This window comes from Eumetopias jubatus, unplaced genomic scaffold (genome assembly GCF_037043125.1).
Source record: "Eumetopias jubatus isolate StellerSeaLion01/CBP00866 unplaced genomic scaffold, mEumJub1_p1.0 scaffold_16, whole genome shotgun sequence".
Taxonomy (NCBI): domain Eukaryota; kingdom Metazoa; phylum Chordata; class Mammalia; order Carnivora; family Otariidae; genus Eumetopias; species Eumetopias jubatus.
The window spans coordinates 48,427,109-48,571,287 of NW_028274822.1; the positions used below are offsets into that span (position 1 = coordinate 48,427,109).

General features: G+C 37.1%; 1 protein-coding gene, 1 non-coding gene and 1 pseudogene across 4 annotated transcripts; 2 read left to right on the plus strand and 1 right to left on the minus strand.

Moving 5' to 3' along the window:
- Nucleotides 1-1,345: 1,345 nt before the first annotated feature.
- Nucleotides 1,346-1,452, plus strand: LOC114205122 (U6 spliceosomal RNA). The gene has a single exon (XR_003608323.1). It is a non-coding gene; the product is annotated as a U6 spliceosomal RNA (small nuclear RNA).
- A 12,917-nt stretch (nucleotides 1,453-14,369) lies between these two features.
- On the minus strand, nucleotides 14,370-103,702 carry RBBP8 (RB binding protein 8, endonuclease). Of its 3 annotated transcripts, XM_088019430.1 has the most exons (20): nucleotides 103,358-103,702; nucleotides 102,064-102,093; nucleotides 100,585-100,791; nucleotides 87,018-87,060; nucleotides 78,457-78,552; nucleotides 65,851-65,963; nucleotides 57,616-57,682; nucleotides 49,705-49,880; nucleotides 46,539-46,643; nucleotides 42,447-42,544; nucleotides 40,714-40,823; nucleotides 38,451-39,345; nucleotides 38,245-38,368; nucleotides 34,781-34,869; nucleotides 33,222-33,339; nucleotides 29,261-29,404; nucleotides 24,222-24,291; nucleotides 19,715-19,811; nucleotides 15,972-16,113; nucleotides 14,370-14,634 (listed from the first exon to the last, which is right to left on the minus strand). In XM_088019430.1, exons 3-20 carry the CDS (start codon nucleotides 100,691-100,693, stop codon nucleotides 14,537-14,539), a joined length of 2,694 nt encoding a protein of 897 aa, XP_087875556.1. In that variant the 5' UTR covers nucleotides 100,694-100,791; nucleotides 102,064-102,093; nucleotides 103,358-103,702; the 3' UTR covers nucleotides 14,370-14,536. The 3 variants fall into 3 exon arrangements, with proteins under 3 accessions (XP_087875556.1, XP_087875555.1, XP_087875557.1); XM_088019429.1 differs by lacking the exon at nucleotides 102,064-102,093; XM_088019431.1 differs by lacking the exons at nucleotides 46,539-46,643; nucleotides 102,064-102,093.
- Nucleotides 37,096-37,300, plus strand: LOC114203547 (thymosin beta-10 pseudogene; annotated as a pseudogene).
- Nucleotides 103,703-144,179: the final 40,477 nt, after the last annotated feature.

A 144,179-nucleotide genomic window follows, 5' to 3' on the forward strand; every position in this document is an offset into this window, starting at 1 on the left:
GAATGGTCTCTTTATGGACTTCTTCCTAGCATCCCAGGTGCCCAGGGCTTCCTGCGGCCCGAGGCCACTCAAGAGGCCGTGTCATGTAGTGTAGCTTAAAAAACAGGGTGGGAAGAGCAAGGCAGCCACCATTTTTCCTGTGCTCACTACAGGTACTTACAACTCTAGGACCCCAAAGGAACAAACCCCGGCGGGCTCTAAACTCCACTCTGCTGCCTTCCCTGGTCTATCCACTCCATGGGGAGTACTTGGTGCCTTGGACTCTTCTCTCCTTTCTTCGACATTTCCCTTCAGAAAACCCTTCTCCAAGATCTTGTTCTTCTTTAACGACATGACTGTGAGCAAATAAGTCGTGGTCAGTTAATATCTATGAAATAAAATGTAGGGAGTTAAATTCACTTTCAAAAAACGACAGTGTAGGAAACGATTCTATGGCCAAGTGTTACTTGCTCTTTATCCCTCCTCCAGAGTTTGAACATTTAGAAAGAAGGGAGGTTTCAGGGGCTTAGAGTTTTAGTGTCATTTGCGCAATTTTACTTAGAGATCCTGACTTAGCAGGCACTCGTGTGTGCCCCATGGGCTGTGACTTCTCTACTGGACACTCCAACCTGGTTAATTGTCTTCTCCCTGCAGCCCCCACCCCAACCTGCAACACCCCTCCTGTTCCATTGCTTCCAGGCCTTTGCTCATATGATCCCTTTTCCTTCATGAAACTCCCTCCCCCACCTAGTTCCAGCTCAGGTTCTGACTTCTCCAAGAAGCCTTCTTTCTGATTCATCACCACAATAATGGTGACATCTATCAATGATTAAATAGTTACTGTGGACCAGGCACTATAAGAAACTCCTGTAGCATCTGATTCAATCCTTGTAATAACTTCGTTACTGGGAAGTGTGGAAAGCTCGAGAGCTTGAGTGCACTGGCCATGTCCTACTCCAAGTGACAAAGCTGGACCTCCTGTCCTGGATTGCCTGGTTTGCTGGCCGTGCTTTTAACCCCTTCCAGTCTGCCCTACTGAAAGGCGCTAATTATCTAATTGTGAGAAGCTGATGAAGCTGGGTGGGACCTCAAAGGTCATATTGTCCAATCCTCATTTTATAGATAAGGAACCTCAAGCCCAAAGAGGCAAAGAGACAACAGAGGTAACACGGTGAAGTGTTGGCTGAACCTGGACAGGAACCCATGTTTCTGGTTCTCAGACTCATTCATCACGCATTCATTCAACAAACATATATTAAAGCCTTCTATGTTTAAGGCACTGTGTTGGGCCTTGAGCATCTTTTCTGCTGTATTGTTTGCGAGTTTAATGGATCTATACACAAAGTGGTCTTAGAATGGGATCAGAGTGCTGGCTTTGGCAGCACATATATTAAAATTGGAATGATACAGAAAAGATTAGCATGGGTCCTGTGCAAGGATGACTCGCAAATTCGTGAAGTGTTCCATATTTAAAAAAACAGAATGGGATCAGAAGAGTAAACCCTTGCTTCCTCCTAGTGTGGCTTTGTGCAGAAGCGCCATGTGCCACTGCTGGCCTCGGCGTGGTACCATTGTCATTGGTCTGACCCTCACTCTGCAGTTCTGTGGGAGAGGCTGTGTTGGAGACGGTAGGGGAGGGTGTCTGATTGTAGGGTCATGTGGAGGGTGCAGAAAGGCCCTACTTATGAAGATAATTCAATGCTGTTCAAGTGACTGTTTTAAGAACAAGCATCAGAAAATAGGAAGCATGACTCCAAGGTTTGCCAACAAAGACGAATCCAATTCCAAAAGACTTTATCTTCCTTTTGCTGCGTGTGTGTGTGTGTGTGTGTATAGAAGCCACCATGCTTGTCTTAGGCGGCTCTCATCCTGACATCACTACCTGGCTGTATTATTGTTTTTTATTTCATGGTCAGGTTTGTCTGAGGATCCCTGGAGCCGCCCAACAAACCCTCTCAAGTGAGCTGACAGGACTTGGGGCCCAGATTAGGTTCTATTTGGGAACTCGGAAGGAAAGGAAACGCCATTGCTCCTTGAGATCCAAACAGTAATGTCAGCACATACTAGATCAGAATAAAGATAGACATGCACATGGATGTCATGGAGAAAGAAGAGCTACCAGATCAGCAGTATTTGACTGCCACTTACCACATGCACCCAAACAAGGGTGTCTGACCCAACTGCACACAGACAGGCCTTTTGCACGTGTGTCTAGCGGGGAACTCACAGATAACAGAAATGGTAGCTGACATCCAGCTTCCCTGTTTTCCATCGCATTCTGGTGCTGCCTCTGGTGATCTAGAAAGGCCCGACTTCAACCTGTAGGGGAGCGACCCTGACCCTTGGACTGGTGGCGCTCTCATGCTTCCTGGTTGGGAAGCTCAGTCCCCCCCAGGTCGAGCACCCTCCACTTCCAACATTCCGCACCTTCCCCCCTGCCCTTGCTAATACAAACTTCCTGAGAGCTAGGGACAAGAAGAAGGCCATAATTACAACCAATTATCCACCTGCCCTAAGGAACCATCAGGATTCCTGCCATCATGCCCTGTAATCTAGTGTCTCTGTTACCAGAAGAAGCCTCTGGTAATCCTCTGCAGGTAATCCTCCCCACCCAGACTCTTCCGTGGGTATGGTTTTGACACATCCCTAATCTAACCCAAGCTTCCCAGACTCTTCTCTTTTCTACCTTCAACTAAACCCTGGTGACCTCATGCAGGCCAATTGCTTTCAATAGCGCCCGGAGGTAGATGACTCCCAGACTGGTATCTCCCACCTTGCCCCTTCCCTGAACTTCAAAGCCAGATACCCAATGCCTCTATTTGGAAGCCTGATGCACATCTCAGTGTCAACCTGTCCAAGACAAATTCCTGTCATGCCATCCCAAATCCGCCTCTCGTCCATTTTCACCTAGCTGTGTAAATTAGAAACTTTGGAGCCACCCTTGACTCTTCATTTCCCTTCCACCCTTTTAAGTCACCTAGTGAGCCCTACTGATGCTCAGCTCCACTGCTAAGCCTCAAAAACCACCATGTCTCACCACCAGCTGCAATAACCCCCACTCCCCCTTTTGCCCCCCTATTATCTCATCCTCTCCCCGCATCAGCTTGAATAACCCTTTTAAACAGGTCAGGTCAAATCACATCCCCTCCCCTAGTGGTTCCTCATCTCACTTAGACTAAAAACCTAGTCCCTTCTGGGCACAAAGCACTAAATTATCTTCTCCTTGCCTTCCTTTGTGACAATATTTCCCACCAGATACCCCCAGATATCTGTCTGCTCCAGATAACGAGGACTCCTCAGGCTACATGCTCCTCCCCTACAGCCTTTGTGCTCTTCTGTTCAGAAAACTCTTCCGCTAGATAGTCCCGTGGTTCAGGTCCGCACTTCATTCTGATCGTCTTACTGAGGCCTTTCCTGACGGTTCCTATCAAAATAGTCCCTGCCACCTGTTAGAATGCAATTTGGAGGGTGCCTGGGTGGCTCAGTTGGTTAAGCGACTGCCTTCGGCTCAGGTCATGATCCTGGAGTCCCGGGATCGAGTCCCGCATCGGGCTCCCCGCTGAGCGGGGAGTCTGCTTCTCCCTCTGACCCTCTTCCCTCTCGTGCTCTCTCTCTCAAATAAATAAATAAAATCTTAAAAAAAAAAAAAAGAATGCAATTTGGAGAGAGCAAGGATTTGTTCTCACTTGTTCTCTGCTGAATCATCAGCCCCTACAACAATGACAGGGACATTGACACCTACTAAATATTTGTTAAATGAATGAGAGAATGTCTCTTCAGGGTACAAGCAAGATCTCAAGTGAACCCTAGACTTCTGAGTAAAAGAGGTGATACGTTGTGATTTTCCTCACCATTTTGGTAATAAGTTCTTCAGTGTGAATTTCTGCTTTCAGATATTATTTTAATTAAATTATTATTCTATTTATTTTTAAAAGATTTTATTTTTAAGTAATCTCTACATCCAACATAGGGCTTGAACTTACAACTCTGAGATCAAGAGGCACATGCTCCACCAGCTAAGCCAGCCAGGTGCCCCTGTTTGTTTGTCTGTTTATTTATTTATTTATTTATTTATTTATTTATGTAGGCTCCATGCCCAACGTGGGGCTTGAACTCATGATCCCGAGAGCAAAAGTTGCACACTCTACCAAATGAGCCAGCCAAGTGCCCCTAATTAATTTTTTAAAAACTGTTATTAAAATGGAACAATGGTTTTCAAAAAGAATACAAGTATTTTAGGATCCTGAGTGTTTAATTCTGATTTTATTTTTTAAAAACACATTTAGGGGTGCCTGGGTGGCTCAGTTGGTTACGTGTCTGCCTTTGGCTCGGGTCATGATCCCAGGGTCCTGGGATCGGGCTCCCTGCTTAGCGGGAAGCCTGCTTCTCCCTCGCCCTCTGCCTGCCACTCCTGTTTGTGCTCTCTCTCTTTCTCTCTCTCTCTCGCTATCTCTCTCTGTGTCAAATAAATAAACACAATTAAAAAAATAAAACTATTAAAGGCCTGTAATTAAAAAAACATGCCATGCAAACATGTTATATACAAAATTTTGATAAATTGGATGGCATGGAGTTAACTTGTACTGCTAGATTAACTCAAATTTTGTGACAACTCAGAATAAAGCTTTCCCCACTATCTCTGTGCATATATTAGAAGTTCTTTTAAAAATGTGGACTCATTTAGAAAGTTTACACAAGCCTTTAAAAAAATTTGGCCTGGTTACTACGTTAGCTCACAGAAAACTGCACAACTAAGACATTACACATCACAACTGTACTACACATGTTGAAAAATAGCAAGCAAGGCTCAGTTGCATTTGCTACCATCTGTATAATCCATCAGACAAGTGAGTATTAATGAACACAGTTTGTAGAAATATAAGCCCTTGCCAACGTCATAGCCTTCTGGGTCTTTCAACTAAGAGTCTGGCATATTAACCAGGCACCTTCCTATGGCAAGTCCTGAACTTTATTCTTGGTTTCCTTAGCATAGTGAGTCTGATCAAAACTGTTCTTACAATTTTTTCATTGTGGTAAAATATAAATAAAATACACCATTTTAATCATTTTCCCTAAAAGAGCTTTACAGCTTTTTAGCCTCCCATCCTGTTTTTGATTTTTTGGGGAGGGCAGGGGTAGTCAGGTATCAGAGTCAAGTGTACAAGAAAAAAATTCAGTAATGTTATAATATTCTAAGCACAAAGAGCTTGGGATTCTCTCTCCTCCCTCTGCCCTTCCCCCTACTTATGTGCTCTCTCTCTTTCTCTCTCTGAAATAAATCTTAAAAAAAAGGGAAGATAAAGAGAAGAGCCTAAGAGACCTCTTTGTGCTTAGAATATTGTAACAGATTACTGAATTTTTTTCTTGTATACTTGACTCTGATACCTGACTACCCCTGCCCTCCCCCTGTCAAATGTTGAAATAACTTCAATACAAATGTTGAAGTTATTTCAACATTTGACACACATCTTGAGGGGAAAGCTGTAATGAGGCCCAAGTGTCCAGTGTTCTTCCAGTGTTGTGGGACTCCTAGCAGTTCTGCTGGGTTCTCAGCTTCCCAGTAGAAACCCTCTGATAGGCGAAGCCTGGGGGGGCTCAGTCTCCCATCCCATGGAAACACTGTCGGGTGAATTCAGCTCCCCTCTTCAAGGTTCTCCTCTCCCTCGAAACTTAGAATCTCTGTCTGGTGTTGCTTTAGCTGATCTCTACTGCATTTAAAGAATGATTTTTATTGATTGGATCCTACCTGGAAACCTGAATACCTTTCTCGAAGTTAAATTTATTTTTATTTATTTTTTTAAAGATTTATTTATTTATTTTGAGAGAGTAAGAATGAGAGAGAGAGGGAGAGAGCACATGAGAGGGGGAGGGCCAGAGGGAGAAGCAGACTTCCTGCTGAGCAGGGAGCCTGATGCAGGACTCGATCCCGGGACTCCAGGATCATGACCTGAGCCAAAGGCAGTCGCTTAACCAACTGAGCCACCCAGGCGCCCTCAAAGTTAAATTTAGAGGCCTTCTCTAGCTTGTCTATATCTCTGTTTTCCCAAATTTATTGACTTAAGTTTTTAGGCCACTGCCTAGATCACTGGAAATCCAAACCATCCTTCATATTTTGAGGGCACCTTTTCTCCCAAATATCTTGTCAAAATAGTTCGATGGTCTAAGGTTGGTATGAGTTTCACCTTTTATTAGTCCTGCCAGCCTTTGGTGGAAATGTTAATGGACACTGAAAAGGGCCCAGAGTCGGTAAACATGAACGAATGATTATATGAGTAAATAAATAAAGGATAAAAGAAAAGAAAAAAAAAAAGGCAGATCTCTTGGACAAATCTCCAACTGGATGATAATGTGTACTCCTGAGCTTGAGTAGAAAGTAACACATATTAGGGAAATGCATCAGGAAGGATATTCCAAGCCAACTGTTAGAGCCTTATAAAATATTCCTGTGTTTTGTGGGGTGTTTTTTTTGGCTATGATTTAATAAATTATTTTTTTGGGATAAATATCTACTATGTCATTGTTGCTTAACTCTTTTTTTTTTTTTTTAAAGATTTTATTTATTTGACAGAGAGACACAGCGAGAGAGGGAACACAAGCAGGGGGAGTGGGAGAGGGAGAAGCAGGCTTCCCACTGAGCAGGGAGCCCGATGTGGGACTCGATCCCAGGACCCTGGGATCATGACCTGAGCCGAAGGCAGATGCTTAACGACTGAGCCATCCAGGCTCAGTTTACACATTAAATTCTTTAATGTGTAAAAAAAAAAGTTCACTTCAGAATTATGGATGAATTCATCTGTTTTTTAAAGTTTTACAATTATAAATATCATGTGGAACAAGGGTCTCTTCTCATTTCCAGTGGGAGACCTCATCCGATTGATTCTTACTTCATAATGTCCCTTATAACCACTGAGCTGGTGATAGGTATCATATTCATCTTTGTATCCTCAGCTGCCAGAGTTCTGGTATATAACAACCATGAAGTGGTTGCTTAAATTTTTTTCCCCCATTCCTACTGCCATCATCTTGGCCTAGCTGCTCTTTGTGCTTAGAATACTATAACAGGTTATTGAATTTTTTTCTTGTACACTTGACTCTGATACCCGACTACCCCTACCCTGCCCCCAAAATCATCTTACATATATTGCTAACCTGATAATTCTACCTAAATTAATGCACTACTACCTAGCTCAAAATATTTTTAGTCAAGGGGATGCCGGAAGCTTAAAATTTTTCTACTTAATTTTCCCTGTTGTTCTAAGCAAAATTTCTTAGATTTGCCTCATCCTAATGATCTGGAACTTTTTATATTTTTAAAGATTTTATTTATTTATATATTTTAGAGAGCGTGCACACAGGAGCACGTGTGTGAGTGGGCGGGGGCAGGAGGACCAGCAGAGGGAGAGAATCTCAAGCATACTCCTCTCTAAGCTCGGAGCCCGATACAGGGCTGGATCTCACAATCCTAAATCATGACCTGAGCTGAAACTGACTGAACCACCCTGGTGCCTGTGGAACTTTTTAAGCTTATAAATCCTCGGGCTACCCCTGAATCAAAATCCCCACAGGAAGAACCTAAGAATCTCTATTTATGAAGCCTCCTACCTATGATTAGGTACTTGTGGTCCCTGTACCAGCAGCATTAGCATCACCTGGGAGCACATGAAAATCTAAGTTTTGGGCCCCTCCCTTCTTTGAGGTGGGGCCCATAGTTGTGGTGTAACTGCCTTTCAGGTGATTCTGATGTATGCTAAAGTTTTTTTTATTTTTTTAAAGATTTTTACTTATTTGACAGAGAGAGACACAGCAAGAGAGGGAACACAAGCGGGGGAGAGGGAGAGGGAGAAGCAGGCTTCCCACTGAGCAGGGAGCCTGATGCGGGGCTCGATCCCAGGACCCTGGGATCATGACCTGAGCCGAAGGCAGACACTTAACCGACTGAGCCACCCAGGCGTCCCCAGATTTAATCTTTTTTTTTTAAAGATTTTATTTATTTATTTGAGAGAGAGAGAATGAGAGACAGAGAGCACGAGAGGGAAGAGGGTCAGAGGGAGAAGCAGACTCCCTGCTGAACAGGAAGCCCGATGTGGGACTCGATCCTGGGACTCCAGGATCATGACCTGAGCCGAAGGCAGTCGCTTAACCAACTGAACCACCCAGGCGCCCCCAGATTTAATCTTAATAAAGAGATGTTACTAATGGTTTGAAAACTATAGGACTATAGACTCAAGTCCAAACTCTTTAGTCTTGCCTTTAGGACCCAGTGTACTGCCTCTCTTATTAATACCCCCTGGCTCTGCTCTCTAGCTGTAACACGTATCTAGGAAGTATGCCTCCAGCACTTAGGAAGGGGAAAGAGCACCATACGGAAGTCCCAGACTACATTCTAGTTCTAGCCCACTGGAATCTTGGCAAGTCACTAATTCCCTTTGGGCTTCTGTTTCCTCATTATAAAGGGAAGGGATGCAACCAAATTCTCTCTAGGGCCCCTTCTGATTTGGTATGTTAACATTTACACATTCAGGTGAATTTCCCAACTTGGAGTGCTTATCTTTCCCTTTCTGCTTCTCTAGGTTAATTTATCCTAAGGCACAGTTTGAATTCTAATTATATCTTTACCGTTTTTTTTTTTGGTACTCAGTCTAAGATTCTTTAACCTATCAGGCATTTTTCTATGTTTATGTCTGGTCTCATATGGGGTAATAACAAGATCTCACATCTCTCTTTGTATCTCCAAATGCCTAGCATATGGTAACTACACAAAGTTTGGTATTTTTTTAAGACCATGAATTACTGCCTCTGCCATTTGTCTTATTCCAACAATAGCTGTGTGGAAAGCTCATTTTTGCCCACTGAGCCTTCCTTACTATACCAAAGGCTCCCGATTCATATCCTACTCATCCTAGAAACTTTCTTTTATCAGAGTCCTTCCTATTCATCCCCTACTTTCCAGGGAGTATTCTCTAAAAACAGCTCTCTTCTGGCCTCTGCTGGTCTGACAACAGCAGACAACTGTTTTGTTAATTCTTTAAGTGCATGCTCAAGAACGCAGGTGTAAACACACTGGAGTTTCTTAAGCAACCATTCTAACAGCATCAACTCAGCAAAGAGAAAGATATTGAGATGTCTCTTAAACTGCCAAGCTTGCTGAGAACAGACAGCTGGATGGTAAAATTTGAGATGTGTTTCAAATGCTCATTTCTGAAGTGGTATTTTTAAAAATTAAATCCCATGCTGTTATGTTAATATGTCAGGATTAACAGAATAAGATTTTTAGGTGTAGGTTTCTTTAAAAGCTTGCTTCTTTGGAGGAAACTTGTAAAATTTTGCCTGATTCTGAGACTGCACTTAGTATTGTGCCTGGTAAAGATAAATGTTTGATAAATAAATGTATTAGTGCTATTTGGTTTATGTAAAACTATTCCTTTTTTATAACTGAATTAAGAATTGAAGACAATCTGAGGAAGAATCTTTGTAGTTTTTCAGTTATTTCTTTTAGAGGGCCCGAGAATGTGCTCTATGCATTTTTATTTAAAAAAAAATTTTTAAGTAAACTCTGCCCCAAATGTGGGGCTTGAACTCACGACCCCAAGATCAAGACTTGCATGCTCTACAGATTAAGCCAGCCAGGCGCCCTCTTCTATGCATTTTTTAAAATTTTTTTATTAATTTTATTATGTTGGTCACCATATACTACATTAGTTTTTGAGGAAGTGTTCCATGATTCAGTGTGTATAACACCCAGTGCTCCATGCAGTACGTGCCCTCTTTAACACCCATCACCAGGCTAACCCATCCCCCCTACTCCCCTCCCAAAACCCTGTTTCTGAGTCCAGTCTCTCATGGTTCGTCTCTTCTATGCATTTTTAAACACATATGCTAGATGCAGTTTACACGCTGAGCCTACCAACAACAGCCTTTCTAGTTCGACTTTGGGAAAATTTTCACTACATGAAAGGTGTTGGAGAATAATCTTCTGTTTCACTTTGTGCTTTTCTCAAGACAACATATTACGTCTTCTATATACATTTGGGTACCCATGATGAACTCATTGAAACTACAGCCTCTGACAATCTTTGGTTTCACGTACTTTCATCAGGATACCTGCTTATCAAGGCAGGAAAGGTGTTACTTATATGTTAAGTGCTAACCTACAGGTTTTACATGTTTTCAAGGTTTAAAATCAGAGGTCTTCGGGGCATTTCGCTGGCTCAGTCGGTGGAACGTGCGACTTTTGATCTTGAGGTTGTGAGTTCAAGCCCCATGCTGGCTGTGGAGATTACTTAAAAAATATATATATTTAAAAAGATTATAGGTAGGGGCGCCTGAGTGGCTTAGTTGGTCAAGCCTTCAACTCTTGATTTTGGCTCAGGTTATGATCTCAGGTAGTCTGCTTGAGATTCTTACACTCCCCCACTCTCTCAAATACATAAATCTTAAAAAAAAAAAGTTGACAGGCAGCCTGAAACTATGTAAACTACATATAAATAGGATTAACATATATTTATATTAAATATTATCTAACATGTCTAATGCTTTATAAATGAATAAAGCCCTTTTATGTACATTACCTTATTTATTTTAAAGATTTTATTTATTTGACAGAGAGAGACACAGCGAGAGAGGGAACACAAGCAGGGGGAGAGAGAGGGAGAAGCAGGCTTCCTGCGGAGCAGGAAGGATCCCAGGACCCTGGGATCATGACCTGAGCCGAAGGCAGATGCTCAACGACTGAGCCCCCCAGGCGCCCCAGTACATTGTCTTTTTAAAAAAAAGATTTTATTTAAAAAATTTTTTTAAAGATTTTATTTATTTATTTGATAGAGTGAGAGAGCACAAGCAGGGGGAACAGTAGAGGAAGAGGGAGAAGCAGGCTCCCCGCCAAGCAGGGAGCCTGATGTGGGGCTCGTTCCCAGGACCCTGAGATCATGACCTGAGCTGAAGGCAGACGCTTACTCATCTGAGGCACCCAGGTGCCCCTTAGAAACTATTTTAAAAATTATTTTTAAGTAATCTCTACCCCCTACATGGGGCTCGAACTCATCACCCCAAGATCAAGAGTTGTATGGTCCACTGACCAAGCCAGCCAGGCACCCCTACATTATCAAGTTTGAGAATGTAGTATGTGTCATGAAATAGTTTTGCATTTAAATGCATCCCTCTAACTCAGGTGTTTTTAAAAAGTATTTTTTACTTCATTTATTTTTTTAAAAGATTTTATTTATTTGATAGAGAGAGTGAGCATGAGAGAGCACAAGCAGGGGGAGTGGCAGGCAGAGGGAGAAGAGGACTTCTCGCTGAGCAGGGAGCCCAATACGGGGCTCGATCCCAGGACCCTGGGATCATGACCTTAGCTGAAGGCAGATATTTAACCAACTGAGCCAGTTCTACCAGGCGCCCCTGACCAGTTCTACCTTTAAATGAAGTAATAAGGGGAACCTGGGTGGCTCAGTCAGTTAAGTGTCTGCCTTTGGCTCAGCTCATGATCCCAGGGTCCTGAAATCAAACCCCGCATTGGGCTCCCTGCTCAGCGGGGAGCCTGCTTCTCCCTCTCCCTACCCACTCGTGTTCTCTCCCACTCACTCTGCACTCTCTCAAATAAAGAAATAAAAAATCTTAAAAAAATATTAATGTAGAGCTGTTCAATAACAGATAAAAGGAGAGAGGGGAAAAAAAAGGGAAGAGGGACCTCAGTTTACCTAACCTCACAGGCTGACTGAAGAGAAAATGAAAAATGCTAGTTACGAATGGTTAGATTATTGTCAAGCTATGAGGCAGGCAATCTCTTGCTTGCTGTCTGTTTAGGCTGTTATTCTTTTATATTATTTTTTAAAGGTTTATTTATTTGAAAGAGGGAGAAAGTGTGTGAGCAAATGCAGTGGGCAGGGGCAGAGGGAGAGAGAGAATCTTTCAAGCGGACTCCATGCTGAGTGTGGAGCCTCACCCAGGACTCGAACCCAGGACCGTGAGATCATGACCTGAGTGGAAACCAAGAGTCGGTCACTCAACTGACTGGGCCACTGAAGCACCCCTTAGGCTTCCTTTTAAAAAGGAAAATCCATTGGAGGTATAGAGCTAACTGCATATCCTGTGGTGCCCTGTTCCAATCCAGGTGTCTCTCAGACTCCTGGCCACTATACTATAGTGGATACAAGCTCTGGTTCTGGAATTAGGCAATCCTGGGCTCTAATTTCATCTCTTAGTTATTAGCGGCAGCCAAGTGACAATTCTGGCCATTGCGAAACAGGGAAAGTTATTGGGTGGAGCCTTCTGGAAAACTTTTTTTTAAAAAAAATTTTATTTATTTGACAGAGAGAAAGAGCACAAGCAGAGGGAGCGGCCGGCAGAGGGAGAAGCAGGCTCCCCGCTGAGCAGGGAGCCCAATGCAGGACTCAGTCCCAGAACCCTGGAATCATGACCTGAGGCGAAGGCAGATGCTTAACTGAGCCACCCAGGTGTCCCTTTCTGGAAAACTTTTCAAGTTTATTTAAGTGATAAATCTCTACACCCAATGTGGGGCTCGAACTCACTACCCTGAGATCAAGAGTTGCATGCTCTTCCAACTGAGCCAGCCAGGTGCCAAGCCCCCTGCCCCCAAGTTTATTTATTTATTTAAAGCGGAAAACTTATTATTTTTAATTTTTTAAAAAAGTTTATTTATTTATTTGACACAGAGAGAGATAGCCAGAGCAGGAACACAAGCAGGGGGAGTGGGAGAGGGAGAAGCAGGCTTCCCGCTGAGCAGGGAGCATGATGCGGGGCTTGATCCCAGGACCCTGGGATCATGACCCGAGCTGAAGGCAGACGCTTAACGACAGCCACCCAGGCGCCCCAAAGTGGAAAACTTTTTAAAGAGGGACAAAAACAAATGACATATGCTTTTTTCTTTTCCTTTCCTTCTGTCTAGAACATGGACATGATGACAGAGGTGGCATAACTGCTTTATAGTGACAAGGATGAAGGCCACATACAAAGTATGAAAGAGCAGGAAGTTGGAAGAATCTGGGTCTATGAGGGCATCATGGGGCTGCATTACTAGCCTTGAACTGCTGACCTTGACTTTTTAACGTGAGAAAAATAAAACCAGTCATTTGTTGTTTAATCTGGTTTTTGGGTCCATTTTTTGCAGCTTAATGTTAAGCTGAAACATGAATTCACAAGATATTCAAGGATTAAAAGAGAAAAATCTATGTAAAGAGTATTAATACAGTTCCTGGCATATAGCAAGTTACCACTGAATGGCTGCTATTATTTTGGAGAGATTGGTTGACTGCCAACAGGGAACAAAAATCAAACATAGGATAAACAATTTGGGAAGTGAAGAAAAGTGCTGAATAGAAGCTATGATAGGGTTGTAAAAAAATTCCGATCACATTCAGAGCCAAGCCATGCATGCTCATAAGGGGTCTGACTTACAGTAGATACTCAGTATATGTGATTTCTTTTGTGATCCTCTCTGTGAGAACACAAACTGATGTCACTTATTCATATGAGAACCTTGATCAATGAAGATGAGACTAAGCAGAGATTCTTAGGAACTCTGAGAAGGGCTTTATGTAAAGGGTGAGATTTTAGTGAGGCATTCCATTCAGTGTCTCATGTTCTCCTGCTTAAGCAATACTGGCAAGATAGGGATTAAAGAAATACTCAAAAAAGACACTGATAAACAAAATGCCACTGGAAATGGTGACACAGATGTGGTCTGTCATCTTGATGACTCAGATACTAGGTCCTAGAGGAACAGAAATTTGCTGATAGAGAAATCTATTTTGTTGCCAAACTGGAAGTTAAAATATCAGTCATTCCAGAGAAATATTACTGAACTTGAACACATGGGCAGAGAAGAACTTGACAAATTCAGCTGGAAAACTGCACCAGAAAAGTATAATGAAAAGAGACCATGTGAAGACCTGGAATATTATGATCAGATCAAAGAACTATGTTAATTTATGATATATGAAAAAGGAAGAAAGGTTGATATTTGTGGTTGAGGCTCCAAAGGAATGCACTACAGAACAGCAGCTCATTTCAAGTAAACAAAAGAAAGAAGCTGGAAAGTTAAAAGGACTATTAAAATTTAGCCTTTTTTTTTTTTTTTAAAGACTTAAATGTCAGACACTGGAACGACCCAAAGAAGAACAAGTGATTAAGAGAACGAAAATTTGTAGTGATTAACACAAAGTCACTGCTGAATGTAAATACCAAGAGAAGGTCGAGTAAAAAGAAAAGATAGAAAGGCAACAAATCACAGACTACACTATCATATTTTCAAAATTGTAATTAGGTATTACCAAATAAAGTAAATAGCTCTTAAGTTAGAGTGCAAAATGAAAGCACCTTATTGTTTTAAAGGTGCAAAAGCAAGACAATACAACATAAGCATATCCACATTTTAAATAGTTGTGTGGTGGGTAAATGCCATTTAAAAACACTTTCAATAGAAAAATGATTTATAAGTCAGTTTACAGAAGATCAAAAAAAATCAGTGTTTAATACCAACTTTAACTATAAATAACTAAAAAGAAACAAACTGTCTTCTGTCCTGTTTTTGCTTCAACATTTATGTCTTCTGCTCTTTGCTTTTTGGAGAAAACATTGCATTGTAAGGCTGCCGTCTTTTGGGACGCAGACAAGGATCAAGGTCTTCCTTAATGTAACCTTAAAAACAAATGACAGATTTAGAAGACTGTATTTGCAACATGTATTTCTTTCAGCGTGTACCAGGTAACATTGGTCTCATTTAACGTATTCTAGTTTACATGGTCTTCTGATTATTAGCTGTGCAATGTTAATGAAAGATTTCACTACTTAGCATCAGTTTCCTTGTTTATACTAACAATAGCAGCAAACATTTATCAAGTGTGTTGTATACATTATCTCAGCTAATGCTCACATTCTTTTGAAGTAGCTTCTACTATATTTCCTTCAGAGATGAGGTTACGGAGACCCAAGGAAGTTAAAGAACTTGCTAAAGTTCACAAAGCTACGGAAGTGGAAGAGCTGGGACTTTGCCCAAGGACCATCTAACCTCCAGAACCAGAGCTCTTAAGAACTTTCCTAGTCTGCCTCCTCCAGATTGCAAATGGGGACAAAAAAGAACTCTTCATTATTATAATTCCATGTGCTTATCAAAAAGACTTTCTGTGGCAGCTACTTCTTCAAACGACATGCCCCAACGAATGATCCACCCAGGCGTCCCGTGCCCCTATACTCCTCAACCATCCGATTCTCCTAAGGCATCTTGAATCATGTGGTTTGCACTCGGCCATATCCTCTGAAGGCCATGGTAGGTGTACAAACACAGGCTCTATGCAGATTGTTTAATTCTATTTGATGACCAGGCAGTGTCATCATGTCAAAGGGAATGTAATTTGGCTTGTTAATGGGGAAAGTGAAAATATGGTAATAGCTACAAGAGACTTTGCATCTTTTGGAAAAACTATCTTTCTACTCAATATCTGGAGCTTCAAAGCTGTATATATTCTCAAATCATATTAAATGTCAGTGCCATAGTTGAAGGAGCTAGTTGCAACGGTCCTCCAAACAAAGGTTCTTTTTACTCAGATGTGGTTTATAAATACCCAGCATTCTGGATAAGTGAGGTTTTAGAAGCTAAAATTCAGACTAGTTGCTTTAAAGAGATGCTCTCTTTTTAACAATATAACTTTGCTGGCAACTTTTGTAATGTTATTATTTTATTAAAAGTCATTTTGATGACAGGATAAGAGAAATTAACTTTCTGAAATTTGAATGATAAACGAGGATAATGAATACACAATCATATTAAAGTGATTATACACAATCTCTGATTTCAATGACATTATTCAGAGTTAAAAGTGAGCCTTTTATCTTTACGAATTTGTTTTTATGTCACTGAACTAGCCCCTGAGCAGAAGGTAAGAGGAACCATGGGGGAAAAGTCTAATGGTTAGATTTGAGCATATACAGTATTTAAAAAAAAAAGAATTCAAAAATGTTATAATCTGTACTCTCACCTCTTTCCATACACGTCTGAGTGGAAGGAAAACCAACTTCCCAGAAATTCTCTGGTGTGTTGGGTGGAATGTAGCGGAATCGATGTCTCGAGCAGGAAGCCAATTTCTTTTCTCTTTCTTCTGCTGGAATATCTGCATAATACTAATAATAAAAACTGGTAAGTTTTTCACTTAGAAATAATAAATGGACCGTTAGGCTTATTGATTATAAACTAGAAGCTACTAAGAAAGCTGTTAAAGTATTCAGCAGGTTAAGGAAAACAACACTCACTGAAGATAATATTAGTAATTAATACTAACAGTAACTAGTGCTGGTCTGTGAAGTGTTTACTCCACAAATGAGAAAAGGAGCTTGTATCAGAATGCTAACCAATATGCTGCTCTTCTCATCAATAAAGTCTTACAATACAAAAACAAAAACAAAAACAAAAAATGCCAGCTAAGCTTTATAGTGTGCTGAGTGATGCAGCTGATTTATCTACCAGTGCAAATTCAACTGTCAGGCCAGTAACAAAAACTGTATTTGGAACAGCATTTTTGTCAGTGTTATTTGGATATAACATGTGTGTTTTGAAGTAATTTTCTTTCTTTTTTTTTAAAGATTTTATTTGAGAGAGAGAGAATGAGAGAGAGAGAGAGAGCACAAGAGCAGGGAGAGTCAGAGGGAGAAGCAGACTCCCTGCTAAGCAGGGAGCCCGATGCGGGACTCGATCCCGGGACTCCAGGATCATGACCTGGGCCGAAGGCAGTCGCTTAACCAACTGAGCACCCAGGCGCCCTTGAAGTAATTTTCTTATCCAAGTTTTTACGAATTAAAGTTTAGCTTTGAATGTTGCAAGATTTATGACTTTCCCCCTTTAAACCATATTTTTCAGTTACCATCAAAGACATATAATTTCTTGCAACTGCAACCCAAAGAACTTGAACTTCATAAAAACAAGGTTAAAATTTATATGTAAAAAATGTACAGGTCCTTCAAGCTCTAGACCTAAGAAAACAAAGCAGCAGTGTAAAGTTTAATAGAACATGCGACAGGATCACACAATCCAGCCAATTCCACCTCAAACTTGAGAAACTGAAAGTCAAATTGATAATTTACTGACGGTATCTTCTATTGAAAGTGGCACCCTAAGGGCTAAAACTTAAGTTTGAAGGAAAGGTTTTTTGAGTACCTCTGAAACAACTTTTTTGGGGGTTATCTTTTTCATCTTTCTCATTGCTGTGAATACAAGCCTTTGTTACCATGGTCTGGACATGGGATGGGATGACCCTAACTAGAGAATAACAGTTATCAATCAATTTAGAGAAACACTGCCACCAAATTACAACACGTACAGAAGCAACAGTGGGTTGGTGTAGCTGTGACACAGCGGACAACTGGGAGAGTGGTAGAAGATAAACTCAGAGAGCAAGTGGGGTGCCAGAGTTTGCTGTCCTCGATAAGGACTTTGGGTTCTATTTCTGAGTGAGATGGTCAGACATTTAAGGGTTTCGGGCAGAGAAATGGCATGATTTAATTTTTATTCTAAAAAGATCATCAGGAAACAAAAGATCATTCACTGTGTTAAAGCACACGGTGAAGACAGAAACCAAGCCGATGTCTGTCCTACCCAAGCCGCCCTGGGCTGCCGCCTGCCCTCAGGCCCTGTCCTGTGTCTTGACACCCTGCATCCCTGACTCCCTCTCCCTGACTCCCTCTCCCCTCCCACGGGGAGGCCAGGAACTTAAGCACTTAGTGCCGACAGAAGGACCTTTAATCCCAATTTCCCCACTGGCTGCAAGAAAAACCGTTAACATCTCAGAAATACCTTGCTTTAAAAACAAAGAACATACACTGTGAGGAGACAAGTATAAACAAGAAAAGTGAGGACAGAGGTATATGGGAATTCTCAACACAGCTTTTCCAAAAAGAGTTGATTAAAATAAAACAACAGAAGGAAAGCACTTAGAAACAAATTATTTCAACAGTCCAGACAAGATGAAATGGTGCCTTGGTCCAGGGGTTTAGCGGTGGTGATATCAAGTGGATAGAAATGGGATACACTTTGAAGGTAGAACTGACGGGATGTGCTGATAGATTTGTTACTGAGATGTGAAAGAAGAGAGGAAAACTGTAAGAGCTTTGGTTTAAACGGCCAGAAGAATGGACAGAGAGGAGACTCAGGTGAGGTTTGGGAATCAGCGGTAGAAACTGTTTGCTTTTGGACATGGTGAAATTTGAGATGATTATTATACTTCCACATGTGTACTACATATTCCACGGGTGGAAGACACTGGGATACATTTAAGAACTGTAAGCATATAGAGAGTATTTAAATACATAGGATTGGCACTTTTGCTGCTGGTCATGGGAGAGTTAACAGGGAACAGATTTATCTCCTATCTTAACAAAAATATTGGAATAAAATGTACCGAGATAATGGTTTTTATTTATTTAGTTTTAAAGATTTTATTTATTTGGAGGGGGGAGCACAGAGGGAGAGTGAGAGGGAGAAGCAGGCTCCCAGCAGAGAGCCTGACATGGGGCTCGATCCCAGGACCCCGGGATCATGACCTGAGCTAAAGGCAGATGCTTAACCTACTGAGCCACCCAGGCACCCTAGACGACAGTTTTTAGAGACTGAATAACAGACAGCATAGGAAATGATTACTGAGAGAAGGAAAGCAAATTAACAGTGCTTCTAGCACAAGAGCTTTTTTCTAACTGGTAGTGTTAATTCCAGATTGTAAAGAATTATGGTCTTAACTAAAAACTGGAGGCTTGACCATGTTCTTTAGTTAAGAAATCATGGTATGTTCAATTTGTGTTATGAAAACTCATGATACAGATTTTGCTTGTACTGCCAAATTGCTTTCCAAAATCGCGATCTCTATTTACACTCCCACTGGTAGTTAGAGCCTATTTTTCACCAAATGCTTACCTGAACTACAAGCTATCCATAAATAACTTTAATCTGCTTGGTTTTCAAATTTTCTAGCCCACAGCTGTTAAAAAGAAAATTTAAAAGGGAACTAAATCACTAGAGGCAGGCATCTAATAGTTAACAGACAGCAAGGGAAGAAATTAAAAAAACATGTTTCAAGAAAACACAGAACCTGCCTGAGATATTTAGGGAGCGGATGGTTAGTACTACTTCTGCTTCACTAGTCCAAGACAGCCAGTGTATAAAAGGAAAATATAATTGTGTTCTAAGGATGACATAGAGCCTGCTCATCACATTGTGTTTAAGAAGGAGTATTTGGGGGAAAAGTTAAGAAATTATGGTTATACCAGTTATTTAGAAAAAACTGATTATGAATATATGTCATTTCCTGAGAGTGCTGGGATAAGTAATAAACATTAAAGTTTCCTACTAAAATATCAGAATTTTCCCCAAATAGTATATGAATAAGGAAGGGCCTTTGCTGTAATATAACACCAGGGGAAAGAAATTAAAACAAATACAAATAAACACAGAAAAGAAAAACGGCACAGATATCTTAAGCTGGTAAAAAGAACGAGGGCTTAGGTTCCAGATTCACTTAATGAAAATCTGAGAGGTTGAGGGCTTTCATTTCCAAGTATTTAGATCCCCCAAATCACAGCCAGTGTGCTCTTTATTTATCCATCCTGCTATTCCTGGCTCAAACGAGCTTTCTAGATACAAATATGGTCTCTATCTATGATTTTTAAATCATGCATTTCTAATCTAGAAAGCCATATTTTAAAAAACCCACTGGACAGTATTCACATTCATACTTACAATTTCACATTCCTTACATGTGTGTCCAAGCAATTTTCTTCTCTCTTCTTTTTTCCGAACTACCTCAATATGAGGAAAATTTTGTAAGCTAGTTTCTCTGGAAGAAAAATGAATTAAATTTAAAAATTAATCCATTTGTTACTACAAAGATCTTTGGTTTAGATTTTTAATTAATGAAGGTGAGGGCCCAGAGGAGAAATAATCCCAAAACATTCATTCATTTTATTTGAAATGTTTACTATGTTAGAAAAACATATTTTTTCATGCATTCTTCATTAAATACTTATTAGGTGCTTACTCTATGTCAGGTATTTTTATGTATATTGTTCTCTAACTGAAAAAGATAACTATTCCTATTTTTGCCTCTGATTGGCTGAAAATAATATATAAAATAACCTAATTTATTACTATTTAAATAGTTTATGTATTTACATAGAGAGAAAGAGAGAGTGAGTGAGTGGGGGGAGAGGCAGAGGGAGAGGGAAAGAGAAAATCCCAAGCAGGCTCCAAGTGGGGCTCAATCTCACAACCCTGAGATCATGACCTGAACTGAAATCAAGAGTCGGATGCTTAACTGACAGAGTCATCCAGGTGCCCCTAAAATAACCTAATTTATAAAGAAATATTATATTATTGAAGTCAGGAATTGGTACTCTATAACATAACCAAGAAAGAGAGTAACTGCCTGTTAACTCAGTTTTCTTTAAGGACCTGTATTTCTGGGCTAACCTACTCCCCTCCTCAAAAAAGAGATTCTTCTGTTTGTACGTTCATGGGTCATTTTCTCTAAAAATTTCTTGTGCTGCCTCCACTCACCCTGGATTCTTTAAAATGTCAGGAACAATTATTTGTGCTTGTCCTTAAATGGATCAGATCCTACTGAGAACTACTGGGAACCTAGGAGGGTCAAAGCCACTGAGGTGTGGATTAATGAGATACAGAGTGCTTTGGGAAGAAAAAGCAAGCAGGAAGTACAGAACTTTTTAATATACTGTATCCTGCTTTAAGTTTTAAAGCTCAATATAGAAAAGTCCAAACAAATAGGTAAATGAAGACTTAAGTGATGGTATACATATTTGTTTATATGGATTTTTTTTTTTTTTTTAATTTGAGAGAGAGAGAGAGAGAGAGAGCGCGCACATGAGAGGGGGGAGGGTCAGAGGGCGAAGCAGACTCCCGGCCAAGCAGGGAGCCCGATGCGGGACTCGATCCAGGGACTCCAGGATCATGACCTGAGCTGAAGGCAGTCGCTTAACCAACTGAGCCACCCAGGTGCCCTACATATTTGTTTATAATAGAAACATCCCCAGAGAGCTTCAAGAGCCTGACTCACAAAAACTGATTTGTAAAACTACTTGGTAACATATCTACTACTCTGAGGAATTCTGATCACATGCCCCTCTAGTTGGCAAGCACTTTCTCTCAAAAGGAAGCTTTAATTGCTCTATGTCAAAGTATATGAGGTTATAGGTCTTGTGGGAGCTTAAGCCCAAAAACTCTCAACTTTAGAGCAATCTGTAAGTTAAAAGGACAGATAAAAATTGCTTTCTTTCAAATGGTTTATGGACTCTTAAAAGTTTATACAGAATACATTTTGGCTGTATCCTCTCGAGTATTATTTATTCTGCTACTATTGTTCTAATGCTGCAGGGAATTTCCTAGCAGACTGGCATCTGTACTAGACCTTAAAGCATCGCCTGAGAGATGACTAAGCTTCTTGTCCCTCATACAACACAACCCATCTTCCCAGGGTTTGCTAGTATTGTCTGTGGGGAAAGGAACAACGCTAATCTTAAGACTTTTACTGTCCTCATGTCTTATACCCACCTCTTGTGTCTCCAGCTATCTAATGGTTTCAGAATAAATAAAACTACTCACACTCTTAAAAAGTTAGTGAACTTTCAATATGAAACATTTGAAATGACAGTTCTCACTCCACAAGCCTACTTCAAGGAATCTATCCCAAAGATACACAACAATATGAAAAGAAAATGTACAACGTTATTCACTGCAGCATTCTGTGTAGTATAACCGTGAACATCCCAAATACTCATTACTAAGGAATAAACTACGGTACAAACAATAAAGTACTATACAACTAAAAAGGGAAATGCGGAATACCACTATATGCTATTACGAGTGATGTTCCAGGATACATACTTAAATGAGAAAAGCAAAAGCAAAACAGAGAAAACTATATATATAGCATTCTACCATTTGTTTAAGGGGAGAGAGAATGACAATATATTTCTGTACAGATATCAGCTTTTATTTTTTAAAATTGATTGAAAACCGTATTTTTTAATGGTTTTTAAATGGTTACCTTTAGGGGGAGGGAGCTAATAGGGTAAAGGGGACAATGATGGAAACTAGACATATCTGAATATACCTTGTTTTGTAGCCTCTGATACCATGTACATATTTTACATAATTAAAAAAAAATTAAAGATAAAAAACAACTACAAAATTCAAAAGCAAAATAAAACAAACCTAGGGACTGAGTCAGTGGCATACCTGCCCCAAAAATAATTATCCCAGATGGTTTTAAAGCACAGTGACTGGACTGTACATTTATTATTATAAATAGATACACCTTTTCTTTTCATTTTTAGAATTTTTATTTTATGAAAAGATGCAGGGGCACTTGGGTGGCTCAGTTGTTAAGCGTCTGCCTTCAGCTCAGGTCATGAGCCCAGGGTCCTGGGATTGAGCCCCGCATCGGGCTCCCTGCTCAGCGGGAGTCTGCTCTCCCTCTCTCTCCCCCAACCCTGCTTGTGTTCCCTCTCTTGCTGTGTCTCTGTCAAATAAATAAAATCTTTAAAAAAAATAAATAAATAAATAGAATCTTAAAAAAAAAAAGATGCAGATAACATGGTTGTTCTAATAGAATATATCTTAAGAACAAAAAGCCCACAAAGACATCTTAAACCATTTTCATAAATCATATTATTGGTGATAATTTATATTATTCTGAGACTGCTCTAAATATTAAAGAATAAAGTTAAATGAGAAATTATGTGGGTAGCACTGAGAAGTGGGATTCTCAGTAGGGGGAAAGTAGGTACAGATATGAGACAGAAGAGGTTGTTATGTAAAAATCCTGTAGTTTTTTTTTTTTTAAAGATTTTATTTATTTATTTGACAGAGAGAAACACGGCGAGAGAGGGAACACAAGCAGAGGGAGTGGGAGAGGGAGAAGCAGGCCTCCCGCTGAGCAGGGAGCCCGATGTGGGGCTCGATCCCAGGACCCTGGGATCATGACCTGAGTCGAAGGCAGATGCTTAATGACTGAGCCACCCAGGTGCCCCCAAAATCCTGTAGTTCTGAACTTGAATTGGAGCTATCAATATGAAAAAGTGTAGTTATCTTAAAAAACAAAACAAAAACCTTATTCCTAACTCTGTCCACCTAAAAGATCTAGAAATAATAACTATGGCAATGAGCAACCCTGGTGGTTTGACTAAAACACATGAAACATTTAAATCCATGAGTTCGTAATGACACCACAAATAAAAACTCCCCAGTCACATTTGGGATGCTAGAGTACTATTTCTTTGGAGAACTGGTAAATAAAGGAAAAGAATTAAGCATTTAGCAACAAAACAACAGCTCTTGTCTAATAGTCTTACAGCATCAATAAAAATTCGTCTTGGCCTGTCAGATCCCTAAAATTCTCAACAGAAATAAGTATAAAATAAACTTTGCTTATTGAGTGACTCAATTTGCTAACATTGTAAAACTTGAAGAAAAAAAACAAAAAAAATTTTTGAATTGAATTACTATGATTAAATTCACTTCTAGAATGAATAGTACATGATTAAAAGTTATAGAATTTGCCATCTTTGGGGAAGCCTGGGCAGCTCAGTCAGTTAAGCATCCGACTTCAGCTCAGGTCATAATCTCAGGGTCCTGGGATTGAGCCCCATGTTGGGTTCCCGCTCAACAGGGAAGCTGCTTCTCCCTCTTCCTCTGCCCCTCCCCCTGCTTGTGCTCTCTCTCTCTCTCTCTCTCTCTCTCAAATAAATAAAATCTTAAAAAAAAAAATTTGCCATCTTTGAATAAAAGGCACAAAGCAGCATTATGGTTCAAAATCAAGATGCTCAGTTTTTCTTTTAAGGTTTAAAAATCCTCATGCGGTAATTCTCAAGCACAACCTAAGGCTTGCCACCTAAAGTCTTATACTATGTAACAGTTACAGTATATAACAAATTCCTGAAGTTCAAATAAAGTCCCTAATAAAACAGAACAGGAATAAAAACATTTGTTATAAAAAAGAGAGAAAATAACTATTACCACTGTCAAAAAAAGTAGTGGTAATATAAATTTCCTTATTTGTAGTATTTGTCCTTTTTATGCTTGAGTCCCTCTTTTTGGTTAAGAACATAAGGTAAATGATACGAACTTGACTTTAACCAAAGTAGCAATTTAACAGTTCAGAGGTATTCTGACAAAGATAGCTCTGCTGTACTTCCAATCACATCACTGGTATTAATCAAGACCAACTTACTTTTCATCATCTTTAAAATACGGCTCCACAAATGCTTTCTGTTTGACTTTATCTTGTTTATCACCAGGAACTGTAAACAAAACACACATACCACAAACTGAATGCAAAATTGAGAAATAGCTTTTTTGGAACAAGAATGACCTATATCAAAACTTCATTCTTATTGGATTTCATACTTCAGGCTCTTGGACAACTCGTTTAAATTTTCTGTAACTAATTTTCTCTTTTCATCTGCATAATGAGGAGGGTGCTGATTATCTTGTTTACCTCAGAATTACTAGAGATAAAAATCTTACCTATAAAACTATTTTAGATTTAAAAACTATATATACAAAGTGTATGTACATATGTGTAGATTATATATAAAGTTATTTTAGACTTCAAAAGAATTATTCTGATGCCCATTACCATTTGGCACCAAACAAGACAGCTTCTAATATGTTTCACTTATTAGACCTGCTGATTTTTTTTTTTTTTTTTTTTAGTAAGCTCTACACCCAATGTAGGGCTTAAACTCACGACCCTGAGATCAAGAGTCACATGCTCCACTGACTGAGCCAGCCAGGAGCCCCAGTCCCACTGATTTTTATAATGTGTCTTTGAGGTAGATTAACTACGAAATAGAGGTTAAAGAATTTTATCAGAAAATTGGTGACAAAATAAGAACGAGAGCTCATGGACCCGAATCCCAAGTTGTCTAGACCCAAACAGCAAACAGCCAACTGCTATTGTGTATTCAAATAATCAAAATTTATCATGCATGGTGCTAAGTTCTGGGGACATGCAATGTCCGACAAGAGAAACCAGGTCTCCTGTCCTCATGGAGTCTATACCACAGTGAGGGAAAAAGACATTAAGCAAGTCGACAGCTAAGGCTTTTCTGAGGAAGGACATGGAAGGTGGTAACTGATGAATAAAAAGAAGTCAGCCACAAGAAGCAGGAGTGGAGAATGTTCTAGGTAAAGGTCCTGAGATGGGAAAAAGTTTGGTATGTTATAAGAACTAAGAGAAGGCCAGTGTGGTTGAGATTGAGTGAAGAAAGGTGTTAGGAAAGATGAGATCGGAGATGTGGGCAAGCACCAGATCATGATGGGCCCTAGAGGCTGAAAGGAGTTTGAATGCAAAGGCAAACCACTGAAGACTTTTGAGAAGAATCTACTTACTGAGGGATAATTTATACAGAAAACACACTGATTTTAAGTATACTAGGATTAATTTTGACAAATGTTTACTCCAGTGTAACTACCATCCAAATCAAGAGAGAGAACTTGCATCACCCCTAGAAGTTTCCTCCTATTCTTCTGCTTCTCAAACAGATGAATGTTCTCTGATGTCTCTTCCCTCCCCCTACGGAGGGATGATTTCTGCCACCACAGCTTAGTTACGCCTGTTTTAGAACTCTGTATTAATGGAATTACATAATATGTACTCTTTTCCATCTTTTGGATCTTTCTAGCTCAGTAGGTTTTGGAGATTCATTGTTGAATCGAGTACCCTCCTTTTTGTTGACAAGTAGTATTCCATTAAATGAGTTTACCACAATTCATATTTAGTCACCTGTTGATGGACATATGGGTTATTTCTAGTTTTGAGCTACTGCACATAGCACTGCTATGAACATTCTTGAACACAATGCTTTGTGAAAGTGTTTTCATTTTTCTTGTTTATATACCTAGGAGTGGAATTGCTGGGTACTATGCTGTGTGTATACATAACTTCATAAAAACCTGACAAACCTCAATAAAGCTGTTAAAAAAACCTTGCTGAACTCTTTTCCACAGCACAATTTTAGATACCTAACCAGCAGAGTATGAGAGTTCCAGTTGCTCTTTACTCTTGCTAATGTCAGATTATTACCAATCTTCTTAACCATTTCAGTGGGTGTGAAGTAGTATCTCAGGCCCTCCTGTCCAATAATGTTGAGCATATTTACATGTGCTTACTGGCCAAATATCTTTTCATTGAGGGTTTTTATTTTTTTTAGATTTTGTTTATTTATTTGACAGAGAGAGAGACAGTGAGAGAGGGAACACAAGCAGGGGGAGTGGGAGAGGGAGAAGCAGGCTTCCCATCGAGCAGGGAGCCTGATGTGGGGCTCGATCCCTGGACCCTGGGATCGTGACCTGAGCTGAAGGCAGACGCTTTAATGACTGAGCCACCCAGGCGTCCCTCACTGAGGGTTTTTAAATAAGAAAATAATACAATCTAGTTTACATTTAAAATAAATGAGTTTGGAGTCTCTGTAGAGAATAGACTGGAGAGAAACAACTGTCATAAAAGACCAGTCAGGAGGCCTGTAGTAGAACAGGTGGCGAGGAGAGTGGTTTAGACTAGGACAGTGGCTACAGGGATGGAGAGAAGTGACATGAAACATATTTTGGAGATGGTATTGCCAGGGTATCAGACTGGGCATGAAGAGGTAAAAGAAGAAGTCAAATATGACTCCCACATTTCTATCTTTAGTAACTGGGAGGATAGTTACTGAGGTTTAATGAGACCAGGAAAGGTGGTGGAGGGTGGGGGGGATCAAATTTGGGTAGAAAATAAAGATTTCTGATTTGAATAGTTTGGGGTTCAGAAGAGAGAGGACAAGGCTAGGAGTAATGAATATATAGAAACATTTCACTTGGTGTCCACAAGCAGCACATACTCTTGTTTCCCTCCTACTTCACTGGCTCCACCTCCTTCTCAATTTCCTTTGCTGATTCCTCTTTCTTTCTCCAACCTTTCAAAGTTGCCATACCCCAGAGGTCAGAACTTGAAATGCTTCTCTTTTCTATACTTTGGTGATCTCACTCAGTTTCAGGGCCTTAAGTACTATTATCTACTTGCTGTTGACCTCCTGCCCCCGAAATCATTTCTTTATTCTGGTTGTTTTGTCCAAACTCGACACATATCAATTACCTACTAACATTTCCATTGAATGTCTAGTAAGTAGTAACATGTCTAGAACCAAGCTTTTGATATCCTCCCTGAAATTTGTTCTTTCCTAAAAGACTAGGTAGAACTTTGTGATATGAGGGTCAAGAACATGAAATAAATGGACAATAAAATCATAAACTATATGCTAGGTGACTGGGAAAAATGAAAAAGCCTGAAAGGTTTGGTAAGAAATATTTGGTAAGAAATAAATGGAACCTGGTTTGGATATGTTAAGTTTAAGTTGTTGAAGAGACACAAAAGTAGCATTTGCATTTACATTACATTTCCTGAAAGAAAATGCAGGACTGGGATTCATCAGAGAAGACAAACTAGAGACACAGAGGTAGTTAATAGAAGCATGAGAGAAAAATATATGTGAGGAAGAAAACAGTCTTGGGATACTCTAGGAAGCAGAAGTTTCCAGAGATCAAACAGTGCAGCACTGCCACAAGAGAAGTGAGAAGAAATTTTGAGATGGTCAGTGTGAGATGTAACTTAAAAAAAAAAAAAAGATAGAAATTAATGATTATATCTTGTAAAAGAATATCCCTCTGGCCTTTTTAAGTGAAAACAATTAGCAAAAGGCTCTTCTTGGATGAAAAAAGTGAACTGAACAGTTGTAAATTTTTATCACAAAAGTTGGCTTGGATCAAGTTTTTGCTATGGACTGAGCAAGCAAAAGCCTGCTGTTCTGTACCTGTGGTTAGGGTCTCATTCACTTTGAGCTCATAAGGGCTGTATGTATATATGTATGTATGTCTTTATTTTAAAAATTTTATTTATTTATTTGACAGAGAGAGACACAGCGAGAGAGGGAACACAAACAGGGGGAGTGGGAGAGGGAGAAGCAGGCTTCCCGCGGAGCAGGGAGCCCGACGTGGGGCTGGATCCCAGGACCCTGGGATCATGACCTGAGCCGAAGGCAGACACTTAATGACTGAGCCACCCAGGCGCCCCAGGGCTGTATTTTTTTAAAACCTAATGGAAGCACGAGGAAAACATAATCAAGACAGACTATTCCAAAGCAGAAGGTGTGTTCATATATAACCCTTTCACTAGACTAAAAATTCCTTTTTTACTCACAAAAAGAAAATGAGACATTTTGCAAAAATTTTAACTTTCAATTCAGATTATCTAGTTAAGAATTTCACTTAGAGTATTCTTCTTTTGAATGCTACCTTGCCCTATAAACCCTGCTTCTAATGAAAAGAATTTTATTATTTTTAAAAAATTTTTAAAAAAGATTTTATTTATTTTTTTGAGAGACAGAGCAAGAGAGAACTGAGTCGGGAACAGAGGCAGAGGGAGAGGGAGAAACAGGCTCCCTGCTGAGGATCCTGAGGTCCCTCCCAGGACCCCAGGATCATGACCCAAGCCAAAGGCACACTTAACTGACTGAGCCACCCAGGGACCCTGATAAGAATTTTAAAAAGACTGGGCACCTGGGTGGCTCAGTCGTTAGGCGTCTGCCTTCAGCTCAGGTCATGGTCCCAGGGTCCTGGGATCGAGCCCCGCATCAGGCTCCCTGCTCTGCAGGAAGCCTGCTTCTCCCTCTCCCACCCCCTCTGCTTGTGTTCCCTCTCTTGCTGTGTCTCTGTCAAATAAATAAATAAAATCTTTAAAAAAAAAGAATTTTAAAAAGACGGATACATATAGTTACATTATTTTGTCTGGGAAGATAAAGCATTCAAACAGAAAATTAGTCTGAATTTTCTGTAAAACTTTCTCCTTCCAACTCTATTACAATGATTATTACTTAACAAAGAATGTTCTCAAAACTTTTTTATGAACTTTATGCACAAGTTATAAAGAAATCGGTAGTATTCAATCAAGATTAATTTCTTAGTTTTTATGACTATTTTATGGTCATATTAATATAAGGGGAAGCTGAATGAAAAGTACAGGGAATCCTCTGAACTATTTTCTTTCCTCTGAGCTATTTTTTCGTAACTCTTTTGTTGGTCTGAAATTATCTAACTAAAAGAAATTTATACAAGAAATATGAAATTTTAATTATTAATATATACCCCATCAAGTCTCCATTAACTAGCTCGTTGACTTAATTTACTGAACTAAGTGTAACCAAGAAGCCATAATTAGAAAGAAAATAGCCTTACTGTTTGGTTTCTTTGTGGTAGTTGACAATCCCTCTTCTTCATCTGCCACCTGGGGTAAGCTGTCTGCCAAACAGGATTCATACTCTTCATGTGTTGTCCGATCAAACATATCTTCCAAGCTATCATTCATTTTTCTTTCTCCATCTATGTAAAAGAGCACTGGCTTAGGGCAACAAGCAAGCTTTTTGCTTTCTACATAGACCAATGTGAAACTTGTAGTAACTGCCACAAAATACACTTGCCTAGGATGTACATGGGGCAACAGTAAACCCCCAAGTCTAGATAGTTACTATATTTACAAAGACTTTATGTTAGGGCTTTAAATGTCCTTTATTCATGTGAAGAGAATGTTTGTTGTTTTCATTACATACATAAAAATCTTTTTCTCCCTATTAGCTCATGTATAATTCATACTACACTAAAACGAGTCCTACCAAAAAACTGTGAGGAAAATGCATCATAATGATGAAAAATATTAGGTTTAAATAAAATGTGTATAAATAACTGACATTAAAATCTATAGAACTTGCTCATCTGCTTATTTCTTTTTTTTATTTTTTTAAGATTTTATTATTTATCTGAGAGAGCGAGAATGAGAGAGAGAGAGAGAGAGCACATGAGAGGGGGGCGGGTCAGAGGGAGAAGCAGACTCCCCGCCGAGCGGTGAGCCTGATGCGGGACTTGATCCCGGGACTCCAGGATCATGACCTGAGCCGAAGGCAGTCGCTTAACCAACTGAGCCACCCAGGCGCCCTCATCTGCTTATTTCTAATGTGGTAGCAAAAGAAGTGTTTTCTTACATTATCAATAACACTTGGTAGTTGAGTATTGCTAGAAATAATGAATTCAATTCCTCATTTGATATGTTAAGTGCTAAATTCATCCTCAGAGTACTAACTACAGTTCCCACTATATAATCACATTTTGAAAAATGGCAGTTTACTACAAAACAGAAATAGACCCAGTTGGCTAACACACATGATAGAGCAGAAGCCTGCTCAGATTCCTCTCTATAAAATAACCACCACCTCCCTCAATCCATGGTGTTCTAGCACCCTTACCCTATTTTATCTTTCTCCAGAACTTAGCATCATCTATTATACCACATATTTGATTATTTCTCCCCTTAAATTAGAAGGTAAGTTCCACGAAGTAGGTACTTTTGTTCTGTTTACTCATTATTTCCAGTTCCTGAAACACTTCCCTATAGAATTGAAGCTCAATATTTACTGAATGATTAAACATTATTTCTTTTCACACTGAAGATCAAATTTGTAAATAATATATAATTTCTATGTGCTAGGCAGTGTGTTAGGTAGGTATTCCCAAAGTATTCTGTATATGCTGTTAATAATTCACAATGTTAAATCACTAGTTTGTTTTTCTTTTTAATTAAAAAAAAATTTTTTTTTTTTTTTTTTTTTTGAGAGAGAGAGGGTGTGAGCAGGGAGGGAGGGGTAGGAAGGAGAGGGAGAGAGAGAATCTTAAGGAGACTTCACACCCAGCATGGAGCCCGATGCAGGGCTCAATCCTGAGATCATGACCTGAGCCTAAATTAAGAGTCAGATGCTTAACCAACTGAGCCACCCATGTGCCCACTAATTTATTTTTTTTGGGTCTGACTTCTGACTGAAATACTTGACAACAGAGACTATATCCTTATTAATCTTTCTATCACAGCATCTGGGAAGTCTAATACACAGTAGAAATATAAAACATATTTTTAAACTGAAATATTAGCAGTCATTGGGGTATTTTACTGGTATGATTCATTTTTAACCAATTCTAAGTATTAAAAAGATCTACCTTATGGGTAAAATGCACGGGACTATCTTTTTCCACATATGGCTTTAAAAATATCTCCTATCCTAGGTGCTGGTCTTACACTCCTCCACTGAGTGGGAAGGGCTGCTTGCTTGCTTTGAACTTGGGTAGGTCTTCGTGACACTATACAACTTCTGAGGCCAGATCATAAAAATACCATGCACTTCTGCATTGTTATTTTTGGGATGCTGACTCTGGGACCCTAGTCTCCATGTGATGAGGAAGCTCAAACTGCCCCACGTGGAAAGGCCATATGGAGAAGCCCTGAAATTAAATGAAGAGAGATGCCAAGCCACCGTCAGCTTGTCTACCCCTCTGCTGTTCCAGCTCTAGCTACCATTTGCCTACAACTGCATAAGAGACCCTGGGACAGAACCATCCAGCCAAACTCTTCCTGAACCATAGAAACTGTGAAAGATAAGAAAATGACTGTTGTCTTAATCCTTTAAGTTATCGGAGTGGTTTATTATAATAGCAATAGTACTCACAATATCTTATGTAGCCAAAACTGTCTCCACTCATTAGTTCAAATTCTAACCTCACTTTCAAATGATACTTGCTTCAAACATATTTGGGAAACCATCATATTCTTTGAATTAACTAGATAAATTTGAAGCCAAAGTAGTCATACTTTAGTTTTACCTTTTCTTTTTTTAAACAGAAATAAGGAAAACATTATCGGGAGCTGGTACCAGACAAAATAATCTTAAAAGCAAAGTACCTTCTTAAGAAGAAAGTTACTTAAGTGTCATTCGCTATAAAAGGACAATAAATCACTGTTAAAGTTTTTTCTTTTAATAGGTAGGCCTTTCAACGTAGGCAGCCAGCTACTTGACTGTATGGTTACTCATTCCTAAAGAACAAAGAATTAAGGCAAAGACTACTACAATTTTTCCTCACTTACTGCAGTTAGGGCAGCAAGAGATAGTGTTTCTTTTTTTCTTTTTTATAAGATTTATTTGAGAGAGGGAGAGAGAGTCAGAGAGAGAGTGCACAAGCGGGGAGAGGGGCAGAGGGAGAGAGAGAGGGGAAGAAGGGTACTCGCTGAGGAGGGAAGCCCCATGTGGGGCTCAATTCCACGACCCTAAGGATCATGACCTGAGCTGAAACCAAGAGTCAGATGCTTAACTGACTGAGCCACCAGGCATCCTGAGATAAAAGTGTTTCAAAAGAAGTGGGGACAAGATTGGCTTCAGCCCCGGGGAAGGAAGATTACAGAATATTCAGAACAAGATAGGGAATGTACATATAGACTGTCTTCAGTTTCTAACAGATGATCACTGGAAAATGTCCTTGCTTTTGGCCCTGCATCCTCTGGGGCAGGTCCTAACCCTTAGCATAAGAGTGTAAGTGACACTATTCCTGGCCTAGTTGATCTCATGACATATGCCTCTGTAGTTAGGGATGTTGCTAAGGTGGTGCCAACCAAAATCCTTCCACTGTTCCTGCCTCTTTTGGAAAATCAAGACTTTAGATGAAGAATTAATAGTCTGTTATTACAAAAGGCCAAATCCCCTTTTCTGTAGAAGCAGAATATGGCAGGGTAACTCAGCATATATACTATTATTCTTAGTTTACTGCTAATTTACAAGCCTATACAAATACTTCTCAGCAGACTCTCCCCTTCTCACCTTATCAAATTGCTTTGCAAATTCCTATTTCTAAGACAGGACTCTCAAGATTCCCTTCTACAAAAAATTATCTAGGGATAACACCAGGGATCAGCAAATTTTTTCTTAAAGGGTCAGTCAGGAAATATTTTTGGCCTGTGGGCCCAATAAGGTCTGCAGCTACTACTCAGCTCTGCTGTGGTACCATGCAAGCAGCCATTGGCAACACATAAACAAATAAGTGAAGCTGTGTTCTAATAAACCTTTACTTATAAAACTGGCAGCTGGCTGTGGTTTGCTGAATCCTGGAAACAATTTGAATTCTTCCTGGAAAACAAAAAAGATTTTGGCTAAGGATTTTTTGCCCTTGAAATACTGAAACTGAGCTTTACTGAGAGAAATCTATTTATCAGAAGAAAAAAAACCTGGTTTATGGTGAAGAGGTAACTTGTGGTCATCAATGCAATGGTACAACTATAAACTTCCTTCCACATTTTTATTAAATAAAAAAAGAAATCAAATCTTACTTGGGCTTTTTTCTCCCTTCTGCTCCTGCTTCTTCATTTTTAAAAGCACAGTTTCACTAACCAATGTGCAGTCCATGTCCACTGTCTCTCCTCCTGCTAATCTTGACTGACTGCCATCCTAAATATTTAAAAATTCAAAAAATTTAACAATTATCCCACATGGTCTTATATATTACTTTTTAAAAATTCTGGTAAAATATACATAGCATGAAATTTATCATTTTTACCATATTTTAAGTATACATTTCAGGAGCATGAAGTTATATTTATTTTTACCTTAGGAATATATAGATTTAGGTTTTATTGCCTGTAAAACATTTTAGCTTCAATATACAAGCATCCTCTCTCAAGCCCATGAAAAGAAAGACTGCTGCCAAGGAAGGGAGAATTGTGCACTACTGAACTCCCTGGGCTTCTCCTCCCTTTCTTTTCCAGTTGGTCTCACAGTAATGAATGTCAGTGTACACACAACAAATTTCATACTGTAGCAAGTTAAATACTTCATTAATATGCTCCCAAGTGAAAGAGAACTTCTCAAACTATGTAGAACCTAAATACAAGCCAAAAGAGTTATTTCCACTAGGAATTTTAATTTTACTATTTTTTTTAAGAGGTAGGGAGGGGCAGAGGGAGAGGGAGACAGAGAATCTTAAGCAGGCTCCACACTGGATGCAGGGCTCAATCTCACGACCCTGAGATCATGACCAGAGCCAAAATCTAGAGTTGGACATTTAACTGACTGAGTCACCCAGGCACCCCAGAATTTTAATTTTTAAAGAAATATACAGTATTTAAAAAATAGCCAACTAGGAAAATGAATTTTTTTCTTGATAGTAACATTATTTTTAAAGCTAATCAAGGCATATGAATTATTTTGATAAAATATAAAATTATTAAGGGGCACGTGCGTGGCTCAGTCAATTAAGTGTCTGCCTTCAGCTCAGGTTATGGTACCAGAGTCCTGGGATCCAGCCCTGTGTCAAGCTCCCTGCTCAGTGAGAAGTCTACTTGTCCCTCTGCCCCTCCCCCCACTCGTGCTTGCTCTCTCTCAAATAAATAAAATCTTTAAGAAATATATATAGAATTATTAGAATATGTAACTAGCATTTTTCATTATTTTAAAGCCATAATAATATTTTCCAGCAAAGGTCTTTTTAAAAATTTTTTCTTTAGAGAGGGAAAGAAAGAGGAGGGGCAGGGGGAAAGGGAGAGAGAGAGTCTTAAGTAGGCTCCACACCCAGTGCAGAGCCCAACGTGGGGCTTGATCTCATGACCCCGAGATCATGACCTGAGCTGAAATCAAGAGTCAGACGCTTAACTGACTGAGCCCCCTCAGGTGTCCCAGCTAAGGCTTTTAAAGTCAGAAGGTATTATTACCCTTTCAAAAATACCATAAAGTTAGAAAAATTAGCATTTTTATTTCTTACTTTTCTGAATAAATAAATCAGGTTTTAAGAGGTATGTGATTATCTTAAGGTCACAGAATGAGTTAGGGGAGGAGGGTGACTAACAACTTACTAGAATAACCACATGGGCCTTGGTTTTACTTTCTAACTTACCTTTGTATCTATTAGAGTAATATCCATTTTATATTGAGAAAGGTCTGCTCCTGGATCTATGCTCCACTGGATATTTTCAAAGGATACATCTTCAGTAAGGAGAAAAAAATACAATTAAAATGGATTTTAAACATTCTTACTACTTTAAAACGTAATGGGATCCACAGAATGTGAAAAAAGATTTGCAAATCATTATCTGCTAACAGGGTTGTATCTAGGACACATAAAGAACTCTCACAACTCAATAAGATGACAAATACCCCAACTGAAAATGAGCAAAGAATCTGAATAGACAGTCCTTCAAAGAAGGGAATTGGCAAATAAGCACATGATAAGATAGCAGTAGCCATCAGGGAAAGGCGAATCAAAACCACAATGAGATAACACTTCACACCCAATAGGATGGCTAGAATCAAAAAGACAGGTAACAACAAGTATTGGTGAGAATGTGGAGAGATGGGAACCTCACGTGCTGCTGGTGAGAATGTGAAATGACAGACACTTCGGAAAACACACAGTTCCTCAAAAGGTTAAAGAGAGTTAGCATATGGTCCAACAATTCTACTACTATATGTAACTCAAGAAAAATGAAAACATACATCTACATAAAATTGTACATCAATGTTCATAGCAAGCATTATTTATAATAGTGAAAAAAGTGAAAATAAAAGAAGTCACAAAAGATCATATATTGTATGATTCCATTTATATGAAAACACAGAATAGGCAAATCTATAGAGACAGAGGGTAGGTTAGTGGTTGCCTAGGATTGGGGAAGAGGGGAGAGGAATGCAGAATGATTGCTAATGGGTATTGTTCTTTACTTAGAAAATTTTTTTTCTTCAAATAGAATTAACATACAGTGTTATATATGTCTCAAATATACAATGATTCAACATTTCTATATACTTCTCAGTGCTAATCAAGAAAGTGTACTCTTAATCCCCTTTACCTATTTCACTCATTCCTATCCCCCCACCTCCCCTTTGGCAACCATCAGTTCGTTCTCTGTATTTAAGAGTCTGCTTTGGTTTTGCCTCTTCTGTTTATTTGTTTCTTAAATTCCACATATAAGTGAAATCATATGGTTTCTGTCTTTCTCTGTCTGACTTATTTCACTCAGCATTATATCCTCTAGGTCCATCTGCGTTGTTGCAAAATGGCAAGATTTCATTCTTTTTTATGGCTGAGTAATATTCCACTGTATATACATAACCACATCTTTTTTAAATCCATTCATTTATCTATGGACACTTGGGTTGCTTTCATATCTTGGCTATTGTAAATAATGCTGCTATAAACATAGGGGTCCATGTATCTTTTTGAATTAGTATTTTCATTTCCTTTGGGTAAACACCCAGTAGTGGAATTATTGGATCATATGGTAATTTTATTTTTAATTTTTTGAGGAACCTCTACACCGTTTTCCATAGTAGCGGTACCAATTTGCATTCTCACCAATGGTGCATGAGGCTTTGTTTTTCTCTACATCTGTCATAATTTGTTATTTCTTGCGTTTTTGCTTTTAGCCATTCTGACAAGTATAAAGTGACATCTCATTGTGGATTTAATTTCTATTTCCCTGATGATTAGTGATGTGGAATATCTTTTCATGTGTGTTGGCAATCCGTATGTCTTCTTTGAAAAAATTTCTGTTCAGGTCCTCTGCCCATTTTTAAATTGAATTATTTGTGTTTTTGGTATTGAGTTGTGTAAGTTCTTCACATATTTTGGATATTAACTTAATGGGTACTATTCTTTTTGAGGCGATAAAAACGTTCTAAACTCAGACTACAGTAATGGTTGTACAACTCTGAGTATACAAAACAACTGACTTGTACACTTTAATGAGTGATTTTTATATCAAAAATTGTGTTTTTTTTAAGATTTTATTTATTTATTTGACAGAGAGAGACACAGCGAGAGAGGAAACACAAGCATGAGGAGTGGGAGAGGGAGAAGCAGGCTCCCTGCCGAGCAGGGAGCCCGATGTGGGGCTCGATCCCAGGACGCTGGGATCGTGACCTGAGCCGAAGGCAGACACTTAACGACTGAGCCACCCGGGCACCCCTCAAAAATTGTTTTAAAAGTTAAAATTGTAACATTGTTTGAAGGAGTTTTCAATGTATGTGGACATGCATGACAACTACATAAAGCACAAAGAACACGAAGTGGCATAATATTAACTTTAAGTAAATTGTGAAAGGTTAAGTAGGGTTTATAATCCCTAGAGCAGTCATGAGAAAAAAAAAAAAAACCCAAAACCAAAAATGTAAAAAAAATCAGAAATGAGGTCTCTTGCTGCAGCAACGCGAGTGGGAGCACCAGGCGCCGGGCTCGGAGCGGAACTCCACGGATCGCTTTAAGAAAATGGCAGACAAGCCGGACATGGGGGAAATCGCCAGCTTCGATAAGGCCAAGCTGAAGAAAACGGAGACGCAGGAGAACACCCTGCCGACCAAAGAGACCATTGAGCAGGAGAAGCGCAGTGAAATTTCCTAAGAACCTAGAGGATTCCCCACCCCCGAGGATTCGAGACCCCAGTCGTGATGTGGACGAAGAAGAGCCACCTGCAAGATAGACACGAGCGACAAGCGGCACTGTGAACCCGGGCACTCTGTGCCGACGCCACCGGCCTGCGGGTCTCTGAGGGGACCCCCCCCCAATCGGACTGCCAAATTCTCTGGTTTGCCCTGGGATATTATAGCAAATTATTTGTATGTTTAATGAAAATAAAACACACCTCGTGGCATGAAAAAAAAAAACAGAAATGGGAGTGAAGAAAGTGTTTTCATACAGAGACTGAAACTCTTGCCTTCTAGAAGAACACTAAAGAATGTGCTTCAGGAAGAAAAGGAAAATAAACCCAGAATAAAGGAAAAACTTTGCAATAAAGAATAAAAGAAAAAATACTACATAGGAAGTACAGAAATATTTGGTGGCCAAAAAACCAAAAAAACTCATTTAAACACAGCAAAATTATGAAAAGATTAACATACCTATTAAGAGTAAAAAAGGTTTTCAAACAAGAAGTTAAAAACCCACATAAATGTATATACACATATGTTTATACATATACACGTAAAGGCAAAGAAAAAGGACAGGCTACCTGTGGGGGGAGGAACAAGGTTTGGATGATGAAAATTTTACTTTATGTATTTTAAAACTCCATAGAGTTTAAAATTTGTAAAGCTTTTGTAAAGAAAATAAGAAATTACATAAAATAGGTAAATCCACAAAATCACCTAAAAAGTAGGTATTAAAGACCTCAATTCATTTTTTCAAAAAGCATGAGAGCAAGAAAATCACATGCAAATGAAACCAGTGAGAATCATCCCGTAAGCACAGAAATATGCAGGAAGAAATGTTTTTCCTAAAACAATTCAGTATATTCAAAGAATGTATATTGTGTAACACTCGAGATCATTAAAAAAGAGTGGAAATACTACCTATAGTAAACATACCTTGACTGTTTTGTACAGACTTTGTTTTAGCAACTCTACATGGATTTAACTGAAGAACGGATGTAAGTTCACATGCTCCACGGACTGACCTGGCTATTTTTACTGGCTCATGAGAATCAGTTCCCTTAAACAGAAAGAATTATTAGCATCTAGATGAAATAATGAACAACCATTTTAATAAAAATACTTGAACATTTAACACAAACCTTCATATCATCGAAAAGATTCTCGGTCTCCAAACTTTCACGTGGACGTAGAGGGATTTTAAAGATGGGATTTTCTTCCTTGATTTGTAATGGTGTTTTATTATCTGGAGATGATTTACCCAAGGACTGGAGGATACACTCCTGTAAACAGGGCTCCTCTGGGGAATCTCTGGTTAACACACTGCTTCCGCTCAAGGCCTTGCGGCTTGAGGAAGAGCCCTTTGGAATGGGCTTCAAGGCCTCAAAGAGAGTCACTTGCCTAAATCTGATTTTAGAGGTCTCACTTCCTTGGCTTTTCTCTTGACGCTGAATAGCCGAAAATCGATCAGACAGATCTAGAGGTTTATCCATCACATAGTCTCCATTCACAGAAGAATGACCATCCAGTAAAAAAGGAAAGGCATTTTCTTTATCAAAAGAGGCTTGGGGGCAGCTAACTTCATCTTCAGTTTCTTCCTCAATTTTCTTTCTTTTGGATGTTCTGCCTCCCAGTGATTTCAGGGGTACCGCATGTTTGTCTTTATCAGTGACAGCATCTTTAATGTGATCAAAACCATCCTGTTCATTTTTGGATTCACTTACATTTTTATTGATAAGCATCTGCTTATTTGAAGATGAATGGCTAATGATCTTGTTCACTTCAGACCCAAAATTATGATGTGTGAAAAGGGCACTATCTTCAGATTTTGATCTAGTTTTCTCTGATCTAGAAGTAGAAATGTTGTTGAAGGGTGCTGTTTTCAGAAGTTTTTTCCCAGTCTCTAAGAGAGAAGGGGACAAACTTGTATTCAAACCTAAACTACGTTTCACATTAGAGGTAGCCCCAAATACAGGAGAAGATACCCGAGTAGTCAATTCTTCTTGAGAAGGAGTCTTTGATTTAGAATCTGAAAATCTAAAAAAAATAAGGATTGGTAAAACTTTCTTCCTACTGAAGAAATAGGGTAAAAATTGTAAGACAAGCATATGAGAAAACTTACACTAATATAGAATTATTAATAATAAGGGTTTTAGCCATGTATTAGACTCAGATGATTAACCAACATTTGAAATAGGGTAGAGGTGTCTGCTTTTCTTCATTTGGCTGACAAAAAGCAGAGGAAAAATGATACAGTAATCTATCTCAATACCTTGATATTCCTATCTATAAATATTTTTCCTAAGTAATTTAAACAACTTCACTAATATAAGAAAATCGTATTTTAATAAATTCCACTAGAGACCCAAATTCTTTTGTTAATATGAAATCTCTTCATAAGTAACTTCAAGAAACAAAATCCTTCTACTACAGAATTGAACGTAACTTAAGAGCCAGCCTGCCTGTAGCAGAGCAGACAGCTGTGATAGTACACTAGAGTATTGGGTTTAAGTTTGAAGATGTGGAATGGGTAAGAGCTCCGGCTCTGGTCCTTAAGAGTTATGTGGTGTTAAATAAGGCATTTAATCTCTGTAGAGCTGCATTTTTGTCGACTAAATAGGAGTAATAAAACCTACTTTAATGAATTACTTTGATGACAAATTAAATATGATATATGCATCTAAAACTAAAAGCACTTTTAAAAAAAAGCAAGACAATACATAAATATAGGTTATTATTAGTGGATGTTCTGAAATTAGTAAATGAGATGCAACACAATTGAAAATTCATCGAAGCTTATAGATGCATTTTATAACATCTAGTTTTTGGAAAAACAAACAGAGACTGGGTCTTTATAGAAGCAGAGGAACAAGGCTGGAAACTCTTAAATAATGCTTGATAGAAGTACAGAAAGAACCTAAAAAATAATATCTCTCCATAATAATGCAAAAGGCCCTCAATTCATCATAAAGTGGGGAACACATGTATTTTTAAAAGATTTATTTATTTGAGAGAGAGAGAGAATCTCCAGCAGACTCCCTTCTGAGCATGGAGCTTGACTTGGGGCTCAATCTCATGACCCTGAAATCATGATATGAGCTGAAATCAAGAGTAGGACGCTTAACTGATTTCGCTACCCAGGCACCTCATGGGAAAAATATTTTTTAAAATAAAAATTAATACAGGTTCTTGGCTGGCTCAGTTGGTAGAACACATAACTCTTGATCTCAGGGTCCTGAGTTTACGCCCCACGATGGGCATGGAGCCTGCTTAAAAATAAATAAATAAATAAATACAACCAGAATGACAAACTATATGCTGACAGAAACAGTTTGATTATACAGAACTCACTGAAATGAGATCTCACCAATAGTCTAAGTTTTTTACCAAAGTGCCCCAAATTACCTTAAATTGTCTTCATTGTTTCTTATAGATTCCTCAAAAGGTTGTTTCTTGTGATCTTCTAGACATTGATAGAATTCATCACCAAGAGGGCTCATGGGACCCTGAGATTCCTTCAATAGTAAAATATAAAGTACATAGATACAATGAAAGATTATTCATTCTTAAAGAGGAATGAAATGTTGATATATGCTGTGATGTGGATGAACCCTAAAACAGACTAAGTGAAAGAAGCCAGACTCAAAAGCCACATAATGTAGGATTCCATTTATATGAATTATCCAGAATAGGTAGATCTTTAAGGATAAAAAGCAGACTGGTGGTTGCCAGGGGCTGTGGGTAGTAGGGAATGAGAATTGAATGTTTAACAGGTACCAGTTTTATTTTGGGGTGATGAGAATGCTTTGGAACCAGAGAGGTGGTAGCTGCATAATACTGTAAATGTATTAAATGCCATGAACTGTAGACTTTAAAATGGTTAATTTTATGTTATGTGCATTTCACCACGATAAAAAAAAATATGAAGTACTTCTAAGTTTAAAGAGAGAAAGCCTTCAATATTTTACTATTCTACATAAGTACATTCTATTACTGGTATGTAAAACTCCATCAACTCCAATTCCAAAACATATTAAGATGAGGCAAAAGGAATAAAGATAGTTATTTATGCTGATAGGAGATGAATTTAAAAGAGAGCAGTGCTTCTCAAACTTTAAGATGCATTCAAATCAACCGGGGATCTTGTGAAAACACAAGTTCTCTTGCAGTAGGTCTGGAGTGGGGTCTGAGATTCTCCAACAAAACTTTAAGGTGACCCAGATGCTGTTGGCCTATGGATCACACCTTGAGCAGCACGTCTTTAGAGATTAGCTCCCTTAATATATTTAATATATAAACTACTTACTTGTCAGGTTTATGGGTAGGAGGGAATTAGAAATCATTAAAACACATTTGAAGTTCAAAGGTTAAAAACTACCCACTACCACTTGAAGAGTGATTTAAAACTAGAAAGAACAAAAACAAAATCCAAACATGAAAAATCAATTCAATTTTTAAGAATTTAACAGTAAGACAATTTTATAAGAGCAAATATACATTTACTGACTAAAGCAAAGGAATACTATTTTAAAGTTGCATCAAAATAAAACAAAATTGAAGAGTAAGCTTTCTATTTTTAGGGATCACTTAAGGAAAAAAAGTGAATGTGCCTGATGTAAGGAAGTACTAAAAAAATGAAAAGAAATTCATGGGATCAATTTCTGACCCAATCCCTAAGAATGAGATTGCACATATAAGGACAAAAAAACTAAAACATCTACAGCAGTCCCAAGAATTCAGCCTGTTTTCCAAAACAAACCCCAGTTTAAAGGCTACTGAAAAATTCCAATAAATTCTGACACCAACCTTAAAGTTTAAGTCTTCAGTAAGACAAAACAAGCTAGGGGTAGGGAGAATACAGGAAGCAGGGAAGGGTTGGTCAAACCCTCCACGCCATCATCACTTCCCTAAATTTTGATTCAACCCACAACCTATAATACGAAGAATTCTAAAGACTTCAGGTTTTTGGGATGCTGGGGTAGATAATATAAATGGGCCCTTCTAACCATATCAATTTTGTTCTAGGCCTTTATCCCTTGATCCTTGGATAAAATAACTTCTCTTGCTCAATTCTCTAACAACCGACCTAAAAGGACACCAGTTAATTCATATTATCACCAAACTAAACAATTACTTACAGATTCTTCTTGAACACTAAATCCAAGTGTTTCAGCAACAACTGTAGCTAAATTAAAAGATGACTTATCAGTAGGACAACTGCTTGTTCCATGTGTTTCTAAATAAGAAAAAAAAAACCCCACAATTATGTAATTGCAGAAATGAGATGTATTGAAAAATACAAAAAAGGAAAAAAAGAGGCTCAAAGAACTACTTTATCGATGGTACTGGACAATTTTAAAATTCTGTGCAAAAAAGTCCAAAATATCTATCATAAATGGCAATAAACTGCAGGTATCTATCATTTACATTTGCCAAATTTTTTCAGCTAAGATTTTCTATTTTTCCTAAATGAACGGAATGCAATGGGCAGATTATTTTTCTTATTGCCACTGAATAAAAACCCTAAAAAATCATATATAATTGCGATGGATTTCTTGTAGTTTAAGATATGGCATGAATATAAAACCATATTTATAATATCTTTCATGAAAACATACTTTGTGGGAGAGATTTTCAGCACTGCATAATTTTCAAGATTAAAGCTAAAACATACATAATTACCTGCATTCAAGTATTTTACAAAGTTTTATGTGTACAGAGTTTCAACAAATCAACAGGTGTTTATGGGGCACATATTAAATTCTAGGTATTGTGCTAGGCACTAGATGAAAAGAAAAAAAGTTCTTGTCCTCAAAGAGTTTAAGGGGTGATACAGGTGAAACAGAAAGGTAAAAAAGAGAATTGCAATAAAATGTGATAAACATTAAAGGTACATAAGGAGTGATTTAAACAGAGAGGAAGAACTCCTAAATCTGCCTGGGGTTATCAGGGAAAGCTATAGCCAGTGATGCCTCAGCTGACCCCTTGAGAACAAGAGGATCTGGACAGGTCACCTGGCCCAGGGACAGAGGGAAGGACTCTAAGTATGTGTAAGGGTTCAGATACGTGAATTGCTGGAAATCAAAATGCAAAAGATGTAACTATAGTAGGACATAAGCCCAGATAGGCCAGTGAGGGATCTCTCGCTCTCTCTCTCTCCCTGGGGTATGGAGAGGTGAAGAGTGCAATCCTTCCCCTACTGGATTCAACTGGAATGATTGGGAGATAATACAGAACACAGACCACTTTTTCAGCTTTGAACAGAAGCTGCAGCTAAGAATGGAGACAATTGAGGGGTTATTTTGGGGCACCTGGGTGGCTCAGTCATTAAGCAGCTGCCTTCAGCCTCAGGTCATGATCCCGGGGTCCTGGGATCGAGCCCCGCATCGGGCTCCCTGCTCCACGGGAAGCCTGCTTCTCCCTCTCCCACTCCCCCTGCTTGTGTTCCCTCTCTTGCTGTGCTTCTGTCAAATAAATAAAATCTTTAAAAAAAAAAAAAAAAAGGAGAGGGGTTATTTTTAAAAGATAGAAGGTAACATATGCATATATTGAAAAGAACAAACATGCAGAGAAGGTGGAGATATAAGAAAGGAGGACAACTGAGGGAGCAAAGTCCTGGCAGCAGCAGACGAGAAAGGGTTCCAGAGTGTAGACAAATAAGGATCTGCCACACTCAGTGTTATGTCCCCAGGACCCTCTGCCAGACAGTCTGTCTATACACATGGACACATACTCCCTGTCTCACACACAAATATGAATGACTTATTAGCTTTTAGAGAGTAAGTTTTGTACTCACATTAAATGAATGTGATTAACCTTGACCAACCATCTCCTCTTACCTTTTCACGGATGTAGTAACTGTTCCCTCTCTTTCCTTAGAATTACTCATTTCTCTCTCTGTACTTGACCATTCCACCAACATAAAAATATGCTGCACAGGGGCGCCTGGGTGGCTCAGTTTGTTGACCGTCCGCCTCTTGGTTTCAGCTCAGGTCATGATCTCAGAGTCCTGGGATCGAGCCCTGTGTCTGGTCCCTCGCTGAGTGGAGTCTGCTTGTCCCTCTCCCTCTGCTCCTTCCCCCACTCCCCAGCTTACTCTCTCTCAAATAAATAAAAAAAATATGCTGCATATGCTATAGTATCCCATCTTTTAACATCCTCACTTGACCCATTTTATAGCTACTCTCCCATTCTCCCGTCCCCTCTCCCATAAAACACCTTGAAGGTCCTGTTTACAAGTGTTCTCTCTGCTTACTCTGCCAGCTTCTCTTGACGTGCAACAGTCTAGCTGAATACCATTACACTTTTAACAATTCGTGTTACAAGTTTTGACACTCAATGATCTGCATGTGACCAAATCCAATGGTGAATTTTCAGTCTTCATCTTCCCTGACCTATTAGCACTGTCTGCCACAGTTGACCACTCCCTCCTCTCCCCACATGGCTTAAAGGACACTACTTTATCTCAGTTTTTTTTTTTAAGATGTATTTATTTATTTGAAAGAGAGACAAAAACAGAGAACAGAGGGAGAGGGAGAAGGAGAGAAGCAGATTCCTTGCTGAGCACAGAGCCTAATGAGGGGCTCGATCCCAAGACCCCAAGATCATAACCTAAGCCGAAATCAAGAGTTGGACGCTTAACCAACTGAGCCACCCAGGCGCCCCTATCTCAGTTTTTCTCTCACTGGCAGCTCACTTTGTTGGTTCCTCCTCATTTTCACAACCTCTAAACCACCACCTAGACAGCTGTAATATCACTTTTAAGGAGGTGAAAAATGGGGGCACCTGGGTGGCTCAGTCGTTAAGCGTCTGCCTTCGGCTCAGGTCATGATCCCAGGGTTCTGGGATCAAGCCCCACATCGGGCTCCCTGCTCCGCGGGAAGCCTGCTTCTCCCTCTCCCACTCCCCCTGCTTGTGTTCCCTCTTTCGCTATGTCTCTGTCAAATAAATAAATAAAATCTTAAAAAAACAAAACAAAACACCTTCCTTTAAAAAAAAAAAAAAAAAGAGGTGAAAAATGGTTCCGAAGGCAAAACAATCTTTTTATGGATAAAGCACTTATATACATATACTCATACGGTATATCTGTAGTAGTGAAATTCCATGGAAAAGTGGTTAGGGAAAAAAATGTCTACAAAGGCTAGGGTGGGGGTAAGAAAAATAGCTGAGAATGACTATTTTATATAATGAAGCACCCCAGAGCTAAGTACTTGAACTTCTCTTCTCTATCTACATTCACTTGCTTGGTAATCTCATCTAGTTTTCTGGCTTTAATACCACCCACATGCTAACAATTTCCATTCATATCTCTATCTTAGACCTTTCTAAACTCACATCCAATTATTCACCCAAAATCTTATTTGAATGTCTATGTAGCACCTCATAATATTCTCAAAACCAAACTTTTGATTTCTAACCACCCCTATCCCCACCTCCCACTCTGTAAACCTGACGCTCCTAGTCTCTTTCCTTTTGGTAAACAGCAGCTCTAAAGAACAGAGTTGCCCAAACCAATCTCCCCTTCACTCACTCGGCCCTAGCCACAGAGGCTTCCTTCATGTTCCTCATAAAGAACCAAACAACACCCTGGTCCCAAGGCCTTTGTGCTCTGACTTCTCTACCTGGGGTGTCCCTTTCCCCATATCCACATGACTCCCTTGCTTCCCTACATCTCTCCTCAAGTGTCACTTTCTAAAGTGAGGCTTTCTAGTATCTCTTTTTTTTAAAAAATTTTATTTATTTGAGAGAGCGCAAGGGAGTGAGAGAGAGATCACGAGCAGGGGGGGAAGGGTGGAGGGAGAAGCTGAGCAGGGAGCCCGATGCAGGACTCAATCCCAGGACTCAGCATTATTCTTTAGAATACTTGCTTCTACCTAATATGTATTTATTTTCTTTCTCCCTCAACTAGATTGTAAGCTCTATGAGGTTAAGGGCTTTGTTTTGTTCAGTGCCTGGTATATAGTAGGCACTCAAGTATTTGTTGGATGAATGAATAAAGCACAGGAAAGCTTGTTTACTTAAAATTATTAGCAATGTGTATTAATACGGATAGGGATATTACTATGAATAACAGGATAACATGACTTTCCAATATGAAAAAGACTGCTATTTACCAATAATACAAACAAAATCATATGGAAAATACTGCTTAATTCAGACTGTTGGCCTCTCTTGCCCACAAGTAACCACAAATTTTAAACTTATAAAGTAAATCTCAGTATGTTGCTTACTAGCCACTGGGGATTGACTCTGATCACAAGTGTCAGCCACTAGAATTTCACTTTCATTAGGTTTATGTTGTGGATGATTTGAAGACTTTGGAACTTTTCTCAGTTCTAAAGGGAGAAAAGAGATTAAATATAAATAAACAATTATGATACAAAATACCAAAATATGTAATAAACCAAACTTGTCTTTAAGTGCATTAGAAGTGTTATTTTACTGATAAAATCTTCATATTCTAAAAGTTCATTCTTTTAGTTTCACTAAGAAACAAAGCTGGAAGTTAGGACTGTGGGAAAGGACTAGACTAGATAAGCTTCTTCTGACCTAAGTACCCTAGAGTTCTAATATTTTAACACATCTTTTCCTTGTGTATTTGTTGCAAATCAGTAGGTTCATTTAAAATGAATATGGCATCATATATCTCAACAATCTTTGTTTTTAGAGTTTTTATTTTCTGGAAGGAAATACCAAAACATGCTTACTAGAAACCATTCCAATGTTTAAGGATTTAATTTAAAGAAAACCAAAAGAAGGACAAAGTAAAGGGAAACAGACTTTTATTAATTTTAACTAGAAAATATTATAATGCACTATAAACTCTAAAATAAGCAAGGGTAGTTAGAAAGGGAAGAAGACCAAGTAGTCCTTAAATAAGTTTTTTTTTTTTTTAAAGATTTTATTTATTTGAGAGAGAGAGAGAACGAGAGATAGAAAGCAGGAGAGGGAAGAGGGTCAGAGGGAGAAGCAGACTCCCTGCTGAGCAGGAAGCCCGATGTGGGACTCGATCCCGGGACTCCAGGATCATGACCTGAGCCGAAGGCAGTCGCTTAACCAACTGAGCCACCCAGGCGCCCTAGTCCTTAAATAAGTTTTAAAATAATTTGCATGGCTCAAAAACGATCTTATATTTTATAACCAAAATTTTAGATTCCAAGTAAAAATGATCAGAGCAAGACTAAAACAGACAAGTTTTAAAACAGTTACAGGTTATTCTCATATGATGAAGAAATAAACCAGAAACATTTAGACAAGATATAAAAAAAGACTTTCCTAATAAAGAAAACTGCTGTGATTTGTTTTTTTAGGTATTCTGACAGATGCATTTAAACATGATCCAATATGTAGAGGCTTATCTGTAGTGATTCTGTCAGATAGCAGACTAAAAAGGCCAAAGAATGTTCATTTTAGATTCAAGAGCTCACATTTTACTTTAGTTCCTAATTAAATATAAGATTTGTAACAGTTCTTTTGTTTTCCACTAGAGGGTGATGCAAGTTCATATAAAATGGAAAAAAAAACCTGCTAATTTTCCAATATCAAAAAATAAGATCTACTTATTATTTTAAAGGCATAGCTACTGTCAACAGTTTATTTATATTATTAAATTATCTCTAGAAATATGCACACTCCTTCCCTCCAACCAATGTTTTCCTTGTTACAAACAATTTAGGTTAAAAATGAAAGTCTTTACCATTTATTTCATATCAATATTAAAAGAAATAATCATTGTATCACATCACATGATAAATTTCAGGGCTATATGCAAAGGCAGTTCCAAAGTATTTAGCAGAAATGGTAAGTGGGCTTCGAAGTAGAAATATGCCACTGGTAAGCCACAAAGTAGATACTTTATAAAGCCATTTCTTGGTTATCATCAATTGCTACAAGTTAAAACAAAAACAGCCAGTTAAAGCTACTGGTAGGAGTAGCTGTGGTAAGACATGGACAGTATAAAAATTTAGCTCCAGGGTGATCTGTATTAGAATTCTGACTCACCTACTTACTTGACAGGTGACCCTGAGTCAGTTATTTAACCCCTCCAAAGAGCAAACCTTTCTTCATTATAAAATGAAGATACTCCTTTAGCTGCCATCTTGCGTCCCTGCGTGTATGCACCTAATCTCAGCTGGTCCGCCCGAGACCCCCTGAGCGCCAACCCTATTCCCCCGCGCGGTCCCATTTCCGCTCCAACAAGATGAAAGAAACTATCATGAACCAGGAGAAACTCGTCAAACTGCAAGCACAAGTGCGCATTGGTGGGAAAGGAACTGCTCGCCGAAAGAAGAAGGTGGTTCATAGAACGGCTACAGCAGATGATAATAAACTTCAGTTCTCCTTAAAGAAGTTAGGGGTAAACAATATCTCTGGTACTGAAGAAGTGAATATGTTCACAAACCAAGGAACAGTGATCCATTTTAACAACCCCAAAGTTCAGGCATCACTGGCAGCGAACACTTTCACCATTACAGGCCATGCTGAGACAAAGAGGCTGACAGAAATGCTACCCAGTATCTTAAACCAACTTGGTGCAGACAGTCTGACTAGTTTAAGAAGACTGGCTGAAGCTCTGCCCAAACAATCTGTGGATGGAAAAGCACCACTTGCTACCAGAGAGGATGATGATGATGAAGTTCCAGATCTTGTGGAGAATTTTGATGAAGCTTCCAAGAATGAAGCAAACTGAATTGAGTCAACTTCTGAAGAACATAAAACTTGAAGAAGTTACCGGGAGCTGCTATTTTATATTATGACTGCTTTTTAAAATTTTGTTCATGGATCTGATAAAATCTAGATCTCTAATATTTTTAAGCCCAAGCCCCTTGGACACTGCAGCTCTTTTCAGTTTTTGCTTATACACAATTCATTCTTTGCAGCTAATTAAGCTGAAGAAGCCTGGGAATAAAGTTTGAAACAAGGTTAATAAAGTTCTTTGCCTAGGAAAAATAAATAAATAAATAAAATGAAGATACTGACAGCTACCTTCCAAGATTGGCAGAAGAATTAAAATTTGGTAATAATGCACTTGAATCACTCAGTGTATTACCTGGCACACAATAGGTGAAAATTAACATTAAGTTCCTTTTCCTTTTTCCTTCTAATCCCACTCAGATGCAGACATAGGAATTAAATAAAAGGAGAAAAACCTATAAACTACATTTATAAAATGCTGGGCATTTACATATTCAGATAAGTAATGCATGCCTATACACAACATAGGCAGAAAATGCCTTCCCAGTCACCTCACTAATGGAACTTAAACTTACAGTTACGATGTAAGTTCCCTAACAATGGCTATCTTCCCTCTACTAGATGGAAGAACAGAAAAACTCACCATAGCAGAAAACTTTTTTATACAAAAACAGATAACTAAAATAAAACTCCAATCCTTACCGTTTGTACACACGGACTGCTCCAGTTTAGCATGTGTTTGTTCTATGTATCGGACATGGAGGTTCTCCTTTCTTCGTAGCCGATTAATGCCAGAAAATGAAAAGGCTGTTATTGGTGAATCTGGAATAACATTTTCCTCAGAGTCAAGATCTGCCACTTGGTGCTGCTGATCATTTCTAGAGGAAGATAATGACAAATGAAAGAAAATTAATTCAACAAATATTTATTAAAACATCCCTAGTATGGACTTACAAAAGAACACAGGTTGTAAAAGATGTAATGCCTTGCATTTTTTTTTTTTTAAGATTTTATTTACTTATTTGACAGAGAGACAGTGAGAAAGGGAACACAAGCAGGGGGAGTGGGAGAGGGAGAAGCAGGCTCCCTACTGAGCAGAGAGCCCATTGCAGGGCTCAATCCCAGGGCCCTGGGATCATGACCTGAGCTGAAGGCAGATGCTTAACTGAGCCACCCAGGTGCACCTAATTCCTTGCATTTAATTAATACAAGGATTAGAGAAGTATTCAAATGATTAGAGTACCAAGCGGGGAATACTCTTGTGAGAAGTGAAGTACAAAGTGTAGTTGGGGTACCTTGAGGTAAAATGAAAAGAACTTCAAATGGCAGAGAAAATGAGCAGAGGATCCACACATTTGAGTAACAGGCATCCAATACTCTGCACCTGGTGTTAGAGAAGGGCAAGCTGGAACTACATGAACAATAGCCTTGATTAAAAGTGTGCATAATTTGGAAAGCAAGAGGAAAAGAGTTAATTAAGGTTTTAGAGCATGGAAGTAATGTGACAATCGAGCAGCAAGACTGCAACACGGACTGGGACAGAAAGAAAGGAAGCAAGGAATCAATTCGGCAGTGGCTACCATGGTCCAGGCAAGAGTTTCTGTGGGTTTGAATTAGAATGTTGAAAATAGCTATGGAAAGAAAGGGGCCAATGTTAAATACTGTGGTAGTTGAATCAACATGACTTGGCAAATGACAAATACAGGGTGATGAATAATACTAACACCGATAACTACCAACATTTGTTGGAGGTTTATATTGCTAGGCATGAAGTTCTATATGCATCAGTTTAATTATTACAACTGTATGTGCTATTAATATCACTCTCATTTTACAAATGAGAAAATGAAGATATGGAAGTTAAGTCACTTTCTAAAAAATAAGTAACAGAAGCAGGATCTAAATCCCAGCAGCCAGATTCCCAGGACAGTACTGAGAAGCACTCAATGTGTTATCCTTAGTATAGACATGAGACTAATAACCGACTACAAGTAGGATTCACACTTTGAGTTTCCACCACTGCTTCTACCCAGGCCCCCTTACAATCTACTCTTAACATATAGTCAGAAAAGTTCTACTACAACTTTAGTCATATTGTGTCACTCCTCTGATTAAAACCTGCCATATCTCCCCATTTCACTGAAAACACAAGCCAAAGTCTTTTAAATGATCTAATTGTCCCCCTCCCCCTATTACCTCTCTGATTTATTTTTTTATTATACTCTACTCCACTCATCCTCGCTTCCTGAAGGAAGCCTGCCATAGGTTCCTTGCTCTAGCTCTTCCATCTGCTTGGAATGCTCATCCCCAGATATCACTTAGCTATCTCATTTCCTTCAAGTCCTGGCTGAAGTTTTACTTTCTCATCAGTGCCTACCTTGAACATGCTATTTAAAATTGTAACCTCCTGGAGTGCCTGGGTGGCTCAGTTGGTTGAGCACTGGACTCTTGGTTTTGGCTAAGGTTATGATCTCAGGGTTGTGAGACTGAGCCCCACATTGGCTCTGTGCTCAGCACAGTTTGAGATTCTCTCCCTCTGCCCCTCTTCCTTCCTCATGCTCTCTCTAAAATACATAAAATCTTAAAAAAAAAAGATTGTAACCTACTTCCCATACCTTAGGTACTCCTGTTCCTTGTTATTCTGCTGTTTACTTTATCTACAGTATTTATGGCTTTCAAACATAGAATATAATTGATTTATCTATTGCTCACCTGCCAGAATGTAAGCTCTAAGATGATAAAGAATCTGGTTGATCGATGCATCAAGTGTCTACGATAGTAGGCACTTGGTACATGCTCAATAAATATTTGTTGAATGAATGAATATGAGAGATTCCCAGATTCCATTAGAAAAGTAAATTTGTGCTGATTTCAGGCATATATTTTTGCCCAACTCAATTCAAGACCAAAGGCACCTAAAGACTGGGTCTGGACTGAATTGTGGTTATTGAGTAAATAGTTAATTAACTTGAGCTCAATTGACTTTCCCATGTGAAATGATTACTGACCTTATTGGCCAATTCTTACCAGTTTGTCAGGCATTTAAGGCTTTATGTGATAAAACCACTCTATCTAATATACTCATTATCAATCTGTAATACTATTTCCAAACAAAAAGCAATGAGAATTTTATAAACTATGACCAACAGCAATTTAAAAAAAATTACAAGATTAATTTTTCCTAACACAGATTTATATCTTAATTTCCTGGATAATATCAACATTACTTGTAGCCTATAATCCTATATTCTATACTGAGGAAAATCTTTAGAGCTAATATCTACTTTTAACTGTCTTATTCTGTAAAAACAGAGTAAGCTAAGGTTATATAAGAAAGCCTTATAAATTAATGGAGTGTGAAATCTATCTGACCTTGCTTTAACTAATAACGTCACAGGCTATCTGCCTATTAGTCATGAAAATTCAACCTGGAACATGAATGAGTCACAAGAAATTGATTTCCCGGCAGAGCAGTGGGGATCACAAAAGGAAAACAAAACAAAAACAAAACCCACCATAAGTAAACAAGTATTGGCTTTTGTCATAAAAGGGAAAAAAAAAAACCCAAAACAACTTCCATGTATTAACCAAGTCTCTTCTATAAAGCATTGGGTCTCCCTGATTTTTCAGAAACATTAAAAGTTCATGCTGTAGCTTTAGTTAATTATGCACACTGGTCAACTTTCTTCTACTTTTCTAACAGCACAAGAGTAAAATTTTTTTGATTGTGTGTTTTATTTGTTGGCCTTCCCTTAAATTCCTTTCAAAACAACTTTAGTTGTTTTTTCTCAAGACCTATAAAGATCCAGGGTCTCCCTCTGTAAAGAATCTACAAAAAAGTTTTTAATGTTCAGCTTTTCTTCTCTAAAGAACTTACAGTTTTAGTTAAAACATAATTTAAACACAATGAGCAGTTATAGTCATCAAGTTTACTTAAACATTCTGATTTCCAAAAAAGGGGAAAAGATCCCTAAATACAAACTAGTGACCTCTTAGAACCTGTATAAGTTTATAATATGAATAATTCAAGTAAGACTACTTTTATTTTTTTATTTTTATTTTTTAAAGATTTTACTTATTTATTTGAGAGAGAGAATGAGAGAGAGAGAGCACAAGAGGGGGTCAGGTCAGAGGGAGAAGCAGACTCCCTGCTGAGCGGGGAGCCCGACGTGGGACTCGATCCCGGAACTCCGGGATCATGACCTGAGCCGAAGGCAGTCGCTTAACCAACTGAGCCACCCAGGCGCCCTCAAGTAAGACTACTTTTAATTCTGAGGAATGTTTCATTGTATATGTAGCTCTCTCAGGAAGGCATGCGATATCTCTTGATATCATCTCCTGCAGAACGATTATGAAAGAAATATGTAGTAGTATGCCTCAGGGCTCCATCCTCAGTCTGATTTTGCTCAACATTTTATTAACGATTTTGATGAAGGGAACTAATGGAATATTCATCAAATTTGTGGAAGACATAAAGCTCAGAATAAAAGTTAACCTAATACATGGCAGGAAAAAATCAACATATGAAAGACCCCTAAAGGGTTGGAATAATGGGCCAAATCTAACAAAACAAAATAGAACAGGTTAAATGTGAGATTATAAGCCTCACTGAACTGAATCAGAAGAGACAGAATCCAAACTCTGCCATCTATGCAGGCAGGTAAGCTTTTGAGGATGCTTCAGCACAAAACTACAAGAAAGGGTATACAAACTCTGAAGTGAGGCAGACCTGGGTTCAAATGCTTGGTCTGACACTTATCAGTCATATTGGGTAAGTGAGTTAACCTTTCTGAACCTTAGTTACCTTATCTATAAAGTATGGTACTGTAATTTCCCACTTCCTTTTTGGTAGGAAAGCTCTGAAAAGGAAGTAATATATATAAAGATGTAATTCAATGCCCAGAAAATGGTATTTAATCAATAGTGTTCTTCTTTTAAGATGAAGGAGTAGGCTAAATGGTATAAGGTTTCTTCAACAACCTACTATGAAGCCATGACTCTGAAGTCATGTATTTTTATCTAAAACAACATCTACAAGTAGAGGATAGGAAAGACTCTGACTTCAAGGTTCTAGTCACAGTAAGCCCAACAAGGAACAACCAGAAATATTTATGTGCTGTGACCACATTAATAGAAGTAAAAAGATACAGAAAAGTGGAGATGGTACAGACCACACCTAGAATACAGAGTTCTTTTTTTAAGAGAGAGCGCACACGTGAGCTCAAGTGCGTGCGTGGTCAGGAGGCGTAGAGGGAGAGAAAGAATCTCAAGCAGACTCTCCGCTGACTGCAGAGCCCAACATGGGGCTCGATCTCAGGACCCTGAGATCATGACCTGAGCCGAAATCAAGAGTTGGATGGATGCTTAACCGAATGAGCCACCCAGGAGGTGGCCCTAGAATACTGAGTTCTTAATTAGGATATTGACAAACTAAAACATTAAAGAGAAATGGTCCTTTGAAGTCCTGAAGAAATGCCTCCTGAGGAACAGTTAAAGAACAGAGGATAATTTCCCTAAGGAAGAATAAGACTCAGGAGGGCCCTGACAGTTGTCTTCATGAATGCGAAGTAGAAGAGGGGATAGAACTTGTCCCAGATGCTCCCAGTTGGCAAAATCGGGATCAACAACCTCTAAGTAGACTGATTTCTACACAAACTTAGAAAGAACTTTCTAATAATATCTCACTAAAATTAAACAGGCTTGAGAGATTAAATTTATAGTAGAAGTGTTCAAACAATGGCTATTTGTTAAAGAAGTTATACACGGAATTCAGTTTGGAAAAGAGTGAAAATGAAATGAATCTTACAGTCCCTTGAGTGTATGGACTGCTACACGGAATTCAGTTTGGAAAAGAGTGAAAATGAAATGAATCTTACAGTCCCTTGAGTGTATGGACTGCTTTGATCTTCACTGATCCAGTACATCCACTTCCCAAAACAGAAAGAGTCATGACATCAACACTTAGCTTATTTATTGCTTTCTGTGACTGGCAGAGTTGAATATATGTATATGTATACACACACATTTTTAAAAAACTTTATAACAATTTTTTTCTGAATTCATTTCTTACTATAGTGTCACTAAATAACTGTCCTACTATATAAGTTACCTGTAATCAAAACCAGCTGAGGTCAGAATTACTGCATTTAACAAGCAGAGGTATAAGTCAAATGTTTTTTCTAAAGTTCAGAGGAATTTCAGGCACTAATAGCATGTTACAGTGGTTTAGGTAGTCAAAGAAAAGATAATACTTGCCATTTTTTTAAACTGCCAAGCAAAAGTAAATGTTTAAGGAGAGCAAGCTAGAAAAGAGGTGGCTTATGAGAACAACTATCTTAAATTTTAGAAGAGAACTTAAAGACACACTAGATAAGCCTCTACACTGTTTTGATTCAGACACGTCTGAAATAAAAGATGCATACTTTGAAGCACATCTATATGGTTAATCTTTATTGTAATTTCAAACTTGAGCTTTTATTTCTTTTCTAAAATACCAGCGAGCTTTAACAGAAAAATTTGTGACTTTTAGAACACTAAAAATAAACTAGAATTAGTTTGAATGAATTCGAATTCATATTTCACAGAGCAAATGACATTATCCAGCTTCCATTCCTTTTATGTGCCTTGTTTTGGAGGCATTCACCTCACTAAGCCTGTATCAATCTCTACATGCTCATTATCTTGTTTATCTTTGGTATTCATAAATATCAAGGCTGAGATGTTCAGAATACCATAGGCTACATGTAAATCACTTTACAAAACATTAATTAATGCAGGTCAACAATCACTTCTCTGAAATCTTTGGAACCGGATGTGATTCGGAATTCAGATTTTTTTAACATGAAGAGTAACACGGAGCATATACAGCTTATTACATAATAGCTCCAGCGGAGCCCGAGGCATCATCCTGTAGTCAAGTACATTGCCATCTTTACAGCAAAGCATAGGAATGCTCACATGAGATGGGATCGATAAGGACCATATAAATAGCATCCTGTGAGTTGAAGTGAGGTTAGGTTGTAAATACCATTTAAAAAAAAAACAACTTTTGGGCTTTAGAATCATATATAAGAGATTGTGGATGTATGTTCTAGCCTTACCTCAACATGCAACAGGAGTAAAACTGCAAAGAGTTGACACTTTCATAATCTCAGTCTGATCCTATAGCCTGCTTTCCTTGTCTATCATCCCCCCTCAAAAATTCCTTCGCTAATATTCAGTGGACTGATAACATGGGAGGAATATCAAAATCCTATTGGATAGACACTACTTAAAAGTATATACCGTTAAGGATCCTAATTCCACCTGTAAGATGTGTTTATACATAATAAGACAATAACTATTCTAAGCCATAATAATGTGTCACACCTGCATAGTTTACCAAAGTTTTTGTAGATGTCCACTCAAATGCAATAGAATCTTTAAGAGCTCTATGACACCATTAAGACTATCCTGAATCCTAACTCTTAAAAAAATATTTCATAAGCAAGGGGAACTAAGAACTGGCCATATCTCAGCTCTGTGACAGTCAGACCACATCCAGAAAAACAGATTTTTTTTGAGATACTGTTGAATAATGGAAAAAACAGAGGCCTTTAAGTCAAAAGATAGGGGTCAGAGTGATAGACTTATTACCCTACTAGCTGTGAGACGATAGCATGTTATTTGACTTGTGAACTCTGGCTTCCTTGTCTATAAATGCAGAGGTAATAAAAACCACCTTGAAGAATCATAGGGAGGATTAGATATAATAAACATAATGCACAAAGAAGAGTAACAGGTATACAGAACACAAGTTATTATTATTATTTTTAAAGATTTTATTTATTTGACAGAGAGAGAGAGAGATCACAAGCCAGGGGGTTGGGGGCAGAGGGAGAGGGAGAAGCAGGCTCCCAGCCGAGCAGGAAGCCCAATGCAGGGCTCAATCCCAGGACACTGGGATCATGACCTGAGCCTAACGCAGACACTTAACCGACTGAGGCACCCAGGCGCCCCTGTTATTTTTATTCTTTATGAGAAATCGGGGGGGGGGGAGAGGAACAGAAAAATGAAGTTCTTCAGGCCTGAAAAGTGTGTAAGAGGAAAAACTTATTGATTGCTTTTATGAAGCTTTTGGGTCAGGGCTGAAAAGGTAACAAAACTCAAATATTTATTTAAAATATAAGTATTTCAGGGGCGCCTAGGTGCCTCAGTCAGTTGAGTGTCCGACTCTTGGTTTTGGCTCAGGTCATGGTCTTAGGGTCGTGAGATTGGGCCCCACTTTGGGGTCCCCGCAAATCCCCCTCCCCCCCGCTCATGCTCTTTTTCTCAAATAAATAAATCTTTAAAAAAATAAAATATATTTCAAATAAATTATAAAAATTAAAATGTTTTACATGAAAATGTTTTTTCTTTATGTATACATTAACCTAATAGATACATATATACTCTTCATGTATACTCCCAAAACACAAAGTAATTTTCTTTATATTATTGCAGAAAACTGTACCATTTTTTAGAATGAAACATGCAACTCTTAATATCCTCAGTTTGTATAGCTAAGTGTAATAAAGGAAGAGAAGTTGAGGGAAAATATTCAATTTTCTGTTGCAATTAAGGAAAGATACTTACTCAATTTTCTGCTGCAGCTGTTCAGAAAGTTTTTTATTTTCTTCCTGGAGAGTATTCTTTTCGTTCACTTAAACATAATAGGAAAAAGAAGCACATATTGTAGCTATATTAACATGTATGGTAGGCTTTTTCAATAATATCAATAATTATGGAGAAATTAGGGTTTCTAATTCTAAGTCATAATGTTAGAGTTAATGCTACTATGCAAGACTAATCTGTTACTAGGTCGTGATTACTACATCTAATATTGTGCTAGTTCATGTAACTGATTAACTGGTAATTTTATTTTATGCTTGTGGGCAAAAAAAGAAAAAGTACCTCATATACTGGGGAGTACAGTTAATTATTCATACTAAGGTCAAAAGAGCATTCCATCTGTTACTCAGTCCTGCTAATTTCAAATACCATTTTAGTAAAAAGACATTTATCTTGAAATAAATCTGATAATAAAAGTAAAATAACACTGAATAGCAGTGTAATTTTTATAACATAAGCACATGTAAGTCAAATTTTCTTCCTTAGTCATACTGTTTCATAATTATGGTATCGGTAATTTAAATATATCCACTGAAATAGTATTTGTTTGAATCTACCTTGACTAAATTTTCCTGTCTGTGTTTATTTAATTTAGAAATCAGAAACTCAATTTTGGGCTACAATTTCTACTTCAGTCAACACAAAATTATTATAAATCGTTAGTATGATGTCACTGGTTAAGCATGTACTTCACCAGGAGGAATATCTAAGAGATCACAGTAAATAGGACTAATCTCTATAAAAGAAAGTCAATCATATTCTAAAAATTTGTTAATAATTTAGTGGTTTATATATCTAAACATATTTTCCTTCGTTGAGTAAATAAAATTTTTTTGGCTATCTATTAACATATGAAGTTACTAAACTAGCTCCTATGGAGGATCTTAAAAAAATTAAGATAGGGACAGTGATCTAAAAAAAAGTGCAGCCTAATGAGAGACCAGATATTACATAAACATGTTCTATACAATTGAAAGTGAGAAGGGCATTACAGAGGTACAGAACTAAAGGAAATTCAAGGAGGAAAAGGTTACTTTGGGCTCTTGAGATGATGAGGAAAGGATTCATCAAAGAGAGGACAAATGAAGCGGACAGAGAGGTTTTGTTTTTGTTTTTTTCTAAGATTTATTTATTTATTTGAAAGAGAGAGTGTGTGAGTGGAGGGGAGGGGCAGAGGGAGAGAATCTCAAGCAGATTCCCCGCTGAGCAGGGAGCCTGACATGGGGCTCCATCTCATGACCCTGAGATCATGACCTGAACTGAAATGAAGAGTGGGATGCTTAACTGACTGAGCCACCCAGGTGCCCCCTGGATGGAGAGTGCTTTGCAGAGAATTAATGGAACAAAGTTAGAAAGAAAGATTGGGTATAATAAGAGGTAGGAAGCCTTCAAAACCAGGTTAAGAAATCTGAACTTCATTTTAAAAGATTACCAGGTGTCATTTTTCATAGATGAATGATGGGAAAATTGATACCAAAGTGAGAAAAACCAAGCCTAATCCAAAGTGAGGAAAAAAAAGCACTGACAAGTCAGGTGATCATTAAAATAAGAAATGAATATCTGGACTAATGTGGAGGGTACAGAAATAGGAAGTGAGGACAGGCAGAAGAGCTGTTATAGAGGCAGAATCAGTAGTTATTTGGCAATTCATCCCCTGTACGGGTGAAAGAAGTCAAAGATGACCTTAAATCACTAATGAAGATGGTTTTACCTGACTCTTCCTCTCCAAATCCCAATGACATGACAAAAAGCAACTCTAAAAATAAGTTAACTGCAATACTGAAAAGCCAGAATGGGTGCCACTAGCAGATAGGAACCATGAAAAATTCACAAATGGTTTAAAAATAGATAGGCTCAGACTGATGGTAAAATCTAACCAAAGGAAGGGCCTTAAAAAAAAGTGAGCTTTTCCAGCAGAACGTCATGTTAATTCCGGTACAGGCAGAATTCCAGAAGTTGCTGAATGAGCAAATAAAGCTAATAGCTGCCCTTAGGCTAATGTCATGAGACTAGATTTCCAGAAGTTTTAACATTGGGGAGTCCATTAATAAATACTGAGACAAGGAGATCAGGCAGTGCTGCTCTCAATTAACTTACAGTAAGTGCCTGAAGACAAACTATCCATATACCCTACAAAAAATCTCTCAGGTCAAGTTTCCTTCTCTCCCACCTTCTGCCATTGAAGTAGGGCTCCTATAAATCAGAACCTGTATTCACTATTAGCAAAGCAGGGATTCTTCCTCGAGCTAAGGAAATAAGGTTGCATTTAACAAAAGTATCAATTTAGAGACATCTACAATTATAATTAAGAGTCAACAAACACATAAAAGACTTAAAAAACAAGATTATTTATTTTTTAAGATTTTATTTATTTATTTGAGAAAGAGAGAATGAGAGACAGGGAGCACAAGAGGGAAGAGGGAGAAGCAGACTCCCTGCTGAGCAGGGAGCCCGATGCGGGACTCGATCCCGGGACTCCAGGATCATGACCTGAGCCAAAGGCAGTCGTTTAACCAACTGAGCCACCCAGGCGCCCAAAAAACAAGATTTTTTAAAAAGAATTAAAAACTGGGGCTCTTGGGTGGCTCAGTCAGTTGAGCATCCGACTCTTGGTTTCAGCTCAGGTCATGATCTCAGGGTCGTGGGATCAAGCCCTGTGCTCAGCACGGAGTCTGCTTGAGATTCTCTCTCCCCTCTTCCTCTGCCCCCCACCCCACCCCGCTCTCTCTCTCTCTCTGTGAAATAAATAAATCTTTAAAAAAGGAATTAAAAACTAGTAATAAAAAAATTAACCTCTGGATAAGTAGTTTTAATATAGGAAACAAAAGATATCTGATAACATCTTCAGATTTCAAAGGCTGATAGGTTCATTAAAAACAAGCAACAGGAAGGGGCGCCTGGGTGGCTCAGTCGTTAAGCGTCTGCCTTCGGCTCAGGTCATGATCCCAGGGTCCTGGGATTGAGCCCGGCATCGGGCTCCCTGTCAGTGGGAAGCCTGCTTCTCCCTCTCCCACTCCCCCTGCTTGTGTTCCTTCTCTCGCTGTGTCTCTCTCTGTCAAATAAATAAATAAAATCTTAAGAAAACAAAACAAACAAAAGGTGGCCATGAAAGAACAAAGGTCATAATCATTAAAAGCATAATAAATGGGATGAAAACAGACTAAATGTAAATGAAGACAAAATTAATAACTACGTGACTCCCAGAATTCAGCATAAGAGAATAAAGTTACAAAGTATAAAGAAAAATTAGACAGAATGGGAGGACCTGGCATCTTGTTAATCTGAGTTCCAGAGAAGAAACAGAGAGAATGGAGAGGGACACTTAACAGAAAAAACAACAAACAACAAAACAGAAAAAACCTTCTGGACTAAGTAAACACTTTAGGGTAGATGAATGAATTAGATATCCTAACAATAATCTTATGATAAAACAACTAGAACCTGCATAAAAACATAATTTTTACTGAACTGCTGAGCTCACAGGAAGAGAAATCCAAGGAACTCCCACACCACCACCACAATCATCAACAAAAGCAAAATAAAACTGTGAGCTAAAACCGGAGCAGATGCTGGTTATCAGCCCTGGTGGAGGGACTGAACCTGAGATTTCCAGTTTAAGCCCAAACTCCTGGAAAGGAGCCAAAGTAAACCTCATCTTTACCACTAGAGTCAGCAGAAAATTACTCCTATATGGATTTCCAAGTATTTCAGATAACAGAAATATCTTATATAGTAATGAAATGTTTAAAGATTTAAAAGATGGAGGGGCGCCTGGGTGACTCAGTTGGTTGAGCGACTGCCTTCGGCTCAGGTCATGATCCTGGAGTCCCTGGATCGAGTCCCGCATAGGGCTCCCTGCTCAGCAGGGAGTCTGCTTCTCCCTCTGACCCTCCCCCCTCTCATGTGCTCTCCCTCTCACTCTCTCTCTCAAATAAATAAAATCTTTAAATAAAATAAAATCCTATGGGTCTATTATACTCAAAAAAAGAAAGCCCCACTTTCATCAAAAACAAAATGAAACCACACACACACACACACACACACACACACACACACACACACACAACCAATTTGTCACCACTTCAGGTAACTATTACAGAAGACCTTACTCTGAAAACTAGCAATTAAAGGGAGAAAATTAAGATGTACCATGCCTTTCTAGTAGGAACTATATTCCAAGGTAGCCAACAGTCCCGACTGATAAGGGTAAAATCCTGTTTACAGAAGAATGCAGCTAATAAATGTAGAAAGAACAGAAATGAAAATTTAGCATTTTATAATCTCTAAATAATTAATTCAGGCAAGGCTCACTAATAGGTGTGAAAATCATTACAGAAAGACTGAAAGAGAATTGCAATTTTTGCAAGATTTAATAGTATCACACATATCCATCCCCCCACTCGGATTATTTGGTGGAGAAAATATAACTCTCTAATAAAGAAATGTGGCCATCACCTTAACCCAGTGATCAATCTTAGAATCCCTAAGAGTGGAATAACCTGATAATATCGGTCTCCTGATATGATGCAACATGAGGTAGACAGTGTAAGCTATGAAGTCCTGCTGTCAAAAATGTTTAATCTAAACCTAATCAAGCCTTCAGATCCAGTATTTATTTTATAGGAAATAAAGGAACAAGATAAAATGTTAAAAAAAAATCCAGAAGGTGGCAAAATTTTAGGAAAATGACCCTACTTCAAGAAGCCAATGTCATGAGGGCGCCTGGGTGGCTCAGTCAATAGAGAATGTGACTCTTGATCCTGGGGTCGTGAGTTTGAGCCCCACACTGGGCAAAGAGTTTACTTAAAAAAAAAAGAAGGAAAAAAAAGATGACTAGGCAGACTTGAACAAGAACCAAACAGAATTTTTAGGAATGAAAAATTTGGTTACTGAGATAAAATAACTCAGCACAAGAGAACTGTTGAAGTACTTAGTATACCGACGAGAGCTGAAGAAATCACCTAGAATGCAGCAGAAACAAGAGGATGAAAATAGGAAAGGGATTATCAAGTGATATGAAGGACAGAATGATGAGGTCTTATCAGAATCCCAAAACAGAGAATGGAGAAGACACAATATTTGAGAAGCTAGTAGCTGACAGTTTTCTAGATGATTAAAGATATGGTTCCACAGATTTTTATAATATACACTAAACAGAATCTTTTTGGGAAAAAACTTGATTAAAACTGTATTAAAATTGGGTGCCTGGGTGGCTCAGATGGTTAAGTGTCTGCCTTTGGCTCAGGTCATGATCCCAGGGTCCTGGGATCGAGTCCCACGTCGGGCTCCCTGCTCCTTGGGAGCCTGCTTCTCCCTCTGCCTCTCTCTGTCTGTCTCTCATGAATAAATAAATAAAATCTTTAAAAAAAAAAACTGTATTAAAATTATAGAACAACAAAAACAAAGGAAAAAAATCTTAGTAGGAGCCAGAGAAAAATGATTGTTACCCTGCAAAATAGCCTTAGAAAAGTAAAAGTAAAATAAAAATATCTGTGGATAAAAATTAGTTTAGAAACAACAAACACCTTCTAAAGGATGTATCTCATAAAGGATAATAATCCCAGAAGGAAACTGAGGTGCAAAAAATAATAATAAAGCAAAGAAACTGATAAAACATGTAGCTAAGTCTTTTAAAAGACTGTCTTAAGATTTTTAAAGAAGTTTGTAACTTAGAAGGCTAAGAAAAAGGAAATGAAATGCTAGGCATAAACAGCATGTAAGCAGAGCTCAGGTGTTTTAAGGTCTGTGTATTATTCGAAGATGGTCAAGAAATTAACTTTATATTTTAGGAATGCATGGTAAAATTTCACAGTTGTAGGGTGCCTGGCTGGCTCAGTTGAAAGAGGAAGCGACTCTTGATCTTGGGGTCATGAGTTTGAGAGCCCCATGTTGGCATAGAGCCTACTTTTAAAAAAATTTTGTTTTCAAGGTTGATCAAAAAGATAAAGAATTAAAAAAAATAGTAAAGTATCAGATAAAAATGAAATAAAAAGACAGACATCCTCAAAATTCAATAACTGGGAAAGTAAAAACATAAAGAAAAGGCAGGAAGAAAAAAATAGCAATGAACAGAAACATGAAAAAAATCATATATATGAAGTCCCTGGTGTTTTTATTCTTATGATAACTTGGGATTTGACCTTGGCAATTTTTCTTTTGCTCATTTTAATGTAAAATTAGTTTTCTTAACACTTTACAGTAATCATCCTGGTAGTATTACTAATGGTGCAATTCTGAGACTACTCTGCTTATGAGATTTAAAAAAATGAGTAGTTAGGGGATATTTTCATTCTATCATCCCTGTGTCTTTGAGAACCAGGCTTCTCAGTGTGGAAAGACATAGAGATGTTATTAGAAAAAAGGTTAACAACAGATCTATAGTCTTGAACTTGCAATTTAAACATGAAGTCATGAGGTATTTTATCTATCTGAAAATTAAGCAAAGGATATTCAAGCTGTTCACCCAAGAAGAAATGCAAACTGAAGATCATGTAAAAAAATAACCTGAATAGTTATAAAGAGAATGCTAACTTAAAAAAGGTATCATTCTTTATCGATCAGATTGGGTATTATTAATTAACACATTTCTGCTCAAAGCTGAAGAAGATGTAGAGGAATGCATGTTCTGAAACACCTCCCCCCACCAAAAATCAAGCTGTCCATCAACAGCAAAATGGCTAAATGACATCTACACTAGAGAATATAAGGCAGCCATGAAAAAGAACAATGTCTTATTCCTTTGAAGATTCTGGCTATTTTTTTGATAGTGAAAGTTGCTGGAAATTTGACTATTAGGTATGCAGACATTACTGGAGATTATTTCTATACTAACAATATAATTGTAGATCTCAACTATGTTTACTGAGATGTGATAGTTTTCTACTCACTGATAATGTTCTTATATTCCTAAATAAACATATGCATACATTCACACATACACACAGAACCTACAGACTTAATTAAGACATAGCCTAAAATGAAATAACACATGTCAGAACAAAAAGTATGGTATGGGGGCGCCTGGGGGCTTAGTTGGTTAACCGTCTGCTTTCGGCTCAGGTCATGATCCTGGGGTCCTGGGATCGAGCCCCACGTCTGGCTCCCTGCTCGGCGGAGAGCCTGCTTCTCCCTCTCCCTCTCCCTCCTTGTGCTGTCTCTCTGTCAAATAAATAAATAAAATCTTTAAAAAAAAAAAAAAGAAGTGTGGTATGATCCCATTAAATTTAGAAGAGAAGAGGAGAGGGCACCTGGCTGGCTCAGTCAGTGGAGCATGCGACTCTTGATCTCAGGGTTGTGAGTTCAAGCCCCCTGCTGGGCATAGAAATTACTTAGAAATAAAATCTTAAAAAAAGAGACAGAGAGAGAGAAGAGAGAGAAGGAAGGGATAAAACAAAGGAAAGAGACAGAAAGATAAGCCTGGACCCGGAAAGATGCATTATCAGATTGTTAATAGTAATTATCTCCAGGAGCAAAATAAAACTATTCTTTCTCTTTTTGAAACAATGAGAATATACTCATTTCTTCTTGCTTGAGTAACCAGAGGATAGCAATATAACAGGAAAAAAAAGTCAGAAGATGGACTTAGTTTGGAAAAGAAGATAAATTAATTAGATCTTGGATGTGAGCTGTTTCTAGAGAATCAAGGTAAAGTTCACTAAGAGAGTATATGAAGAGTTAAAAGAGAATAAGGTTAAGAGAGGTATTAGAAGAGACAAAGGTTAAGAGAAGGTTAAGAATGAAAGAAAACCCACCATTAAATGTGTGAGGAGACTCAATGAAAATGGTCTACCTGTAATAGTATGTCATGAAAACCAAAGAAAGTATATACTTTTGTAGAACACTAAATTGTATTCTTTGTATTTAACTTTACTAAATACGAGTTACGTTACATGAAATAAAAATTATATGAAATTACATAAACTAAAGCAAATATGGACATAATAGAAGGAAATTTCCTTCTTGCTTTACAGCTGGTGGGACTTGAGGGCCAATGTGAACATCCCACCTTTTTGTATCCTATTTCTTACTGTAAGTAAGAAGTTAAATCTACAGAAAGGGGAATAAAGGACATTTGAACTTTTGCCTACATGAGGAAAAATGTATGTAAACAATCCATTTGATTGCAACCACTTTAATAATAGGTTTTATCAACAGTACATTATGCTTTAAATACTTAATGAATGAAGAAAGGAAACTCACTAAGCTCTGTGATAAGTTTAAGATTCTGCTGCCGGATATTTTCAAACTCTTGCTGTTTTTTCCGCATGTGCTCTTCAGTTACTGCACAGCGATCACATAATCCTGCTCTTAACCTAGGAAACAAAAACAAAATATTTTTAGAGTAGAACTTAAATGTTCTCACCAGAAAATAAGTATGTGAGATCATGGCTGTGTTAATTAGCGGAAATTCTTTCACTGTGTATATGTTTACCAAATCACCATGATGTACACTTTTACAATTTTGTCAATTATACCTCCATAAAGCTGAAATTCAATTTTTTTCAACTACTAAAAAATATTTCCTTATATTTGAACTCCCAAGATTTTTATGCTTTATGAAGCTCTAAAGAACTGACTTGGCAAGTATAGAGAAAATTAACTATTTTAATGATGTATTATATCTTTAACATATTCTCGAACAGGTTGAAATCATGCCACAACATCGCTTTCTACAACAGATTACAATTTTGAGTGGAATTCTCTAAATTCTGCCAATTTTAAACTCTATCCAAGGGGATTTATTTACTGAAGAAAATGACCTTGTTCTGATTTATTATAGCCAAAATATGAACTCCAGTCCAGTACCAAGGGGCTGAATTTATCTTAAGCAAGCTTGCATCTGTATTGCTCAGCATAGCATATAACACATAATGAGTGTTCAACTTTTTTAGCTGAATGAATACTAAAGGTCAAAGAAAACAAAGTAAAAAAAAAAGGTACTTCATACTTTGTTCTTTTCAGCATTTAAAAAAACCCCCATGTTAAAAAGATTCAATGTACTATTATGCAAAAAAAAAAGTTTTAAAAAATAGCTTTCACTGACTATTTGTGAGTGCTGAAGGGAAGAGGGAAATACATAGATTGCACACAGGGGATGGGGAGCGGTAAAGAGAAAGGTGTACCTCAAAATGTTAATAATAGTTATGTTGTAGGTACCAGTATTATAGGAGATTTTTTTCTCAGTGTTTTTCTCTTTTTCAAAATTTCTCTAATTTTATTATTTGTTAATCAGGAAAAAATATAGTTAAAAAGGAGACATGTACCCCACATTAGGAATTTGGGAAATGTATAATCTGAGGTAATAATTTTAACTTGTCAGTAAGATACTAAGTATTTAAGTGTCTATGGAAGTCATGGCATGGCAGTAGAAGCCATGAATTTTATAAGCTAAGGAGATAAAAAATTAAAACTGCACATCTAAAACAAAAAGAACCTAGAGATTTTCATATGAAAGTAAAACTCATATCAACAATGTTGATATGGATGTAAAAAATAAAGATTAGAGATCATAGATAGGATGCGTTAATAAAATCAGAATTCCTAGAATGAATAAAGAAAGAATTGGACATCACAGTTTAATTAGAGTATATTCCAAACACAGGAATTAGAACAGTCAAGATCTTTGAAACTATTTTGTATGATAAATATCTAAGTAAAGATGACATCGATTGAACATTTTTATCAACTTTTGCTCCTTCCCAAGATCCTACAAAACTATAGTAAAGATGTATGTATATTTTTAAAAACACAAACCCGTCAGGACAGGCCTAATGGGAGAGAAAACAAACAAAAACTTTAAGCAAGGTTTGGGTGGACAAAATTGAAACTCCCCTGAGAGTGCTGAATCCTAAGCCAATGATGGGAAAGGTCTAGAATTGTGTTGTCCAATAAGGTAACCATAGCCACATATGGCTATTTCAATTTAAAATAAATTAAAATCGAGGTCAGTTATGTTTAAGTACTCAACAGCCACATGTCTAGATGCTACTGTATTAGACAGGGCAGATATAAAACATTTCCATTATCACAGAAAATCCTATCAGACAGCACTGACCTAGAACCAACCTGATATATACTGTAGAATTTGAGGAGGTTAAAAAATTGGTACTCAGAGTGAGTGATTTAAAGTGATTTCAAGAAATCATCATACCAACATATTTTCTCCTATATTCTGAGCACTCAAGTGATCATCCCTTCCATTCCCAGCAGAATACTGGAAGTTTAGTCTCTAGAAAGTCTAAAACAGAACCAGACACTGGTTTGGGAGACCTGACGTACAGGTAAGGGTAGGAGTACAATAATGAAATGAATGTCTATGCATGCCAAATTCTCAGAACCTAGTCTAGGCCCTCATCATTTATTTGGCTTCCAGAACTTTGGTAGCCAACCCTATTACACATTCCCAGAAGCAGAATGAAGGAGCCTCCTCTAGGAAATCATGTCTAAAGATACTGACATTAGAGAATTATCAATGAAACAGACCAGGAAGATGACCCTGAAGTGAAGCTCATAGCCCACAATTCCACTCAGAGCTTTTATCTACCTCTCTTAAATATAAAGAGATAATCAAGATCAACAGACAGCTGAGAAAAGCTTATAAAGTAAAAGAGACTAAAGCAAACAAGACACTAAAAAAAAAAAGAGGGGCACCTGGTGGCTCAGTTGGTTACACATCTGACTCTTGATGTAGGCTCAGGTTGTGGTCTCAGGGTCGTGAGACTGACCCCTGCACTGAGCTCTGCATTGGGCTCCCGGCTCAGCAGTGAGTCTGCTGGAGATTCCCTCTCCCTCTCCCCCACACTCGCACTCGTGTGCATGCACTCTCTCTTTCGTAAATAAATCTTTAAAAATAATTAAAAAAAAAAAAAGAAATATAAGCTACATAGGGAGAAGAAAAAAACACACCACCATCATCAAACTGTAAAGAATACTCTCAGGAGAAATAAATAAGATACCAAACTATGAAGTGAAAACAGGATTGCCATAAAAGGAAATATTCTGAGAACACCACCAAAAAATCTTAGAAATTAAAAGTATGGCCGCAGGAAAAAAACCCAAACTCAACACAAGGTGAGAAAATAAAGATGAGAAAATCTCCCCAAAAAAGCAAAGAGAAAATAGAAAAGATAACTAGAGCATTATCCTAGAATGTTTATCGTATCAATAATAAGAGTTCTAGAAAAAGCAAGTTTTGGGGCGGGGGTGGGCAGAAAAGGAGGAACAAAAAAGACATGATGAATATAGAAAGGAAAATGGTGTAAATCAACTGTATCAATAATTACATTAATTGATAAACCCTCCAATCAAAAGGCAGAAACTGTCTATGATTCAACTTCATGCTGTCTACAATAGACATACATTTTTTTAGATTTATTTATTTTAGAGAGAGAGAGATGGTGTGAGCAACTGGAGTGGGGGTGGGGCGGCAGAGGGAGAGGGAAAGAGAGAATCTCCAGCAAACTCCCCTTTGAGGACAGAGCCCCATGTTCTCACTACCCTGAGATCATGACCTGAGCTGAAATCAAGAGTCAGAGGCCTAACAACTGAGCCACCCAGGTGCCCCTACAACAGACTAAGTTTTTAAAAATTTCTTATAAATTTATTACATAATAATAGTATAATAATTATTTTCAATGATAATAATACAAGAAACATAGATCTCTGTGGGTGTATCACAACATCAGGGTTAGGAGGTCTCAGGACTGGAGCAGAGGTGAAATCCCCTGGCTGGAACTCCATACAAAAGGAGGGGTGAAGCAGAACTGACCCTGTAAAGTTAAAAACCCAAATTAAATGGAACCAAAAGCCCACAGGTGAGTGTGAGACCAAGTGTGTACATGGCAGTCTGTTACAGTGACTGCTGCTGCTGTGTGTGTGACCTGGTCTGTTGGCGAAGGGGTTACTGGGTGTGACTCTGCCCAGGGAATGGGGCCAGTGGGCCAGGGCAGGCAGGCACAGACCAGCATCCCAGGCCCCTGGGCTGTGAAAACTTCAGTCTTCTGTTATTTTTTTTTTTAATTATTTTTTGTTTTTTAATTTAAAAAAGCTAGAAATACGAACAGAAACTTGTGAGTGATGTGGATGGAACTTAGTCCAGACTCCAAACCTTAGGTTTAAAAACATCCCAGGACCCCCTACCCAACAGGTCATTTCTGAGTGTGAGGAGTCACAGTAAGGGGGGCTGGGGTGTCCTCTAGGGTCTTTGCCTCTCCTCAGGGCTTGCGGTGGCCTGACTCTAGGGGTCCTCTATGAACCCCCTAGAAGCCCAAGTTTGGGGGGGGCATACTTCAGATTCCAAGATACAAATAGGTTGAAGACAAAAGGATGGAAAAAAATATATATACCATGCAAACAAAAACCAAAAAAAGCTGGAGCATCTATGTTAATTAATATCAGACAAAACAGACTGTAAGAAAGTGTTACTAGCACAGTGAATTTTATAATAAGTCAATTCATTACAAAAATAAAACAATTATAAACATATGCATCTAACAGTAGAGTCCCAAAATATACACAGAGCAAAAACTGAGAACTAAAGGAAAAAACAAATTAAAAAATAACGGTTATAGACTTCCACTCTCAATAATGGATAGATCAAGTGAGATGGGAAATCCACATAGATATAGCAGGACTGAACAAACCAACAACCACCCAGACCTAACTGACATCTACAGAACACGCCATCAACAACTGCAGAATGCACATTCAGGACCATTTCCTAGGTCACAAAACAAGTCTCGATTAGTTTAAAACCACTGAAATCATACAAAGCATGCTCTTCCACCATAATGGAATTCAATTAGAAATCAACAACAGAAGGAAATTTGGAAAATCCATGAATCTGTGAATCTTAAACAATGTACTCCTAAATAAACAATGAGTTAAAGAAGAACCACAAGGGAAAGTATAAAAATAGGCCATAGCATACATGCATATATAAAGCAACGGTCAATAAGAAGTTCTTGAATACTAAATATGTGATTATCAAAATAACTTTAATAATAGGGTTGGAAAATAAAACAGAACATGGGGAAAAAAAATAAGTAACAGAAATCAGAGAAAGGATTATAAAGAATGAGTTTATGACCGAGAAGCGCTCCAGAAGGAGAGAACATAAAAAAATGGAGAGGAAATACCAGAAAAAAATTGCCAGACCTTACAAGATACCAGCTTTCAGGTTAACAGGCTGAGTGTCCAACACACTGAAGGAAACACACACACACCTCCCTCACAAAATTTCAGAATGATAAAAAGGTCTTAAATTCTAGGAAGGAAAAAAAAGCTATTACATATAAAGGAATAACATTAGAATGATACCAGTTTTATCAACATTGGATGCTAAGAGATAATGAGAAAATGTCTTCAGTTTGGAGGAAATCTATTTTGAACCTAGAATTTTATATCCATTCAAAATATCATTTAAGGGTGCCTGGGTGGCTCAGTCATTAAGCGTCTGCCTTCAGCTCAGGTCATGATCCCAGGGTCCTGGGATCAAGTCCCACATCAGGCTCCCTGCTCAGCGGGAGGCCTGCTTCTCCCTCTCCCACTCCCCCTGCTTGTGTTCCTGCTCTCACTGTCTCTCTCTGTCAAATAAATAAAATCTTTAAAAAAAAAATCATTTAAATCAACAGTAAAATAACATTTTTAGACATGCAAGGACTCTGAAAATTTACTTCCTGTGTACTCTTCAGCAGTTATTTGAGGGTGAGCTATAACAAAATGAACATGAAAAACCAATAAAAGGGAAAAATAGGCCCACATTTTATCAACCATGTTCATTGGTATATCTTCAAGGTCTAAAATAATGCCTGGCACAAAGCGGGTGCCCCATAATTATTTGCTAACTAACATGAGTTGAAAGAAATAATGGAATTAATATAGGGATCCAGTGAAGAGAAATTCCAGAATGGCAGTTGTAGTATAACCTACAAAGTAAATGGTCCAAATTAGTACAGAAAGTTTAAGTTTTTCAGCCCAAGAAGTATGCCTTCAAGAAAAAGAAAAAAAAGATTATAAGCAATAAATAGAATAACCAACACATTACCTAATATTAATGACGTAGTAAGGAAAACGTTTCTTTTCTCAATATGAAAAAAGTAATTAGAACTTCTAGGAAAAGCACAGCAAACTCATATAAATATGCCCATATCAGAACATAATTATGGGCTGATTTGAGGGGCTAATTTGAGCAGCTGATTTGAAACAGAGTAGAAAAGAATCTATGTGGCCCGGACATTAGAAACAGTCTCCTTGAGTGGCATGGAGGTCATGACATCGGATCTGTAGAGAAGGAAATGTTATCCTGGCTCAGCAGAGAGTATTCACAGAGTCAATAAATAAACACTGTTTACCATTTTCCAGCTTCTATAATTAACTTATAAACCAAATACAAAAGATTGAGATCTGGTAACAGAAAACAATGTAACCATTGTCAAGCTTGTCAATATTTACATGTAAAGGTTCAGCTGAACACAGGGTGGGAAGTAGGAGAGAGGAAGAATGATTCAGGGAAGGGTTAAAGTATCAATACCCTCCTGTAATGTAATGGTGAGTTCAGGGTGACTGCTCATTTTCCTAAAATATATTCCTATAAAGACATACTTTTACATAAGCGTAAATATTAAGGTCCAAAGGTAAAATGGAAGAACTAAAATAATTATTCTAAATATGCAAGGGATAAATAGTATCCTCATTTTCATAGTAAGAAGTAAACAAACGTCATCTCAAATTGATAAATCAAGTATTAAAGTAAAAACACATCATTGATGGGGCACATGGGTGACTCAGTTGATTAAGTGTCTGAATTTGGCTCAGGTCATGATCTTGGGGTCCTGGGACTGAGCCCTGCATCAGGTTCCCTGCTCAGCAGAGTCTGCTTGTCTCTCTCCCTCTGCCCCCCTCCCCCGCTCATGTGTGCTCTTTCACTCTCAAATAAATAAATAAAATCTTATATAAAAAAAAGCAAATACATCATTTAGAACTTTGGAAAACTAAGAACTGGGACTGACAGGGGTGGGAAAGAGAGAAAAAAACTTTTTTTTAGTAACTATACAACCTTATAATGTACATGCATTACTTGAATAAAAATTCAAAAGGGGGAACATAAAATAAGCTAGATAGTATATTCCTTTTATCACAGCATTTTAATTTAACAGTATTATATTCTAGTAAACTTTGTATGACATCTTTTTGAGAATTAAGGTACTAAAAAGGATATATACTTTCTTGTCTTTCTGCTATACCTATGTTTTCAGATTCTCAAGCATTTCTAAAGCTAACAGTAAAGTCTATTTATGCCTTTAAATTCCAAAGGAGGGGTGCCTGGGTGGCTCAGTCGTTAAGTGTCTGCCTTCAGCTCAGGTCATGATCCCAGGGTCCTGGGATCGAGCCCCGCATCGGGCTCCCTGCTCAGCGGGAAGCCTGCTTCTCCCTCTCCCACTCCCCCTACTTGTGCTCCCTCTGTGGCTGTCTCCCTGTCAAATAAATAAATAAATAAATCTTAAAAAAAAAAAAAAGGTAAAATAAAATTCCAAAGGGAATAAGCCTCTGTAAACTATTCCAAAACGAAGACACAATTCAACTGTTATAAGAGGCAACTCGATTTTAACTATTTGCTTAAAGTACCTGACATTTCGTATTTACGTTCCTCTTTTAAGATTTGCTCTAATTAGTAGCTTAGGGCCCATGTAATAAACATTCAAATAGTTGACCCGACTGTGGTAAATAATTTAGACACAGAATTATTAAGCCATAAAGACTGAAGAGAACATGACATCGAAAAGCCATTGAAGGGGTGCCTGGCTAGCTCAGTCAGTAGAACATGTGACTCTTGATCTCAGCGTTGTGAGTTCAAGCCCCACTTTGGGTGTAGAGGTTACTTAAAAAATAAATAAAAATTAAAATAAAAAACAGAAAAAGAAAAGTCATTGAAAAACACTGAAGGAGGTAAATGGCATCGAACAATTCTAATGAATTATTTCAGTGTCATTCTACTAGTCAGTTTGTCAGTAAAAACTGAACACTATTGTTTCTCTTTTTTTTTTAACATTTTATTTATTTTTTGACAGAGAGAGAGAGAGACAGCGGGAGAGGGAACACAAGCAGGGGGAGTGGGAGAGGGAGAAGCAGGCTTCCTGCTGATCAGGGAGCCCGATGTGGGACTCGATCCCAGGACGCTGGGCTCATGACCTGAGCCGAAGGGCAGACGCTTAACGACAGAGCCACCCAGGTGCCCAACACTATTGTTTCTAAGAAATCAAATCTAATACATTAAAATATCATGACGTATCATCAAAAACAATTCCTTGAAACCCTTAGTTTCCAAGTTTAAAAATGCCACTGATATAGACAGTTATAAAGTGAAACAATATTCCCTAGCTTGTTTATTACTTCTAGTTTTCTCCAGTTAACTGCCATTCTTGATAATATCTGTGGAAAAGAGTCAACTCTTGATTGCTTCCAGATCCTAGTTTAAATTTAAATGGAGGTGAGAAAAAATGCGAGCTTCTATTTCCATCAGCAAGGTTCCACTGCTTTCCTCTTGCCTATTTTCCACTGATGCAATCAGAGAAAGAAACAGGCTCAATTTCACAGGAGAATGAATGCAATTTCAGTCGCTATATACAGGTAACAGGGAAAGAAGAGTAATTCTACTTGTAAGATCAGAAAACAACACACATTGTGAGTTAATTCCAGTTTGTTCATAGGGATGAAGAAGTAAAACCTTTCATTTTGCAATTGGAAAACTTACCAGATTAACAAGTATGCTCAATTGTTTGTTATACTCCAAAAAGATTTCCTCAAATTTATTCATTTTCATTCAAAAGGGTTTACTGAACACCTACAATGAGTACTGTACGTGCTGAAACACAACAGTGGCCAAGATAGTATCTTTTCTTTTAAAGAGTTTACAGTGTATTAGAAAAAGAGAGGCAATAAAAAAGTAATTATGGCAAAATATGATTCACATCATGACAGTGGAAATACGGGGTACTATGAAAGTAAATCCAGTCTAGAAAGTCAGAGGTCTCCTGAAGAATATATTTAAATTCAAACCTATGAGTAGGACAAAAAGAAGACATTTAGTCCAGTATTTGAAAAATAGTTGTACAACCATAAATCCTCTGATTATGAGTACAAATTTTCCTTTTCAATGACAGATGAAATATGAGTTTCCTATGACTGCCAAAAATGCTTTTAAAAATATTAAAATCTATTAGACAATCATGGTTTAACTGCTTCGTTCAGATTTTTTTTAATGCATTCTATCTACTTCTCCACACAGTGATTATTTCTTAGATTTAGTGAAATACTTTGTTTCCTTTAAGGAAAGTCTGTTATAATAATAGCAGTAGTAGAACATAAAGCAGCCACATAAAATTATAACTTTTTATTATCTAATTTACCTTTACAGAGTAATTCCTCTCATCTAAACATCTCAAGATGTTTTCACATTAGCATAAAAATAAAAATTGTTTCATTCTATGAAGCGTAAGCAGCAAGTCTCCGAATTACTGTTTAGAAATTTTAACAAAACATACTTTGCTTTTTAAGGGTCTTAGCAAAACATTAATTTTTATAGATTTTTAAAGCTTGCTCTAGGTATCATTCTCATACAATATAAAACTAAAATGAAATTTTAAATAAAGCAGAACTTTACCAAATGTTATCTACTTACACATTTAAAGGCAGAACATAGTTAGTAGCAATTTAAAAGAGAAGTAACAAAAAAACAAAACTTCCCAAAAAAGCCAGACTAGAAAATGAACAATGCTGGGGAGTTAATATTTCAGAGGATCTGTTTCGGTAACTTTAGGTCAAGTACAAATACTTTGAGATGATCAGTCATTTACATAACATTTACAAAATTAAGACAACATACAGACAAGGCTTCAGGGAAACAGAAACTGGGGGGTTTGTAAGGTCAAATTTAACCTAATTATCCATTAACTGTGATCTAGGGATGGTTTCTTAAATCTTTGCCAGTTTCCTCACATGTAAAATGGTTTTACCATCTACCTTACAGCATTAGTGTGAAGACTGGGTGTTAGATATCTGGGTACAAAGGGGCCCTCAATACATATCAACTGCTGGAGAGTTAAAGCCTGAGAAAGATGTGCTCTCTTTCCACCATTCCTCCCAAATGCTCCACTACATATCCAGAGAAAACAAGGAACTGCCTCACCATACCAAGAGAAGAGTAGCTGATGATTTCCTTTTTGATCCTGGCCTGGGGAAGAGTAAGGGGGACAAATGACTTTCTAGCTTCCTGATACCTCAGCTAGAGAGAGGACACTGGGTCTGGCTATGATATGGAGTGCAGGTGGCTGGAATCACAGTCACCAGTTAGGAGGGATACCGTAAGTTTTTAAAAATCCCTATTATGTACTTTTACTTGTATTAATCTCATTTAATCTTCAAAGTAGCTCTTAGTGTCATGTCATATATTCTTGGCTTTTCTTCCACCTGTAATAATTTTTCTTTCACAATTTATTTTTTGCTGGCTGGGTCCTTATTCTTCATTAAACCTTAATTAGTATATCCAAGGATTCAGCCCTAACACCTCTTCCAATCCTCTTCCAATATGCTTTAAGATGTCCTTAGATCTCTTATCCAGTCTCTAGGTTTTAGTTTTTTTATGTTTTTTTTTTTTATAGATTTTATTTATTTATTTGACAGAGAGAGCAAGAGAGGGAACACAAGCAGGGGGAGTGGGAGAGGGAGAAGCAGGCCTCCTGCCAAGCAGGGAGCCCGATGCGGGGCTTGATCCCAGGACTCCGGGATCACGACCCAGGCCAAAGGCAGACACCCAATGACTAAGCCACCCAGGTGCCCCTATGTTTTCAATGCCATTCATATGCAGATGATGACCTTCAAATTCTTTTCTCTAGCTCTAATCTCTCTAGTTAGTTTCAGACCCACATATACAACTGTCTACTTGACATCTCCACGTGGATATAACAGATGCTGTCAATACCTGCTCATATCCCTTTGTAATTTCCCTGCTTAAACCCTCCAATTGCTTCCCATTGCAATTAAAATCCAAACTTTTTGCCTATGATCCTACATAATCTAGTTACTCTCACCTTTCCAATCTTATCTCCTATCATTCATCCTCCTATTCATTAAGTTAGAACCACAGTGGACTTCCTATTCTTCAAATATTTCAAAACTTATTTCTACCTAAAACTTTTGCATTTGTCTGTTCTCTTTTTGTCTCCAGTTCTTCAAGTGACTAGCTCTTATCTGTATCATTCAGGTCTTGGTTGAAATGGCACCTCCTCAGAAAGGCCATCCCTGACACCCATCCCTTCACTTCCCAATCAATGTCTGTGGTCACTTACTTACATCATTCAATTGTATTTCTTCATAGCACTTACAATCTGAAATCATCTTATTTATATGACTCACTCCAAACCTTTGAAAATTAAATATCAGCTCATACTAGGGATAGTATTATCCCTAGCACCTAACAGCAACACCTAGATCATAGTAAGGACTCAAATATTTATGAATCTGAATTAAGGGCACAGTATAAGCTTGAAATTCAAATGTACAGCTATGATTCTGAAGCATATGGAGCAATAGGCTGCCTATTTTGGTAAATGTGCATCCTCTGGGACAGCAGTTGTGGAAGACAAGTATACAACTGTAGTTTGCACAGGTGCAGAGTAGATTATTCCACCACTAAAGGTACAGTGACAAACTCAAACCACCAGCTCTTCTGTAACATATACAAAATAATAACAAAAAGAAAATTGTTAACTGTAAATACAAGAAACCTTATTTGTTATAGGTAGTTCAAGGTCTTAAATAGCACTTACAGTTCAGATGGGCATATGGCAAATCCTGTAACGCTTTTCTATTTTTTTTCCTGTAACGCTTTTCTAAATCTAGGGTGTTGGGTGCCTGGATGGCTCAGTTGGTTAAGCGACTGCCTTCGGCTCAGGTCATGATCCTGGAGTCCCGCATCGGGCTCCCTGCTCAGTCTGCTTCTCCCTCTGACCCTCTCCCCTCTCATGCTCTCTCTCTCATTCTCTCTCTCAAATAAATAAATAAAATCTTAAAAAAAAATAAAAATAAAAAATAAATCTAGGGTGTTAATCTCATAGAAGTGAGAAATATAGTATGTTTGTGGAAGTAAAGTAAGTGATAGGCATTATCTTAGAAATATTCATAAAGAAGAATCCCTGGACTGCCTGCAAATAGAGAAATATACAGGGGAAAAAGGCAGAAATATGAAGACAAATAGGGAATTGTGAAGCAGTTTCCACCTACTCAGATGTAAAAATGGAATTCAGACATCAAATGAATTAGAACATTAATTCTAATTAATTAGAGCTATTCTTAAGCTCGCCCTGTATCAAACACCAGATAAAGAAATATTACTTAGGGCGCCTGGGTGGCTCAGTTGGTTAAGCGACTGCCTTCGGCTCAGGTCATGATCCTGGAGTCCCGGGATCGAGTCCCGCATCGGGCTCCCTGCTCAGCAGGGAGTCTGCTTCTCCCTCTGACCCTCTTCCCTCTCGTGCTCTCTCTCATTCTCTCTCTCTCAAATAAATAAATAAAATCTTTAAAAAAAAAAAAAAGAAATATTACTTAAAGGGTAAACTGATGAGATTGCTGTAATTAATAAAAAACAAATTTGTAAGTGTATATCCTTAATTTCATAAAGTATTTATCCAAAGTTGACATCAGGTTGGGAAAGGGCACTTTTAGTCCCAGAACTGTTTATAAACTAAAACCAATGTTCTATGAAGGGGGGAAATCACCTCTTACTCGAGAATACCCAAGAACCAGACTTACCGATCTTCTAAAACTTTAATGGTTTCATGGAGGACTTTCTGTTGCTCTCTCAGCTGTTGATTTTTGGTGAAGAATTCCTCTAGTCTCTGTGCGTCTCTAAAAGTCAAGAAATAAGTTTAAAAAAAAATCTTAATAGGATAATCATCACAACAGGATAATTCTACTGTAAGAACTGCAAAGTATGGTCTCAACCATAACATGTATTTCTTGTATTAAAATAAATAACTTCAAAGGTATAGTTTAAATATCTTGTTAATCATAGTTCAAATTGTACTAGAATTTGTTCTGTATTTTATGTACTATGAAGGTATTGTTCTAAGTACCAGGCATTCATTATATGATGCTGGAACACAGAGGAAGGAGTGGATTCTGATGCCATTATTGACTCAATGTTGTCAAAAAAGCTATTAAAATGTACATTGTTTTTTATTATTTTGTCTACATTTGTTTTTTTAATTTATTTTTTTTAAAGATTTTTTTTTTATTTATTCATGAGAGACAGAGAGAGAGAGAGAGGCAGAGGGAGAAGCAGGCTCCCAAGGAGCAGGGAGCCCGATGCGGGACTCGATCCCAGGACCCCGGGATCATGACCTGAGCCGAAGGCAGACACCTAACCATCTGAGCCACCCAGGCGCCCCCTTGTCTGCATTTGTTAATGTGAGTAACAGATACCTCCACTCATTTCTATTCCAACTATGGGTGATTTATACTTTCTATCTTATTAATTTCTGTATTGCCTAAACTTATTTGATGTTACTTTTAAGCCAGAGCTAATAGTGGAGTGGAAGCATATGAACCCTATATCCTAACACCTAGGTCTGAATCTCAGCTTTCAGTTATCAGCTGTGTGACCTAATGCAAGTCACCTAACTCTTTGTGCCTCAAGAAATGTGGATACATTAATATCTTCCTAATAAGACATTTGCAAGGACTAAACACTAATGTATGTATAGCATGCAGAACAGTACAAACACTTAGTAAGTTCTATTTAAGTGCTTATCATCATGATTTTATAGTCAAGAAAAAACAAAGACATCTAAAATTTTCTTCTAGTAGATTACCTGACTACTTTCCAAGGTAGTGTCATATTCTACCCCTCCATCATATTTTTAAAAATCACATTATTATATAAAGTATGCATATAATTTAATTCTAAGAAAACCCATTAGAAATTTGACTCGGATTTTCTCTATGGTCTTGAAGATGAAAAAGATACTGTGATTGAAACATCTTCCCCAGTCCCAAGGGTCTAAAATATCAAATGACAAACTACTCCACTACAAAAAGTAGATGTCAAAATGGCTAGAATGTAATATCACTGGCAGCAAAACAGTTAAACAACTAAGTAAAAATGTCAGATACCCAAAATAGAGGGTACTCTGTACATACTGGTGGAATAATTGATATTGAATGAAAAATGAAAAATCAATACATCTAAGAGTAACAGCCTACTGCATATAGTTCTGTAGTGTATGTAGATATTTGAAATTTTGGAAATAATATAGTGACAGCTGAAACTCATTAATTTGGCTGTTTTTCACTTAATTAAAGATTGTCTAATACTTTTGGAAAATATACTTAATTCAGAGGCAGTACCAAGCTTTCATTGATCCTACTTTGTAAACAAATATAACCAAATTAAGAACTTGTCTAAATTTGGGGGAAAAATTGAACACATTTTCTAAGTTAACAGATTGTTAGCTGCCAGCACCCATTTGAATTTATTATTTAATCTAGATAATCTGGGGCGCCTGGGTGGCTCAGTTGGTTAAGTGACTGCCTTCAGCTCAGGTCATGATCCTGGAGTCCGGGATCGAGTCCCACATCGGGCTCCCTGCTCAGCAGGGAGTCTGCTTCTCCCTCTGACCCTCTTCCCTCTCCTGCTCTCTATCTCTCATTCTTTCTCTCAAATAAATAAATAAAATCTTAAAAAAAATCTAAATAATCTGTATCATAAAAATATAACAAATATTACATTCCAGATCATATATTGAATTACACACACACACACACTCTCTCTCTCTCTCTCTAAAGGAATGAAAAGTTCATAGTAAAATGTTTTTTCTTAAATTAGGAACAAAAGAGAAAACTTTGTAATAGTAATGTTATGTCTGATTATCCTACATCTACATATTCTATTCCTGTGTATTTAGAATGATTCAGAACATAATGGAATTTGTTTTAAAACCAAATAGACTGATGGCCTAAGTTCAAATTAAAACTAACCTTAATTACTTAACAAAATATTCATGTCAACTCAGTGGTAAACATAACGGGGTTCTATTAATTACAGGAATAATTTAACAAATTCCTTAAGAAAGCAAAATGATGAATTCTAAATGCTACAAAAAACAGTCATGCACTTTCAGAAAAATTAAAGTGAAATATATTGTAAGATAGCTCTACCTTGGTCATCCAAAGGAAGTTAGTTACTACTATACAAATAACCAACCTCAGGTGCCTGGGTGGTTCAGTCAGTTAACGGTCTGCCTTCGGCTCAGGTCATGATCCCAGGGTCTTGGGACGGAGCCCTGCGGTGGACTTCTTGCTCAGTGGGGAGTCTGCTTCTCCCTCTCCCCCCCCACCCCCAACTCATTCTCTCTCTCTCTTAAATAAATAAAATCTTTAAACAACAAAACAAAACAAAAACAAATAACCAACCTCACCTATCTAAAATAAGCTCAATGTATCCATCCCATAGGCAGCATTTTATTGGAGACTCAGTATCATTTTCCTAGTAGGTAGCTTTCTGTCTTTCTGAGGTAAAAGAACATTTTATTTTTTTTTAAGTTTTTTTATTTATTTGAGAGAGACAGAGAGCAATGAGCGGGGTGAGGGGCAGAGGGAGGAGCAGGCTCTCCACTGAGCGGGGAGCCAGATACAGGGCTCAATCCTAGGACTCCAGGATCATGATCCGAGCCAAAGGCAGATGCAGATGCCCAACCAAATGAACCACCCAGGTGCCCTGGTAAATGAACATTTTAAATAAATGGCATGTAAATAATAACTGGCATGTAAAAGTGGATAAATCTTGTATATGAAAATATAACTAAAATGATAGATAACAAACCCATATACTACATATGCCAGTCTTCTCATTACTTTAAAATCAATGTCATATACTGGAGGGATAGAGGAGCACTGTAGTGAAAGACATAGGTACTACTAGGAATAATGAAAATGGAGAAAATTCTATGTGTTCAAGTTATACTCCTCATAAACTTTATCTTTTATAAGGAATTAAAAGTATGAGAACAGTCCTGCACAACTGCAGGATTTTTTTTTTAGTTTTTAAAATTTCTTAATTTCAAAAATAACTTAAGGGGCACATGAGTGGTTCAGTTCGTTAAGTGTCTACCTTCAGTTCAGGTCATGATCCCGGAGTCCTCGGATCGAGAGGGGAGCCCGCTTCTCATTCTGCCTCTGCCCCTTTCCCCTGCTCGTGCTCTCTCAAATAAATAAAATCTTAAAAAAAAAAATAACTTAGAAGGGTTTATTTGTAGGTGGGTAGTTTATACTTTAGAATTTTTAAATTTCTTGGCAGCTTTAAAGGGAATTATCTTGATTATTATAAAGCTGGATGGCTGAATATGGTAAATGTTATCTTTATATTTCCTAAGTGGAAATTAAAGTAGTTACTATTTTTCTTTAAAGAATGGCAAATAAATAGGATGATCAGATTCACTAATTGGCCATTAAGACAAGTCAATTGGTTGGTAAGTAATGGATATACATTGGCAAAAACAGATGTAGTCCATGTTCACAAGTAGGTAAAAACAATCAGGCAGACCCAGCTTAAGTATAACTTTTCAAAACAATCTCATAATATTCAGTTGTCAACGTTTTTACATGTTTAATTTTATAAATGAATTTATGTAAGAGAAAAGCATTAACCATGTGTAGAGACAACTATCATCAAAACACAGGTCTGAAACAACCAAGTGATGGACAAAATATGGTATAATTATTGACTCCTCTTCTAATTACTTCTTCCAGGTGGGAATTCCTAAAGATAGGGAATCCTGACCTTATAAATACAGCTATTCTAACAATATGGAAACAAGACATCCTGAGTGTTCTTACACCCTAACTGTATACTGTAAAAAATAATGAGATAGGGGGATTATGGTAATATAGGCAGTAAAAATAAAGGGAATTTAGTTACTTACCTGTGCTTCCAAAATGTACAACCCCAAGCTACCTGACGTACACAGGTACAAAGCAATTACAATATATATATATATTATAAGGTTGCAAAGAGGATCAAATGACTCTGTAAACTACAAGTGAAGTAAGGCATTATTATCAGCTAGTGAAAAACCAGTTGGGTTTCCATTCTTTAAAATTCAAAAGTGTGGGGTGCCTGGGTGGCTCAGCCAGTTAAGCATCTGCCTTCGGCTCAGGTCATGATCCCAGGATCCTGGGATCTAGTCCCGCATCAGGCTCCCTGCTCAGAAGGGAGTCCGCTTCTCCCTCTCCCTCTCCCCCCTGCTTCTTCTCTCTTTCTCTCTCTCTCAAATAAATAAAATCTTTAAAAAAAATTCAAAAGTGTTATAGATGATTTTTGAGAAAGTAAAATTTGGCAGTCATTTACAAATTTAAGAAGTTTTTCATGTGGCTGGTTATAGGTATGGAGAAATACATTCTGTGTAAAAAGTCTATAATAAAAAAGTACATTCATGATAAGCAAATCTAGATTGCTTCTAATTATGTGTCATCATTCAATTGCAGGGAAATCTGATTCAAGCTAAGAGGAAATACTACCTTACAGTTATAAATCTATCATTTAAAATAGTAATATTTTAGAAAATAGAATCCCTAGTCCTACATGAAGAATCCATTTTAATAAAACTAAATTCCTTTAAAAACACTCAGTGAATGAAATTTAAAATCTGCAATCAAATAGCAAATATGGTAATTTCTGGGTTTCAGTACTGCTTACTTTTTTAAGATTTTATTTATTTGACAGAGAGAGCGAGAGAGCACAAGCAGGGGGAACAGCAGGCAGAGGAAGAAGCAGACTCCCTGCTGAGCAGGGAGCCTGACTCGGGGCTCAATCCCAGGATACTGGGATCATGACCTGAGCTGAAGGCAGACGCTTAACTGCCTGAGCCACCCAGGTGCCCCTCAGTACTGCTTCTTAAAAGTGACCAACATTTTGATTAAAGGATGTCATTCTAATCAATGGCTGTTAATCCAGCATTAACAAGATCGTTAATCAACACGGAACCAAGGCACAATATAAAGAACTCATTGTCTAACTACTAATCAACTCTGAAACATTACACGTTTGGTATTAGAAAAGCAGAGGTGGAGCGCCTGGGTGGCTCAGTCAGTTAAGCATCTCACTCGATTTCGGCTCAGGTCATGATCTCAGGGTGGTGAGATCAAGTTCAGAGGTGGGCTCCACACTGAGGTGGAACCTGCTTAAAATGCTCTCTCCCCCTCTCCCTCTGCCCCGCCCCCTGCTCGTGCACTGCCTGTGCACTCATGTGAACATGCTCACTCTCTCAAAAAAAAAAAAAAAAGGCCAGAGGCAATGTTTGGTATGGTACTTATCTTCTGATTAGCAATGTTTGTAGCAACCAACACTAGCTGGGCTATAAATAAAAATGAAGACAAAAAAACAGAATAAATACACTTCATAATTTTAAGTCTCAAATGACTCAAAATATTTTCACCACTGAAAAGAAGTATTTATTCCTAAGTAAAACAAAAATGTTTCACCTTTTTGGTTTCAAGTGGATTAAAAAAGAGAAATTTTACTTATTAACCAAGAAAATGATCCTGTTTTCCTCATCCAACTGACACAGTTTCAATATTTTTGGAATAACTCTTATCATAGGAATTTACATAGAGAGTTTTCTTCTGCAACTATGCAGATAATTCTGACATACATAAACATAAGGTGATATCATCAATACTAATTAAAGTACATTAAAAGGCTGGAGAGTTTTTGAAATCCCTATTGCCCGCAGAAACAAAAGGTAATTTGTGCCATAGAAGGAAATCATGCCCTAAGAGCTGCAGTTCACCCTCTGAACTGTAGGAGTTAGGACTAGTCTAACCAGTGACATTTTTGGTCACCTATCCAACAGCCATTTCTTTTTCATTCCTTGCTAAAAGAATATTGAATTTCTTCAATATCCAACAGCTGCTTGAAGAGAAGTTGATCTCTCTAAACTCAGGGGATGAATGTTAGTTTTTTTTTCATTTTTTAAATGTTTCATCTTAAAATAATTTCAGATTTATTATAAACAAGTTATAAACATAGAACAGAGTGCCTGTATATCTACCACTCAACTTCTCAAAATGTTAACATCTTACATAACCATAATACAACTATGAACATCAAGAAATGAACATTGATACAATACTGTTTTTTAAAAAAAAATTTTAAAGATTTTTTTTTAAAGATTTTTTTTATTTATTTATTCATGAGAGACAGAGAGAGAGAGAGAGAGAGAGGCAGAGGGAGAAGCAGGCTTCCCGCTGAGCAGGGAGCCCGATGCGGGACTCGATCCCAGGACCCCGGGACCATGACCTGAGCCGAAGGCAGACGCTTAACCATCTGAGCCACCCAGATGCCCCCAAAATTTTAAAGATTTTATTTATTTATTTGACAGAGAGAGACAGTGAGAGAGGGAACACAAGCAGGGGGATTGGGAGAGGGAGAAGCAGGCTCTTCACTGAGCAGGGAGCCCGATGTGGGACTCGATCCCAGGACCCTGGGATTATGACCCGAGCCGAAGGCAGACGCTCAACGACTGAGCCACCCAGCTGCCCCTGATACAATACTGTTAACTTATCTACAGACCTTATTCAAATTTTTCCAATTGTCCCTCTAATGTCATTTTTCTTGTCCAGGATCTAATCCAGGACCCTACATTGCATTTAATGTCATGTCTCCTTCCATCTGTGATAGTCTGTCCATCTTTCTTTGTCTTTCACAATCTTGACATCTTTGAAAAGTACTGGCCAGTTACTTTGACTGTCCTTCAACTTGGGTTTTTTTATGTTTCCCCATGATAAAATATGGGCTATGCATTTTTGGTAAGAATACTATAGGAGTAATGTTGTGCTCTTCTTAGTGCATCAAATCAGGGGGTATATGAGACTGACACATCTGATTTCTAGTTAACTTTGGTAGTTTAATTGAGATGAATTCTGCCTGGTTTCTCTGCTGTAATATTATAATTTTGCCTTTTGTAATTAGTAAGTATCTCACGGGGAAATACTTTGAGAACTTTGCAAAATCCTAACTAATAAGATACACACCCTAAGTTTACTATTCAGAAAAGGCTTAATTTCTAAGTTAAGAAACATCTCTCAATTGCAGGAACTGAACATAAGAAACAGAGAAATGGATTATTCTATGGTTAGGATATTTAAAATGACACCTGTAAGGCAGGAATATGTACACTCTCAATGATACAAAGCACTTAAAAATGTTGCTAATTAAATAGGATTATAAAATCATTCTTCAAAAAAACCCTGTTTTAAAAATTAATGATATTTTTGAATCTAAGTCATTTCCCATACATGATGGGTGTGAAAGAAAACTTCCCAATTTTCATTTTCAGATTATAATGGAGAAAAACAACTGGGTGTGTTTTGATGGGTGGCTGTTAACTCCAGCTTTTGGTTAGAGCCCTGGAAGCTTTAGAAATACGAAGTAACTGAGGCCCATTGGTATGTATATACCATAATGCAAATGCAATATTGGTCACAATGATATTAATTTTTGTTATGAGCAATAATATTCTATGATGCCATCTGTTTCAGATTCCTGAATGTGGAAGCCCTAAAGAACCATGGATAAAATCTGCTTCTGACTTAAAAAATCAGATCTGATTCTAGGCTTAATAACCAAAACAACTCAGGGGAACCTTTGGTAATTTCAAACTGGTTAAATAAAGGGGTCTCATTTGTTCCCATTTCTTTTATCAGTTCAGAAATCCCAGAATTATTCTGTTCTCCTCTTGCAGTATCTTAAATTCCAGGTGTTAATCACATTGAGAAAAGAATGCTATTAACAGATCAAAATGAATGTATAGACCAGTTCTCACCTTAATAAATACCTTATGGAAAAAAATTATATATACATATACATCCATTTGTATGTGTGCACATATAAAAATTATATTAAAATATAAAACAAGCAAATATTAACTAAGGATATACTAAAAATTAAGTTAGTCTTTTTACCTTAGAATTCTGAAAAACGCATTGTCAACTATCCAAGGTCCACACTGTAAAGCTAATTTTTTTTTTTTAAAGATTTTATTTATTTATTTGACAGAGAGAGACACAGTGAGCGAGGGAACACAAGCAGGGGGAGTGGGAGAAGGAGAAGCAGGCTTCCCAAGGAGCAGGGAGCCCGATGCGGGGCTCGATCCCAGGACCCTGGGATCACGACCTGAGCCGAAGGCAATGCTTAACGACTGAGCCAACCAGGCGCCCCAAAGCTAATTTCTTATAAATAAGACACTTAGGTCAAATAGGACATCAGTATCAATTACTTTAAAAATAAGAAATCAGTGTTATATACTAATACTTACAAAATTCGTTCCTTTTTCAGTTTGGTTACTTTTACTTGTAAACCTGAAAAAGAAAAAAAAACCCACAGTATTTCATTTATACATTTACCATTTCTAAAGCAGTTGATCTGAGTTTATGAGTCTAATGCTACACTATTAAGTCACTCGACTCTGGGCTCTGAATAATGAGCCAGGTGCCATTAGTTTGGAGAGTGTATTTCCCTTACTTGCACCCTGAGGTCACAAAAGTATATCTGCGACATTACTGCTTTTAGTCTGTGACAGCTAAGTAGAATAAAATTTTCTCTACCTAAAGTGAGTTACTTCCTTTATAATAGCAGGGGCAAGCATATAATTAGAGGTTCACTATAAACGAAGGCCTATGTTCTGACATAGCCTATGCAATTTGCTGACAGCAATCATGCTTATATAGGCTCATGTCTTTTGGGATTAAAATAGATTATGGCAGGAAGTCTTGGACAAGGAGCAAAACTGCTAATGCTAAAGTACTTAACAAAGGACACTCAAGATAGTGGTTATATGTATTTTTAATTTTAATTGAGTCTGACACAAAACATAAGAGAAGACCACTGCCTATGGGATTCAGGTAGTTATAATGAAGAAAGCAGGCTGAAGGGCACTGAAACTGCAAGGAAGGATATGAACAAAATAGGATACATTTCTAATTTTTAGAAACAATAATTAACAAAAGGAGAAAAACAGTCAATTTTTTTTTAAAGATTTTATTTATTTATTTGAGAGAGAGAATGACAGATAGAAAGCACAAGAGGGAAGAGGGTCAGAGGGAGAAGCAGACTCCCCACTGAGCAGGAAGCCCGATGTGGGACTCGATCCCGGGACTCCAGGATCATGACCTGAGCCGAAGGCAGTCGCTTAACCAACTGAGCCACCCAGGCACCCGAGAAAAACAGTCATTAAACAAATATGAAAATCTATCCAACATTACTAGCAACTAACTATAAGTTCAAACCAAAACAATTACTTAGCAAAATTATGAAGATTGTAATACCCAATATGTTGATAAAAGTGTTGTAAAACTATATTCCTATACTTTGCTGGAGGTATTACAAATTGATACAATTCTTTTGGAAAGCAATTTAGAAACATGTAATAGGACTCTTTCATCAGGATCTCATTTCTTGGATTCTAACCTAAGAATATAATCCAAACCATAGAGAAACTCATAGTCACAAAGAATACTGAACAATTTACAGCAATAAAACTGCTTAAAATAGGGATACGTCTAAGTAAAACATGATATAAACACTTGTTTTTTAGAATACAGTTAAGATCATTAAGTAAAAAGAAATGTCTATTTAGCAACACTATTTAGTTTTCTATTTTCTCTATGACCTCTATTTTCTGCAATAAGATTATCATAAAGGGAGGAAAGCTTCTGTGTTTACTTTTTGATTCCTAAATCAATCTTAATCTTTCTACAATTTTCTCAATCGTGGATATTTTATTTTACTTTTAAAAATAATGCTTAGCAAGTTTTGAAGTTCTATATCTACTCAAGAATTTCTTTTATTTGGGGTAGATTTAGTCCCCAATAAATAGGTATGAACTAATTTTTGAAAAATCAAAGGTTTAATATTTGCCTTTGGTAGTTTATTGATTCCAGTAAGTTATACATTTCGAAAAGCTTTCCATGTAATATCTATAGAAACATTAATAAATTTGTCATTTTTAAGAACAGGACTTTTCATTATCGGTTTAATTTAGGACGAGCTTTTGAACAATATCATTTAGACAAATAAGAGTTTTTAAAAACTTAGACATTTCCCCACCAATCCCCCTCCATGGTGCTGAAGGTTAAAAGTCATATAAATACTGAAGGGAAAGTCACCTCTTCTTATTACACCAAGTAGTAATGTGCTGCCAGGAAATCTAGATGTTATAGAAAAATAAAGGCCCTGGACAATTTTTTTGCCTTAGACTTTGGCCCTATTTCTCAAGTTTCACCTCTAGGAAATGTCCAACTGGTATGATACAATTTTACCCTTATATTTACAGCCTAAAATTTGAATAAACAAGCATTATGAATAGTAAAAAGTTATCAAATGTTCACAGCAGCTTTATTCATAATAGCCAAAAACTAGAAACAATCCATGTGTCCTTCAACAGGTGAACTGTTAAAAAGAAAAAAAAAACTGGTACATACTTATAGCACATACACTATTCAGCAATAAAAAGGAGTGGACTATTGATATATGGAACAATTTGGATAGTTTCCAAGGAAATTATGCTGGCTGAAAAAAAAGTCAATCTCAAAGAGTATATCCTATGTGATTCTACTTACATAACATTCTTAAAAGGAAAAAATTATAGAGATAAAGAACAGATCATGGGTAGCCACAAATTGGAGGGGATGGGGTGGTAGAAAGGGGGTCAGGAACTTAAGAAACTGGTGTAAGGGATCTTTGGTGGTAGTCACAGGAATCTACGTGATTAAACTGCATAGAAAACACCATGGACACATTTACAAGTAAGTGCATATAAAATTAGAGGAATCTGAATAAGGTTGATCAGTTGTATCAATGTCCATTTCTTGGTTGTGCTATGATACTACAGCTATAAAATATGCTACCATTGTGGGAAACTGGGTAAAGAGTACAGGACAGTTCTTTGTCTTATTTCTTACAACTTCATGTGAATTAACAATAAGCTCAAAATAAAAAGCTAAAAAAAATTTATGGAAAAGATCTGCCCTAAGAGTTGGGAAACTGCTAAAATATAAAACATAAAGGAAAATATTTTAATGTTAAAAATTAAAACTTTTATGATTTTTAAAAAAAAAATCTTTTCCATCTGTCAAATTCAGGTTAACAACAAACTCACGAGAACTTGAAGGTAGTTAGTAAAGCATCAAATCATTCCTGAAGAATTAAGAACTTATGATCTGACTAGGCTAAAGACTAAAGTCAGCAGTTTTTCACTCTTTTCTTCCCAAAGTGTGTAAAAATTTACTCATTGATAGATTTTATTTTTAATTTTAGCTGACTTCTAAAATTCAGTGTAGCCAAACATGAAATGGATTCCTGCCATGACTATTTTAAGAAAAGAAACAATGAGATAGAAAATCCATATAAACATCAAAAGAGAATTCTTGGGAAATATGGAAAGAGTACTCTTTTATCTTGTAAGCATTCAACACCTGTGAGGCATTTGTTCTGTCACGCAGATCAGCTCTGAAACAGGTTTATGTGTGTATGTGTATGTGTGTGTGTTTAAATTTTAGCATTTGCTATTCATCAAGTCAATTAGGCATCTACAATTAGAACCCCTATAAAGTGTGCTTTAATCCTGCTCCACACCCATCGGAAGGAATGAGGCTATACAACAATGCAGCTCCTGTATGAACAGGTAGTCTGTTCAGCAAAGTATCTGGGATTGTAACACTGGCAACCTGAGATACCTATTGAGGAAACAGCATTCACAAGACTAAGTAAGCGCTGTACTACAAATTAACCCTACACTGGCGAACATATTGGAGGAAATGAAACAATTAAGGGCCCATATGTGCAGAAATGAGGCAAGAATTCATTATAAACAAAATAAAAGTCACTGCTGTTAATTTTTTTACTTTAGTTCTATACCCCGAACAACCCATATAGAGTATACATACTGTCACTTTAAAACAGTTTACTTATGGTTTTGAATAAGCCTAATAACACCTTTCTTAACAAATAGTGGCTTTATTTTTTAGCTCAAGTAATTTAATTTCTACCAAAATATTACCACTAGTATTTCTGCAAGGGCCTAATAAATTATTTTGTTACCAAAGTGAAAACTCTTGATTTTATAAGATGCTTAGTTTGCTCTTAAGATTTAATTATCTCAGGGACACTTGGGTGGCTCAGTCGGTTAAGCATCTGCCTTTGGCTGTCATGATCCCGGGATCCTGGGAGTGAGTCCTGCATTGGGCTCCTTGCTCAGCGGGGAGTCTGCTTCTCCCTCTGTCTGCTTCTCAACTCTGCCTGCTGCTCCCCCTCTGCTTGTGCTCTCTCTCTCTCTGACAAATAAATAAAATCTTAAAAAAAAAAAAAAGATTTAATTATCTCAAAATGGATAAACTACTTTTTGTGCACTCGATTGAACTTAAAGATGTTAATACAAATGGAAGAATAATAGATGTGAGAGTTGCTGATAGTATTCTTAATAGTGAGTATGACACTGATGTTATGGACCAAAATTGCATGCAATTCCTTTCAATGTTAATTTACATAGTCTTTTTTTTTTTAAAGATTTTTTATTTATTTATTTGAGAGAGAGAATGAGAGATAGAGAGCACGAGAGGGAAGAGGGTCAGAGGGAGAAGCAGACTCCCTGCTGAGCAGGGAGCCCGATGTGGGACTCGATCCCGGGACTCCAGGATCATGACCTGAGCCGAAGGCAGTCGCTTAACCGACTGAGCCACCCAGGCACCCAATTTATATAGTCTTAATATGAATGTTATCTTAGGATTTTTGATGAAACATCTGAGGAAATAATTAGTCCAAAACTGAATCAAGAAGTAGTTATCCTGCTGTATTAGAACCTCTATAGTTTCCTATTTCTTTTTTTTTTTTTTAGTTTATTACTTTTTTTTTTTTTAGTAATATCTACACCCAACATGGGGTTCAAACTCATGAGATCAAGAGTTGCATGCTCTTGGGACGCCTGGGTGGCTCAGTCTGTTAAGCATCTGCCTTTGGCTCAGGTCATGATCCCAGGGTCCTGGGATCCAGTCCCGCATCAGGCTCCTTGCTCAGTGGGGAGCCTGCTTCTCCCTCTGCCTGCCATTCCCCCTGCTTGTACTCTCTCTCTCTGACAAACAAATAAAAAAAAAAAATTAAAAAAAAAAAAGAGTTGCATGCTCTTCTGACTGAGCCAGTCAAGCACCCTATAATTTCCTATTTCTTCAAAGGGGTTCTAATTTTGTCCTGAAAAATCTGCCTAGTTTTCTAAGAAACTGATTACCACATTTACCAAAACATTATTAGATGAGATGCTGGCGGTAACCTGGCATGAATAAGAGACCATTTATTAAAATGGTGGCATTCTGGGGTCTAGCAGCATTTGTCCCAAAAGGAACTAAGACACTAGAGTGAACGATCATGAAAAGATACAATTATCCTAAAGATAAAAGATATAAAAACTCAGTCACAAATGTCTCCAGAATTTTCCAACAAAAATGGTCTCATCTGCATTTTGCTGTTGAACAGAAGTTGAGAGACTTTATTTAATCACGCCCAGTTTTAAAAGAAACGCATGCAGCTTAATATATTCTTGTGATCAGTGTACAAGCTGTCTTGTATATGGCATGTTTTAGCTATCATTTTACCATGTTTTGGTCAAATGAGGCAAAAAAACCCTCAAGATACAGTGGGGGTATTCAGATGCATGTAAGTTTCTACGGGTGGGTAGACTTCCTTGGATATTTAAGTAAAAATTATATATTTCAAGTACAATTCAAAAGATTCTTTTCTCTCTTTTTAAACTGACACAAAGGTTTAAAAGTAATGAGTCAATTTTGATTCCCATATAGACTTCAAAACCTGCAAAGTCCAGACAAGTCCATGTTTGATGTCTTTCAAATAGCCTCTTATACTGGTTTCTCCAAGTGGATCCCCCACTTTAAAAAAAAATTAAGTACCCTTCAGGCATGTCTTTGATGTTATCACACAGTTGTAAGATCTAGTTTTATATGGAACTATGTGGAAAAATTGACAAAGAACTATGCTTCAAAAAGTCTGCCTTCAGCAAATTTGCCTCGTCTGAACACAAACGTTTTAAAATAACATTAATTTTTTAAATACTGCTCATTCATTTATACCTTTAAGAACCCATAAGTGATTTTGAAATTGGAAGAAGTACCCTGATCAATCTAGTATTACAATGTACCAGAAATTATCGTCTCGTCAGTTCACATATACATCTAAGACCTACCGTTCATAAAACACACAGATGTTAGCTAAATATAAAAACTGCTGTATTCCTCTCTTTTTTTAGTGTATACAAACTAACTCTCTCTCCTGGGAATATGATGAGTATAACAGCATAACTATGAGTATACAATTTAAAAGAATTACCCGCCAGGTGATATTTGTGAGTTTTATATGTTCTATAATTGGATGAATATGGCATGTTGTTTCTGATTAAAAAGTACATTATTTATTTTCTTGATTCTTCCTCATGATAAAATGGGGTCTCCTGAAGACCCTGAAAACACTAAGAAACATGAAGAAGAAATCTGCCAAATACTTTATCCCTGGTTAAATTAAGAGCCTAAAAATAAAACTGGCCCAACTTTAAATGGGCATATATAAAAATTCTAAAATGATCATGCACAACATGGAAAAGCAAGCACAGTCTAAATAATTAAATAACAAAAATAAGCCAGATATAAAACACTATGTACACGGATCACAACAATACAATAAGCTACACACATTTCTTTTAAAACTAGGAAAGAATGAACAAAAAAAGCACAGACGTTGTTCTTGTAGAATGGTGATTTGTTTTTCCTTTCCCAACTTTCTATAGTATTATCTAAAAACAAATTTTAAAGTAGTAAAGTATTTCAGGATTTTAAAGATATAAAATTTTGATATTTTCATATATTATGGGATTTAAAATACTGATGTTCAAGAAAATACTCCATTGACCAACCTATAAACTATGCAATTCATTCAGATACCATTTATTAATTTTTTACTAGATGTCAAGCACTTTTACCTATAGGGATGTAAAGATGAGTAAGACAGGGACTCTGCCTAATAAAAATTTAGTGATCTTCTTCAAATCAGTTATAAAACAACAGAAAGTAATTATTTGAAGGATAAAGAACTTAACCTTATGTTGAAGATGGCAGAATGCTAATTATCAAAAATGCCAACTCTCTATCTCTTCCTAGGAACTCAAGTATGTCTGGTCCTATTTAAATTATTTCAAAATATTGTATTAGCTTCACTTCTGGGTCACAAAGAATAAGTTTTATAATATGCAGCAGTAACACTCCTAGAATAAACTTGAAGCTGTTCTTATTGGTAAACCTTATAAAGTCACGGTATGATAAACCAAAAAGAGAATATTGCAGCTCTTCAACAGAAATTGGAAGACTTTGTTTATTCCTTCCCAGTTTTAAAAGTAGTGCCTATAGCAGATTACATTGTTGCTATTAGGGTTACCAAGGCTTATTTTTGCTATCATTTCATTATACAATGGTATTGTATAAATATTTTCCTTAAACAAATGAATACAAAGCCCCCCACACCCACTGTGTCTTCTTGACTATTATATCCTCAGCAACTGCTATCATTCCTAGCATATAATCCAATTACTACTCACTGAATGAATGGTGGTCTGTATTAAAACTCAGAATTGTTCCTCAATGTCTTACGCTAGATTTTTGGGGGAAAACAGTATAGTCAAATGAAGAGCAGAATTAATGTAAAATATTCACATTTATCCTTGGACATATGACCATGAGCATAGTTCACTTTAAAATCAGTTCTTTATCACTAACAACAAATTTGAATTTCCAATTTTTCAAATATTTCAAGTAAACTAATCTGCCTTAGTCAACTAAACAGATCCCAGAAATTGAGAGGAGAAAGGCCAACAATCCTAGAAAATACATGCAATAAAGTATGTAACAGTTCATAAAAAAGAAATATAAATTACCCTTAAACATAAGCAAAGATGCTTAATCTCATAAGAGAAACAAAAACTAAGTCTATATTAAGAATTAACTTATATAGTAATCAAATATAACAGAAATGTCTTTTAGATAGACTTGAACAACCAACTAACTATAAAGACGTTTTAGATAACTGTGGAAATTTGAACTCTATCATCTAACAGGTATTAGATGTTAATAATTTGTTTTGTTAGTGTGATGATGGATTTGTTTGGTTAAAGAAGCCTACTGGAAATACATACTACTAAAGTATTTATAAATTAATTATGTCAGAGACTCCAAAATAACTGAAAGAGGAATAGAGAAGCACATGGAATACAGGTAAAATAAGACAGGCCATTCACTGATGATAATTCAAGCTGAGTGATGAATATACAGGAGTTCATTATACAATTTTCTTAACTTTTGTATATATATAATATTTCCTAAACAAAACGGAACAAAAGACTTAAACTTTAAATTAGAAAAGAACATAGGAGAACACAAACACAAAAGATTATAAAGGGGTGTTGGGTGGCTCAGCCAGTTAAGTGTCTGCCTTTGGCTCAGGTCATGATCCCAGGGTCCTGGGATCAAGCTCCTCAGTGGACTCCCTGCTCAGCAGGGAATCTGCTTCTCCCTCTCCTCCCTTCCCTCCCCCTCGTGCTCTAATAAATAAATAAAATCTTCAAAAAAAATAAGATTATAAAAGTGGTGACCAGTTTGTGTTGGGGGACTAACTTTTTTTACTTTGTTTTTCAACGTTTTTAGGAAAAAACTTAAGTTTAAAAAAAAATCAATAGATAAAACAATAAGTAAATTGATACCTGGATTTCTAAATGAAATTACACCCTAAATGCAACAGCAATCCAATTGCTGAAAGCAGGCTTTAATGAAACAGAATAATCTATCAAAGAATGAGCCCAACAGAGCACTAAGGGATACACGTATAATAGAGGTACTTGAACTCTAACCTTCCACAATAAAAAAAATTAAAGAGCTTCTAATGTTTACTTCAGCTAGGGATTAAAAAAACTACAATTAGGGCGCCTGGGTGGGTCAGTTGGTTAAGTGTCTGTCTTCGGCTCAGGTCATGATCCCAGGGTCCTGGGACCAAGCCCTGCATTGGGCGCCCTGCTCAGTGGGGAGTTTGCTTCTCCCTCTCCCTCTGCCTGCTGCTCCCCCTGCTTGTGCTCTCTCCCTGTCACATAAACAAATAAAATCTTTAAGTAAATAAATAAATAAATAAATTTAAAAAAGTTAAAAAAAAACCCCTACGATTAATACTCTCAGCAAAGTTGCAGGATACAAAATCAATACACAGAAATCAGTAGTGTTTTTGTAAGCTAACAACAAAAAATTAGAAAAGGAAATGAGGGGCTCCTGGTTGGCTCAGTCAGAAGAGCATTAGACTCTTGATGTCAGGGTCTGAGTTAGAGCCCCAGATTGGGTGTAGAGATTACAAAAAAAAAAAAAAATTAAAACTTTAAAAAAAATTTAGAGAACAATTCCATTTATAGCAGCATCAAAAAGAATAAAATACTTAGAAATAGACTTAACTAAGGACATGAAAGATTTGTACAAAGAAAACTACAAAATATTCCTTAAATTAGAAGGTATAGATAAATAGAAAGACATGGCATGTTCATGGACTGGAAAACTTAATATTGTTAAGATGTGAAAAAGACTACTCAAAAAGATCTATAGATTCAATTCAATCTCTATCAAAATTCCAATGAGGATTTTTGCAGAAATAGAAAAATCTGTCCTAAATCCATATGGAATCTCAAGGGACTCCAAACAGCTGAAACAATCTTGAAAAACAAAACTGGAGATCACATACTTCCTGATTTCAAAACTTACTAAAAGTTACAGTAATCAAAACAGTGTAGTACTGACATAAAGACAGATGTGGAGGCCAATGGAATAGAATAGAGAGCCCAGTATGATCAAATGGTTTTTGACAATGGTGTCAAGCCCATTCAAGAGGGAAACTGTCTTTCCGACAAATGGTGTTGGGAATACTGGATAGCCACATTTAAAAGAATGAAGTTTGGCCCTTACATCATATACAAAATATAACTGAAAATGGATGAAAGATCTAAACATGAGATAAACTATACAATTCTTAGAAGAAAACAGGGTAAAAGCTAACTAATATTGGATTTGGCAATGATTTCTTGGATAAGACGCCAAAAGTATAGGCAACAAAAGAAAAAAATAAATTAGACTATATCAAAATTTAAAGCTCTGGGCATCAAAGGACACACATATAAGCAGAGTGAAAAAGCAACCCACAGAATGGGAGAAAATATTTGCAAATTATATATCTGATAAAGGTTAATATCCAGGGGCACCTGGGTGGCTCAGCTGGTTGGGCATCCGACTCTTGATTTTGGCTCAGGTCATGATCTCAGGGCCCTAAGATTGAGCCCTGTATCTTGTTCTGCGCTCAATGGGGAGTCTGCTTAAGATTCTTCTCTCTTCCTCTCCCTCTGTCCCTCCCCCGGCACATTCTCTTTCTCTCTTTCAAATAAATAAATATATCTTAAAAAAAAAAAGATTACTATCCAAACTATATAAAGAACTTCTACAACTCAATAACAAAAAACAAACCTGATTAAAACATAGGCAAAGGACTTGGACAGACATTTCTCCAATGATACACAAATGGCCAATAAGCACATGAAAAAATGTTCAACATCACTAATCATTGGGTAAATGCAAATCAAAATCACAGCATCACCTTACATCCCCTAGGATAGCTATTCCCATAAAAAAAAAAAAGAAAAACAGAAAATAACAAGTATTGGTGAGAATGTGGAGAAATTGTAATCCTCATGCGTTACTAGTGGGAATGTAAAATGCTGCTATGAAAAAGAGTATGGTAGTTTATTTATTTTTATCTTTTTAAAGATTTTATTTTCTTGAGAGGCAGATGGCAAGCGGGGCGGGTAAGGGCAGAAGGAGAAGCAGACTCCCCGCTGAGCAGGGAGCCCAACACGGGACTCTATGCCAGGACCCTGGGATCATGACCTGAGCCAAAAGCAGATGCTTAACTGACTGAGCCCCCCAAGTGCCTGAGTATGGTAATATAAAATTATAAATATAATTACCACATAATTCAGCAATCCCACTTCTAGGTAGATAACCCAAAAGAGTTGAAAGCAGAGTCCTGAAGAGACTATTTGTACACCCATGTTCAGAGCAACATTATTCACAATAGCCAAAAGATGGAAGCAATTCAAATGTCCAATAATGGATGGATAAGCAAAATGTGGTATATACAATAGATTTAGTCTTTTTTTCTTTAAAGATTTAGTTTATTTATTTTGACAGAGAGAGACACAGCGAGAGCAGGAACACAAGTAGGGGGAGAGGGAGAAGCAGGCCTCCTGCCGAGCAGGGAGCCCGATGCGGGACTCGATCCCAGGACCCTGGGATCATGACCTGAGCCGAAGGCAGATGCTTAACGACTGAGCCACCCAGCACCTGAAATATTATTTAGTCTTAAAAAAGAAAAAAATTCTGATGCTACAATATGGATGAACCTTGAAGACATTATGCTAAGTGAAATGAGCCAGTCACAAAAAGACAAATACTGTATGATTCCACTTTTCAGAGGTATTTAGAGTAGTCAAAATCACAGAGCTAGAAACTGGAATAGTGGCTGCCAGGGCTGGAGGCAGGTAAATGGGGAGTTATTGTTTAATAGGTATAAAATTTCAGTTTTACAAGATGAAGAGCTCTGGAAATGGATGTGGTGATGGTTGCACAACATTATGAATATATTTAATACCACCAAACTATACACCTGAAAGTGGTTAAGATGAAAAATTATGTATATTTCATGACAATTTTTTTTAAAGTAAGTATCCCCATTCTCCCCCTTGCCAAAAAGAGATAGAAGGTAAGAATTTTCTAAGATTTCTTAACCATTTAAGTTTTCTCATGTTTACTTTGTCCATTCTTGTTTCTTTCTAGAAATTAGCCGTTTAAAAAATCATAAAGAGGAAAATAAAAAGTATGTGAAACCTCTGTTACAACTTTTTTATAGTATCTTATTGTATCTGGCTGGGATGGTCCACAGCAGGCATCGATAATACAATGGTGCTGCTTCAGAAGGAGAGCATTCTAATACCTAACACATGATCGCTAGCACATATATTGCTTACTAGGTGCCAGAAACTCTTGCAAATGCTTTACATATATGAAACTATTTAATACAGTATTAAGTAGCTATTAATAGCATCTTTATTTTATAGATAAGGAATCTGATGCACTATATAGTTAAATAACTTGCACAAGGTCACCACCTTCGAGTGGTGAGATGGCTTTCAAATGGCATCTTAGATGGCAGCCTCCATCCAGAACTCATAGACTTAATAAGTAGATCACATGACCTCTTTCTGAACATAGCACTACTCCTATGCAATAGGAGGCACTCAAGATGAAAATTTTAGACTAAATCCTAAAGACAAAGCATGATATAACAATCTCTTCAGCATGGTATACATAATCTGAGCCTATCTCCCTTTCTTGCATCATCTCCTATCCACCTGCCTAATAAACTCCCACCTCCTGCCTCATTCCCTCTGTGAGCTATACCAACCTGTCTACAGTTCCTTGATTAAAATCAAGCTGTTAACTGCCAAACCTTTGCACATGCTGTTCTCTTTACTTAAAACATTCCCTCCCCTCCTCCCACCATCTTCTTTGGCTAATCAGACTTAATTCAGTTGTAAAGTCTGGTCTGACAGTAAATCTCACATGCACCCCTGTTCTTCCTGTATGTTCCCAGGTAACATATAGGAAGTACACATTTGTACACTACAAAATCTCTTCGAACTATAACTATATATGATTCATTCTTATTCACAAGTTATGGCATACGGTAAGTGCATCCCTTGAATAAGTGTCTCCCGAGTACACTGGGGCATGCAAGAATACTTCTGGGGTTCATGTTTCAGAACCCATTAATTAATGATGAGTCCATTATGATGAGGTTCTGCCAGAAACTACATTTACCACTGGAAAGTTCCAATACAGACCCACATACTATACTTTAGATTTAGGTGGATCACGTTTTCATGGCACCCCAGTGTAATGTGAAAGCTGTAAAGCACTGTAGTATTAAACCTATAGTTGCAGCAAGAAACAAATGTAATACTAAGCATTTCCCACGCATGGGGAAAATATACTATGTCAAAGACACAGAATTAGATAGATATTAATATCAAACCTTCAGTTTACCTTTATTAGAAAATTCTTTTATATGGAGTACATTTTAACACAATCACAAATAATATTTATATACTCATTCCAACCATAATAGCTGAATCCTCTGTACACTCACTGCACTTCATATAACCAGTTTGGCTCTTATTTCATTATACCATTAATTATCTGTTTACATGACTCTATCTCTATTAGACTTCAGGCTCTTTGAAGGCAAACTGCCATTCACCTTTATGTCTCAGTGCTTGGTAGCAAAGATTCCCAAAGGCTTGAAGAATAACTTAAGTAGTATTTCAAAGTCTATAAAGAATCCTGCAAATAATTTTACAGAAAAAAATTAAGTTTAGAGGTTATATAACTTGGCTGAGATCACAGAGCAAGTAGATAAATGAATTCAGAATTCAAATCCAGGTCTTCAATCAACAATTTCTATGCCCTTTCCACCACACCACACATATTACCATAAGTCAATAACTACAAATTGTGCAAGTACTACATCCTGTATTAGTTGTCTGTAGTTACAAAGCAACAATTCTATCATAACTAAGTCACAAAAAGTTACAATAAAGGTCCTTTAAAAATGAGATCTCTGAACTGTCACACAGTTAGTTATCACTACTAGTCTCAATAGAATACTGCTATAAGTATTTTAAAAAAAGATTTTACCTTGTACTTCTTTATCATGATACTCCTTTAGTTTTGTCCAAATTTCCTTAAAGTCATTAGATATATCTACAGAACTTGGGCTTCCACAATTGCTTCCAGAGATGTTCATCTTGCTTAATATGCTCCACACTTCTTCTTGCCTAATGTTTTCTGACCTTTTTCTGTTACATTATATAGGTATGAAGTTGTCTTTGACAGTTGAAATGCCTGAAACGACAGATTGCAACATAAACGAATTTTGCATTTATATGTATGTAATTTGATGTCAGGATACCTTCAAGCCTAGCCAGCTCTTCTCAAGTTTTCCTTATTTACCTACAATCAATCACTTTGAGAATTTGGGGGATGGGAAGTGAAAATGATTATGGTGAGAACCCTGATTTCAGTTATTTGGTCCTTAGTTAAGCTAAATTTTCAGGCAAACTTTCTCTTATTCCTCCTAGGAAGAACTTACTTAAGTTGAGATGATTCTGCTATGGAGGTCTGAAGTCATTCACACTCTGTATTGATTGATTCATCATTCTAAATTAACTTATTCCTTTGTTAAATTTTGACAGGGAGTGCAACAAAAATTGGAAAACGTTCTGAAATACTCTTGACTTAAACAGTATTCACATATACATATACACACATCTACATATTCATAGAAGCACAAATCTTATAAAAGAGCAAGAAAGATGATTGTGATTAATACACCTGAAGATCTGAATACCTTTCTCATAACAAGAGAAATAAGTGAGCAAGGCAGAGGCACAACAAAGATCTATGAATACAGAAACGTCTAATAATAAGGCAGAAAGGGTAAGGCTATTTTGTGCCCCTCTCAGAGTAGACGTGAAATGATTATTACTTGTGTAGCCCCAAAGGAAGCAACAGGATACTAAGAAGTTCAAGTGGATTCACAAATACTTTAATACGTGTCCTTAAGCTGAAACCATTAACTAGCTACTACTAAGTCAAACGATTAACAAGTCTACTCTATCTTATACATGGCTCTTTAGCCAATGCCTTACCATTGCTAATGTGTCCAAACTGATTTAAGTGTCTCTTACAAACCATTTCTCAAGGTCTCTGATGATGAGGCTAAAAATAAGCAATGACACTTTTTTTTTCTAAAGTAGGCTCTATGCCTAAGGTGGGGCTTGAACTCACGACTCTGAGATCAAGAGTCCTATGCTCAACCAACTAAGCCACTCAGGCGCCCCAGCAATGACATTTCTAAAGGAGCAAGATTATGACTGAAGTCACTTTGAAAAGCACTACAGAAATACTGTAGAAACACAATTTTATTAAGCTTTTTAAAAACTGTGATTTAGGTTTTTTTGGGACAATCAGTGAAAACTGAACATGTACTGGATTTTAGATAATGTTAGGGAATTATTTTTAATTGTCTTGGGTATGATAATGTGCTCATGTTAAAAAAAGGAAGTCCTTAGCTGTTAAAAAGATATATACTGATATATTTACAGGTAAACTCACCTGTTCTGCATTTGCTTTCAAATACTCCAGCTAAAACAAACAAAAAATGTTGGGTAAGGAGATGAAACAAGAAGGGCTGCTTTGACAATTATTGAAAGTAAGTAATGGATGGGTCTGTGACAGAGTTCATAATTCTAGTCTCTCTCATGTATATTTATTATTTCCATTATAAAGTTTTTAAAAGAGGATTGGGTGCATGAATTAATACAGCTTTATTTCCAAAGAGGCCTGAATTCTATTTCTTAACCCTAAAAGATAACAGGCCTATTGTCAACAAAAGCCACCATTTGTTGTTTACTATATAACAGATACCATGCTGTTTTATAGTCATTTTTTAAAACTTAATCTTGAGAACTCTGTAGAACAGCTACTGTTATTAATTTCATTTTAGAGTTGGAGAAACAGGTTTAAGAGATTAAGTGATTCGCCCAAGGTCATACAATTAGGTCCCACACTATGTCTCGAGGGCAGGGCTGAAGAGGGGAGGGGAGGGCGGCTCTAGTGATGCTAATTAACTACAAAATACTTTAGCCCAAGAAAAATATTTCTATTAAGTAATAGTTTAAAAGTTTTAATTACTTTAATGAATAACTTAAAATTGCATAGTATGAAATTGCTTAAAACCAATAGTGTAAAACATTTTTAAATATATCTTCAGAGGTAGTAAAAAAAAAAAAAGGCTTCTTCCCCACTTAAAAAGTTTACCAACACAACACTAAACTTGAAAATTCTGGCTCACAAAACCCTCTCCAACCTAACCTGCACTCCCAGCACCTTTGTCAGAACCTCTCTTGGCTTGAACCGTTATCGATGCACGATGAGGTGCCTTAATTTCGCAGAAATGTGCATCTTGTGTCGCCAAGGTGCATCCCGGGTCCAAAGGTCTGTAACAATTTAATACATTTCCGTGCGTCCTGGAGCAGTGTAAACCACCACAGTTAAGGTGCTCAGTAAAATACTTCTTTTCTGTTGCACCCACCACACATATTCTCACACAGGTAAGGCAAGAGTCACACAGGTGCCCGAGATAAACGAATAGGGACTCGGGCTGGTCTTCTTACGAGCAATGCAGAGGTCCACAGGCTCCCATCCCAAGATCCGTAGCCCCCAGCCTCTCCCGCGCGCCGCTGTCACCCAAACGTTCCAAAAGCCTGCAGCGCAACTGGCGCGGGAAGTGCGCACCGCGGCCCCCGGCGCATGCGCGGGGCGGCTCGGCGGCGGCAGGCGAGTCCTCAGCCCGCGCGGGAGACCAAAGAGCCACAGGGAGCACAAGCTCGTCCTCCCTCCGACTCACCTCCAACCGGGTTTAGCCGGGCCCCAGCCTGCTCCCTCAGGCAGCCCCAGAAGCCGCACGGCTACCACAACTCAGGGGCCAAACGCTTGTGCTCGGCCCGCAGCTCCAGACCGGAAATAGCCGCTCCGACCCGCCGCTCCGGATTGGGGAAAGGAGATTCCTCTTTACTCACGGCTTCCAAGATTGCCTCAAAGATTCTCAAAAGCCCCAGCACGGAAGCAGGCACGGCAGCCGCTCGCTTTTGTTACCCTCACTAATCTGCCAAGGCCCCTCCGGGAAGGCTGGCCCCTCAGGGCGGCCCGCGCTTTCTGGGGGCTGGGGGAGGGCCCGAGGGCGGCCGGCCGGGCTGGGAGGCGCCCGGACCCGCCCCCCCCCCCTTGGAGCCCGCTCGACGTCACGCTGGAGTTCCCGCCACGTCACGCCCCTCCTCCCGCAGCGGAGCGAGGCGGTGCCCCGCACGCCTCTCGCGGAAGAGCGGGGTGGCTCGTGTGTCCCCACGCTAGGGGCTGTGATGGGAGAGTGGAACGCCAGCCGCTGCGCGGTCGGGAGCGGCTCCAGGAGCTGGCGGCCGCCACAGCATTTTTGTTGAGATGCCCTGGAGAAAGCGCAAGCTTTTCTGTCTGGGCAACCTCAAGCCCTTGGTGTGTCTGACTTTAGCACATTTCAGGAAAGCATGTATGAGTGGCCAGTACCACATGGAAAGTTAAAACTAACTGATGAGGGAACGGACACGGATCAGTCTAACGTAGTTTCTGCCTGGTAGCTATTACCTGCAGTTTAGTGATGTGACCGGACAGCACTGGGTGGTGAGGCCATGTAGCAAAACGATGTGTATTTTGCTGAGGTTAAATGGAAAGTTCCTGAGGACCCTGAAATGAGACGGAATCAGAATGACCAGCATTATTTGTTGGAACAACAAGCTTTAAATTAGGTAATTTAATGTTTTAAAAAATAAACTCTTCCTGTGGCTGTTTGTAACGTTCAGAAAGTTACTATGTTTTCTAAAAGAAGCTTTTTAGCACTAGCAGTTCTACAAGTGAAGTTGAAAATAAGCAGAATAGGCTAGAATCACAGTATCTTTTAAACCAGTTCAGTACTTTTCTGTAATATTTATACGATCTGGGAGGAAGACAGGATAGTATTATAAACTTTTAAAAGTTAAGTAGTATTTAGGAAATCATAAATATAAACTGTAAAGAATTTTTCCACTCAGTTCCGATGTTAAGGGATGAATATCAGAGCTTACTCCTTGAAATTGCACTCAACAGGATGTTTCTGTACCATTCTAGCCATGTTATAGGAACTTTGGTTTCTTCAGGGAAGAGGGTTGCGGAATCTTCATTACCTTATTGTAGTAACTATCATTTGCTTCCAAATTTTACTACTTCATTCATAATACTGTTAAAGAAAATGGGTGAAAAATTGCCATTTCTAAGATAACACAGGCATAATTGCTTGTATAAATGTTTAAAATGGAAACAGTTTTGTTATAAATGGAAAGAGCTTGTAATCACTTTGTCATTTAACAGTACATTGAAATAACAGTGTATTTGTGGTCCAAAGAAAAACTGTGAGAACAAAATGATCTAACCTGTTCCTCTAGCTTCTAAGGCTCCACTGTCCAATGCATTTATACAAGTCAGAATCCAAAGAATCAGCCTTGACACCTTTTTCTCCTTTAAATCCTCATATCCAATCTATCACCAAGTCCTTTCAATTTTACTTGCCAAATAGATCCCAAATTAATCCCCTTCTTTCCTTCACCATCAGGTTATTCCAAAATACCACTTTCTCTTACCTAGTCTGCTAGTTTATTTTCCATATCCACCCAACCAACAAACCACCTAAACCTTTCTCTTCATTGGTGTTCAGAAAAAAATTTGAGTATCTATTCTCAATTCATGCATATATCTAAAATTTAAATTGTATACATGTAAAAAAAAAATAGGGGCACCTGGCTGGCTTAGTCAGTACAGTTAAGTGATTCTTGGTCTTGAGGTTGTGAGTTCAAGCTCCATGTTGGGCGTAGAGCTTACTTAAAAAAAAAAAAAAAGATAAATTGTGTACATGTATTGTTGAAAAATGGTATAGAGTCTAATGGTTAAGTCAGGCTCTGGAGACAGACTTCCTGGTTTTGGATCCTGCTGTAATACTTCCTTACCAAGTGACCTTGGACTGACTTTTTAACCTGTCTCTTTTTCTTACCTGTAAAAGGAGGTTAATAGTACCAACCATACAGGGTTATGAAGAATATAAGTTAGTGCGTGTAAACTGCATAGTACACTGTTTAGATATACAGTATGTGCTCAGAAAAAAGCTAGCCCTTATTAGTACTTCTGAGTTCTGAGCTAACTCACAACTTATGAAGACATTTTTTAAAAGGATGAGAAAAAATGGAAATCTAATATTTTTTCCTCCTCCCATCTTAAATTTTACCCACTTTGAGACCACTTCTTTACACTATAGCTACTGTGATCTTTCTGAAAAATAAATCTGATCGTAGCTGCTTACATCCTTCAGTGGCTTATTGTTACTCTGAAGATAGCTCCTTTGAACTGCCTTTACTGCGTCTCCAGGCCTCGCTGACCTTTTAGTGTCTCCTAGGTCTTCACATGCCTTTGCTTCTGTTTGGAATTATGAACCAAAGCTACCCCTGCCCTTTGCCTAGCTATTTACTGATCTTTTTATCTTGTTTTAATAGTCTTTTCTATTAGCTCCTCTTATAGCACTATGTACTTTCCTATCTTGTACTTAGTAGTTTTAATTATTTAATTAATTCTCTCTATCCACTAGACTAAGTTTCTTGAGGTCAAAACCATGTCTTGTTTACCCTTTTTTTTGGTTTATTTTTTTGTTGTCGTTCACCTTTTTATCTCCAGAAACTAACTCAGTGCCTGCCATAAAGTCAGTACTGTGTGAATCAACGAATAAATTGAGCATCCATTACGGGATTACTATTTTTTATGTAAGTGAAGAAAATCTTTGAATCCATTTAAAATTCTTGGATTCTCCATGTGAGATTTTATGATGGTCACTTTAGCAGTGGAAATGGGGGGCATACTTATAGATATTCTCTCCCAATGGGAGCTTAGGCCCCACATGGTAGAATAAATTATGAGGTCCCAAAGATATGTGAGAAAACTTTATGACTTTGAACAATGCTTCCCAAACTTTTTCAATACTTAGAAAATGAATATTTGTATTACATATTGTAATAAAAAGATAAGGCTTCTCCCATCTAGAGACAGCAGAAGTTGAAACTCCACCCCCCCACCCCTCTAGCCCCCCCACCCCCCTCAGCAATGCCCCCTTGAGGGCTGGAATTTTAATGTCTTAGCATACCTGTAACTCACTGGAGGCCCCTGGTTAGGGTGCTCGACTTAAAAATTGTGTGCTGAAATAATTAAAATGGTAAATTTTATATTAGGTACATTTGTACATTTAACCACAATAAGAAAAATTGTGTGGTAGCAGTAAAAACTCAAGGATTCTTAGAACTGTAGAATTTTGGAATTTTAAAATTCTCTAACTCAAATCATTTTAAAACGGAAACCTTTTGTTGATTCTACAATCTGCTTAACTCCTACAGTTGGGTTGCTGAGGGTTGCAGAGGGAAAAATCACATAGCAGGTTATGTGATTTGTTACAGAATATGTTAATATCACTAAAATTACATGGTTTCAAACCTCATGTAAGGCATCAATTAATTCTTAAAATAGCCTTTGTTCAGCTGCTTTTGTTTCCATTGCTGTCTTCCAGACCTTCACTATTTTCCTCAAGGTTCTGTATGGTATTTTCACTCTCAGCAGATACGCTAGCTCCAGGTTAAACAGGACAATTGGGGTCAGCAGGTGTGATCTCCCTGCACTTGCCTGTTCCTTTCTCAACCCTGTGAATTAGGCAATACCATTTTGCAGATAAAAATGTAACTCGAATCCAGTTGCTTCTCCCCACCTCTTCTGCAGCCGCCCTGGGTCAAGCCACCAGCATCTCAAACCTCTTCTGCAGCAATAGCCTCTTTTTTTTTTTTTTTTTAAGTCAACTATCTTTCTACTTACACTGTTTACCCCTTACTGTGTATTCTCCAACAGCAGTCAGGGTAGTCCTTTAAAACCAAAGTCAGGGGTGCCTGGGTGGCTCAGTTGGTTGTGTGTCTGCTTTCGGCTCAGGTCATGATCTGAGCATCCCTTATGGGATTACTATTTTTTACGTAAGTGAAGAAAATCTTTGAATCCATTTAAAATTCTTAAATTCTCCATGTGAGATTTTAAGATGGTCACTTTAGCCGTGGAAATGGGGGGCATACTTATAGATATTCTCTCCCAATGGGAGCTTTAGGCCCCACATGGTAGAATAAATTATGAGATCCCAAAGATATGTGAGAAAACTTTATGGCTATGAACAATGCCATTGGGGTTGGAGTTCTGGGATCGAGCTGTGTGGGGCTCCCTGCTCAGTGGGGAGTCTGCTTCTCTAACCTTCCCCCCCTGGTCGTGTGCGCTCTCTCTCTCTCATTTTTAAATAAATAAAATCTTAAAAACAACAAAAAAAATGAAGTCAGAACAAGATGCTGCTCTGCTAAACACATTCCAGTATCTTCCCATCACCTTAGAATAAAATCAAACCCTTTTCCATGGAGTCAGGACAAGTGAATCACTATATTATATTGGTGTTATCTCCTGAATAATAGTTTTGAATTAGTGCTTTCCTTTCAATTCCCTTATGCCCTTGTTTAGGCCCTGATATTTCTTACATAGACTATAGCCTCCTTGCTTCCAGTCTTCCTTGCCTGAATGAAGTCTCCACACAGTTGCCAGAAATCTACACCAATATTTCTGTTCCTGACATTTCCTTGCTTAAAACCCTTCAGGGTTTTAGCATTTAGGCTCTCCATTCCTAAATGTAATCAGTATAAAAAATTATTCATGAGGACAGCACAACTCAATTTGGATTAGCTGCGTTTCAAGTGCTCAAAGCCACATGTGACTGGTGATTACTGTACTGGGCAGTACAGGCCTAGCATAGCATAGGTAATGAACAAATGAATGTCGAATGCACACATAAGGTTACATGGTTTATCTGAAGGACCAGGATGGAGCTAGGACTAGAACACAGATAACTGATTCCTAGACTGAGGTTATTTCTGCTGTTTGTGCTGGGCATTTCTCATCTCTTTCCCACTCCCCACATCATCCCATTCCTCTCCTCCCACCCGGCATTAAGGGCCTGCATTCCCAGGCAAAAAATGTAAAAGTGATTAAACCCATGATGATTATTTGCATAATACTGTCCAGTAATATGAACACACAATACTAGTAAACTGGGGTGAACTGTCTACATTCAGAACTATTTTAAGAACAAGACAAAAGGCTGTTTGAGAGATAAGAGGGAAAAGTTTTGAGACAAAAGAAAATTATGTTAACTGTCAGCATTTGTGTCAAGTTGAACACTTGATTTAGTTTTTTAAGTTGTTTACACTAATTACTAAGTGTTGTTTGGGGGTAAGAGTATATATCAGTTGATGATCTTGCCCCAAGTGCCAAAATGTTTTGTTTATCATTTGAATTGATGGTGGCAAGATGCCAGTTAGGTTGAGCAGTTTTATAATTGTTTTAAGAAATGTATTTAACATTCTACAAAGGATGTCAGTATTACAGTTTTTATTTTAGCAGTTTTAAACGGTCATTAATGTAGTTATAACAAACATTAAAGATTATACATTGCTTTCCATTTAGAAAAATTAGCCTTATGTAGTCTGGCCAACTTCCAACTTAGATATAAGAAGCTTTATTTTGATTTTTACTATGGCTACATATACCTTCTTCATTTCTCTTTATGAACTATTAATTTTTTTGTTTGTGTTTTTAAATAACATTCACTTAGCTACTTCACATCAGTAACGGGCAAAGTTTTATTAGATATATAATTTGTCCAATTTAGGAACTATCTCTTTATACTTGATAAAGGTTTCTATACACTACACAATATGCTCTATACTTGGTTAGTTGCCTAGGTTTAAATTGATGGCAGGCTGATCAAGAATGCTAATGATCTGTTACTACAAAATGATTTATTGTGAATGGAAAGGGGCTTCCTTTCTTCCAGGTCAACCATTTTAGATTATAGTGGCTGTTTGGCAATATTTCATACCTATGCATATAGGTCTGTGAAGCCCAGGAGTTTTGTTAGTTAGCCCTTATGTCTTATTTCCTAACACTGGCATTTATAAAAACTTGAGAACTTAACTGCTGTGGAGGTGATAAAAGAATTTAAGATTGATCACTAAGACTGTAGAATAGAAAAGTGAATTTTATTTTGAGAATCTTGTAAAACTAATATTTACCTTTTTATCCAGTAAATCTAGTACTATACTTGCATTCTGTATACACATATGTAATGCTACCATGATGGAAGCTGTGGGAACAATATTTATGTACAGTAATGTAAATGGGAAGTATTATGAAGGATTAACTGACAGTTGGACTCTATTAACTAAAGCATTCTTAGTAGGTTCACAAGAGCAAACACGTTTAATATTCATTGCTTTGTCCACTTTTAAAAAAATAATGATTCACATCTTATATGCTATTTTTTCCATCTGTAAATTGATGAATTTATTCAATCCTGACAAATAGTTGTGACCTTTAATGTACTCATGCCTCACAAATTACAGGTATGTTTTCAAACACACTGGCAGACTTTGTTTCTCAATTTTTCTCTATTCTAACTATGTTTGAGAAAAATAGACTTTGTTTAAAATATTAGCTTTTTGCTTTTCCTAATCCATATGTCTGTCTAAGGTTAAGGAAGCTTTGATAGCTACCTTTCCAAAAATGTTTTACATTCAATATTTAGTTCTTAGAGGAGACCTTCAGTTTTGGCCAATACTTTGTCAATTTTACTTAAGTTATAGTCAGAAGTATTAGAAATTAAATTATGTTTTAATTCACCTCACACCCTTGATTACTATTTTTGTGGATTATTTAGGATACTAAGACAAATCTAATATGCTTCTTATCTAAAGTGACCATATCCCCTGGCTTACCAGCAATAGGTCTGGTTAATAGCTATTGTTCTGGTTTAATTATTAATAGGGCTCCTGTTTACTCTCAAAAAAGTCCTGGTTTGGGTGATAAATCATATGGTCAGGAGCTTTAAGGCATTTGAAGTATAAACTAATAAAGAAGGGAAGATTTAAATGACTCTTTGTAGTCAAGAGTATTTCTTTCACAGCTATGTACAGACCAATCTAAATTATTTTTTAAAGAATATTTTGGTATAGGGACGCCTGGGTGGCTCAGTCGGTTAAGCATCTGCCTTCTGCTCAGGTCATGATCCCAGGGTCCTAGGATCGAGTCCCGCATCGGGCTCCTTGCTCAGCAGGGAGCCTGCTTCTCCCTCTCTCTCCCTCTGCTTGTGCTCTCTCTGTCAAATAAATAAAATCTCAAAAAAAAATATTTTGGTATAGCCATAAAAGGATTGTACTTTTTGACTTAATTGATACTACTTTGAAATTCCCTATGAGTTGAGAAGTGGTTTGTTTAATACTGATAGGAAATGGATTCAAAACAATTAGCTATAGTAAAATACAAAGTACTTTTCCTACATATCTTCTCTTTGAACCTAAAAATAACTGTTTCATAAAGGTAGAACAGTTACAGTTTTCATCTTTTCACAGAGGTTGAGAAATTAGGTGGTTTGACTAACACTATATGTACAGACTAGTAGGTCAGTTGACCCAAGACTCCAAACCCAGTTTTTTGGCTATAAATTCTGTATCTGTGCTCTTCTCATAGTACAACATGCTATTTTTGAATAATAAAATCTACATAAAGCTTATTCTGTGCTTTTATATTTTTTTAACTTAGAAACTATTTTTGAGAAAGTAACCAAATTAAGTTTCTGAATTTTGATCAGTAATTATTATCTATCAAAAAAATTATTACCTACAGGCTCATTTGCAGTCCTGGTACGTTTTTCTATTTATTTCAGAAAGCTTACACGAGGTTACTAAAAGGACTTTAAAATTTGATAGCAATTTAAGTCTCATAATTTAGGAAAGGAAAATAAATTGGGCTCTCTTACTCAGAGTTGGAGTGAAGCACCTACTATATGGACCAATCTCAGTTCGTTTTGTAGACTTCTTGCTTTAATAATTGTACTTCATAGAAATTATGGCACGTACGTTCTTTAACATGTCTTATAATGGTGGATATTTGAGAGATGAATATAAACTGACTTTTAATGGAGTTAGCAAAAGTGTTCATATTAGCTTTCCCAGCCCTAAGTTTTAGCTTCTTCCATGTTGTAAGTTTAAAATTAAATTGATGGACGGGTCTTGAATTATGTTCTTATCTCAGAAGGGACCAGAGCAGGGAGTGCTCCAAAAAACTGACTATGTTGTACATCAATGATGGCATATAGACATATTCCTGGCCTATAGTTTTATGCAAGTCCTGAGCTGGAGACAGGACCCAAGATTTAAGATTTAAGCTCTAGCCCTATCTTTGATAATTTGCATGTTTCCTAGACAAATTTTATTTCCCCATCCAAAAAATGAGAATACTCATACTTGCTGTGTCCAAAGGGATTATTATAAGAATGAAATGATATATGTGAAATTTCTTTTTTAAAAAAGATTTTATTTATTTATTTGACAGAGAGAGAGCATGAGCAGGGGGGAGGTGCAGAGGGAGAAGCAGACTTCTCGCTGAGCAGGGAGCCTGACATGGGGCTTGATGCCAGGACCCTGATGAGATCATGACCTCAGCCAAAGGCAGATGCTTAACTGACTGTGCCACCCAGGCGCCCCTATGTAAAATTTCTTCAGGAAGACTTCATAGAAGTTTGAAGCAACCTGCCTATTGAGAGGAGAGTGGTAGAAGGCTTTCCAGGCAGAAGGCATGTGCAAAGATTCTGCTATGGGGAATCATTGTGAGTTCTAGAAATTGTAAGTATATAATAATGTATTTGTATAGGTTGACAGTGGGAAATCAGCAGGAGCTCCACATAATTTGTTGAATGAATTTTAAGTTTTAATAATAATCCTACTGAGCAAGTAATTTAATTCCTCTGTTCCTCAGTTGTTTGTCAGTGATACAAAGATAATACATACCTTGGGTATTTTGCATACAAGATTGTTGACAGGATTGAATGATTATAAATGTATCCAAACAGTATAAGAAACTGGTTAATAGTAGATAGATTTAAGAAGTACAGATAATTAGAGAGGTCTCTTCAATTGCTAAAGTTATGTAATTATAGTGAAATTATTGAATTGCTATGAAAATTGAGACATTTATAATTATAGAAAGGATTAAATTACAACTTAAGTGCTTTTACGTATCTTATTTGATTCACGTAATTAAATAAGTCAAGTAGAATTATTATATTGGTGTTATTTCTGTTATATTCCAAGGGACTTTAAAAATCATCTAGCCCAACTACAAAACTGTATAGAAAGGAGAAACTAATTTCTTCATGTATTTTAGAAATTTGTGGTTTTAAGAAATTATTTACCTAACAGAGATTTATGATCTACTCAGCTTCAGGTGCAAGAAAGGGGGTGTTGGCATCAAGTTGACTGTGATCTGATATAATTTAGTGAAGATCTGAGTATATTTGATAACTCCTTCTGAAAATAGTATCTCTTCGTAATCATCTTTGTTCAACAGTATGTGTCCTTACTTTTTTTTATTTCTATGCCCTTTTCAGTCCAATTTTTCTATTTCACCCTTATGAATTCATTAGCTAATTTAACCACTGAGAGAGTTATTTTTAAAAACTCAGATATTGGTTTTAACAGAATTCAAGTTAAATGAAAAGATGATATGCTTTTAACTAGATTTATTTATACCTATTTCTTCTTCATTTTCTCTAAACTAAGTTTTTATAATTATGCAACAAATATGATATTTACTTAAGTAAAACACATAACTGGCTATTTCAGTTTTCTGTTTTTAATCTATTTGACTAGAGCCTTCCTCTAATGTATTCTTCTGAGCCATGCTCCAAGATCACGTAAAGGTTATAATGAATTAGTTCTTGTAACCAGACCCTTTTGGACATAGTCCAACACAAACTTGTACTATTCAAAATTCTGTGTTTCGTTATAATGAGAAGTGTTGTTACTTGAGGGTCCAATGTAGTCAATCTATTTTTACTATAATTTTAGCAATGTAAACTAAACAATAAAGCCTTTGGATCAATACTGGACATAAAACTACTTACAGAGTACATACTAATTGTTCATTTGGTGCTGTCTGGTCCTTTAAAACTTGGTAGCCAAATTCAGGAAATGAAATGTAGTTTATTAGAAAATACCTTTCTCACAAAAGATCAAGTTTCAATGCATCTCAGGTTTTGTGGGAATGGATCAAATACATCAGGCAAAAATAGGCTAAAGTTCCTCACTTGCCATTTGAAATTGCTTTACTCATTTCTCAGAAAATCCATTTTAGTTGCATAATGTATTAGTTAAAATTATATTGGTCAATTAAGGAAAAAGCAGTTTGATCCTATTTGTCCTATAATAGTGTGGTACTGGATACCTCTTGGATCCTGCTTGCTTTAGCAATTCCAATGGCAACTGGATTCATGAAGGTGAAACCTGACAGCCCTTCACCTGGCGCTTCTCTGAGGCCTTTGGAAACAAGCACCCCCTGAAAGTGTGCAACCTATTGCTATTCAAAATTAGCAACCTATGAGGCAACCCTTAACTGACAGAAGTCAGAACTGGTGGATAAATGCTTCTCTCTCATCTTGTGGCGGACAAGCCTGAGGCAGCTTCATGGCCCCTAAGGGTCCTGGGATTGAGGCCCATTTGCCTGTATTGAAGGAACACTCCAAGAAGCACTGTGGTTTTGGCTTTCTCTCCCTCCCCATTTTCTTCTAATTTCCAGCTCTTATTCCCAGGATGATTTCTCAAATAGAGAATTTGCATATAATCTGGAGGACTCAGGCTCTGTTTTCCATGGAGAACCCAAACTAAGAGATAAAGGTTAAACATCAGATTTCCATTTCAGGGGTGCCTGGTTGCCTTGGTTGGTAAAGCATGTGACTCTTGATCTCAGGGTTGTGAGTTCAAGCCCCATGTTGGATGTAGAGTCTACTTAAAAAAAAAAATTTCCATTTCATTACTTTTTATTTTTAAATATTTATTTATTTTAGAGAGAGACAGAGTGCAGGCAAGGGGGAGGCACACAGAGAGAGAGAGAGATTGAATCTCAAGCAGACTCCCCAGGGAGCATGGAGCCCAAGGTGGCGCGCAGTCTCTGGACCCTGATATCATGACCTGAGTTGAAATCAAGAGTTGGACGCTTAACCAACTGAGCCTGCCAGGCGCCCCATCCATTTCACTATTTTTAAGTTATTAATAGAAAATTTAACTTTTGGGTGTACCTTCTGGCTCAGTTGGTAAAGCATGTGACTCTTGATCTTGGGGTTGTGAATTCGAGCCCCATGTTAGGCATAGAAATTACTTAAAAAAAAATTTAACTTTTGAAAGTTTGCATGTGTGGATGGGACAGTGAGATTAATTGTATGCAGTAATTTTTAAGGATGTTAATATGACCCAAGACTGAACTTGTGCATTTGAGGCTATTTTTCTGATCTTTTGATTTGAAGGAACTTACACACTCTTGCTCAGTCTCCTATAGGCAAGAAAATCTTTTCTTGCCACTTTTCAAACTGTTTTGGACATTAGAATAATCTGGAAAATATGTAAATATGTAGATTCATTGGATCTACCCACCAGAGATTCTAAAGTGATATGTCTAGAAAGGAGCTTAGCAATCTGCATTTTTAATAAGCATCCTCCAGGTGAGTCAGATGGTCCACAGACTACACTTTGAGAAGCATTGATACGTTATTACGGTGATAATGCCGCTGAGGATAATCTGTGACTATGAAATAAATGAAAGCCAGTTTACTCCACCGGGACTGAATCAGTATCAGGATAACATTAATCACATGTTCTAATAAACTGAGCTAATAAAGCGTAGACTGGGCGGTCAGATTAAAAATATAACCCAATTTTAATTTCAGAGTCGCTGTGCTATTCCTCTGTAGAAATTGGATTTGGTATTACTTACTTGGCTTTAACATTAGTATAAACATGTGGTTTGTTATGGTACCAATGAACTGCTGAGAATTTAATTTATGCTAGATGTGTTTAATTTACACTTATTGATCGAAATAGCACAACATGCCATTCATCTCAAAGATGTAAACACTCACATCTTAACAAGTAAAGCTGTGGGAAAAGAGACTGATATTGTCATGCTGGAATGGACGGAACGGCTTTTCTTGCTGAATGTCCTGTAGCCAGGTCCCAGTGGTTAGTTCGATATTATAGTTAAAAAATAGTATACTTACTCCTGAACAACATGTTTGTTTTAAATTTTGTTAAACAATTGCTCGGAAAGTGACTAGGGCAGAATTTAACAGCTCACTAAAATGCTATGTAGATGGTATTTACCATTCAGTAATTATTATATTATTGAAAATTGGTTACGATATTAATATTTTTAGAGATGTGACTGATTTTACCATCTACTTCCAGTTAGGAGACCTTGCCCTCCAAATTTAGACCTGTATATGGTAAATGTAAATTTTTAAATAAAGATCTACATCACAGAATTCTATAATACTGTTCCATGTCCATATATGTTGTATTGCAAGCTACATAAAGTTACTGATATTGTATTTCTTAATGTTTCCAGATTCGTTTAGAAATTCATTAGATTTAAAATGTTTTCACGTTGGAGGGAAGTGTTAACTCCTAATCTAAATCATCTAAATCACTGTAGTAATGATAGGCAAAGAACCTTCAAGGGAATAGACTTAAGATAGAACTTTGAAACTAAAAATTTGCCATGCAAGTTATATTTTCACTTTGTCAGTAATACATAACTTCTAAGGCAATAGTTTTCTGAATACTTTTAAGTCTGTATGTCTTTAAGGATGAGCTATAACATTTTCTATTTCCTAGTTAGTCTTTGATCCATAGTAAGTTTGGTTGTTAGTGCCGATTTATCCAAATTAGCTATTTTATAAAGAAATTTAAAAAAATTCTTTTCTTTTTTTTTCAAGTAAGCTCTATGCCCAATGTGGGGCTTGAACTCACGACCCCAAGATTAAGAGTTGCATTTTCTACCGACTGAGCCAGCCAGGTGCCCCTATAAAGAAATATTTTGAAAATATATTTTAAATTTATATTACTCCCTGCCTTCTTTTCAATTGTTTATAGTAATATCCACTCTAAATGCATGAAAATAAATATGCAAATTGAATACTAACTTAATGAGTAATCAAATAAAGCTAAATTGTTTATCTAATAAAATAGTTTTAATAAGAATATTATATAATTAGTGGACTACATTGGTGAAGTGATATTGTTGTCTTTAGGTATACCATCTACATACAAGCTTTTCACTTTAAGAAAAAAACAATTTGGGGCTCCTAGCTGGCACAGTCACTAAGCATCTGATTCTTGATTTTGTCTCAGGTCGTGATCTTGGGGCCCTGATCTCAGGGTCATGAGATCGAGCCCCGTGTTTGGCTCCATGCTCAGCAGGGAGTCTGCGTGGTATTCTTTCCTTCTACCCCTTCCCACTGCTCATGCTTGTGTGCACACACTCTCTTTCTCTCAAATAAATAAATAAATCTTTTAAAAAAATCTCTCAGGAAATTAAAGTTGATTGCAAGAGCTTTGTGTTATAAGTGGATCTATTTGTTGTTTCTAATATCAATTCATAATCTATTTCCTGCTTGTTATTTACACACTGGAAGATGGGTCATCAACCCAACTTCATTTATTTATTTATCTTTAAGGGTTTTTGTTTTTGTTTTTTAGTAATCTCTACACCCAGCATGGGGCTTGAACTCATGACCCCTAAGATCAAGAGTTACACGCTCTTCCACCTGAGCCAACCAGGTACCCCCTTGACCCAACTTTAGGTAGGCAAGCTCTTAGAATGCTTTGTCACACTTCTGAACTCCCTTTTGACCCATGATAAAACATTTCATAATATCTCACATGTGAACTTTGCTCATTGGTTTCATCTCATAATCAGTTTATCATTTATTTAGTATTACTTTTAGAAAATGTTAAATCCTATTCCATCTTACTTCTTACACCCAACACATTTTGGACTCAATCTCTCTATCATTATTTATTACCAAGAGAATGAAATATAATTTAATATTGGCCTACAATAAATTTAATTTGGAAGGTAATCTTTTGGAGGAGCAAACATATTCTAGAGCCCTGAAGAAATAATTCAATTAGTACTAGAAAGAGCACAAGCCTTAGAGCATATAAAAATCTTTGGCCAACTAATCTGATGTCATATAAAATAATAGATACAGGGGCGCCTGGGTGGCTCAGTTGTTAAGTGTCTGCCTTTAGCTCAGGTCATGATCCCAGGGTCCTGGGATCGAGCCCCACGTTTGGCTCCCTGCTTGGTGGGGGAGTCTGCTTCTCCCTCTCCCACTCCCCCTGCTTGTGTTCCTCCTCTCACTGTCCCTCTCTCTGTCAAATAAATAAATAAAATCTTAAAAAAAAATAATAGATACAAATAGATATGAAATGTTTTTGAAAAACCTAGATATGAGGCATAAGTAAGGTATAATTTGTACTATCCATGCTACATTTCCTTCCTTTGGTACAGATGATTGAAATTTGAAATTTTAGGGGTTCCTGGCTAGCTCAGTCAATAGAGCATGCAACTCTTGATTTCAAGGTTGTGAGTTCAAGCCCCACATTGGGTGAGGAGCCTACTTTAAAAAAAAAAAGAGACTCTCCTTTACCTAAGGAACCTATCTGCATAATAAGGCAACTTTTATTTTTCCAAACACCCCCTTTCACCTTCTTGCTAATGGTCTTCCTCCCCTTTGTTTTTTTCTTTAATTTTTTATTGTTATGTTAATCACCATACATTACATCATTAGTTTTTGATGTAGTGTTCCATGATTCATTGTTTGTGTATAACACCCAGTGCTCCATGCAGAACGTGCCCTCCTTGATACCCATCACCGGGCTAACCCATCCCCCCACAACCCTCCCCTCTAGAACCCTCAGTTTGTTTTTCAGAGTCCATCATCTCTCATGGTTCGTCTCCCCCTCCGATTTCCCCCCTTCATTCTTCCCCTCCTGCTATCTTCTTCTTTTTCTTAACATATATTGCATTATTTGTTTCAGAGGTACAGATCTGTGATTCAACCGTCTTGCACAATTCACAGTGCTCCCCATAGCACATACCCTCCCCAATGTCTATCACCCAGCCACCCCATCCCTCCCACCCCACCCTCTTCCTCCCCTTTGTATCATCAGACCCTACCCCTCTCCTTGCTCATATAAGCTTCATGTTGCCTCATTGTCTTTGGAATTTCATGTCCATATGGATTCCCTGAAGGACTATTAAGTTTGATTTTCCCCTGTTAATCTGTCTCATGTCAATCTGATTCTGAGTCCAGCTAGAAGGACCACAGGGCAGTAGAAGGCCTTTCTCCTTGACACCTTCCAAGGGTGCTAATTTAGTTTTTATCTCCCTGGCAGAAATAAAATGTATATTCCAAGCTAAGTTTTGACATCTCTTACTTAAGCCATTTGTTGAAATTTATGATACAATCTTTTAAAGAAGTGGGAAGGATATTGACATTTGTTGCACCTATCGTGTTCTAGTGACTATGCTAGGTGTTTTAGGCACAGTATCTCCTTTAATCCTCCCTAAAACTGAGAGAATGGTATGAGCTTCCTTAACTTACAGATGGAGGAAAGAGAATTCAGAGTTAAATAATTCCCAAGGGTAAACTAGTTTGTAACAGCCAGTATTCAAATCCATCTTAGTTTGACTCAAAAGCTCATATGTTTTCCAGTATACTACCTTTTCTCTTGATTGTAAAAATGAGAAACAAATGAAGTGATTATTTTTTAAAGTCCACTTGGATTGAGCTAAATTTACAAAGTTAAGAAGTATCCCTCAGGTAGAAGTTTACCTGTGAAAAAATAAGGGGATTAGGAGAATTAACATTTAGTTCTAGGAATCAGAATTGGAATTTTTGAGCCTTTGGTTCTCAAGCTTTCTGTGGTCCCATCTCTTTGGAATTCCTCAAGTTAAAAACATTTAAAACATTTTTTGAGAACTTGTGTGCAAAGCACTGTATTAAGAAACTTACCCCTTAGAAAGCAGGTTCTATTACCTCTAAAATGGGTTTTAAATCCTGCAGTTCTGGTCTTTATAACCTTATTGAAACTTTCCTGCCAATTCTAACCAGATTTTTTATTTTATTTTATTTTATTTATTTTTTGGATTTTATTATTTATTTGAGAGAGAGTGAGAGCCAGAGAGATCACAGAGGGAGAGGGAGAGGAAGAAGCCGACTCGCTGCTGAGCAGAGAGCCCAATTCGGTGATCCATCCCAGGGCCCTGAGATCATGACCTGAGCCAAAGGCAGACACTTAACCAACTGAGCCACCCAGGCGCCCCTCTAACCAAATTTTAGAAGTACTAACTTCTTAGGCAAATCCTAAACTATATCCATGTAAGAGTGCCTAAAACAATACACACACACATACACACACACATACATATATATAAATATGTATATATGTATATGCACATATGTACTAAGAAAATAAACATTTTTATTGTTTATGAGCCAGCAGAGACTCATAACATAACATAATTTTACCTTTTTACAATTCTTTTAGAAAATGTAGATTAGATTTCATGTAATATTCAGATGATTCAATGTAGGATAGTGAAAAATACTAGTCTGGGCTGGTATTCAGGAAACTGGGATGTTCTGGCCCCAGCTCTACCTTTAGATTGAATAATAGTGATTTAACTACATTTTGGGGCTTTTTATCCAACTGAAAAATGAGGAGTCGGATGCATTAGTTATTTATTTTCAAGTAGGCTCCCGGCCCAGGGAGGAGCCCAACGCAGGGCTTGAACTCATGACCCTAAGATCAAGACCTGAGCTGAGATCAAGAGTCAAGATGCTTAACCAAGCCACCCAGGTGCCCCTGCATTAGTTATTCTTTAAGAGTTCTTCAGGTTTAAAAATTTCATGCTTCTAAGTGCTTTTTGTAGGAAACATATGAAGACTTCAGGAAGGAAAGAGGTTGCAGTTGTTAAGAAAGCTAGCATTGTTGACAGTAAGAGTCATTATGTGAAACTGAGTGGCTAGGAATAAGGACAAAGGAATGCATCCCCAACTTAAAGAATAAAGAGATTTTTAGATGAGTAGAATACTTTTTGACCCGAGCCCTGAGATAATGTAGGGCTATATAAAATATACACACATACACTTACAGCTCCCTAATTTGATTTATAAATCCACATGTCCTTAATTTTAACAAAACATCACAATGCATCAGTATTTTAAAGAGGTCAATTTATGGGAAATACGTAAAGGTCATATTTAATAGGACTTTCATATATTTGAAACTGAAAATTCTATTATATGAAAGCTGTAGAATCCTTTCCAAAGTGAGTTAGGCTTGAAATTTTACCCATATATATTTTACCATATATATTTCATATATATAGGTTTCCTCAAAACCATAAACATAAAAAATACTTACTTAAATAAATTGGAATCCCCATTTAAGTTTATCTTTAAACAATAAGCCCTGTATTTTAAACACAGTATAGTTTAAAAATTTTAAATTAATATGTATAACATACTTACCAGAAACACTAAAAGTATATTCTAATGACATGTATCTATAACTTGCCTGAAAACTAATTGAAAAGAGAAGCATTCAACCGATGAAAAATTTTGATCCATATTCCCCCCTAAAATAGTCAGAATACAGTTTATGCTGAATAAAATTAATTTCAGTTTGCTGAATCAGCATATTCCTTATGCAGATTCAACATTACATAGCTTTTTAGAAGTTTAGCTGAATTTTCAGAAATTTTGCCTCGGAGTAGGACTGAAAAGCATCCAAACCTTCCCTGCAAAAAAATATCTCATCTGAACATTATTTCTCACTTAAAAAACAATTCTTTAATAACATCCTAAAGAAACTCTTAGAGCCTTTGAGTTTGAACATCATGACAAAGTGAGGACCCTAGGGACAATGAAAAAGATGCATCAGTCTTGCTCAGTTTAAGACAAAGTCATATTAAAATGACCTACAAATAGCTCTTGACAGGAAAGTATTCAGTATAATTCTGTTTTAAAAAGTTATTTTAAATCCCAGATAAATACATATGTCAGCTGCTATGTTAATTGAATGCCCAGAAGATATGTGCATTCAAATCAATCCAATATTAATAACTAAGGGGGTAGTTTGGTAACCAAAATAAATATAAAGGGATTGGTAACTTTGATTTTAAATGACACAAACTACTTAAAATAAATTAATTGCATCAGTGAAAGAGAGGGGTAAAAGAATTATTTTAAAAATATAATATAAAGGAAGATCCAAATAGTCTTTAACTTAAAAAGTTTTTCAGACCTAATAGGCATGACAAAACCTGTCTTCATTCCTTTCTATTCAGCTCAGCAAGTACTTTTGAGCTCCAATAGTTAATCAGTTACCAGATTCCACAATCTTTGTTTTTCACACTCCTCAATTCTTACTGTGAATTGTTCCTGTAATGTACTTAGGATCTCCAGGCAGGCCAACACTATTTTTTTTATGCCTTAAAAAGGCAATTATTATCATATCCACAATTAGATTTACTATATGAAATTGTTACCATATAGCAACAGCCTATAAAACATAATAGTATGTTATCAAAGAAGTAGATGGCTTAAGATGAATCATTAATAAGTGAAATATATTTAGCAAAATTATTCAACCCAGCTTTCTTCATGACTATAGCCATGCCCAACTTAAAAAAAGTGTAGCAAAAGTATAAGGTATTGTATACCAAATAATCTTTATCTAAAAAAATCGGTGAACTTATGTGTAAGTATTATAAAACAGTATCTAACCAACTTTACAGAAAAGGTATAATCCAGGTATTATCATGTTAAAAATAGATATCTGTTTAAATATCATTTCTTAATTTAACTTTCCAAAAGTGCATAGAAAATTGAGGAATATAAAAAACATATTAACTTACCCTTCAATTTATTTAGAAAACCTCTGTTCTGGGTCAAAAGCGCAAGGTGTTTCACTTCTGACTTCTGAAGCTACGAACTTAAACGGTAAATCAGAGGAAGCCACCTCTCTGGACCATGCTAGAGTTTGCTAGACACTACTGCTATGTAGAAGAGTCCTGCTGCATCTAAGCTATATACAGTGTGCAATGGATAACCTAATATGCTTTTCATTTAACTGGCTGGGCAGGTTTCTACCGTCTGTGGAACATGGAATCAAACCAGAATATGTTGGCATAACAGGCCAGTCAAACCGGTTCTTCTGTAGATCCAGAACCTGTCCAACCAGTCTGCATCAAAGGCTAGCCCAACAAGCTGCAGCGGCTCAGCTCTAAGCTTGTATGGGTGAGTTATCCCCACCTCCCATCAACTCCCAACAAACTACTCAGAATGTTGTAGCCTCCAGCAAAATAATTCAGAGGTTCTAGTGGGAGGGATAGATCTATGTCAGGCATAGCAAGAGTCCATTGTTATAAACCTCTCATTGTAGATACTTGAATATCTGTCATCCTCAGAGGTAGGTAATCCTTTTTAAAATGTACTCCAGGGCTTTCTGCAGATTAAAGCCTCTAGCTACAATGAAGAAGAATCCATAATGCCTGACCTTTTCTACTAGTCCACTTGGCTCTGCTTGGTCTAGCTTAGCCTTGAGAGGGAGGTTCATATTCCCCACAAAGGTAGTGGCCTTGAAAGCTAGAAGGAAGCATTTCTAGAGGGAGGAAAACAAGGTATAGGTTGACCAGACATTTGCCTGGGTATGTTATATTCCTTGTACTCAAATGATCTTCATATCATTCCAGTCTAAAGCTGGAAAAACTCCTATTTCTACATACTAGGACAACTTGAAGGGTTTTATTTTGGATATTCAACAGTTGAACAAAATTATTGATACCTACTATGTGCCAGGTACTGTGCCAGGGACAGGGTTACAGTGGTATAACGGAGAAGTTTAGTAAGAGATGGGAGCAGTGTCCAAATAGTTAAGTATGCCTAGTAATCTTTTGGAAGGAAGAGATAAACAATAGAAGATCATATTTTGACAAATTGGTTGTATTAAGAGAGATCATGTGAGACTTGTTCTTTTCAGATTATTTGCACATTTAGAAACAGCCTTTCCTATCTACTGATGCAGTGATTCTCAGACGTTCCTTCTTAAGTATCATCTGAAGTGCTGATTATGAACAGATTACTGAGCCTTACGTCTGGAGATTCTGATTCAATAGGTTTGTATGTACCTCAGCACTCTGGTGATTCTGCTGCAGCTGTTGCAGGGACTATAAGCCCAGACTCCATGCTCAGTTTTTTTTTTCTATATTAAAAGTTGCCATATTCACTTTTATAACTCCAGTGTCTAGAACACTGACACTTAGAAAGTATTTAGTAAATGCTTATTAAGTAAATATCTACTCAGGCCCAGCACTTGCTAGATCCTAGGGAATCACAACTAGTAACTATTACGTGAATGAAACTGCTTTAAGTACTATAATTATAATAACTGAGGTAGGAGCACAGAAAAAGGAGCAAGTATGATTGAGTATGGGAAAGAATTCACAAAGGAGATTGGTTTAGAGACTTTCTTTTTTAACCATGACCAAAGATTGCTATCTGCAGGATAACAGAAGTTTGAGGGAACAATAAAAAAAATGTCTTTGATTTGATACAGTAATAAAAGCTTTAAAAGTACCTGAGGACACCATGACCTCAAAACTTGTAATAAGGTTATTTTCTAGAGTAGGGGTCAGCAAATTTTTCCACAAATGATCAAAGAATAAATAACTAGGGTTTGTGGGACAGATTGTCTCTGTTTCAGTAATTCACCTCTAACATTATAGCACAAACGTAGACATAAACCATAGTCAAAGAATGGGTGTGGCTATTCCAATAAAACTTTATAAACACAGGTAACAGGCTGGATTTGATGAGTAGGCTATAGTTTGCTGACCATGCCATAGAGTGAAATGTGTATAAATTAACAAGATTGCTTAATTGGTTAGGAAAATGGGCTTTGGGAGTCAGAAAGACTTGGGTTCCATCCCAGTTTTGTTCCATTAAATTAGCTTTGTCACGTGAATTAAGCGTCTGTTTTACTTATAAAATGTGAATGAAAATAATAGTACCTACTCTCTAGAGTTACTGAAAGCTTCAACTACTGTAATTCATACGAGGTTTTATCCCAAGTCAGTAAAGGCCCCATAAAATGTCAGCTAAAAATAAAACTCATTAAATATGGTAATTAAACATGTGAGTGTTTATTTCCATTGTTTTTTTTTAAAAATTTTATTTATTTATTTGACAGAGGGAGAGAGCACAAGCAGGGGGAGCAGCAGAAAGAGGGAGAGGGAGAAGCAGGCTCCCTGCTCAGCAGGGAGCCCAATGTGGGGCTTGATCCCAGGACCCTGGGATCATGACCTGAGCAGAAGGCAGATGTTTAACCATCTGAGCCACCCAGGCGCCCCTCCATTATTTTTTTAAAGTCCTAACTCAAATGGCAGTAAAGAACTGATAGCAGGAACTCTTAAGGATCAAAAAGAATGAGAAAGGTAGCAGACAAGAGATGTCTATAAAATTTTGGAAGAAGGAATGAGGATGAGTGGTGATTGATTTAGCAGAATAGAGAAAGAGGAATGTACTTGTAATAATAAAAACAACTTTATCTCTGCTGCAGAATTCTAAGTAATGTTGGGGTTTAGAGGTACAAGATACCTCTAAATAGTCTTGGGGAGTTGGTGGGAGGTGGGGGGCTTGAAATGGGAGAATTGGTTAAAAATCTGCTTAAGGAGCAGTTTGCTCCCTAGGTCCCTTCCCTAATCCAGATGCCTGGAGACTGTCCCTTCTTCAACCTTAAGAGAAGATCGGTGGGAGTTGTTGATTGATCATGAGAGAGATTGTCCCGAGTTGGTTCTGGTCTTGAGGATATCAAGCAGAGGTGAGGGTGACTGGTAAAGTACCAAATTGAAAGCAGTGTGGTTGTGTTAGTTTCCTGTGGCTACTATACCAAATTACCACAAATTTAGTGGCTTAAAAGGGCACAAATTTGTTATCTTACAGTTCTGGAGATCAGAAGTCCAAAATGGGTCTCAATGGGCTAAAAGTCAGGGTGTCAGTCTCCTTTTTAGAAGCTAGGAGAGAATCTGTTTTCTTGTCTTTTCCAACTTCTAGAGGCGGTTTGCATTTCTTGGCTCATGGCCCCCTTCTATCTTTAAAGCCAGCAATGGCAAGTCACTCATGTTGCATCATTCTGACACTAACTCTGCTGCCTTCCTCTTCTACCTTTAAATCCAGCTGTATAATCCAGGGTAATCTCCCCATTTTAAGGTTAGCTGATTATCAACTTTAGTTTCATCTGCAAATTTAATTCTCTTCTGCCACATAATGTAAAATATTCACAAGTTCCTGGGACAAGGATGTGGACATCTTTGAGACACCATTATTCTGCCTACGGCAGAGATTAAGTCAAGGTCTCTATATTGAGTGGTGAGATACCCAGGTCCAGTCTTCTGGTAGGCTTCTGAGTGCTAGTATCCAGGTTTATACTCCTCACTCAGGAAGCAGAAAACTGGAGAGTTTATCTCAAGAAACTCTCAAAACTCTCATTACCATAATGCAGTGGTTATTAACTAGAGATGATTTTGCCCCCAGGGGACATTTGGCAATGTCTGGAGAAATTTTTTATTATAAACAACTGGGAGAAGTGAGGAAGAGGTGTGCTACTGGCATCTAGTGAGGAGGGGCCATGGATGCTACTAAATATCTTACAATGCACTGCATTACATCATTCCTTGTCCTTACCCCCCAAATAATTATCTGATCCAAAATGTCAGTAGTGCCAAAGATGAAAAACCCTACTCTAATGTTAAGACAAGCAGTCAACATCACCTTAATATAAATAAATAAATACTACCTAGGCACACAGAGTTGCATATCAGCATTTTTATTCCTCATTTTAAGATACAGAGGGCATGTAGCATGAAAGAGACCAAAAGAAACCAATAGATAAAATGAACTTACAGAAAATAGTCAATGCTGGGAACAGAATGATAATTTTTTAAAAACTACTATATTAATATCTTCAAAGAAGTAAGAGAAGATACTGATGACATAAAACAAGAACAGAGGCTATCTAAAAGTGAAACTTTGGGAGAATAAAAAAGAGATATTGGAAAGCAAAAATATGATAGCAGAAATAAAGTCTACAGGAGTTAGAAGATGAAGTTGAGGAAATCTACCAGAAAGGAAAATTAAGAAGCTATTGAGGGATGTGCTACAAAATAAGAGTAAATTAAGAAAGATGAGATCATGGAATCCAGAAGTATGGAAATAGAGATATCAGTCCCAAGACCACAGCACCATGTAGATTGCTGCATGCCAATAAGGTATTGAAGACTTTGTGATTTTTACTTCAAATTTGAAGTGCTATGATTGAGGGAAAGAAGAGGAGGCTGGGAGGGGAGGAGAGAGTGTGAGAGAGGATAGGAGGGAGGGAGGGAGATGTGAATATGACTGTTTTTTGGTATAAAATTTAAATTTAAAAGATTTAGAAAAATGCACATGTTCACTTGCTTTACCATTAACCAAGGGTTAATGTTCAAAGATCATAAAATGAGGAAGGTAATCAAACTGTACAAGTACAAACTTGCACTTGCAGAAAAAGTTTGCACATTTGTATCTGGCAGTATTCATAAGTAAGGGTTTGCAACATACTATCCAATAGCTACTAAAATCTGATCACTGTAAAATTAAAAGCATGTTTCACCCAAATAAGCCCAAATGAGGAAACCTGATTTTAAGCTTGCCTCAGTTGCTCTCAGTTACTCTTATGGAAAATGGATTAGTTAGTTAGTTACCATCCTGAACCTGGGTTACTTCATTTATTAACTGAGGGAATTTAATTGGATATATTCTTAAAAAAAAAAAGATTGTATTTATTTATTTATTTATTTTAGAGAGAGAGAGAGAGTGTGTGTGAGAGTGGGGGGAGGGGCAGAGGGAGAGGGAGAGAGAGACTCTCAAGCAGACTCCGCACTGAGTATGGAACCTGACTTGGGGCTTGATCTCACAACCCTGAGATCATTACTTGAGCCAAAATCAAGAATCAGGTGCTCAGCTGACTGAGCCACCCAGGCCCCCCCAACCCTTTTTTTAAGTAGGCATAGGGCTCGAACTTATAACCCTGAGATCCAAGACCTGAGCTGAGATCTAAAGTCACTTAACCGACTGAGCCACCCAGGTACCCTGGATATATTCTAAATATCTATTCAACTCCACACTTTTATTCTAAAGTTCTTTTGAAAAAATGAACAATTCAAAAAACGTGGGAGCAAAAGTAAAACAGACTAATCAAGGAGACATTTTACAGAAAATCAATTTTTAAAAAAAATTTTTTAAAAAAGATTTTATTTATTTTTTTGACAGAGAGACAGTGAGAGAGGGAACACAAGCAGGGGGAATGGGAGAGGGAGAAGCAGGCTTCCTGCAGAGCAGGGAGCCCGATGCAGGACTCAATCCCAGGACCCTGGGATCATGACCTGAGCCGAAGGCAGACGGCCCAACTGACTGAGCCACCCAGGTGCCCCCAGAAAAGCAGTTTTAAAATGCAAGTGAGTTTTAGTTGTGTTCTCCAAAAGCTGACACTGAGATATGGATTCAGGTGTAAGTGATTAATTAGAAATGTGCTATAATATGAAATCAGTAAGGTAGTCAGGGAGGCAAGACAAAAAAGGAGAATACAAAAAGTAAGGCTATGATTTCAGCGTCAGCCTAGTCCCAGGGAGCTCCAGAGCACAGATTACAAAGAAAGAGTTTATCTCACCTGAAGGCAGAAGAACTAGGCTTTCATACTCTGAACAAGTTACCAGCTACTGGCTACTCCAAGGATTTGTAAACTTCCAGGAACTTTCACCTCTCTGAGAGAATTGGCTCTAGTAACCCAAGAATATTCCTTAGAAGAAGGTTGCAGGTGCTATAACATTAAGAGAGAAACATTAAGACTTTAGCTTCCACCCAAGATGGAAGTTATAGGAATCAGGTTTACCCTACCACCTAAAAAAAACAACAAGGACAAAATGTATAAAACAAAGATTTTCAAGACATTGTATATCGATCAACAAAGAATAGTTATCTCTAAGAGAGAATAAACAAACAAGTTGAGTTCTGTCAAGTTGGATAAAAATGCAAAACCCAACTTTATGCTGCCCTCAGTAAACGTGCTTTAGATCTAGAAACCCAAACAGGTTAAAAGTAAAAGGACTGAAAAAGATATACCATACTAATATTTATCAAAAGATATCTGGAGTGGTTATATTAGTATCAGACAAAATAGGTTTTAGATCAGAGAATGAGGCACAGGGTGCCTTGCTGGCTCAGTCAGTAGAGTGTGTGACTTTTGATCTGGCAGTTGTAAGTTTGAGCCCCACATTGGGTGTAGAGATTACTTAAAAATAGATCAGAGAATATTACTGAGGATAAAAAGGATCATTTCAAAATAAAGGGGTTAATTCATCAAGGAAATCTAATCTACATATTTATGCATCTAATCATATAAATAAAAGGTATGTGAAGCAAAAGCTGATAGTACTGAAAGGAAAAGAGAACAAATCCATAATTATATTTAATAATTGTATCTGGGGATTTGAACACCCGTTTCTCAGTAAGTGATAGAATAAGTAGAAAGGAAATCAGAATTAACACTACAAACCCACTTGATATAATTGATATTTGTAGATCACTTGGCCTAAAAATAATTGAATACCACATTTCTTCAAGTGTATAAGGAACATTTACCAAGTTAGACCATATTCTGGGTCCTAAAATAAATCCTACATTTAAACAGATTAGAACCGTACAAAATATGTTTTCTGACCACAGTGGAACTAAAATAGAAGTCAGTAAAAGAATGATGTGTGGAAAATCCTCAAATATTTGTGAACTAAATAACACACTCCTAAATAACTCATGGGTCAGTGATGAAATAAAATAGGAAATTAAGAAGTATTTTGAAATAAATGAAAGTATAAATACAAAATATTAAAATTTGTGAGGTAAATATGTATTTAAATTCAGAATGCTCTAATGTAACAGTGGTAGGTAAATCACCTTTAAATCCGGTATGAAGGCTAAAAGACAAAAGTATTAAAAATAACTCTAATTATAGTAATCTGTTAATGGATACACAAGGTAAAAATGTAAATTGTGACATCGAGAACAATGGTGGTGGGAGAGAGTAAAAATGTAGAGCATTAGTATGTGTTCGAAGTTAAGTTGCTATCAAATTAATATAGACTGTTATAACTATAAAATGTTTTATGTAAGTCTTGTGTAACCACAAAGCAAAAGACCTATAGTAGATACATACACAAAAGATAAAGGAATTTAAGCATAGCAGTATCAAATCACGAAGGAAGGGAGCAAGAGAAGAAAGGAACAAAGGAATTACAAGACAACTGGGAAACAATGAACAAAATGGCAACAGGGAATCCACTTTTATCAATAATTATTTTATATATAAATGGACTAAATTCACCAATCAGAAGACACAGAGTGGCTAAATGGAAAAACAAACAAACAAAGAAGACCCAACTATGTGCCCACAAGAGACTTACATCAGCTTTAAGTACATGCATAGATTGAAAGTGAAGGGATGGAAAAAGATATTCCATGTAAATGAACCAAAAGTGAGCAGGGATTGCTATGCTTATATGACAAAATAGATTTCAGTCAGAAACTATAACAACAGATAAAGAAGGTCATTATGTAAAAATAAAGGGACCAATTCATCAAAAAGATATAACAATTGTAAATATACACCCAACATCAGAGCACCTAAATATATAAAGGAAATATTAATAGATCTGAAAGGAGAAATAGACAGCAATACAATAATAGTAAGAGATTTTATGCATATATGGGCAATTAATTTATGACAAAGGAGCCAAAAAATACAATGGGGAAAGGATAGTTTCTTCAATAAATGCTGTTGAGAAAAAAAAATGCTGTTGGGGAAACTGGACAGCCACATGCAAAAGAATGAAAACAGACCGTTGTCTTACACCACACACACAAATCAACACAAAATGGATTAAGACTTGAATATAAACCTGAAACCATAAAACTCCTAGAAGAAAACATAAGCAGTAAGCAACTTGACAGTAGTCTTGGGAAATAATTTTTTAGATTTGACATCAAATACAAAGCCAATAGAAGCAAAACATAAATAAATGGAATGCACCAAACAAGCTGTATATTGTTCTGTATATTTGAAAGTTTTAAAGTGTTAGAGATTTTGTGGTATCTGGGTGGTTCAGTCTGTTAAGCAATTGCTTTTGGCTTAAGTCATGCTGGATTTGAACCTCACATCGGTCTTCCTGCTCAGCGGGGAGTCTGCTTCTCCCTCTCCTTCTGCCTGCCACTCCCCTTGCTTGTGTGCACTCTCTCTGTCAAATAAATAAATGAAATCTTAAAAAAAAAGTGTTAGAGAGTATATCTTAAAAGTTCGCATCACAAGAAAATTGTAACTATGTATGGTGATGGATGTTAACTAGACTTATTGTGATGACCATTTTGCAATATATATGTATATCAAATCATCATGTTGTGCACCTGAAACTCATAAAATGTTATATGTCAATAATACGTGTGTGTGTGTGTGTGTGTGTGTGTGTATATTTAAGATTTACTTTAAGAGGTACTTATTTTAGAGAGAGTGTGAGTGGAAGGAGGGGCAGAGGGAGAGGGAGAAAGAGAGAAGCAGACTCCCCACTGAGCATGGAGCCCAATAGGAGGCTCCATCCCATGACCCTGAGATCATGATCTGAGCTGAAATCAGGAGTCAGACACTCAACTGACTGAGCAACCCAGGTGCCCCCAATTATATTTCAATTAAAAAACAAAATGAAGTCAGAGGCTATGTCTCCCTTGTTTTACATTGTACCTCCAATACCTAGCATAGGGTATACCTTACATAGAGTGAGCATTCAGGAAATACATGTTGCATGAATTTGAACCAAACTGTATTTGACTTGGCGATCTGGAAAAATTTCTTTTTTTCTCTAAGCATTAGTTTCCCTGTCTATAAAATGGGGGCTATGGGCTAGACACTCTCTATGGTTCTTTTCAGATTTGTCATTTTATGGTTTACTTTCCTTAAACCTCAATCCCACTCTTAGTAACATTTCTCATTGATGAAAAAAATAGTAAGGGATTTCATTATCTTGCTTTCAACAATTGATAGGCCATCTGGATGGAAAATCAATAAGGAACATTGGGCTAAATCTACATATTTGATTAGATGGACCTAATAGACATACACAGAACAATCAATTCATATCTGACTAGATGGACCACAAGACATTCCATCCAGCAGCAGAATACACATTATTCTCAAGTGTACATAGAACATTCTCCAAGAAGCCTTAGCAAATGTAAAAGGACTGAAGTCATACCAAATATCTTTTCTGACTACACTGGTATGAAACTAGTTATCATGAAAAAATTCGCAAATGTGTGGAAATTTAATAACACACTCCGAACAATCAGTGGATCAAAGAAGAGATCAAAAGGGAAATTAAAAAAATCATGAAACAAATGAAAATGGAAATATAGCATATCAAAACTTATGGGGTACAGCAAGAGCAGTTCTAAGGGGGAAGTTTACAATGATAAATGCCTACATTAAGAAAAAAGAAATATATATATTTTTAAAGTAGGCTTTGTGCCCAATGTGGGGCTTGAACTCATGATCCAGAGATCAACAGTCAGATGCTGTACTGACTGAGCCAACCAGGTGCCCTAAGAAAAAAGAAAGATCTTAAATAAACAATGTAACTTTACATCTCAAGCAACTAGAAAAAGAACAAACTAAGTCCAGAATTAATAGAAGGAAGGAAATAATAACTGGAGCAGAAATAAATGAAAGAGAAACTAAAAAGATAGTGGAAAATATCAATGAAACTATGAGTTGGCTCTTTTGAAAGATTAAAAAAATTGACAAACCTTTAGTTAGACTAAGAAAAAAAGAACAGACTCAAATAAAATCAGAAATGAAAGAGGAGACATTAAAACTGATAACAATAGGGGCGCCTGGGTGGCTCAGTCGTTAAGCATCTGCCTTCAGCTCAGGTCATGATCCTAGAGTCCTGGGATCGAGTCCCACATCAGGCTCCCTCCTCGGCAGGAAATCTGCTTCTCCTTCTCCCACTCCCCCTGCCTGTGTTCCCTCTCTCACTGTGTCTCTATCTGTCAATAAATAAATAAAATCTTTAAAAAAAATAAAAAAATAAAACTGATAACAATTACTAATGATCATAAGAAGATAATGTGAACAATTATAATCTAACACAACAGATAGCCTTGAAGAAATGGATAAGTTCTGAGAAACATACAACCTATCAATACTGAAGCACAAAGAAAGAGAAAATCTGAACAAATCACTAGTGAGGAAATTGAATCAGTAATCAAAAACCTCTCAAAAAAGAAAAGCCCATGATGATATGATTTCACTGGTGAATTCTACCAGACATTGAAGGAAAATTAATACAAATCCTTCTTCAACTCTTCTAAAAGATTGAAGAGGTGGGAATACTTCCAAACTCATCTTATGAAGCCAGAATTACCCTGATACCAAAGCCAGAAAAGACACTACAAGAAAAGATTATAGGCCAGTATCTCTGATGAACATAGATGCAAAAATTCTCAATAAAATATTAGCATACCAAATCCAACAGTACATTAAAAGAAACATACACCTTGATCAAGTGGATTTATTCCTGGGATGAAAGGATGGTTCAACATATGCAAATCAATAAATGTGATACACCATATTAACAAAATGAAGGATAAAAATCATATGATCATCTAAATAGATGCAGAAAAAGCATTTGACAAAATTCAACATCCTTTTATGATAAAAAATTTCATCAAGTTGGGTAAGGAAGGAATGTAAAGGCCATATATGACAAACCCACAGCTAACAATACTCTATAGTGAAGAGCTAAAAGTTTGTCTTCTAAGATCAGGAGCAAGACAAAGATGCCCATTCTTACCACTTTTATTTAACATAGTACTGGAAGTCCTAGCCAGAGCAAGTAGGCAAGAAAAAAGAAATTAAAAGCATCAAAATAAAAAGGCAAGAAGTAAAATCATCTCAGTTTGCAGAAGACATGATATTACATATAGAAAAACCTAAAGACTCCACCAAAAAACTGTTAGAACTAATAAATGAATTCAGTAAAGTTTCAGAATACAAAATCAATATAAAAAATCAGTGGTGTTTCTATACACTAACAGCTAACTAACAGAAAGTGAACTTAAGAAAACAGTCTCATCAAAAAGAATAAAATACTCAGGAATAATTTACCCAAGGAAGTCAACTATGAAACACTGATGAAAGAAATTGGAAAGGTATTCTGTGCTTGTACATAGGAATATTATTAAAATGTTCACACTAGCCAAAGCAATCTACAGATTCAATGTAATCCCTATCAAAATTGCAATGACATATTCCACAGAAATAGAACAAACAATTATAAAAATTTGTATGAAACTACAAAAGACCCTGAGTAGCCAAAGCAATTGTAAGAACAAAACTGGAGGCATCCGCTCACTGATTTCAAATGATATTGCAAAGTATAGTAATCAAAACAGTATGGTATTGGCATAAAAACACTTATATAAATCAATGGAACAGAATACAGAGCACAGAAATAAATCCATATATATATGATCAATTAATTTATGACATAGGAGCCAAGAACTTACAATGGGTAAAGCATAGTCTCTTCAATAAATAGTGTTGAGAAAACTGGACAGCCCCATGCAAAAGAATGAAGCTAGACCTCTATCTTATTCCATAAACAAAAATTACCTGAAAATGGATTGAAGAATGTAAGGGCTCAAACTGTAAAACTCCTGGAAGAAAAAATAGGGGGAAAGCTCATTGACATTGGTCTTGGAAATGATTTTTTTTGGATTCGACACCAAAAGCAAAGGAAACAAAAGCAAAAATAAACAAGTGGGACTACACCAAACTAAAAAGTTTCTGCACAGCAAAGGATACCATCAACAAAATGTAAAGACAAACTACTGAATGGAAGAAAATATTTGCAAACCGCATATCCGCTAAGTGATTAGTATCCAAAATATACAAGGAACTCATACAACTTGTAGCAAAAACAGAAACATAAAACATAAATATGGGCAAAGGACTTGAAAAGACATTTTTCCCAAAGAGACATACAAATGGCCGATAGGTACATAAAAAGCTGCTTAACATCACTAATTATCAGGGAAATGCAAATCAACACCATAATGAAATATCATCTCGCAACCTGTTAGTGTGGCTATTATTGAAAAGACAAGAGAGGGGTGCCTGTGTGGCTCAGTGGGTTAGGCATCTGACTCTTGATTTAGGCTGAGGTCATGATCTCAGGGTTGTGAGTTTGAGCCCTGCTTTGGGCTCGGTGCTGAATGTGGAGCCTACCTAACATTCTCTCTCTCCCTCTGCCCCTCACCCCCACCCCAAGAAGACAACAGATAACAAAAACTGGTGTGGATGTGGAGAAGAGGAAACCCTCATACACTGTTGGTGGGAATGCAAAATGGTACAACCAGAATGAAAAATAGTATGGAAGTTCCTCAAGAAACTAGAATTAGAACTGCTATATGATCCAGCAATCTCATTTCTGGGAGTATACCGAAAGGTAAATAAATCATATCTTAAAGAGATATCAGTACTCCTGTGTTCATTGCAGCGTATTCACAATAGCCGAGATATGGCAACAACCAAAGTGTCCATTGATGGATAAAAAAAATGTGATATATATTATTAATAATCATATAAATATAATATATATTATATATAGTATTCCATTGTATATGTATTATATATTATTTATGTATGTATGTATTATTCAGCCATGAGAAAGAAGAAAATTCTGCCATTTGTGACATGGGTGAAACTGGAGAACAGTATGCTAAGTGAAATAAGCCAGACAAAGACAAATACTGTCTTTATTACTTATATGTGGACTCAAAAAAACCAAACACAGAAAAAAAGAGTAGAATGATCGTTGCTGGGGAACTGGGTGATTGGGGAAATAGAAGAGGCTGGGAAAAGGGCACGTACTTTCAGTTATAAGATGAATAAAGCCTGAGAAGTTCTATTGTGGGCAGAATGCTATACAAAGAGCATTGCATGCTGCAGAGAAATCATTCATGAAAGGTGCCAGGCTCTTTTTTTCAATGAGGTAAACTTCATTACTTCATCGTTGTTTTATTTTAAGAAATTGCCACAGCCACCCCAACCTTCAGCAGCGACCACACTCATCAGTCAGGAGCCAACAACATGGAGGCAAGACCTTTCACCAGCAAAAAGTTAACTTGGTGAAAGCTCAGATGATGGTTAGCATTTTTTAGTAATAAAGTATTTTCAAATCAGGTATATACATTGTTTTTTTAAAATGTGATACTGTAGCACACTTAGACTACAGTATAGTGTAAATATAACTTTTATATGCACTGGGAAACCAAAAAAGTTATTTCATTTGCTTGATGGTGATACTGGCTTTATTGTGGTGGTCTAGAGCCAAACCTTCAGCATCTGTGAGGTATGCCTATAATTCAACTTGTAGAATGCATTAAGATTTGTCATTAAGACAATGTAATTTTTGTCATTAAGACAATGTAATTTTTACCTTTGTTACTTTTGCTTCTTAGTGCTTAGGGGGAGAGAAAGTCCTCCCTGTAGCAGCTCAGTTTAAGCATAAAGCAGATTAGCTGATTAGAATTGGGTTTCAATTCTAAATCCCCAGGAGGGAGAATCAGATTGACAGAGGTTAGATTATATATCCGTCCCTGAGCACTCAGTTTTGGCCAAGGTCAGGTTATTTAGCACATTTCAGGCAGATGGAGCCCATCCTTTTTGACCAGAGGCAGTTTCCAGTGAAGTGAGAACAAGAGCTGATCAGTTACCTTAAACAATATTTACCATTATAAAATTGGTGTAAAATCTATTTAGAATTGAATAGAAAAGAGCAATCTGGTATGTTTTCCAATTTTTATGCCTAAAACTAATCAGTAGTAGAATAAACCCTTGAGAATTTATGACTTAGAAAATTTTATGATTGAAAAGACTTGAAAGAAAAAGAACTTGAAATGGGTATTTTATATCTATATTTAATGTTGAAGTAATTGGTGTGCTTAAATATCCAATATGAAGTCATACAACTACAAAGCAAAATGAATTTATGGTTAAATATTGCATCTCGCTTTGTCTGAAATTACCTAAGTACTATATAGGTGCTAATGAATTCTCTAACTTGAGGAGACATGCAATGAAAATTGCATCATTCTTTGGTTCTGAGTGCTGCTGTAAGCAGTGATTTTTTTTTTCCACCCATACTTTTTTCCTTTAAATTGCTACCTTGTGCCAAATTTAGAGATATGAACTTGCAAATAGCTTCACTTTATGTGCTGCAATAATAACTAAACTCACCAAGGAAAAGTAACCTCAGCCACTTTTATAAAAGTTCATATTTCATATTTTTTTTCACTTTTTCCTGTGTCACTACAATTTATTTTTTTCTGTGACACATGTTAGAAGGAAATGTCCTGTGTCTGAGAGTGTCATGACCACTGTCTTTAATGCCAGAGAAGTTGTAATTAGCTGGAAACATGGCTGGAGGTCACATTTTATAAGTAACATGTCTTTACTTCTGGTTGGAGGGCAGTGGCAAGGGCTTTTTTCTTATCCCTCCAATTCTTTTTCTCCTGGGCATTATAGTATAGTTGTTAGGAGTTTGGGTTTCAGAATGAGAAAGGCCTGAATTCAAAACCCTGTTCAACCATGTACTAGTTGTAAATTCTTGGGTAAATTACCAGGCTTCTGAGCTTAGTTTCTTCATCTGTAAAGAGGGATAATAAGATTATTTGAAGAATTAAATGGGATAATATTTGCAATGTGCTTAGCAAGAACTTGGCACATAGTAAATGTTTAAAAAACAATGTTAAAAATAATACTAATTATTAAGTTCAGTGCTAGGCCTGCAGAAACAAAGATGCACTGAGGCATGGTCCTCGTCTTGAAGGAACTTACAGACCAACGGAGTATGGAACTTAGAAAGTATCACTGTAAATGTATCTTTATGTTGGAGAGGCACTTTGTACTTGATAGTTGGTTCTTGATATTTCCATTAAGCACTACATTATTATTATTATTTAATAATCTATAAATAAAATTTATTCTTAACTTTGGATTTTAAGAACATTATACTCAGAGCAAGTTATTGTAAATGACTCACTAGAACTGTAGGTGTTGGCATTCTTTGCCTTGTTCTTAGTTCCGTCCCAGTCACACAGGCTGCCAGGCTCTTTCTTGGGTACCAGGGAGGGATAAAGATAAAAAAGAAAAAAAGAAGCATATTTAATTTAGAAGATTGACTCTAGTACCAGATTTGGAGGTGGAGATGAGGGACTAGAATGTGCGATGCAAACCCAGGCAATCTATCCAGAATTGAGGCAAAGAAAAACAGGCCCAAGTCATTCAGTTGGTACACAGAGCCGGATTTCTTCCAGGCACCTGTATCTGGGGGAAGAAGGAACAGAAACACTAGGAATTCCAGAAGTCTGGGTAGAAGTTCAAACCAGCAGCCCGACCCCCACACAAGCAGTCTAACCTGGGGGTTAGGTAAAGTGAGAGAGGTGGAAAGAACTGCACTACCCCTGCTTTTACCCAGTTGTGTCCAAGCATTTCTGACTGTTGATCTTTATTTATTTATAAATTATATATAGGTACCTCTATTACTAGTAGCATATTAGTGCATAATAAAGTTCTTTGTTAATGATAATTGCAATTACCTTTTTCTTTTTAGTAAAAGGACTTTGTTAAGAAAGCTTTGTGCAATTACTTTAAATAATTTAAGAAGTAATTTAGAATTATTTTGGCTGGCTTCTTGGCAGATTTGATTACACTGTTACTGTTTTTAAATGAAGATAGGCTGATGAAGATGAGATTGGGCTGCTTTTTGATGTTTTGTGTTGCACTTGCTTATTACCTTCAGTTTGCCTTTTCTTTGCATTTTAAAGCCATCATGTGAAGGTAAGATTAGTAATTCATAATACACTTAATTGAGCACACAAAGACAGAAATAAATTTCTATATACCGAAATCCAATGGAAAATTAGGGTTCCCTTTTTTCTCTTTTGATTTTAAAGCTCCTTTTCCCTCATATGACCATGCGTATCAAATGGAACTTATATCCTCCCCACATTAAAAGGATCCTTTTGTTTTTTCTGAACTGATGTTGGAAGAGATTGGGAGAAGTTAAGGAAGTAACACTTTGCTTCTTAAAGAAGGAGAAAGGAGACAGTTTGATGTGCAGGGCTGCAAAGAAGAAGAAGAAAAAAGGGGAGGTTAAAAAGATATGGGAAATTACCAATTTTGCAATGGCAGAGTACATATAACACTATATACTCAACATGCCTTTTTTTGCTCCCTGCCTGTCCAAATTCTGCTCAGCCCAAGATCCACTTTTTCCAATTAGCCTGTACCAGACTCTGTTTTCTGAAAATGGAGACAACAATATCTCCTATCCCACATGATCTTTTCCCAAGGCAACCTTGGCACTCTCCCATTCACTGAAGAGGTTATATAGATGGCAAATTAGTGCCTGAAAAAAAATGTTCAACATCACTAGCTATTAAGGAAATGTAAATGAGGACTACAATGAGATATTCCTAACACACCTAATATAATAGCTAAAATAAAAAAAATAGTGGCAATACCAAATACTGGTGAGGATAGGAAGAAACTATCTCTCATACATTGTGGGTGGGAATATAAAATTATATGACCACTCTGGAAAATATTTTGGAAGTTTCTTAAAAAACTAAACATATATTTAACATATAATCCGGCAGTGACTCCTGGCACTTATACCAGATAAATGAAAATTTATGTTCACAAAACCCTTGACATAAATGTTCATGGTATCTTTATTTAGAATAGCTCCAAACTTTAAACATCCAAAATGTTCTACAGTAGGTGATTAGCTAAGCAAATGGTGGCATATCCATACCAGGGAATACTACTTAGCAATAAAAAGGAACCGACTATTGATAAATGCAATAATTTGGTTGAATTTCAAGGGTATTGTGCTGAGTGAAAAACATCAATCTTAAAAGGCCACATACTGTATAATTTCATTTATATAGCATTCCAGAAATGACAAAATTATAGATATGGAGACAAATTAGTGGTTGCCAGAGTTTAGGGATGGTGGAGGAGGGTGTGACTATAAAGAGAGATTTTTGTGGTGATAGTTCTGTATCTTAATTGTGGTGATGGTTCCGTGAATGCAGAAATGTGACCAAATGGACAGAAAATGAAAATGTCAATATCCGAGATTTCTTGACTTTGAGTAACTATAATTACTAAGATGTAACTGTTGAGGGAAACTGAAGTGAAGGATATGTGAGACAACTCTGTACTTTGTGTGAATCTACAATTATTTCAAAATAAAAAGTTAAAAGAATGGGAGAGACTAAATTTAGGTTAGATCCTCATCAGCTTTTGTCTTCATTCTTTCCTTGACCCTGAAAAGGCCATAGAGGGGTGTCAAAGGGACACATACCAGAAATATTTTACAATTTCTCTCACGAATTTTTTCTTTGACTTCAGTATTCCATAGAATTGTGTTTTTTAATTTCCAAATATCTAGAAATAATTTGATTTCTAGATATATTATTGTAATTAATTTTTTATTTAATTCCATTGTGTAAGATTTATGGAAACAAAGAGTTGGACGCTCAACTGACTGAGCCACCCAGGCAACCCTCCTGTTTTTATTTTTTAAAAAATCTTTTTTTGGGCATCAAGTTGGGGATCTGGACTTTCATTATATTTCTCTTCCTAGATGGTTCTCTGCAAACATTCTGCAGTGAGTGAAGGCAAGTCAAGTAAATTAGAGTGTTCTTTACATTATTTTTCTCATAGTTTTAGTAATTCTTTACACTTGCACACTGAGCTAAGATTTGTTATTTCATTTGTTCATTCAGCAAATATTTTATTGAGCACCTACTATGAGCCAGGCAGTCTTTTTTTTTTTTTAAATGAGGTATAATTAACATATAACACTATATTAGTTTCAGGTGTAAAAAATAATGATTTACTATTTGTATGTATTGCAAAATGATCACTACAGTAAGTCTAGTTAACATCCATAACCATATATAGTTGCAAAATTTCTTTTCTTGCAATGAAGTCTTTTAAGATTTACTCTCTTAGCAACTTTTAAATATGCAATACGGTATTATTAACTATAGTCACCATGCTGTACATTACATCCCTATGACTTATATTATACCTGGAAGTTTGTGCCACTTGACTCCCTTCACCCATTTCACTCACCACCACCCCCAGTCCCACCTCTGGCAACCACCAGTTGCTTTCTGTATCTATTATCTAAGTTGTTTGGTTTGGTTTGGGTTTTGTTTTTAGATTCCACATATAAGTGAGATCATACAGTTTTGTCTTTCTCCGTCTGACTTATTTTCCTTAGCATAATGCCCTCAAGATCCATCAGTGTTACAAATGTCAAGATTTCATTCTTTTTATGAACTGAATAATATTCCATTGTACATGTGTACCACAATTTCTTTATCCTTTCATCCATTGATGGACACTTAGGTTGTTTCCATATCTTGGCTATTGTAAATAATGCTGCAGTAAACATGGAGGTGAATATATCTTTTTGAGTTAAAGTTTTCATTTCTTTTTAAAAGATTTTTTATTTATTTTTTAACAAAGAGAGAGACAGCGAGAGAGGGAACACAAGCAGGGAGCGTGGGAGAGGGAGAAGCAGGCTTCCCGCTGAGCAGGGAGCCCGATGTGGGACTCGATCCCAGGACCCTGGGATCATGACCTGAGCCGAAGGCAGACGCTTAATGACTGAGCCACCCAGGTGCCCCATCATTTTCTTTTTTTTTTTTAAGATTTTATTTATTTATTTGAGAGAGAGAGAACACTCGTGAGCATGAGCAGGGGAAGAGGCAGAGGGAGAGGGAGAAGCAGACTCCCCACTGAGCAGGGACCCTGAGATCATGATCTGAGCTGAAAGTGGACGTTTAATTGACTGAGCCACCCAGATGCCCCTAAAGTTTTCATTTTCTTCAGATAAATACTCAGAAGTGGAATTGCTGGATCATATGGTAGTTCTATTTTTAGTTTTTGAAGAACCTCCATATTGTTTTCCATAGTGGCTGCACCAGTTTACATTCCCACCAGCAACGCACAAGTGTTCTCTTTTTTCCCCCCACATCCTTATCAACACTTGTTATTTCTTGTCTTTTTGATAATAGCCCTTCTTAACAGGTATGAGGTGATGTCTCATTGTGCTTTTGATATGCATTTCTCTGATGATTAGTGATGTTAAGCATCTTTTCATGTACCCGTTGGACATTTGTATGTCTTCTTTGGGAAAATGTTATTCAGATCCTCTGCCTATTTTTACATTGAAAAAAATTTTTTTTGCTATTGTGTTGTATGAGTTCTTTATATATTTTGGATATTAACCCCTTACCAGATATATGATTTGCAAATATTTTCTCCCATTCAGTAAATTGCCTTTTTACTTTATTGACGGTTTCCTTTGCTGTGCAGAAGCTTTTTAGTTTGATGTAGTCCCACTTGTTTATTTTTGCTTTTGTTGCCTTTGTCTTTGGTGTCAAATCCAAAAAGTCATTGCCAAGACTAATGTCAAGGAGGTTTCTGCCTATGTCTCCTTTTAGGAGTTTTATAGTCTCACATCTTCCATTTAAGTCTTTAGTCCAATTTGAGTTAATTTTTTTTATAGTGTAAGATAGTGGTCCAGTTTCATTCTTTGGCATGTGGCTGTCCAGTTTTCCCAGCACCACTTAATTGAAGACACTGTCCTTTCTCCATTGTATATTCTTGATGCACTTGTCATAAATTAATGAACTACATATGCACCAGTTTATTTCTGGGCTCTCTCTTATGTTCCATTGGTCTATATGTCTGTCTTTATGCCAATATCATACTGTTTTGATTACTATAGCTTTGTAATAGAGTTTGTAATAGAGTTTGAAATCAGGAAGCATGATGCCTCCAGCTTTTTTCTTCTTTCTCAAAATTGCATTATCTATTCAGAGTCTTTTGTGGTTTCATACAAATTTTAGGATTGTTTGTTCTATTTTTGTGAAAAATGTCATTGGAATTTTGGTAGGGATTGCATTGAATCCGTAGATGGCTTTGGTTGATATGGACATTTTAACAATTTTAATTCTTCTAATCCATGAGCATAGAATATCTATTTGTTTGTGTCTTCTTCAATTTCATTCATTAATGTCTTACGGTTTTCAGTATATAGTTCTTTCACCTCCTCAGATGAGTTTATTCCTAGATTATTTTTGGATACGAAGCTTGGTTGTTGATTTGAGATTTTCTTGTTTTTAATATAAGCATTTAGAGCTATATATTTACCCCTCTGTGCCTCTCTTTCCTGCAACCCATAAGATTTGGTATATTGTTTTCATTTGAATTTGCCTCTAAATATTTTCTAATTCTTCTTGTAATTTATTTTTTGATTCATTGGTTGTTTGAAAGTGTGTTGTTTAGTTTCCACAATTTTGTGAAATTTCCAGTTTTTCTTCTGTTATTGCTTTCTAGTTTCATACTGTTGTGACTAGAGAAGATACTTTATGACATCTGTCTTTTAAAATCTATTGAGACTTGGGGCACCTCAGTGTCTCAGTAGGTTAACATTTGCCTTCATCTCAGGTCATGATCCCAGGGTCTTGGGATTGAGCCCTGCATCAGGCTCCCTGTGCAGTGGGGAGTCTGCTTCTCTCTCTCTCTCTTCCCCTCCCCCTGCTCATGCTCTCTCTCTCTTTTTTTTAAAAGACTTTATTTATTCATTTGAGACACAGAGATAGAGAGAGAGCATGAGCAGGGGGAGAGGCAAAGGGAGAAGGAGAAGCAAGCTCCCCACTGAGCCAGGAGCCAGATGCGGGGCTTGATCCCAGTACCCTGGGATCATGACCTGAGCCAAAGGCCAACGCTTAACCATCTGAGCCACCCAGGTGCCCCTCTTTCTCTCTCTCTCTTGCTCACTCTCTCTCTCAAATAAATAAATAAATAAATAAAATCTTTTTAAAAAATTTTTTACTACAAACTTAATTTGTAGCCTATCATATAGTCTCTCCTGGAAAATGTCCATGTGCACTTGAGAAAAATATGTATTCTGTTGTTGGTTAGAATTTTCTGTATAAGTCTGTTAGATCTAGTTAGTCTATTGTTGTTTAAGCCTTCTATTTTTTTTACATTTTTTTTAAAGATTTTATTTATTTATTTGAGAGAGAGAGAATGAGAGATAGAGAGCACGAGAGGGAAGAGGGCCAGAGGGAGAAGCAGACTCCCTGCTGAGCAGGGAGCCCGATGTGGGACTCGATCCCGGGACTCCAGGATCATGACCTGAGCTGAAGGCAGTCGCTTAACCAACTGAGCCACCCAGGTGCCCAAGCCTTCTATTTTTTTTTTTAACTTATCTTTGATCTGATTTTCTATCCATTATTGTGAGTGGGGTATTGAAGTCTCTATTATTTTTTTTTTAAAGATTTTATTTATTTATTTGAGAGAGAGAATGAGATAGAGAGAGAGAGCATGAGATGGGGGAGGGTCAGAGGGAGAAGC

Bases quoted from the DNA above. Each gene is read 5' to 3' on its own strand.
- RBBP8 (XM_088019429.1), bottom strand. From the start codon at position 100,693: ATGAACATCTCTGGAAGCAATTGTGGAAGCCCAAGTTCTGTAGATATA. The intron at 49,881-57,615 runs GTAAGTATCTTT...ATCTTCCTCTAG, and splicing joins CAGCTGCAGCAGAAAATTGA to AAATGATCAGCAGCACCAAG. The intron at 46,644-49,704 runs GTAAGGATTGGA...TTCTCCCTTTAG, and splicing joins GCAGTCCGTGTGTACAAACG to AACTGAGAAAAGTTCCAAAG.